Source organism: Schistocerca gregaria, chromosome 3 (assembly GCF_023897955.1).
Source record: "Schistocerca gregaria isolate iqSchGreg1 chromosome 3, iqSchGreg1.2, whole genome shotgun sequence".
Classification (NCBI taxonomy): domain Eukaryota; kingdom Metazoa; phylum Arthropoda; class Insecta; order Orthoptera; family Acrididae; genus Schistocerca; species Schistocerca gregaria.
Window position 1 is genome coordinate 875,174,307 of NC_064922.1, and position 144,179 is coordinate 875,318,485.

General features: G+C 39.3%; 2 protein-coding genes across 2 annotated transcripts in view; one reads left to right on the top strand and one right to left on the bottom strand.

The window, feature by feature from the left end:
* The window catches only part of LOC126354956 (ectonucleotide pyrophosphatase/phosphodiesterase family member 5-like), a 23,822-nt gene extending 9,899 nt beyond the window's left edge, over positions 1–13,923 (top strand). Inside the window, exons 4-6 of the mRNA XM_050005038.1 lie at positions 5,834–6,085; positions 10,975–11,074; positions 13,730–13,923. Coding sequence (XP_049860995.1) covers positions 5,834–6,085; positions 10,975–11,074; positions 13,730–13,823 — 446 coding nt within the window. The 3' untranslated portion in view covers positions 13,824–13,923. The remainder of the gene's footprint in view (positions 1–5,833; positions 6,086–10,974; positions 11,075–13,729) is intronic.
* Positions 13,924–21,317: 7,394 nt separating this feature from the next.
* Positions 21,318–104,929, bottom strand: LOC126354957 (lipase maturation factor 2-like). The gene is made up of 12 exons (XM_050005039.1): positions 104,679–104,929; positions 79,567–79,747; positions 79,173–79,274; positions 78,449–78,657; positions 69,621–69,799; positions 58,666–58,786; positions 58,364–58,495; positions 58,076–58,281; positions 43,382–43,622; positions 35,675–35,891; positions 30,292–30,566; positions 21,318–23,029 (listed from the first exon to the last, which is right to left on the bottom strand). The coding sequence occupies exons 1-11, from the start codon at positions 104,770–104,772 to the stop codon at positions 30,296–30,298; spliced, it is 1,953 nt and encodes a 650-aa protein (XP_049860996.1). The 5' UTR covers positions 104,773–104,929; the 3' UTR covers positions 21,318–23,029; positions 30,292–30,295.
* Between the last annotated feature and the right edge of the window lie 39,250 nt (positions 104,930–144,179).

The following is a 144,179-nucleotide window of genomic DNA, read 5'->3' on the forward strand; positions in this document are numbered from 1 at the left end:
TCTGCCATTATGTTTTGTCTGCGAAGGTAGTTTCTATTCATCCCTATAAGGTAGGGATTTTTGGCCTCATTGACCACCAGAGGGGTTAGTGGGGCACCCCTACCCTCACCACCCCCTCTCCCTCCCCCAAAGGGGTCCATTGTTGGTCTGTGCTCAGTGGTCATCCTGGCCTCTACCCATTCCACATTTTTATTCTCTTCATTCTTTTTTGCTTCTTGATTTTGCTGTCTTGTCTTGACTGATCTTTTAATGACTTGTCTGGGCTTTTATTTCTTCTCCCTCCCCCCCCCCCTCCTCTCCCGTGTGTGTGTGTGTGTGTGTGTGTGTGTGCACACTCCCTTTCTTTTACGACCACTCCTGGTTTGCCATTTAACGGAGGGAGGGACTGATGATGTTGCAGATAAGTTCCTTTCACTCCAGACCAACCAGGGATGTGAACTATAGGGAAAGGGGTTGAGGAGGAAGGTTGTAGTAGGGATAGACAAATAAATTTTGTAGTTTGGGTGGGCGGTGGGGGAGACTATTGTGGAAGGGGTAGAGACTATAGTAGGAAGGATATTTCTCATTTCCCCTGGCACAGTGAAGATTAGCCGAAGCCTTGATGGAAAATGTGATTCAGTTGCTCAAGCCCTGAGTGGTATTGAGCTGTGAGGGAAGCCAGTCATTGGATATGATGGGTGACTGGGAAGGTAAGATTAGAGACATTGTTACTGGACCAGGAAAGGAGAGGAATTTTGATTTGCAAAGGTTCAGTGAGACCCTCTGCCGATGTGGCTCTCGTGCTATTAACTAGATAACTCCCAACACAGACACAATACATTATACTGTCATCACTTTTAATGTATAAGCTAATCATTTATTATGCAAACAAAAGTATTGCATGAATGTATAGCTCAGTCTGATTAGTAAATTCTAACCTAGCAGTTTTTCAAACAAATATGTGGTTTCTGAAATCATAATACATTTATACGCTAGTCTTTATAAGCCACCCAAAAAATACTCAGTCCCGTGAGAGCTACTACGTGAGCAACAACTATGTAACAAGTCTGTGCCCGATATGTAAATTACCCACATCTCCTTGGAAGCCCGGTATCGATCAATATTGTGTAATGACTTTTGTTGTCTTTCATGACCATCTTAGTCAAATTGTGAATAAGTTTGCCTTCAGACCTGTCTACAATATGAACATTTATTCCATCATTTTTTGGGAGTGCATCAAGGATATTATTAACTCGTGTACTGATATTTCTGCTGACAAGCTTTCAGTCATTCTCAAAATGAAGATTTTGAGGGCATTTTACACTGTGAAGCAGATGTGCATGTGTCAAAGATAACACTGTTGTTAGTGAGTGTTTATTTTATTTATTTATTTACATGTCAATTTCCATGGGACCAAAGTGAGGAGAAAATCTTCAAGGTCACGGAATGTGTCGGTACATGAAATTACAACATAAAAGTAATAACAGATAAAAATAAAATGTTTATGAACCTGAAAAAAGTCAAGCCATAAGTTTAAGAAAAAACAATAAACAATACGACAAGAATTGGCTTAATTTTTCAAGGAACTCCTCGACAAAATAGGAGTCACTCTTGAGGAAACTCTCCAGTTTCGATTTAAAAGTGTGTGGATTACTGCTAAGGTTTTTGAATTCTTGTGGTAGCTTATTGAGAATGGATGCAGCAGTATACTGCACACCTTTCTGCATAGGAGTTAAGGAAGTCCTATCCAAATGCAGGTTTGATTTCTGCCGAGTATTAAGTGAGTGAAAGCTCCTTATTGTTGGGAATAAGCTAATATTGTTAACAAGAACTGACAGTGAGTTCAATAAGAGGTTTGTAAACTTGCACCACTGATTGCGCGAACTACCTGTTTCTGAGCCAAAAATATCGTTTTAGAATGGGAAGAGTTACCCCAAAATACAATACCATTCAAGATAATCAAATGAAAATAGGCAAAGTAGACTAATTTTCATGTTGAACAATCAGTTACTTCAGATACTGTGCAAATAGTAAAAATGGCAGCATTAAATCTTTGAACAAGATCCTGAACGTGGGCTTTCCATGACAGTTAAGTATCTATCTGAACACCTAGAAATTTGATATGTTCAGTTTCACTAATCATAAGCCCATTCTTTGAAATTAAAATGTCAGGTTTTGTTGAATTGTGTGTTAGAAACTGTAAAATCTTAGTCTTACTGTGATTTAGTGTTAGTTAATTTTCTACAGGCCAGGAATTTCTATCATGGTCTGCACTATTTAAAACCGAGCCAGTGTTGCACACAACATCCTTTACTACCAACCAAACAGAAATATTTTAGAGTTACTTGTAATACTAGAGGGCGTATCATTTATATAAATAAGGAACAGGAGTGGCCCCCAACACTGACCCCTAGGGCACCCCCCCCCCCTCTCCCCATTTGACCATACCCCACTCAGACCCCACATCACAGCCATTCTCAACAGTGTGTTGCTAAAGTAAGAGGTCAACCGATTGTGAGCTACTCCCCCTATTCCGTAATGGTCCAACTTCTGGAGCAATATTTTGTGATCAACACAATCAGATGCCTTAGTTAAATCAAAAAATATGCCTAGTGTTCGAAATCTTTTGTTCAACTCATCCAGTACCTCACAGAGAAGAGAGAATACAGAATTTCCTGCTGTTAAATGACATCTAAAGCCAAACTGTACATTTGATGGCTAATTATGCGACATAAAATGATCAATTATCCTTACTTACACAGCCTTTTCAGTAATTTTAGCTAACACTGATGGCATAGAGATAGGTCTAAAATTGTCTACATTATCCCTTTCTCCCTTTTTATAAAGCGGCTTTACTACTGAGTACTTTAATCGTTCGGGAAATTGACCACCCCTAAAGGAAAAATTACAAATATGGCTAAATACAGGTCTAGTATGTGGAGCACAGTACTTTAATATTCTGCTAGGCACTACATCATATCCAAGAATGTCCTTAGTCTTCAATGATTTAATTATTGACTCAACTCCCCCTTGTCTGTATCACAGAGGAGTATTTCTGACATCAATCTCAGAAAGGCATTTGCCAAGAGTGTTATATGATTCCCTGTATAAACTAAATTTTTATGTAATTCAACAGCAGTGTTCAAAAAGGTTGTTAAATACTGTACATATATCTGATTTATCAGTAACAGAAATATTTTTACTACAAACTGACTTAATATTGTCGATCTTGTGCTGCTGACCAGACACTTCCTTCACAACTGACCATATGGTTTTAATTTTATCCCGTGTGAATTAGCTATTCTATTTGTGTACCACATATTCTTTGCCTTCCTGCTAACAATTTTAAGCACCTGACAGTACTGGTTGTAATGGGCTACTGTAGCTTGATTGTAACCCCTTCAAACATTTCCATATAATTCCAACTTTGTGTCAGTAATAGTTAAAACTTTACACCTCCAAGAATAAAACAAAATGAGCACATTCAGTGCATGTGAGTATTTGGTTGATTATTATAGATGGCATATGTTGGAATGCCAGGCAGTGGAAACCTAGAAATGAGAGTGCAGACGCGAAATGAGGGTCCATGATTTATCAAGTTGAAAGCTCTTATCTTAGTTACGCAGGTTATCTGCCAATTAAAGTTCCACAGCTTCCTTGCCACTGCATTCCAGTAGGATTCAGGCTGTGACCAGTTTCTTAACTTTCCCATAATCAATGGAATGACTGGTGGAAATACAACGTTCAGCCACTGCACACTCCCATTTATTGGGGCTACAGTAGATGAGTGTATTCAGCTGGAATTATATGGGGAAACTGAAATAGTTTTTTTTTTTTTCTTTGAATTTTATTTTGGCCCCAGGTCACTCAAATGATATTTTAAAACCAGAACCCAAGGTGAGTCGATAAGATAAACAGTTCTTAATCCTTTTCATAAAAAACAGCTTTGTTTCTCAATATTGACTTAGTTACAACATAGTAATGCAGATGTAAAGTACTTGTAAGTGAACAGAAGAAACAGTGAATGAGGCATGTAAATTTATTAAATGAATATGAACAGTTTTGCATATTAAAACACTCATTAGAGTTGATTATATACCCATAAAAGTGACCCACAATTTCCTGCATGGGCTAAGTGTAGTTTGCTTGAGGAAGAACTCCTTCTTGGTTTTGTCTGTAATAAACTTGAAATTTTGTTAAAACCTGTTAAAAATGTGTGATGCAGTGTGCTACAACATTTTTGAAAGGTGGTTAAGAGTGTGCTTGTAAAATGAAGGTTGTTCTTCGGTCTTGTTTCCACTGAATGGATGTTGCCATTCCTATCAAACAAGTTCAAGTTCTCTAGGAAAAACCTCATAGGTGAGATATATATGGCAATGTCAGTACAAGGATTTCCAACTTGTTAAAAATAGGCCTACACAAGCTTCATGAATTAAGACCACAAATATGGCCTGGATTGCTCACTTCTGAGCTAAAAGTATCCTTTTAGCCTGAACACAGTTGCTGCAAAATATTATCATTTATGATGCCAGGAAATGAGCGCACACAAAATAAACACATTTTAGTGAATCAATTAAGTTTATTGTAGACAGTTTCCTAATTGCAAAAGTAGCTGCATTTAGTCTCTGCAGTGGATGACAATATGTGTCTTTCTTGGGAGCTTCTCATCTACCTTCACTTCTTCAGTACTTTTATAAATGTGTCTACAAGTCACTAGTTGAAAAATAAAATGTTACATATAATACTGTTGCATGTCAAACCTCCACCTTTCCAATATTGTCCAAAAAATTCCAGTAGTAGTAGTAGTATAGTTAATAGATTTATCCATAGACTATTTTGTATAATGAAATGAACAGATCTCTTAGAAAGAGGTATAGAATGAAGAGAATGTAGATAATGTAACAAGATAAAAAAATGAAAAATTAAAATCTAAGATTATTCTCTCTCTCTCTCTCTCTCTTACACACACACACACACACACACACACACACACACACACTCTGTGCATTGTCATTGCCACAAATATTGTGATTGTGTGGTTGTTGGCGGACAAGTTATGTAGCTAAGCTACCATCAATGAAACAAATACATTTTCAAACTCCTTCTCCTTGTTTACTGTCCATTTCTGACACAATCTTCACAGTACATTTCACACTACTTGGTGTCCTGTTGCATTAAGTTAACGCCCTTTCTTTGCACATTCACAATTGTTCCCTCAAAAATTAACATATATAGCCATTTCCATCTGTCAGTCAGTGAACCAAAGGCTCAGTTCTTCCAGTTATGTCCCTTTCTATTTCCACTTCTCAATCTGTCATGCCATTTTTGTCATCTTTCTCATTACTTGTATTCTACCATGTTTCTTCTTTTCTACCTCTTCCATCTCTTCTCTCACATCTAATGCTGCCACTGCCCAAAGTCCCATTCTATCTGCCTGTAATTTATCACCATTATTCTATTTGTTATAAATGAATACGCATATTAACTGTGATGTCAAACATCAAGAGGGAAGCCTTTTTGTCCTATTTTCGCCAGGTTAAAGAAATCGATCTCTAGAACAAAAATGCAGTTCTTGCATTGATTTCACTTTTACAGATGTTGTTCCTTCTCTTCTGCAGCAGAGTAAATTTCATTTTTAAGTGTAATTAGAATACAGACATTGCCTTAAAGATCAATAGTACAGTCATATGTACTAGTTTATAAGATAAGTTTTGTTAGTTTGTTGTATAATTTTATTTTTAAAACCTGAATTCATTTGTTTGTGCCTGTAACTTGAGAGAAAAAGTGTTATGACTATATGCATTCTCCTTATGATTTGCAAACTTTATTATTATTATTGTTGTTTTTTTTTCAGGCTCAAGGACATTTGGAGTTCATGGTTATGACAATGAACTCCAGACAATGCACTCTTTCTTCATTGCTGTGGGTCCTCTACTAAAGAAGAATTATACAATTCAACCATTTGATTCTGTTGACTTGTATTCATTATTCTGCAAGATTTTAGGGCTCTACAGCCCTCCAACAAATGGTTCACTTTCAAATGTTATATCTATGTTGAAAGATGACACCGAAATTAAAATTCATTTGAAATGGATAACCATTTCAGGTATATCTTTTTTTAATTTCAGATTGTTATATTTTATTGTGGGCAGTAGCAACAAAGATGATCATGCCCTAAGATTTTGAACAGAATGTAGTTTGCAGTAACAAATGTATACAGTGACAGAAATGAAAAAGTAATATTTGCTGAAGCCTTATGAGAAATCTGTGCATCCCATGACACTGGAAGTACAGAAGTAAATTTATTATTATGTTCTTATTGTGCCTTCAGTCACGTTTAACAATGATATTAGATAAAATGTAACAGGTACCTACAGAAACTCTAATGCTTATTGGTAACACAGCCACATGTAGACTTTTCCAGAGATGGGCAAACTCTTTCATCCTTGGGAACTAGTTCACTGGTGATCGCTCTTTTTTGGGAACCATTCATTTTTACTCATTCACTAAGTGACTGAAGATGGAAGGCGCCAAGAGGGGGCATTTGCCGCCCTGCGCCCCCTCCCACCTGGAGTACAGAGTTTTTATTCATAACAGAATTCTCACAAACTTGTAATGTTTGTGAATCAGCAAAACTTCTTGTTTAGCCAACTTTAGCATTATCTGGCTGATCGTAGTGAAACAATTTAAGGTGGCGCACGAAAAACTGGCCCTAAGTACAGACTGCTCGCCAGTTACACAATTTGTTGACCACTACGAGCAGAATAGATAAACATGTAATAATTAGGCAGTGAAGAAATAACAAATGAGCTAATGCAAACAACAACATTGAAACAATAGATGACGATTTGTGGGTGGCAATGAGCAGTCTAGTACCTGTGGCCGATTTTTTTGTGCGCCACCCTGTACCATTGAAATAATATTGTAGAAGTTATCGCATTCTCTTTACAAAATGTGACACCTGACACTTGATTATAGAGTGCGGGCTTCATTCAGTTGTTAAGTCGGTCTGCCTTCCATAACAATGAACATGCTCTTTTACCTTGGGTCAAAAAAAAGGCGGAAAATGGCCACTCGTGTGTGTGCTGTGCCGACTTCCTTGGCATTTGTAATAATAAACAAAATCTTGCCTTTTCACAAGTATTCCTTCTGGAGTTTATCAAAATAGTGAAGTAAGCAGCTGATATGCCATTTTGTTACCTAAAAAGATGTATGAATTACATACCACATAATTTATATAATTATAAAACACATTTTAATTACCAGTCATGGACGCTGAATAGAATATGAAAAGAACCAGAAGTTCAGAGTTCAAAAAATGTTTGAAACAGACCTAGAATTGGCATGCGCAGCGAACAAATGAACAACAACTCGATACTGAACTAAACTATGAGCAGTTGGCAGTGGAACTGCAACGTGTGGCGATGCTAAGGCGAGACTGAGACAGACGGGAATGGGACCAGACTGAGACAGATGAGAACGGGACCAAGGCTGGAATGAGACCAGCCAACGTGCCGTTGCAGGAAGGAGACCGACCATTTCCCGTTCCTTGGAACTATAAGTAGACAGCCGCAACCGAAGTGAACTATGAAAGATCGTTCCTTAGGATTCGTTCCTCGGTCGTTCCGTGTTCATCTTGTTGAGCTGTTCCTTTGGACCCGTTAGTTCGTGAACAACACATCTCTAGACTTTTCTGTAAAATAAATTACAGTTAATCTACAGAATTGGTCATAGCGAAAAATATTGGGTTGGTGCACGAGTTCATAGCATTTTTCCATAAGCTCAACATAAAATATAACATAATATAAATAGTATAGTCTCCTTCACTATTTACAACAGTCTGCCAATACTGGGTGACATTTTGATTCCATGACTGTAGAAATCTCTTGGTTTTGAGAAGAAGAACTCATGTTTGGAGCATATTTTTATCTGGAAAGAAAGTGCCTTGAAGGTTGTTAGATAGCTAGTGGAATAGTTGAAAATCTGAGGGCACTAGATTAGGTGCACAAGGTGGGTTTGGAATGATTTCACCAATCCAGCTACTGTATAGTGTTTTTTGTCAGCAATAGTAAGTGGGGGGGGGGGGGGGGCGGGCATTATTGTGGAATAGCATCACTTCAGCTGTCTTCCTGATCATTGTTCTTGGATTGTGTCTGCAAGACATCTCAGTTGTTGACAATAATGTCAGCAGTGATGGTTACACCTAGGGGAAGAAATTCATAATACACCACACTGTTGCTCTTCCAGTACATGCATAAAATTATCTTTTGTGGATGCGCACAGGTCTGTGTATGGGGAGTTGCTGTTTTGTCTGGCTCAACTATTCTTTTCTTTTCCTTATGTTAGCATAAAGACACTATTTATCGTGCCCAGTAATGATACAGGATAGGAGTGGTTGGTGTTGCTCATGAACCAATTGATGATTAGCAAGCAGAGCTACATATATGTTCAACTGCTCATTTTTGTGATTTTGACTTTGAACATGTGGTACCCGTAAATCCAATTTTTGAACCTACCATTGCATTCAAATGTCACATGATAGAATGATCACAGCTCATCACACTTGCCAGTCCTCAAGTGCACTGACGTGGATAATAGTGGATTAATGTGTTTAAACGATCTTCTTCAAACCCCGAAGGTCTCCCTGAACGTGGACAGTCATTAATATCGAAATGATCCTCCTTAAACAGGGAACTCCAAATGACAAAATGACAGTATGTAAATCAAGTAACAACAGTGAACGACAAATAAAAAATGGCAGTCAATCAATTAACTCATATCAACCAAAATACCAGTGTGCAAAATAAAAATGGTATGAACCTGTGCATCAACCTAATTGCTGGTGTTCCAATATGTCACACTTTCGTAAATTTGGAAAAAAAAGAAGGGCCGTCAGCATAATTGGAGAGGCTATTTATAGTAAAATTTCTGACTTCATTGCCTGTACGGACATTTCACTCTTCTTTTCTTATCCATTTGTTATGTTGACTATAGAGACATTTTTGTGTTGGTTTCATATACATTTGAGTTTGTTAGTTTAAATAAAAGGTTAAATTTGGGATGAAAACATTTCATCAAATTAATTATTAATCACCAGTTTAATTTTGCATTCACTGTTAAAATTTTCATTAGTTAACTATTTCATGAAAATACAATCATTTTAAAAAAGTTTGGTAATTTTATCACAGTTCTTTAACTCTGAGTGATAATGGCTGCTACTGAAAACACTAGTTCCAATGACTTGATTATTATACTTCAATTACAAGCCTACGGGTCCAGATACTCTCATTTTATCCTGCGTATGATGACATGCTTATCTGTGACATAATTCAATAAATTAAATAGCATACTGACAGCTTTCTTAAAACACTTCCCATCCTGACCACTGTTCACGTGTGGCAGTGCTTGGGCATTTTTGTCCCTAATTTCCACCAAAAGTTCAGATAGCAAGTGATACATAAGGATATAAATAGACTACTTTGGATCTACATCAGTATTAATGCTCTTACTGTGAAATCAGTATTTTTTGTCATTTCAGTTTTGCAAGCATTTATATTTTTCTGGTGTCAGATGTTGTGCATACAAGCCATGCCAAGATATGCAATGCTTTCCCTAGGTATGTACTGGGGTTCAGTTAGAATACAAGTAGTTGTTATTTTTTGTGACATTTAAAAATATTATGAGAAGGAAAGTTGCTACTCACTATAGCAGATAGCTACAACAAAAAGATTGTCACAAATAACCTTTTGGGTAACGAGGCCTTTGTTGAAAATAGATGGCATGCACGCAGGCACGTGCGCGTGCACGCACACACACACACACACACACACACACACACACACACACACACACACACACCACAATGCATGCTATAATTATGAGCCACACTGTATCGACCATTTCGGCTACACACAACAGAAGGCTACAAGATCACTGTCTGTTGGCACAGCATCTCGTGTCTTTTACTCCTGCCGATATCATTAATCCTACACCTTCAAACTGATCACACTTCCTGTATCACTCTCCCGTATTTTTGCATGCACTTTCCTACACTTTTCCGGTGCCACACGATCTTGTATCTCGTCCTACGAACCCCTCACCAAACCTCACCCTTTCTCTGTTCTATCCCATTTCACACCCACTAATTCCACCTTATTCAATCACATCTGCCATCCCCCTTCTTAACAATTATATACCCTCAAGACCTGCTACCCACAGTAATATATTTTTATTATTATTTATAGGTGACAGCTCTCATTGCAAGCAAAGATTATCAGTTTACACTCAGTTCCTATCCTTTCTATTAATGGTTTAGTATATGTCCTGCATGAATTTTCGTAACTTATGTGCGGCACCTATTTGCACCCCAGAGCAAACCTAATGCATGCAGAAGACGCAAGATTTCCTTCTGTTCTTTCAGTGCACTCTCTGAAGGCACATACTACTTGATTCATGAACTTTGGTGTGTACTTTTCTGTAAGTCTTTTTGCAAGTTATATTAAATGTTTCTTGCTGTAAATGCTCTTCCTTTTCTTCCTCAAGTAAACTGGTGCAGTTCCTTAGACATTCAGAAAGAATTGGGTTTAATTTGTTCTATGGATTTCCTGATTAACATTTTCTCTAGCTTCCAGGCAGCTCACTATAGGCAGATGCTTCCTAAAATATTTCCCCTATCCTTGTCTAACTGGTCTATTAGTCCACCTCTGTTATAAACATTTTCATTCCTTTGTTCTCACTGTTCATTGTGGGGATGTTATTCTTTTTGTGAATCTTATTGCCTTTTATTACCTATTTGTGTACATTACTTTTAGAGGTTAAAGTGTTTTAAATTTCCTAAATGCAAAGTTGCTATCTCTAAAAGATAGCCATTGTAGTGAGTTATGAAATAAAGACTTTTATCTGCATGATGACTCACTTTGAGGACATTTAATGTATCTGTAATTAGCTGAATATTTCGAAGCGTTGCTATTTATTTGTATTTTTCTTCTTTTGCAGGTTCTGTTATATTGCTCCTGTGCCTTTTTATATTTGCTGTTCATTTGATGCGAAAAGCACGCAGATTAGAGGAGATTAACAGTGACTATACATTATTAAGGTAAAATGTTGTAATATCATTATGGAATGACAGTGAAAAACAAAATAGTTGCATTCAGTGGAATGTTTATTTGAAAATTTCCAGGCTCTTGGAAGTACATTCGCTTTTACGAAGTGTAAGCATACTGGACAAAAAATTAGACTCCCCCAATCAGGAGATGTCACGTTTATATCACGTAACACTGTCTCTAACCTTTAAAAACTCCTCAGTGGGAAAGAATCAACAAGTTTCTTCTGTTGTGTCATATCCAGCTAAAACCACACATCGATGATTAGATCACATTGGGTTACTAACACATTTTCTACAAGATTGAGATCTTGTGATTTAGTGGGCTAGTTGAGGTGTGATAGCAGCATCAGTTTGTCTGCACAAGTAAGACAGATGGATTGCTGCACTGCCCTGGTCACAAATGGCTGCCCTCAAAGGCAGAAATCCAATTTCGGCTGAAGTGAGCCCAAAGATGTCCCACTAGCGAAGGTGGCAAGTCAACAGGAATGGGCTTTGTAGCAGAAGTCTCCTTGTTGGTGGTGGACTCTAAATGTCCTGGTGGCATCTTGCAAAACCATGTCACCTGGTGTGGGCCTTTTTGTGGGTGGTGGTGCTAGTCTGCAATCCTTTTGGCTAATGATGGTTATTTGCTTGCTTGTTGTGCTGAAGCATTGCTTCAACCACTTACATCAAAACAAGGTGGTGGCAAGAAGGTGTGTCAATTGGCCTGCTTTTGCCATGATCAGCCCACTTTACTGCTGCATCAATGGTACCACGAGTGTTGGCCCGTCTCAGCTCGCAGTGAGGAAACAGGCTGTGACAGTATTGCTGTATCTGATATGATGCTGCTGTAGTTCTGCACCTACTGGTGTCCACAGCCTGTTTGTGACGTCTGCAGCAGTGCTTCTGTTCACTTTGTAGTGCCAAACAAGTGTTGACAGTGCCACACATCACAGAACTACATCTGGCCTGAACTACACCCTCCACAACTTGCTGTTGGAATGTTTCATTGAGCTGTTGATGCCTTCCATCATTGGGGGTGGGGGGGGGGGGGGGGGGGGGGAGGTGAAATGGGGCCTTGGCAAGCCACACTAAACACACTCACTCAGTCAGTTACTGGCTGGCTTCTGTGTTTGGACCTTGCATGATATGCAACTGTAAGTGTCCATTGCGTGCAATTCCCTTCACAAAGTTCACTCGGGAACTGTTTGAGGTTCACTGATGGCAGCAATTTCCGATGGGTTTGAAACACTGGTCTGGTCTACGGTCAGTGCCAGTTACGATCTTGACACGATCACTGTTATTACACAGTGTTACGTGATGTCAAGTCATACACCATTCATCATACACATACTGGACAGCCTGTGTTGATACATCAACAAACCGGGCAACTTCATTCATGGTGTGATCATGGAAATGTCCAAACACAATAGCTCCATTGTGCCATTTCATACAACTGTCACATACATGTCACTTCACTGCCGTAACTTAAATCAGCAGTGAAGGGTCAAACAGCTGCCTGGTACCAGTTGTAACCCATTTACAGTACACCAAATGGACTAATTTGTCCTTTAATGGTGAGACTGATATTTTGTAAATATGCAGTAGAGGAGGAGGAAATGTCTGAAATAAGTGACTAAAAAAAAAAAAAAAAAGTACATTGATGAAATGGCAGAATGACTAGACAGTTAATGTTTTCTGCATCTCATCTCTACCACAACACAGAATTTTCAGTGTTGTACAGACTTTGCCCCATTGTTGCTTGGGTTGTAGATCAAAAGGTGGTATATTTCATTGTGGAAGTTGCTTTCATGGCAACAGTCTCTTAAATTGGATACTGTCATTTTTCATCATTTCACACAAGTGAAAAATATTATCTGTTACAAGGAGGCTCAGTGACTGCCCATAATGTACTTTCAGGAGGTGATTGCTAAAAGTACATAGTGGCACATTCACAATTTTATCAGAGCCACACCTCAAGGTGTAATTACATGTAAGGATAGTCATTGCCGAAGACCAGGATGACATCAGCTCAAGATGGTTGGTACTTCCATTATGACAAGGTGGTGGATTTAGAGTCTGCGCCAGGTTGCAGTTGGGCACTTGGTAGTGCTAAATAAAGTAGGTGGCAGCACTGATTGCAGCGTCACAGGATAAGTTCTTCTAGGCAGAATGGTCTGTGGTTGTAGTGGTGGCCATTTTCTGTTGCTGATCTGGCACAAGTGCTTGGCTAGCACAGGGTCAGTGTGGATGCAGAGCTGTTCATTGTTATGCTAGTGAGCCTAGTTACTGAGTCATCAATGATGTAAGAAGGCACCAGGCAGCTGCTTCAATACATGCCAGCCAGTCGGTCTCCTATAGGTTTATTTTCCAGCATATGGATCATGGTGATACAGGGTCCACAAGAGAGGTACTGATTTGGAATAATGGGACAGCATCAGTTGTACTTTTAATTTTAAAGATGAGGACCATTCTTGGTCCCCAAAGGCCATTATCCAGTGGCTAAGTCAGACATCCTGAGAGAACAGCGTTAGGGTATGAAATCAGTCATGGTATGTAACATAAAAATAGAAGTGGAACTGGTGCTGTCATTTTAATAGGATGGTCAATTAAAATTTTCTCATTGATAAAATTTATAATATTGTAAACTTATGTTATTTTCATCAGTGACAGGGAGGCCTCAGAAGGATGGGTAACAAAATCACAGCAAGAATGTCATCAAGCTGATATCCAAAATTTAATTCAAAGTGAAGAGGAATAATTTTATGCACTTTGTGAGAAGAAAAATATGAATGCTTGTACACTGATGTAATGCTTTTTGCACAAATCTATTTTTACAATAAAATGCCTTTCAAAAATGATGTAGTAATTTAACTTTGATATATAGTGTTCACAAACATGTATGAGTATTTGGTTCTATCCTACAATTAAAGAAGGCATCACCGTAGGCAGCTTCCAGCCACTTGCTGAATTTGCTTCTAGCCCGCCCCCCCCCCCCCCCCCTCCCCAGAAATCTCTCTCTCATATATCATGAATACTTTTATAAGGAAACTGGTCTTCTAATGAAGCTGTCAAATATAAGTAGAAAATATTCTGCTTGCCAAATGGCAGCAGAAGAGGCACAAGAGGGAAGTCAAAGCCATAGCTTTCAGGACCACAGTGTTGGAAGAAATAAAATTAATGGGATACTAACTGGGGAAATCATTTTAAAAATCCAGCTAAGGACAGACTGACAGGGAAATCTGCATTAACACACGTACAAACCAGCTGAGCTAAGAATGAACTTAAAAAGCACAGATAAACAGAATGCAAAGAAAATATGTAAGAATCTGAAAAAATATCTGCAGTAGGGGAAATTATATTGCTTAATCCCTGACCTGTGCCTGACCCTTAAAGATGGAATAAGTATTAGTTAATATGAGATTAAGTGAATAGGAAATTCACAGTTAGACATTAGGATAGGCATAAATTTCAAGAAATACCGCAAGTGTTTAGTGTTTAATATATATTAAGATTTTGTGTGTTAGATTGGATATGACAATAAAAGATCCATATGAAATATATAACTTATAAACTATATGGAATGTTACCTGACTAGAGCATTTTCTATGACTGGTCTCACTTTTGATGAGACGGGGGAAAAATATGTAGGTATTATGAATGAAACAGCAAGCAGAAAGCCTAGTCTTAGTAAAGAAAATGCTAAGCATTGCTTAAAGGAACCTGACCAAATGATATGATACTTTGATGGGGGGAGGAGAGCGATGGAGAAATGAATACAAAAAAGATAAAATAGAGATGAATAGCAAATGCACACAGTTAAAACAATCTTAAACAGGGCTGAAGAATACACAATCGCAAAATGCACATTTCTGTCTTTTGAAAACAAAGTAGAAAAAATGGAAAACTGCAAAAAGTGCAGAATGCGAAGGGTCTCAAGTAACAAAGCCATTCCTCTGCTTATATTGCTTCATTTTTCCAGTGTTGTAATTCAGTGGTCAGCATGTTTGTCATGTGGAGGACCCAGATTCAGTTACTGGTACCACCTGAATTCTGTATCTGTGGAAGAATGGACTGCGAAGAAAACCGGTTGCAGAGCTACTTAAATGAGAAACAGCAGCTCTAAGATTTGGAACGTTGGACACAGTGAGGAGAGCATACAAATGACACCACTGGTCAATCAGCAGTGTGTGATCTTTAGGGCTTTATTGCAAGGTTTCTTCATCCCTTTGCTTTTCTCTGTCCCGATTCCCTCAGAAGGTCTTCAGAAGATTTCATTTTTATTTCACATACCTAGTGTCAGTTTTTATTTACAGTGCAAACATTGATATCATATTCAGCTTTCTGTTTAAGAGTCCCATACTGTCGAAGGTCTTCCTTCTTTATCATATGTTTCTCACACCTATGCTATGCCACAAAAGAAAGCCTAAGTATGTGTGCATGTCATTGTGGTCCACACTAGTTTTACCACTCTCTTCACATTACAGTAAATCACAAAGTAGATGTTGAAATATAGTTTTTATAAAATTATGCAGGGTCAGAAAAAACAACCTGATATGATCAGAGCAGGGTAAGGAATGCTGAACCAAACAAAATTTTCCAAATAACCATGTCAGAAATGTACTGTTGTGGAGCTGTAACAAAACAACAGTCAATGAATGACGAGTTTTCTGAAGTTCTGTTTGTTTACTGTACAGTCTTATGATTAAGTTGCTGCTGTCAGTGCTTCCACGGTGTTAAGTTTGTAGTGAAGTTCAAGTCAGGGATTTCGAGCATTTCCTATAAAATGTGACCTGAGTAAAAACATTTAAAATTTCATTTCTGTTCCACCAGTATCTTAGTTTACACTTACTGAGTTGATGTTTCTGTTAGAATAAAAGTTCATTCATGCTCTCTGTAAATCAGGAAAAATTAAAACATGTTGCCTTTAGGTTTCATTAGTATTAATATTGCTCCTTAACAGAGTATCACATGTTGACTGCCTTACTGCAGTGCAGTTTCTGCACTACAGCTTAATATTTTAACATTTACCTAGTAACCATCAGAAAAATTGTCTAACGTAATCAGACTTGGATAGGAATTTAAAGCGTGCCTAGCTTTCACTGTTCCAAAATGCTGAAGCAGTCACTCCATTCTTTGCACTCTTCAAAGTGTCATTTCTGTTATTCAGTTCATTTCTTCAGTAGACAAACAGAAGGGAGTTTTGAAGGATTATTGATATACTGTTTAATGGTTCGTCAGCAAGGGCAGCAAATGCCTTATAGACATTATGTTGCTCAATTAGAAGTTTAACAATTCAGTGTCAGTCCTATAGTGACAAGGTGTTTACTGACGATCCTGGTAAATCACTTGAAAAAACAAAAGTATGCATGTGATATGCAGAAGAATTTGAAACTCAGTTTCAGCCTATTATCAAGAAACTATTTTCCCCCAAACTTTCATTTTCCAACAGTGCTGCAGTAAATAAGAAGAGTACAATGTTATGCGATTACTGTTACAAATATTACACACACTGATGCACAAATAAATTAAGTTCTTGGAATGGAATAGAATAAAAGTATTTACAACACAAACTTTTTATTTTTCAATGTAGACTGCTCGTAGATTAATGCACTTAGTCAATGAAGTTCCAGTGCCTTGATCACATCTCGAGAATGAGTGTCCTTCAGGCCTGCAAAATAGTTGTCATCTCCAGCTATCAATTCTTCGTTTGAAATGAATCTTCGTCCACCAAGAAAAATTTTGTTTTGGGAAGAGATGGAAGTCTGATAGAGCAATATCAGGTTGAATAAGGTGGTGTGGCAATTCATACCTTAGTTCACGTAATTTTTCCATGGCAATGGCACGTTTCTGGTCCAGCGATAAGTCGCGGCACCCATCTTGCAGATAATTTTTTCCATTTCTAATTCTTCAGTTACTGTTATATAACCTTTCAGATTACATCTGGCAAGTGTGAGCAATTTCATATACTTCAGATTAGTGATCCTCCAAGACCATATTGTGCACTTTTGCAATGATTTCTGGAATAGTGACACATCTTGTACGACCACTGCGTACATCATCATCATCATCATCATCTAAGCTCTCCCTACCAAATTTAAATTCATTTGTCCACTTGGCAACAGTTGAATATGAAGGAGCAGAGCCCCCAGTGTATTCTGGGAATCAGCATGAATATCCTTTGCTTTCATACCTTTCTTTATGAAGTACTTAATCAGTGCTCGAATTTTTTTTTTTTGCATGTCACTATGCGGGAACAACAACAGAGCAACGTCACCCCCAAAGCACTTGACATGGCACATGTTTTCAGGCAATAGTCCATTGAATATCAAATGAACAACTTGTTGCGCTAGCACTGACCTCTCGTGATTCCGAGAACTTTTCAAACCACCCACGTACATGGACCCAAACATGGTCGGAATATGTAAATGACATTGTATTTCTGAGTGCCTGTACACTGGTGATACAGGTGTACAGGGAAGTTACACCATCAATGCAGGTCTTTGATCATGGGAACCATTCTATAGGAGGATGAGCATGGTTCATCAGTCTGCACTGTTACCAAGTTGTGTTAATAGGAGGGGGGATTGAAGTAAAAACTGCAACCTCACAAGTTTATTTGATCAAAACGGAATAGTCAGGAAATGTGCCACAATCTCCACTGGCTGAGATTACAGGAACGTTACTATCAAAGTTGAGAGTATATTCAAACACACATGAAGGCACATTTCTCCACCTCACGACACTTGTCAACAGACAGATCAAACAATCTTGTGCACTATTTGGCTAACAGTAATGCTCGATATCATGCACTCTTCATAGTTTTTCGCCTGCACGTTTCTGTGTATAATGTCTATCGGCAATAAATCAGTTGTGTTCAGACTAACAGTTCAATCTGGAAATCCAATGCAGAAGATTATCTTTTAGAATTTCTTCTTAGTGTGAGCTATTTAAAAATCAGTGAGCCATGAAAGATTATGGAATTTTAAGTTTTAACATGTTGATTGCTGTGCAGCCGTTCAGAGCCACAGCAGAAACCCTCGCAGAGGCAACGGAAAAAGCATGCGAAGTTCAGAAGAACGCGAAATCCTGAAGATGGGCTAAAATTTACAGACGCGCGAAATTTGGCACGTACTTCGATGCGAGATGCCTTTAATAGGTTCCACAACGAAACATTGTCTCGAAATTTGGTAGAAAATCCGAAGAAATTCTGGTCGTATGTAAAGTACATAAGCGGCAAGACGCAGTCAATACCTTCGCTGCGCAGTGCCGATGGTACTGTTATCGACGACTGCGCCGCTAAAGCGGAGTTATTGAACGCAGTTTTCCGAAATTCCTTCACCAGGGAAGACGAATGGAATATTCCAGAATTTGAAACACGAACATCTGCTAGCATGAGTTTCTTAGAAGTAGATACCTTAGGGGTTGCGAAGCAACTCAAATCGCTTGATACGGGCAAGTCTTCAGGTCCAGATTGTATACCGATTAGGTTCCTTTCAGATTACGCTGATACTATAGCTCCCTACTTAACACTCATATACAACCGCTCGCTCACCGATAGATCTGTACCTACAGATTGGAAAATTGCGCAGGTCGCACCAGTGTTCAAGAAGGGTAGTAGGAGTAATCCATTTAACTACAGACCTATATCATTGACGTCGGTTTGCAGTAGGGTTTTGGAGCATATACTGTATTCAAACATTATGAATCACCTCGAAGGGAACGATCTATTGACACGTAATCAGCATGGCTTCAGAAAACATCGCTCTTGTGCAACGCAGCTAGCTCTTTATTCGCACGAAGTAATGGCCGCTATCGACAGGGGATCTCAAGTTGATTCCGTATTTCTAGATTTCCGGAAAGCTTTTGACACCGTTCCTCACAAGCGACTTCTAATCAAGCTGCGGAGCTATGGGGTATCGTCTCAGTTGTGCGACTGGATTCGTGATTTCCTGTCAGGAAGGTCGCAGTTCATAGTAATAGACGGCAAATCATCGAGTAAAACTGAAGTGATATCAGGTGTTCCCCAGGGAAGCGTCCTGGGACCTCTACTGTTCCTGATCTATATAAATGACCTGGGTGACAATCTGAGCAGTTCTCTTAGGTTGTTCGCAGATGATGCTGTAATTTACCGTCTAGTAAGGTCATCCGAAGACCAGTATCAGCTGCAAAGCGATTTAGAAAAGATTGCTGTATGGTGTGTCAGGTGGCAGTTGACGCTAAATAACGAAAAGTGTGAGATGATCCACATGAGTTCCAAAAGAAATCCGTTGGAATTCGATTACTCGATAAATAGTACAATTCTCAAGGCTGTCAATTCAACTAAGTACCTGGGTGTTAAAATGACAAACAACTTCAGTTGGAAGGACTACATAGATAATATTGTCGGGAAGGCGAGCCAAAGGTTGCGTTTCATTGGCAGGACACTTAGAAGATGCAACAAGTCCACTAAAGAGACAGCTTACACTACACTCGTTCGTCCTCTGTTAGAATATTGCTGCGCGGTGTGGGATCCTTACCAGGTGGGATTGACGGAGGACATCGAGAGGGTGCAAAGAAGGGCAGCTCGTTTTGTATTATCGCGTTATAGGGGAGAGAGTGTGGCAGATATGATACACGAGTTGGGATGGAAGTCATTACAGCATAGACGTTTTTCGTCGCGGCGAGACCTTTTTACGAAATTTCAGTCACCAACTTTCTCTTCCGAATGCGAAAATATTTTGTTGAGCCCAACCTACATAGGTAGGAATGATCATCAAAATAAAATAAGAGAAATCAGAGCTCGAACAGAAAGGTTTAGGTGTTCGTTTTTCCCGCTCGCTGTTCGAGAGTGGAATAGTAGAGAGATAGTATGATTGTGGTTCGATGAACCCTCTGCCAAGCACTTAAATGTGAATTGCAGAGTAGTCATGTAGATGTAGATGATATTTAAAACTGTATTTTTCCTTGCAGCAAGTTTTAAGTGACAAGTCCTGGCGTACTCCAGCTGCAGTCACATTAATTACAAGCCTTGTAATTTCATAAGGCCCATTTACCTGTTGTCAGCAATACATAAAAGTATGGTAGTTGTAACAAAATTTCTCGTTTTGTTTACTGTTGGTAGCCTTGACAATTTGGTATACCTTCATTTTTTATTTATTTCACACACAAACAAGGTCAAACAAAATAAGTATCTTAAAGCCAGCGTCTATTTAAATTGGCTGCAGATCAAGTCACAAGCTAGTACCAGATCCATCTCTAATTTTTGCTGAATTTCTGGAGGAAACGATTAACAGCAATGTATCAAACTACCTTCTGAGCAAGATATGCAGGCAACCTTAACATAAAATGTTAATGAAAAAGGGGAGGGGGGGGGGGGACGTTTTGGCTGTGTATTTTGCACACTCAGTAACCAGTACATGCCCGCATACCAGAGTTAAGCATTTACACAGTTACAATAGAAAACTGAATACGTATTTTATTAACTATGGTGATAGTTAAAATTTAGACACATGTATCACTCAAATGTTTAATGCAATAAAACTAGTACTGCTTGCACTAACTGTCCATGATGTAAAAGAACCATGCCTGACTGCATGTCACAGTTCTTCAAATTTCAAAATTGTGCCAATTTGCATTTTGGCCTTCATAATTACCGGTAGCATTAACAACATTTGCTACAATACCCATTCCCTGGCCCACATTTGCCTTTTTGTAGCTGATGGTTTATTGAATACAGACTTTTGCTTTTTATGTCAGTTGAATGAATGTACCCAAATGAAATTCACTGTATGTTGCTCCAAACCTACAATCTTGTTTGTATATAACTCAGAAGGAATAGGTCAGACCTTCATGATAGCCTCTTACCTGTCTGGTAAGACTAAGATTTTGTTTTATCAGTATGCTGTATAACTGATGTTTGACACTTGCTTATCATCTATAGAGGCATGAAAAAGCTTGAGACATCGGTAGAGAATGACTTCCATTGAAATCTACTTACTTTTACAGTGTTGTGATATGAAACAGGGTGTCATATTAAGCATCTTTTAAGTATCTTTTAGTAATATTTCATGAGAAAGGCTGTTCTGTCAGGCAGAGTTGCCCCACTGATACTCTATTAATGTCAAAACTGCCAGTCCTGCAGTTGGCACATGTAACAGAGTAAGGGAGTAACTTTTTGAAAGTGTAATGAACCACTGAATAAAAGATTACAAAGAGTAAATCAAAATACAATTTGCATCCTCATTAAATCTTCATAAAAATATACACACATAAGCAGTGAGATAGAAGCCTTTAAATTTTATTATACTTATTCACTCATTTGAACATATACATCTGCCATTCTTTAATTTCTTATTTTAAAGTACTTCTTACAAATGTTCACTGCATTTTTATTTTATTACTTAAATCTTTGCACTTAACTGCTGCTATCAAACTAAAGAGAAAATACTTAGTTCCACTAAAATATTAACAGTCACAACATATAAAGAAGTCTTGTTTCAGTTACATATATTTCACTAACTTTTATGCTACACAATTACATTTCACAATGTTCAAAAATGATCCCAGTATTGTATTGTGATACACAATGCAAGGTAACTGAATCTAAAACTTGTTCTCATATGACTTACATTCCTGAGTATCCTTGAGTTATTACAGCTTTCAGTGGAAAGTGGAGACAATTTTACTTGTTCTGGAGAGTTTAGCAAAATATGTCATGGATTAGACTGCACTTCTTACAGATCAACAACTAAATAATACAGCGACTCACACACAACACAAATAAAAAAGCGATAAAAAAAAATTACATAAAACCTATCAATTCTATTAAATTGGTGTAAAAACATTAGAAAATAATAAATTGTCTTTTAAGGACGTCAGTGATTCAGTCTGTTACATATCAAACCACAATATATGACAATACAAACAAAATATTCTGAAATTATGAATCTCAACAACTAATTCCAACAAAAAAAAAAAAAAAAAAAAAAATTAATACATATGAAATTCTCTACTTCTCACTTACTGAAAAGCCTATGAACAGTTTATATTTTTTGTTGTTGATATGATTACTCTTTCTACTGATACACAATTCCTATTGTTCCTGGTAAATGAAAAAGTCCATGTAAATTTGATACATAGATATCTCAGACAGTGTACCCAACTGTCAATATCAAGAAACCTCATATGAATATGGCAGATAAGGTAAATCTATTGCGAGGATGAAGAAAGAACAGAATGTAAGACTTGAAAATGCACAAAGTAACTCAACATGAAACTTTTTTTTCCTATGACTAAGGAAGAATGTAATACAAGCTGAGGCAATACAACAAAGATAGGGGTTAAGTTGCTAGTAAAGCAGAATTGAGGCATTTAAAAAAGTGCAGTAAGAACATGAAATTGCATTAAGATAGGTTACTGCATACTAAGCGTATAAATGAAAGCACAAAACAATAAGATAGCTAGGAGAAACTGACATAAGAGGTGGAAATTCTTCAAGTGAAAAGAAAACATACTTTTATTACTTACTTCTGACAAACAGTCACAAATATCATTTGTTGAATACACATTTATTTCTATTTTCTTGTTCGATGTTTCTATCTTTACTTTCTCCTTTTGGTTTTTAAATGGAGGACTGACTTTTCTATTACATTAATATTGATATCACTAGGAAATCTGCAACTCATTACAGATTTCTGTTGTTTAATAAGATTAAAACTAACCCGCAAATTTGGGCATTATATAAAATTAAATCCTTATCTCAAAGGGAACCAAACATTTCTTTTAATATTAAAGTTTTCTTTTTGCAGTGGAAATAACTGACATAATTTAAACACAATCAAAACAGTGCAGCATAAGTCCAAAAGACAGAATAAAGCAACTTGTCACACACAGAGTATAAATGCAATCCACAATCATATCTAAAAAGTCCACGAAGAGTAACAGTATTCACTGCAAAAGGGCCAACAGCAGCTGCAGCACAAAACCCTAGAACACAGAGAGGTTATCAATGCAGGAACAATTGATACTGGAGAGTGAAGATAGAATCATGGCTTACTGATTGGCATCTACTATGTTAAATGTGGATATTAATTTCTAAACAAACACATACAGAATTCTACAAAATACCTTAAAGATAACCTTCCCAAAACAACTGTTAATATCATTTGCTTGAAATAGGTTCCGTGCACCTTCTTCGCACTATCTGTTCTGGTCCAGTTACTTTTAGACCTAGTGGATCATATAGAGTGTTTTTGAGTGAAAAGGGAAGGGAGGTTGTAACAATATAAGTTCTCTCTTTTCTCCAGAAGCACATGTACACTAAAATTTCACTAAGCAGGTTCTGAATAATAATTTTGTTACAAATGTCAAGATAATTTGTATAGTTCCAACAATGTCACAGTGAGAATAAAAGCTGCTACACATACTGTTTAAATTGTAATGAGAAAACATTTCAAGGAACAAACATGAATAATTTCATTTATTATGCCACACTATTGTTTTGTGGAAGCAGCATCTACAAAAACTAACTGGTGCCAAAAGAAAGACAGACATATCCTATGTAAATTACTAAATAAAGGACAAAATTAGAAACTTAAGATTTTGGTACGCATTGATCAAAATGGTGTAGCTGCAAACGCAGAACTAGTTCAAAAATCTTGTATGCCAAGTGCTTTCCTGCATGTAAGCCTCTATGAAAAGACTATCTTGTTAACATCATGAGCTGTAGATAAAATCATTTAATTGCCTGACCAGTATTTAGGCACAGAGTAGCATCCGATACAGACGTTATTATGTTGTAGATATGATATGACTGTGTCGTCTGTTCCAGAAGTTACTGACAATGGGTTCTATGTCTTAATACCAATTTCACAATTAAATATTTGACATGGAACTCATGGTGTTAATAAGATGTTCTTCAACAACAACTAGGACAGATTCATCCATCTGAAAATCATGAAATTACTTTGGATAGTTATTGTTGATCTTCTATAGTATTTTCTGCAATAGCTGATACCTTGGCTACAACACAGGTACAAAGATCTTGTGTGTTAATTCTACGTTGTGAAATAGGATACACTGTTACTCGCCACAGAGGACATGTTAAGTGATAAGACAAGCACACTGGAACAAGATTGCTTGATATTATCTCTGATTATTACCTGTTAATTCAGTAGTCTTCTTTCAATGTGTGTCTGCTCCTCAATACCACATCTATATCAAAAGTAGCAATCTACGAGGTGAGATTGGAAAGTTTTAAGACTGGATCTGCTACTGCTTACTGGTTTGGTGGGCAGGTATACGGAGGGTGGGGGTGAGTCATTACCTTGTCCTTTAACACCCTCTGACAGGAAACTGTTTCCTTTATTCACTTCATTGTGGCAGCTAGTTGAGTGCTGATCTGTTAGGGCTTGTTGCCGGAATCTGTCAGCATGATAATGGATGTAAAAACAGAGCAACAAGTTAGTGTGAAATTTTGTTTTAAAACTGGGAAATCAGCTTTGGAGACTTATGAACTATTAAAAACAGCTTTTGGAGATAATTGTATGAGCCAGTCAAATGTTTTTGTCTGGTTCAACAGATTTAAAAATGACTGCGAATCATTTGGAGATGAACCACGGTCCAGCCGTCCTTCTACCTCAAAAACGAATGAAAACCAGGAATACTATAAATGTGCCCTTCAGAGTTTGTGTGAAAAGGTGCGAAAGAAAAGGCCTGCATTGTGGAAAGACAGGAGTTTGTGGAAAGACAGGAGTTGGGAGCTACACCTTGACAATGCTCTGGCTCACAGTGCCTTCTCCATCATTGAATTTTTGACCAAATTAAAAATTTATGTGCTTCCACAACTGCCATATTCCCGATTTGGCCCCTGTGGACTTCTACCTGTTTCCTAAACTGAAATTTTCACTGAAAGGGAAGCGATTTGACTCGACTGAAGACATCCAGGCAAATACGAAGAGCATCCCACACACGGCAGGGAAAAAATTTCGAGGAATGTTTCCAACAGTGGAAACACCATTGAAGTCTGTGTGTTCAGTCAGAAGGTAACTATTTTGAAGGAGATTCATCACAGTAACAAGTAAGTACCACCATTGTACTATTACAAGCCCATTCTTGAATCTTTCCAATCACACTTCGTATTCTCTTTTTTCATTTGTCGTATTCCATCCCAGATTTTCCACTATTTGTTCCTGTGCTCATTCTGCTACCTATGTGACCCCTGTGGTAACAGGATATCCTTCATAATGGAGATCATAAATCTGATGTGATCTCTTTATTGATGAAATGTGTAATTTTGATTATGGCCAATTAATGTAGACTTAAAACTGCTACTTTTTCTGCACTACAACAGTACCTGCCACTAGATTCTACATCATACTGTTCAATAGCCTCTGCTCAACAGTGTATACTGTCAGTCAAATCTAATTATTTTTCAATGTTAGCACAATGGCACATTCTTAAATTCTCAGACCACGTAGTGCTTCACAGATGTCAGTGATGCCTAAATTTTTTTGGGACCTGAAACCTGAGTCAAATACACTTCTATTTCAAGAGTCTTCTCCATCACTAAGCCATTGGACAACAGGAATGCAACATGCACGCTGAACTGGTAAGCAGGGTATAGATGTCTAAATCAACACAGTTCTTGGTGTGCTGCGTGTCCTGACTTGTGTAAGGAATAAGAAGAGATGCCACATTTTACCCAAGTCTGAATGTCAATAACCCCAGGTTTATCACTATGGGGTGAAGAAAAATTGTAAATGTTGTGCAGTCATGAAATTCCGACGATTTAGATGTCTCAGAGAAAGGTGGAAGTGAACGTTTGACACCAAGTGAAAACCATTTCATACGGCAATGGCTTGACACCACAATCAGTAGAACATACACCACTTGTGCCTCTAAACTCATAGTGGCTAGTTAAGTTACCATTTAATGGTGGGAAGAGCAAACTTAGTTGAAAGGTTATGTTATTTGAGCCACTTGACAACTGGAAACCCAAGATGACACTCACCTAGAGTGTTTCTGAGAACACCTAATACTCCAAATAATAGTTTCATTTTCAGTTTTCCACCAGTTGCTCACAGTCAACTGGTTACAAAGGCTGAACTGCAGGTTAAGTACTCTAGAGACCAAAACATGGCACAAACACAGTGTTTCCTAAGCCCTGTCACTTATTTAGCAAATATATAACAGACTCTGCATGTTTTCCACACATAATCATTACAAATTGCAGTTTACATTGGTAGCAGCACTAAAGCACTAATAATTAATCAGTGATGGACCTAAAATTGTTGGAGTCCGAAGAAAAATTTGAGTTTGGAACAGACATGTTACAGAATTAAGAGGCACTGCCCAATACAAGTGCCTGTCCTTTTGCATGACATCGTTATCTCAAGATGGAGATCTGAATTGAACCAATAGACCACAACACAAGTCATGAGATTGATTAATTGTGAGATATCGCTGTACTTCAATTGGATTTTTTAAAACGAAAGCTCTACTGTACTGGGTGGTTATAATTAAACTTTTCCTCAGAGGTTGAAAATACCGCTTCAGTTCTAAATTTCTTTTATTATTACAGGACCAGTGTTGGGCACTTATAAGCCCATCTTAAAAGAGCCCGAAACAGGTTGTATAATAATGAAAGAAATTTACAACTGAAGTGGTATTTTCAATCTCTGGTATAATGCTCAGTTGCGGATGTTCATCCAACAGGATTGTTTGTAAACTTTTCTTTTTTAACATATTATAATACAGTAAATAATTACCGTACGAGTACCAAATTTGACAGCATTAATGTCCAGAGTATGGGGTGCATCATTTCCATGTGTCACAGTGCTACATTCCAGTTCCAACCATGAACACCAGGTGTCGTGATCAGTCATCGTGATTCGTAGTCTTACACACCTGACCAGTCACAGTGCACTTGTTGACGTGTCAACATGAGCTTGAACAAAAGGAACAGGGCATTAGTTGTAAAGCTCTGTTATCAAAACAGTAATGCTGCATCTGCACCTCAAGAATATTGCTGGCTTAAAGGATTACAGAAAGGTCCTCTTTCTCCACCTGTTGTGCGGAGATGGTGAAGTTCGAATCGACTGGAGAACTGGGCATCGCTATGGGAAGAGGCCGATGACCAGTTGCACCACAGGTGGTTGATGAAATTGCTGTTGCTATAGCAGACAACGCTGCGTGCAATCTCAATTGTCAGGCACTGCATGTGCTATATCACGACAGTTGCACGACCTGTGGCCCACTGTACGGAAGGTACTTGAACCATTCTCAAAAGATATCCATACGAGATCCATATTGTAAGCACCTTTCAGCAAAGGACACACAATGACATGTCGACTTCACTCTCCACTTTCTAAAAAGGATTGAAGTAGTTGCTGTCTGGCCCCTTCACCTCCAGTCATTGTGCATAAAGTTCCTCTGTATGGTGAATGTGTCACAGTATGGTGTAGCTTCATGGCTACATTGATCATAGGCCCATTCTTTTCTGAACAGGTTGGTGTTCAAGGACCAAAGATGTGCAGTGTGACTGGCCAGTGTTACTACGATATATTTCGCCAGCATGTCATATCCGCCCTACAGGAGAGAGAGACTTTGAACTCAACACTTTTCATGCAAGATGGGGACCCACCTTACATTGTTCATGACATTCACCTGCTTGTCCAAGACACATTTGGAAACAATCAAATTATCAGCCAATCATTTCCAAATGCTTGGCCAGAACAATAACCTGATCTCACTCCTTGTGATTTCTGGTTGTGGGGCTACCTCAAGGACAGGGTTTACCAGCGGAACATTCACACAAGTGTTGATCTGAAGCACAGCATACCAAGAGAAGTAGCCAGCATACCTACGGACATGCTTCATTCTGCTGTGCTAAATGCACTTCTGTGCTTTCAGACTCTTCTGGACACTGATGGGTGCATGGTACCGGTATGTAACGGTATTATGTACAATAGCAGCAAATTAAAAGTGTTTCAGTTGAATCAATTCTCCATTATTTCTCTTCCCCATGTCCTTGACATTAATTGATACCAACTTTCGTACTCATATGGTAATTACTTTCCATGTTATGTGTTAAATAGGGAAAGTTTAATTATAACCACCCAGTAAATCAGAAAGAGAAGCACTTACTTCTAACTGATTAACATACTTTGATTTTCACAGTACAGTCTTTTCAGGTGTTCATTGCTCCAAATTCACCAATTTTCTTTCCCTTATGACTGTGGAAATGGAGCTACACCTCACCATTGTTTGGTGCCATAATTGTCTCCCAAATGGCTGAAATTTATTAAGAAGCCTTGGACTAACACCACAGTGTTGGTAGAATCCAAAATACTCTGTACTAATATATTATTAATTTCCTTTATCATCTTCCAAATGTGTCTCCCCCTTCACGCAGACCCCCATCCCACAAAGCGCAGCCCGCTCAAGCACCTATTTAATAGCTGACTGATCCTCAAATCTCAGACTTTAAAGTATTTTTTTCTCCCCGGGCATCATTACAGAAAAGTCATGACTATATTTATAGTGACTTTCCTTACATTATCATAAATGTCATTTCAGTTACAAACACACCAACAAAAACTTACAAGACTCTAAAAAATAATATGCTATACCAGGTATTAATTTCTCAAAATGAGTAAGCAAGTAGCAGCTTCAAACTTCATATAAAAATTAAATTCTCTCTTTCCAATCTGTAACTTTTTTTATTTTAAAAATGAAATTGAGTGAAGAAAATTATTTTTAACCATGAACCAGAAAAAAAGAAATGAAACAAGACAAACCAGGACTTTCCGCTCTGGAATTTCAAGAGTAATGATGGTTTTACGTTGCTAATCTTGATACAGTATCTACTATTCACTTGTTTCCAGCAATACCTACTGTGTGTACACGTTATTCTCTCTTAAAATATGGAAATGAGAAATCAACTAATAAATGCTACTTCAGAGATAAATGTATCCAGATGAACATTTTATCAGAGATAGTTTGAAACAGCTTTATTTTCTGCATATAAATGTTGAAAATGTACCGAATTTTTGATTACCAGTATTGCATACCATATGGCAAAGCCCAATTTCAAAAGCTAATATGTGTAAGAACTTATTGCATGAACATAATGACGTATCAGTGTGCTCAATACTCTGCTGCCACATCAATTATGGGTGGCTGACTGGTCTCTATAAAACACCATGTAATTCGAGGTAGGATTAAGCCGCAGAACCTAGCATCTAAGGAGAAAGAAACACTTATACTTGTCTGCTACCTTAAGCCCACAAAAGTTGATGTATTCACTGTATTTACAAATGACAACTTCTGGAAGACAAAAATCTAATTTCAAAAATCTTTTTTCAGTGTTGTGTTAACATGTTATGGGCTGATAAGGTTTTGCTAGACTGGTCAAATATTGCATCTACAAATAAGCTGCTCTGGTTTCTTTTTTAGTTAGCACAATGGCTGATTCCCTTCAATTAAATAATAGAGGTAGATAACTTCATACTCAGTCTAATACTCCTATTTTTCTTTCACATCACAAAAAGTCAATCCATCCATATTTTCCATAAAGTTTTAGCAAAAAGACATAACCTTTCAAAAGACTGTTACACATTTACATGTGAGTGAAAATCAATTGCAGAAGTTGAAATCTATCTGGCAACTAGAACAATATTTCCAGAGTCAGTACTGTAGTGTTTATATGACCCACCAGAAGCGGAATTAGAAAACTTGTTTACAAAATCTGGTTTCAGAAGCCCCAAGTAAACATAGTGGATGCAGACAGTAACATGGCAAACTAAGTGGTGGATGTTTTAGAATATGTGTGTACGACTCTGCCAAGCTGTTATTAAGCTATTTTGTGTTGTGTATTGTTCATTGTTCATTGTTTTCCTTTCCTATTTTGAAATGAGTGAAAAGTCTAATCCTGGTCCACTATAGAGTTCAATTAGAGCCCCTAACACCAGAAGCGATTGGCTCCATCCTCCATGGCAGTCATAATTCTAGTTGTTTATGCTTAAGAATGACCGCCCATTTATAGTGTCCACACTTTGACTATAGGTGACCAGGGGGAGAAAAAGCCATATCAGGAAAAAACTGTTTAAGGTTTCACAAAAGCAAACATTCCAGTCAAAAAGCCCCCCCATCATCAGTCTTTTAACAATCAATTTCAGTGCCTTGTCTTCAGGCATGTAGCATGACAACCTTTCCAATTTCACACACATTCCAAAAATATTGTTTACCTTTTTACTTTCTTGAACCAGAACTAGCAGATCCAGCAACAATAGCACAGCCAGCTGTGAAGAGTGACCACATAAGAATTGCAGGATCAACTGCTGTTGCCAATTTCCGTAAGCGGTCCAACAGCATTTTGAGCCAAGGTATCACAGTAGGTTCTTTGCGAGAGTCTGTCAAGATTTTCACATTTCGCAGATATTCAAGAAGAGGAGGATGGTCCCGGGAGAAAATGGGAAAATATTCACCAACCCGTTCTCGTGTCCACCAAGCTGAGGCTGACCTGAAGGAAGGATATTAAATATTAAGTGCCTGGATACTGTCATATTTTCTATTTTAAATATAATAATCAAGTAACTTTATATTTAACATCAATTAATTCAAGGTGTTAATGGAAACGGTACAATAATTTCTGATGTTAAAAACAAGACATATGATGATAGACTTTGCTTTGAGACTGCCAAAATTCAATTCTGTTAAAGCCACAAGTTTTTTTCCAAACACCTCCAGTCATTAATTTTTTGTGCGAATTCGAAATATCAGACATTATTGGCAGATGTTTCGAATTTGCAAACTTTTTTTACTCCTTCCTGGAACATATACTTAGCGTTTCAGGTAGAACTATTTTAATTTTCAATAGAAACAATCTAACAAGTTTGCTGGCACTTTTAAGTTAGTATTTAGGTAAGCACTGTCTCAAATACATGTGATTTTAGTCAAGTGATTCCTCAGCAAGTTGACGACAGGGTGATCTGGATACATGGTAGCAAAGTCTTTAGCACCAGTATGAAAAGGTTATGAGATGAGTAGTGGTAAAATAGAGTAACATAACTACAAAACTTCAACTACAATTAAATGTAATAATTTTAAAAAATTGTGCACACACAGAGAAACACAAAAATTGTGTATTGTTTCAGGCATAAAACTTAAGGACTAAAAAAGGAAGATGCGGCAGAAAAAAGTTAATTACTGAAAGATCACTAGGAAAAAAAAAATTACTCGATGTTAACAAATAGCAAAACTCCTTTACTACTTTAAGTATCTCATTTCCTAATCTAATTCCCTCAGCATCACCCGTCTTAATTAGACTACATTCCATTATCCTCGTTTTGCTTTTGCTGATTTTCATCTTATATACTTGTTTCACGACACTGTCCATTCCGTTCAACTGCTCTTCGAAGTACTTTGCTGTTTCTGACAGATTTACGATGTCATCGGCGAACCTCAAAGTTATTATTTCTTCTCCATGGATTTTAATACCTACTCCGACTTCATTTTTGTTTCCTTTACCGCTTGCTCAATATACAGATTGAATAGCATCGGGGAGAGGCTACAACCCTGTCTCACTCCCTTCTCAACCACTGCTTCCCTTTCATACACCTCGACTGCCATCTGATTTCTGTACAAATTGTAAATAGCATTTTGCTCCCTGTATTTTACCCCTGCCATCTTCAGAATTTGAAAGAGAGATTTCCAGTCAACATTGTCAAAAGCTTTCTCTAAGTTTGCAAATGCTAGAAATGTAGGTTAGCCTTTCCTTAATCTTTCTTCTAAGATAAGTTGTAAGGTCAGTATTGCCTCACGTGTTCCAGTTTTTCTACCAAATCCAAACTGCTCTTCCCCGAGGTCGGCTTCTATCAGTTTTTCCATTCGTCTGTAAAGAATTCACGTTAGTATTTTGCAGCTGTGACTTATTAAACTGATAGTTCAGTAATTTTCACATCTGTCAACACCTGCTTTCTTTGGGATTGGAATTATTATATTCTTCTTGAAGAGTGAGGGAATTTCGCCCGTCTCATACATCTTGCTCACCAGATGGTAGAGTTTTGTCAGGACTGGCTCTCCCAAGGCCGTCAGTAGTTCCAATGGAATGTTGTCTACTCCCGGGGCCTTGTTTTGACTCAGGTCTTTCAGTGCTCTGTCAAACTCTTCACGCAGTATCATATCTCCCATTTCATCTCCATCTACATCCTCTTCCATTTCCATTATATTGTCCTCAAGAACATCGCCCCTGTATAGAACCTCTATATACTCCTTCCAACTTTCTGCTTTCCCCTCTTCGCTTAGAACTGGGTTTCCATCTGAGCTCTTGATATTCATGCAAGTGGTTCTCTTTTCTCCAAAGGTCTCTTTTAACTTTCATGTAGGCAGTATCTATCTTACCCCTCATGAGAAGCCTCTACATCCTTACATTTGTCCTTTAGCCATGCCTGCTTAGCCATTTTGCACTTCCTGTCGATCAAATTTTTGAGACGTTTGTATTCCTTTTTGCCTGCTTCACTTACTGCATTTTTGTATTTTCTCCTTTCATCAATTAAATTCAGTATCTCTTCTGTTACCCAAGGGTTTCTACTAGCCCTCGTCTTTGTACCTACTTGATCCTCTGCTGCCTTCACTATTTCATTCCTCAAAGCTACCCAATTCTTCTTCTACTGTATTTCTTTCCCCAATTCCTGTCAACTGTTCCCTTATGCTCTGCCTGAAACTCTGTACAACCTCTGGTTCTTTCAGTTTATCTAAGCCCTATCTCCTTAAATTCTCACCTTTTTGCAGTTTCTTCAGTTTTAATCTACAGTTCATAAGCAATAGATTGTGGTCAGAGTCCACATCTGCCCCTGGAAATGTCTTACAATTTTAAAACCTGGTTCCTAAATCTCTGTCTTACCATTACATAATCTATCTGAAACCTTTCAGTATCTCCAGGGTTCTTCCATGTATACAACCTTCTTTAATGATTCTTGAACCAAGTGTTAGATTAGCTATGATTAAGTTATGCTCTGTGCAAAATTCTACCAGGCGGCTTCCTCTTTCATTTCTTAGCCCGATATCCATATTCACCTACTATGTTTCCTTCTCTTCCTTTTCCTACTGTTGAATTCCAGTCACCCATGACTATTAAATTTCCGTCTCTCTTCACTACCCGAATAATTTCTTTTATCTCATCATACATTTCATCAATTTCTTCATCATCTGGAAAGCTAATTGGCATATAAACTTGTACTACTGTAGTAGGCATGGGCTTCATGTCTATCTTGGCCACAATAATGCGTTCACTATGCTATTTGTAGTAGCTTACCCATGCTCCTATTTTTTTTATTGGTTATTAAACCTACTCCTGCATTACCCCTATTTGACTTTGTATTTATAACCCTGTATTCCCCTGACCAGAAGTCTTGGTCCTCCTGCCACCGAACTTCACTAATTCCCACTATATCTTACTTTAACCTATCCATTCCCCTTTTTAAATTTTCTAACCTACCTGCCTGATTAAGGGATCTGACATTCCACACTCCAATCCGTACAATGCCAGTTTTCTTCCTCCTGATAACGTCGTCGTCCTGAGTAGTCCCCGCCCAGAGATCTGAATGGGGGACTATTTTACCTCCGGAATATTTTACCCAAGAGGACACCATCATTTAACCATACAGTAAAGCTGCATGCCCCCAGGAAAAATTATGGCTGCAGTTTCCCCTTGCTTTCAGCCGTTCGCAGTACCAGCACAGCAAGGCCGTTTTGGTTAGTGTTACAAGGCCAGATCAGTCAATCATCCAGACTGTTGCCCCTGCAACTACTGAAAAGGCTGCTGCCCCTCTTCAGGAACCACACGTTTGTCTGGCTTCTCAACAGATACCCCTCCGTTGTGGTTGCACCTACGTTACGGCTATCTGTGTCGTTGAGTCCCCGTCAATGGCAAGGTCCACATCTTCCCTCTTACCACCACATAAAATGCATTTGGTGTGCAGTAGTTTGCAGGCCACACCATCACTGATTGAGGTGGGGTGGGGGGGAGGGCCCTCTTGCCAGAGTTATGCATTATGGAGCAGTGCTCAATTTGGAGGCAGTTCAGGGCCACTTCATGCCACTGGAGAGATTGCTACGAGGGACACCAAGGCCAGATAGATGGCTTCATCAACAACAGCTCATTATAGGACACTAGCATCCACAGGTGGGAATTGGCACTCAGTTGTTGCCAACTGCCTCTGCCTGGCCTTAATTTATGTTCATTTCTTCCATCTCAGAATTTCCTTTTAGTTTTCTGTATCTTTTATTTTCTGACCTGCTATCACATAAAACACTGCCAAATAGGCTAGTCTTGGGCACCGGCTTGAAGGCTCAATTTGAAATGATCTAATTTCAAAACTACAAACCAAAGTCTCTCAGGCATATCAGTCACCATCTTGACCATTTGTTTGAACACAATATTGTGTTTGAAATGGGGCTCCCAATATAACTGTATACACATTTCTTTCAGCAACTTTGCCTTTCTCAAAATGGTACTCTTTAAAACGGCCTCATTTTGTTTTAGAATTTTAGTGCTTTCTTTTTAATTATTTACTTTAATTTGTTCTTCAACTTTACAAAAGTTGTGTACAGTACTTCAACACACTGTTAGTTTGACTCAAGTCATGGGAAATGCACTATCACTAAGGACCACTCAAACAGGAAGTGGTCTCTGTTACATGCTATGGCATCATCGGAGTTAAACAGCGAGAGGGCACCTCTGCTAAACTGTTCTTGTCTGTAACGAGCAGCTGGCAGGGTGAGTTTCTAAGGAGGCTGTGGTGAACAGCATAAGACATGATGGAAGAAACCAAAAGATTAAATGATCTTGCACATGCAAATGTATTTTTTGTATGATACATGCCATACTGAACAGGAAAGGAACAGGTTTAAGTCTAAATAATAGCACATGTATTTATAAAATAATGCATACTTGTCAAATACAGACCACCACAAATAACACAGTTCAACTTATATAACACTATGTTTGCAAGGGCTTAGAGTGAACAATTCAATATCATAGTTACTTCTATGCAAAAACTAGGCTTATACATAGTAATAATGCAATGTTATTCAGGAGCAGTATTCAATAAAATCCTCAGATGTCCTATTATATTTGCCCTTTTTATCTTTAGATAAAATCAGAACTATGTATAACTGAATTTAGGCAAGATTTTTGGTTCAATGAGCTTCTGTAATGTTTTGAATTGTTCATACGACATTCAAAAATAACCAAAGAAAATAACTCTTTTCACTAAACCACATTTCCTTGCAACATGGTGAAATTCATTATTAACTATTGACAATATAACTTATTTCTTTACTTTCATTAAGAGTGTACAAATAAAAGCCAGACTTGATAATCATAGCAAATTCTAATATGAAGGAAAAGACAATACCATTAGATTTTAATTAAATAGCTGGTATGAAAATAGCACCACTGCACAGTTACCACAGAAGTAGCTTCCAACGACAATTTCTCATTCAAAAGATCTGAAGAATTTATTTTCGGCATGTTTCATTGCAAAGATTGCTTGTCTGTGTCACTTTTACTGTCAGTGTTGTAATTACAGTTACAACTGTCTTTTAATGCTGAACTATTACACTGACCTTTGTGTCCATGGTGTGTAGTGGTAGTGGTACAAGGTGGCCCTAATGTACTTGGGCGGTTTGTTGGGAAAAGGATTTCTTGAGGTATCCAAGAGCTGCAGAACTTCGGGTTGTCCATTGAGCAGTCGATACGCCAGGCTCATAAGCCAGGGATTCTGGTGATATGTACCAAGAGCAGCAAACCACATCTGCCAGTCCACACGTGGTTGATGAGGAGCTATGGAGAGAAGGAGAGAAAAAAATCAAGAAATGAAAGAGAGAAAGAAGACCACAGCAAGAATGAAAGGTCATACAAACACTGGTTATGTCTTTTTTCCCAACACAATTAACAGTGCCTAGTACAAAAAAGCAATCATCCATCAGCTGTTTTAGAATATAACAATTTCAGTTCATTACTATGTTAAATTCTGATCACTGCTATTGCTGAACAAGTAAGAGGATGGGGAAAATTTGTGCTCAAGTGATTGGTTTAATATGCAGTAATTATTAAGGAAAAAATCCATTGTAGCCATGGCATTTTCATCATTTCTTTACATCTACCAGAGTAAAGCAGGTGAAATGGAGGCAGCCATGGCATTTTCACAATTTTTTTATATCCACCAGAGCAAATCAAGTGAATGTGTGTCCAGAAATGAAAATACCAGAAATATTAGAAAGAATAATTTTCTTTTCAAAATGATCCTCCAACATTTACTCTAATAATGATTTTCATTCTGAACTATCCATATAATAATTGTCACCACCACCCACCACCACCACCACCACCACCACCACCACCACCACCACCACCACCACCACCACCACCACCACGCAATTACCAGCCCGAAAAATCCGTAAGCTGGCTTTACAAGTTGCCTCTGTAATTGCTTCAGAGTCTTTCTTTCCCACTCTATACGCCTCACGTGTTCAACTTTTTTCCCCCAACCTCATTCCAAAGCTGTATTTTCAGTCAACCAAGTAGGCATGTTTATCACAGTCCTTCCATCACAGGTCTATGCGCTAATTGCCATATTGCCAGCCCACTGAATTCCCTTCTCCTCAATGTATTTTTGAATGCTATATATCTCTTCAAGCAGTCCATTTCCTCTATTCTTCCTCATCTTTGACTGTATCTAGGAAAGTCTCGTTATCTATATATTGACACAAATGTAACGTACATACCAATAAATCAATAGAAGCTGTAAAGTATAATAGTGAAACTGACAGTTTTTAGGCAAATAATGAGATGCTTCTTTGTACGTTTTTAAACTACAAAATAACTAATTCAAATGTTGGCACATTGAAAATAATAAAAAAGTGGATTACCAGGAATGTTTCGTAGTAGTTAATACAGTAAGTATCAGAACTTCATGATGGGTCATCCTCTCTACTATAAATGAACACAGTAGTTCAATTTCATTAACATTAGCTTTCCTACAGGTTCCTATTCAGTGAAGCTAGTATGAAGACAGTTAAAAAAAATTGTTTGTTTGTGATTATTTCTAAGTTTGCTTGAATGTCCAAGTATCCACATTTATTTCACTTTCCAGAGCTTAAACTGAGACAGCAACTTACTTGCAGAAGTAAACGGGGTTGCAAAAGTAAGTAATTGGTAAATAAACAACCAGGAAATAGCACTCACATAGCTCCCAAGCGGGTTCATGGGTTCTACCTCCGAAATTTTGGGGGTGTGGGGTGGATGGTGGTGCTTAAGAGTTTAACATCCCATTAAAATCAAGGGCATTAAGAGACAGAGTCAAAACTCAGGTTGTGTCGAGGACGGGGAAGGAAATCGGCCATACCCCTTCAAAGGAACCATCCAAGCATTTGCCTTGACCGATTTAGCCGAAAATTTTAAAAACTAGAATTGTGATTTAGTTCTTTAAACACTTTATTTCAGACACTTTCTGGCCCTAAATAAAGAAGTTTTCTAGCAATTGTAACAACTGTAAATGAAAAAAATTAGGTTAAATGGGAAAAGCTAAAAATTAGTTTAGTAAACATGGAGGTGGTTTAGTAACTTTTCCGTAATTTTTAAATAATGCAGAATCAATACATATATATCTCTCAAATTATTAATTGAAAGGAAAGTAAAACACGTAAACAAAATCCATTTACATCATGAAATGAGAGGCCTGTCTTCAGTGTTTTACACAAAAATATTTACAAGTCTTCCTCATCCACTACTACTACTTCCTGAATCTGCCTTTCTATGGAGTGATAATCTTGTTGCACTCTTTACGACCTGAATAAGATCCTTTGAAAATTATTTTGGCAAGATGCTCTTACTTAAGATAAATGGTTCATTTTACTGATGGCCAAAGCACTCAAGGTTCCTGTATTCCTACTGGACTGAAATTCAGTACTATTTTCCCTAACAGTACTAAAAACTCTCTCATAGGCAGCATTACTATGAGGAATAAGCAACAATGCAAGCATAAGCTTGCTCAGAAACAGATACTTTTTAATGCCCAATGCATCACACATAGCAGATATTTTGTATTGAGCAGTATCAGTTCTCTCACTCACTCTCTCTGAACATCAGGAATTAACTCTCTCAGCTTTACAAGTGATTGTAAAGATTTTCTTTTCTTAGATCCAATGTATATAACTTCAAAGTTTTTGTAAGAAGTCTTGATGTAGTGGAGTTTTTCTTTGACGTAACTACACGAGTTGATGAAAAATCTTCTGACATCTTCATAAAATTTTCTAATTACAGATTTTTCATGCTAGGAATGACTAATGCAGCTTCTAGTGTCCACACCAATGATAATACCTTCATGCCTTTTGTGATATTTATTTATTTTTGAAATTTCAATTCCACTAGACTACCAGAAGTAGGTACTGCAGAAGGATTGATAAATCTCACAATCAAATCTATAAATAAGTTATTTAGGATGCTATCAAGTCTGAATTACTGGCTTTTCTTTCTCAACAAATACATTTGCTTTGGTAAATAACAAAAGTATATTACTAAAGCAAAGAAGATATAGCATGGTTACTGGATTATTTAGAATAGGGCGCACTTTAGATGTGTGAAAGTTGTTTCAACTTTTTGAAGCTTCCTCATTGAAAAGATTACAAGAGGCTCCCGCTGTTCTGTTATTCTTTCTATTGACTGGAGCAGACATAGCCAGTTTGTACAAACATACTTCAGTATTTTATGGGGTTTAGTGCCATGTATATTTTGACAAGCTTTAAAAGTAGACTTTTTTGTAACTCTCTTGGAGAAAGTAGAAAATATCTATTACAAATTCTTCAGCATCAAACTATTGTAGGTTTTCTGCAGCACCTTTTTGTGCAGCTAAATGAAGCAGGTGACAGGAACACGATTCGATTCTTATGTGTGGCTGAACTTTCTTCAAAACAACAGCAACTCCTTTTATATATCCCACCATTGTATTTGCATTATCACACACAAATGAATTGCAATTTTTCTAGGGAATTCCTTTTCTTAGCAGTTCATCACTCAAGAAATTAAAAATTCCTTCACCAGTATACAAACTCTATTCTAGCAAGAATAGTATTGTGGTGCATATCTTTCCCAGTTTAACATAAGAGTAAGTAACAGAAATTGGATACAGTTTCACATTTTTACCGTCTGTGTTTTCATCAGCTGAAAGAGCGAAGGAGTTTTCTTGTAAGTATTCTCCTACATTTGTATGTGTACTAGATGGCAAAGAATTTATAACTGCAGTTGTTTTAGTTCTTCCACAACTGTGTTTTTTAGCAATCTGTGAATCAGGAAACGTTTTTCTGAACAACTGCAAAGTATGATCTGCACAAGAAATTGTGCATGCCATGTTCAACAATGAACTAAAAAACATTTCAGCATTGGTGACAGAGTATTCCTCATCAGGTTTTATTCCAAATAATGACAATGATGCATTTGAAGACTTAAGGTTTGTTAGGTCCACATGTAGTTTAGACAGAACATGAGGAGGACAATCATCATGAACAGCACGCTTTATAGAAATGTTTCGTGCACACACCACACAAGACACATGTTGGTCTGATTTATCTGATTTTACCAAACATGGCCATTCTTTACGAGATTGTTTCCAAAATTTCTGTACCGTTTTACATTTTTTTGCTACATCACCATCCAGTGTAAAAACACTTTGGTGGACAGCACATAGAAGATAACTGCCAACTAAAAAACTGATGTATGAACACTGGGAAAAAAAAGAGTGAGACAAGAGTGATAGCCAACTGGACATGGCCCATATCCCATGCACTTGCAGCATAAGTTGCTTTCAGAAAGCAATCAAAGAACATGTGGGGAAATTGGTTCCCCAGAACACTTCCTTTTGAAATGCATTCGATACAGGCATAGACATAATAACATAGAACACACAATGGAAAAAACACTACACAATTCACTGAGGAACCCAGATTCACGGACACAGTTGAACACAGACACAACATAATCCCAAAAGCAGAAGATGATGTACACAAACAGACTCAACAATAAAGAAGGTGCGGAAGACAAAGACAGGCCAACACAGATAGCTCGAGCAGCTCCAGTACTGATGACAATATGAGTGATAGTGACAACACAAACAAAACATAGGCACACAAAAAATACATAACAAACACGTAAAACATGCACAACTATTCATATGAACATTTACTAAACATTGCAATTTATATCTTGCTATGAATGAATCTAATTAAAAGTAGAAGTAATAGACTGTGGATAGACACTGACCTAGAATCTTTGTTAAACCCAAACCCAATATTGTTAAGTAGTTACGTAAGTGACCACATCATTGTAAATGTAATAACATGAATGTAATCTAAATGTTATATAAAGTAAGCAAGCAAAATAAAACAACACAACAGAACATTATGCAGTTAAACAAAATGAATGGGTCCACTACTTAAAAATTTCTAGTTTTATTCTACAAAAATGTTTTAACAAGATTAATGTTAGGTTAGCGGTGGCTTGTTATTTCTTCTACAGCTATGTAGGAACAGTATATAATTTAATTAGATTACATTGAGGCACGATATTGTTTACTAACTAGCTCAATAGCAGTAGTAGTAATGTAACCTAAAAACAACTCGCGCAGCACTAACAAATGACACCGACATAGTTTGCATCCGCATGGAATGAACAAATTGAGTTTTCCTGATGAGCAATGTTCAGTGTGGATAATTGCTAAAATAGGTAGCACAACATGTGGACACTGGACTTCAAGTTGAATACCACGTCCCCTTCCCCACATGGTTTTGGTGAAGATATATGCATATATCTATTCTTTCCTGTCTTCTTTTATTCTCCTCTGAAATTATACCATAAATTTACAATTTCCTACTTTCAAATTGCTGCATTTTTCTTTTAAAGTATGTGTAATTGCTGTAAGTAAATAAAAGATAACATCAAAGTACAAACAAAAGAGCTCCATGCAGCCCCACCTCCATGGACAACCTGCATGGGCAACAGTGCCCATGGCCTCAACTGTGTAGCACAGTATTGCTGTGTGGTGGTGGTGACGGCCATGGATACTGGCTAAGAGGTATATGTGGAACACTATGGCCTGCATAAAGTAATAAGATGGCAGGCCCTGGTGGTCATAATGCAGCTTGGAAGAAAGAAGTCTGAATTTGGCACAGTATTTTTCTCACTTTCATTCGAGACATCTTTCATACTCTAATTTCGCATCATCATTTTTGTCACACTTTTCTTTATGGACACTATTAACATTTGCGGAAAAAAATCTAATTCCTCACATTTTCAACAAACTTAGATGAGAAACTAATGTGCACCCTTCACATTAAGAGTATCTGCTCCAAGGTAAAAAGTACTCTAGTGAAGGGCTTGTAAAAACTGGGGCCTAAGCCCCAGAGGTATGCACACGATATACACAACAGTGGTTAGGCCTGGGATTTCCTACGGGGCTGTAGTGTGGTGGAAGAAGGTAGAACAGCGGGTTGCAGCTAAGGTGCAAAGACTGACCTGCTTAACCATAACAGTCAGAATTAGCAGCACACCAACTGCTGCGATAGAAGCCATGCTGGACATGAATCCACTACACCTTTGGGTCAAGATGGAGGCAGCAGATGGGGCATACAGACTTAAAACTGGCAAAAACTGGATCTCATCGGGATATCCATACTTGCACACTAACATAATGAGTGAGGTAAACATAGGAATGGCTGGGGAAATGCCTGCCGACTATATAATTACTCCCAACTGCTTCAACAAGCCTTACAATATAATAACTGGAAGCGGGTAGCAGGGAGCAGTGGGAAAAAACAGTTTGACACCATACGGAGAACATAGTTTGGTACACTGATGGGTAGAAGTCAGACCAAGGTGTTGGGGGCAGAGGTGCACAGGGTTCAGCCAAGACTGGAGGGCATCATGTCTCTAGGAAAATTGGCCTCTGTATTCCAAGATGAAATTACTGCAATCAGGGGCATGTGTGGAGGAGATAAGTATAGGTGCAACAATGACCTTAGCATCTACATCTATTCAGAGAGCCAGGCAGCCCTGAAATCAATGGCAGCTCCTGCAACAAGATCAAATATTGTTGCAGAATGCCACAGGGCTCTGACGGAGCAAGGGGGAAGCAATAGGGTAAACCTAGTGTGGGTCCCTGGCCACTCGGAGATCAGTGGCAATGAACAAGCTGACAGGTTGGCCAGGATGGGGGCAACGGCTCCATTTACTGGACCGGAACCTGTCCTGACAATCACCAAGGGTATGATCAACGGAACTGGCTCACGAAACAGCATGTAGAATATTGGACCAAGGTCCGTAAACAAAAACATGGAAAGGTAACGATCCCAAGCCATGTTTTAAAAGAATCTCTGTATTCCTGAGATTGAACAGGAAAGAGATCAAACTCATGACTGGACTGATGACTGGCCATAGGAACTTAAAAAACACACACACACAATAGGTATAACAGAAGAAGACCCTAAATCTAGGATCTGTGATCTGTGATGAGGGTGAAGAAACTGCATCACACCTAATATATGAATGCATGGAACTGGAGAGCAAAAGATATAGAATCTTCGGGACAGCTAGACCTAAAGAAATTGTGTCTAATAAAAAATCAAATAAAAAAACTGGTAAAGGGACTCCTTGCACTATTTCGGCTTCACTAGATACACAGGGAGTGATACCACACATTAAACATTGTTTTGATGTGGGCAGTGGTCAGTTAGACCTAAGCTGTTTTAGCTTCCCTGTCAAAATCAAATCAAATCATTTATTCCTCAAATAATTACTATTAATGGTCTCTTTAAAGAAGAAGAAGAAGAAAAGAAGAAGAAGAAGAAGAAAAAGCAGTGTCAATTGCATTTTTTGGTGTTGAAAAGTGGTAGACGATAAAAAAACCTTGAGAAGTTTCTACAAACAGCCTTTATGATACAAAATACCCGATTCTTACCAAACAGTAAATAATAATGCAAGTTAAAAGTATCTGCCATTATCAATGAGGCAATCACAGAGAGAAATTTATTATGTTTGATAAGAGTGAAGAAATATATCAGCCGTGACATTGCTTTTGTAGCCATCTCGATACATGACTAGACAACTTTAATTTCCACACTGCACAATTATGTGTCCATCATTTAACAGTTGTTACCCTTTGTGCACCCGTCATTCTTGGAACATATTTGTTAGCTGAAAGTACTATCCACTCACAAATAATTATAAAAGCTATTAAAGTAATATTGAGACACTGCAAAGAAGTCTAATAGAAAAATACATACCCACAAAGGGTGGTGTTGCATTCACATTTCCGGCTTTATAAAGGAAATTATATTCCTGCCAAGGACCATCAATATGATTGCTGCCCTCAATAATCACTTCAGGTCGACCTCCAACACCGGTCATTCGACGAAAGAGACCATATGCATTTGTCACATGCAGATGGTTAATGCGAGACTCCCATGTGCGGACTGCTGGCAGAACAGTGCTGTTGCCAGATGGATGCAGAGTTGAATACGGAACCTGAAAAATAAATTAATTAAATAAAAATACATAAGGAAGAAAAATTGGGATTTAGCATTTCATCGACAATGAGGCCATTATAAATGGAACACAAGCTCAGACAGATCACCGCTGGGGAAGGACATCGGCCTTTTTCCTTTCTCAAAGACACAATCCCAATATCAGCCTTTATTGATTAATAGAAACTGTGGGAAATGTAATTCTAGATGACTGGATAGGAATTTCAGCTGCACTTTGGCTGGAAGAGTCCAGTAATAATAATGAGCGTATGGCACTGGTGGCTGGGAGACCCCTCGCTGGGAGGTTTGGCCGCCGCTCCACAAGTTCTTTAATGCCACTACGGCGACTTGCGAGTGAATGAGGATGAAATGATGATGAAAGACACACAACACCCAGTCATCTCAAGGCAGAGAACATCCCTGACCTCGCCGGGAATCGAGCCTGGGACCCCGTGCACGGGAAGCGAGAACGCTACCGCAAGACCACGAGCTGTGGACAAAGAGTCCAGTGTCCCAACCACTGAGCCACCTCCCTTCGTATAAAATCCAATTTTTTTAAAAAATAATTTCCGTTAAGAGATGTCTTGTGAGGAGTGGGTGGATAAACCATCAGGTAGTTCAGTGACAAATTACCTCACATCAATTTACAGGTAATTAAACTGTAAAACTTGTAAATTTTAGCACATAACACAAAAGGTATTTCTATTACCTAGCTTCCACCAGAGATGTGAAGGCAGCAACTACCAGAACTGATACATACTTATCTGAAATGGCCTCAAAATAAAATACTACAAGCAACCAATGGTCATGAGTAGTTATCCACAGGAAGATTTCAAGTGTCCCTAGAAATTATCCACTGAGATGTATCTATTGCAGGGCCAATTGTAAAAACTCTGCATAACTGCCAGTTAACCTAGGTCTGAATAATGCAGGGAACATGCTTTACGAGTGCACAATAACATCTAATCTCAGTATTGTCTATCCAGCGATTTCAGGCTGGTTTATAGAGATTATCTGTATAGTAAGTTTGACAAATAATCAGACAATGATGATGAGATTATACAATTGTTTGAATGAAAACTTAAGAATGTGAGACATTGGCCGAATTATTTTGAAGAATACACTGACATAGAATTTCTAACTACATTTTATCCTGTGGAGTAAAAAGTACAGTCATTTCAATCTTGTAAATGATAAACTGGATAACATGAATTACAAGTAAATTTTCAACTGTGTTTCATAGCATAACTCTGTTGTTTACTGAAGGGTGTCTGGAAAGTAACAAGGTATTATCAAAAGGCTGTAAAGTTTTGCCATCAATGTAATCATTTTGGAAATAGTGGACACACAGAGATCATTAAATAATATTTAGATTTCTGCAGGTGTGTGTCAGCTGGTTTGGAGGTCGTATTGCCATACTTGTACAAACGCAGTCACAAACATCTGGTTGCCACGCCAGACTTGTGCTCCATTCCTGGCTTTGTTCTAGCCCCATCATTCCCTCTCCTTCCTCCTTCTTCCCCCATGGCAAGCACAATATGTGGTATGTCACATCTCGCATAAAGAATGAATTATTGAATGGTGAAACTCATCAAGTGCAACAGCTGATACAGGAAGACTGATTGCAGAGTGGAGTTTGGGGAATATATATCGAGTTGGCATGAACATTGGCCTCAATAACATCCTCTGTAGTGACAAGGCCATATTCTATGCTGAAGGTTTTATCAGTAGATACAATTGCCATTATTGGCCAGAACAGAAACTTAGTGTTCTGGTGGAGAAGATGCAGTATCGTACAAAAGTGCCACAAATGCTATTAAGCAATTTATCCTGTGCAGCACAATGAACGCAGAAAGCTACACACAGATACTTGAAAATTATGTTTGGTCAATAGTAACTGCTTGGGATAGCAACAAAGATGTTATTTTATGACGTAGATGGCCTCGCAATAGTGAAGCAACTTAAATCACTTAATAAAAGCAAGTCTTCTTGTCCAGACTGTATACCACTTAAATCCCTTTCAGAGTATGCTGATGCAGTTGCTCTGTACTTAATCGTATACAAACACTCAATCGACAAAAGATCCGTATCCACAGACTGGAAAGTTGCACAGGTCAAAGCAATGTTCAAGAAAGGCAATAGAAGTGATCCACTAAATTACAAGCCCACATCATTAACATTAATATGCAGCAGGATTTTGCAATATATATTGCGTTCGAACATTATAAATTAACTCTAAGAGAATGGTCTGTTAATACGTAGCCAACACAGATTTAGAAAACATTATTCTTGTGAAACACAAGTTGCTCTTTAATCATGAAGTGTTGAGTGCTATCGACAAAGGATTTAAAACTGATTCTGTATTTCCAGATTTCCAGGAGGCTTTTAATGCCATACCTCACAAGCAGCTGGTAACTGAATTGCGCGCTTACAGAATATCGTCTGAGTTATATGACTGGATTTGTGACTTCCAGTCACAGAGGTCACAGGTTGTGCTAACTGATAGAAAGTCACTGAGTAAAACATAAGTGATTTCTGGCATTCCCCAAGGTAGTGCTATAGGCCCTCTGCTGTTCGTTATATTTATTGATTTAGGAGACAATCTGAGCAGCCGTCTTAGTATCATCTACAAACAACCTGTCATTTATCATCTAGTAAAGTTACCGGAAGATCAAAACCAATTGCAAAGTGATTTAGATAAGATGCCTGTATGGTGCAAAAATTGGCAATTGACCCTATTGGGAATTGACCCTAAATAATGTAAAGTGTGGCACATTGCCTCACTTTGCAAATTTAGTGCATTCGTGGTTGGATGAGAAGTTTCCTGGACATTGGATAGTAAGACACAGACTTCACGGGTGGTCTCCAAGAAGTCCAGGCCTGACACTTTATGGATTCTTTCATGGGGCTGGGATAAATGTGGTATATACCTGACGAAACCTCATCAATATCCTGTGTGTCTTCCTCCGGAGGCATGTGGGTTCCATACACAGTCATTTGAGATAACTGGCTGATGTCACAGGTACCTGCTTTGGTTTTTAAAGTATACGTCCTCATTCTTGTAAAACAAAGTCTACATGATATTAATTTTAAAAAAAATTAGTGTTATAATCATAGTATTTATTCACGTTTTTCAATACCTAACTACTTACTAGGCACCCTGTGTATCTCACTTACATTGTGTTAACAGACACTCAATTTTTTTCCTCACCTGTATTTCAAAATTGTCATCATTCAATAAGAGAACAAAGAGAAAATATTTACTAGTTTTATTCAGTATATAAACTGGAAGCATATCCATTCACGATTATAGAGCCTAAAGTTTATCTTCGGACATATTTGTGTTCCCGCGTTACCATTGTCACTGTGTTTTCGCAATTTGTCTGTCTATTTGACAAAAACATTTCCAAATAGGCACAGCAATACTGAAAAGCCTCCACTTTTGAGACTTAATTGAATACAACATTCCAACCTTCTTTCCTAAACCCCATTCTCAGTGACAGGGGTAGCTTTTAATGGTTCCAGAGTGAATGCACTTTTACAGCAGAAGACATTATCCACTTTTTTCCCTTATAAGTTGCGCTTCCCCTTAATCAGGCAGGTAGGTTAGAAAATTTAAAAAGGGGAATGGATAGGTTAAAGTTAGATATAGTGGGAATTAGTGAAGTTCGGTGGCAGGAGGAACAAGACTTCTGGTCAGGTGACTACAGGGTTACAAACACAAAATCAAATAGGGATAATGCAGGAGTAGGATTAATAATGAATAGGAAAATAGGAATGCTGGTAAGCTACTACAAACAACATAGTGAACGCATTATTGTGGCCAAGATAGATACGAAGCCCACACTTACTACAGTAGTACAAGTTTATATGCCAACTAGCGCTGCAGATGACGAAGAAATTGAAGAAATGTATGATCAAATAAAAGAAATTATTCAGATAGTGAAGGGTGACGAAAATTTAATAGTCATGGGTGACTGGAATTCGGTAGTAGGAAAAGGGAGAGAAGGAAACATAGTAGGTGAATATGGAATGGGGCAAAGAAATGAAAGAGGAAACCGCCTGGTAGAATTTTGCACAGAGCACAACTTAATCGTAGGTAACAATTCGTTCAAGAATCATAAAAGAAGGCTGTATACATGGAAGAAGCCTGGAGATACTGACAGGTTTCAGATAGATTATATAATGGTACGACAGAGATTTAGGAACCAGGTTTTAAATTGTAAGACATTTCCAGGGGCAGATGTGGACTGACCAAAATCTGTTGGTTATGACCTGTAGATTAAAACTGAAGAAACTGCAAAAAGGTGAGAATTTAAGGAGATGGGGCTTAGATAAACTGAAAGAACCAGAGGTTGTACGGAGTTTCAAGGAGAGCATAAGGGAGCAATTGACAGGAATGAGGGAAAGAAATACAGTAGAAGAAGAATGGGTAGCTTTGAGGCATGAAGTAGTGAAGGCAGCAGAGGATCAAGTAGGTAAAAAGATGTGAGCTAGCAAAAATCCTTGGGTAACAGAAGAAATATTGAATTTAATTGATGAAAGGAGAAAATATAAAAATGCAGTAAATGAAGCAGGCAAAAAGGAATACAAACGTCCCAAAAATGACATCGACAGGAAGTGCAAAATGGCTAAGCAGGGATGGCTAGAGGACAAATGTAGGGATGTTGAGGCTTCTCTCACTAGGGGTAAGATAGATACTGCCTACAGGAAAATTAAAGAGACCTTTGGAGATAAGAGGACCACTTGTATGAATATTAAGAGCTCAGATGGAAACCCAGTTCTAACCAAAGAAGGGAAAGCAGAAAGGTGGAAGGAGTATATAGAGCGTCTATACAAGGGCGATGTACTTGAGGACAATATTATGGAAATGGAAGAGGATGTAGATGAAGATAAAATGGGAGATACGATACTGCGTGAAGAGTTTGATAGAGCACTGAAAGACCTGAGTCAAAACAAGGCCCCTGGAGTAGACAACATTCCATTGGAACTACTGACGGCCTTGGGAGAGCCAGTCCTGACAAAACTCTACCATCTGGCGAGCAAGATGTACGAGACGGGCTAAATTCCCTCAGACTTCAAGAAAAATATAATAATTCCAATCCCAAAGAAAGCAGGTGTTGACAGATGCGAAAATTACCGAACAATCAGTTTAATAAGCCACAGCTGCAAAATATAACACGAATTCTTTACAGACGAATGGAAAAACTAGTAGAAGCCGACCTCGGGGAAGATCAGTTTGGATTCTGTAGAAATGTTGGAACTCTTGAGGCAATACTGACCCTACGACTTATCTTAGAAGCTAGATTAAGGAAGGGCAAACCTATGTTTCTAGCATTTGTAGACTTAGAGAAAGCTTTTGACAGTGTTGACTGGAATACTCTCTTTCAAATTCTGAAGGTGGCAGGGTAAAATACAGGGAGCGAAGGCTATTTACAATTTGTACAGAAACCAAATGGCAGTTATAAGAGTCGAGGGACATGAAAGGGAAGCAGTGGTTGGGAAGGGAGTGAGACAGGGTTGTAGCCTCTCCCCGATGTTATTCAATCTGTATATTGAGCAAGCAGTGAAGGAAACAAAAGAAAAATTCGGAGTAGGTATTAAAGTCCATGGAGAAGAAATAAAAACTTTGAGGTTCGCCGATGACATCATAATACTGTCAGAGACAGCAAAGGACTTGGAAGAGCAGTTGAACGGAATGGATAGTGTCTTGAAAGGAGGATCCAAGATGACCATCAACAAAAGCAAAACGAGGATAATGGAATGTAGTCGAATAAAGTCGGGTGATGCTGAGGGAATTAGATTAGGAAGTGAGACACTTAAAGTAGTAAAGGAGTTTTGCTATTTGGGGAGCAAAATAACTGATGATGGTCGAAGTAGAGAGGATATAAAATGTAGACTGGCAATGGCAAGGAAATCGTTTCTGAAGAAGAGAAGTTTGTTAACATTGAGTATATATTTAAGCGTCAGGAAGTCATTTCTGAAAGTATTTGTATGGAGTGTAGCCATGTATGGAAGTGAAACGTGCACGAAAAATAGTTTGGACAAGAAGGGAATAGAAGCTTTCGAAATGTGATGCTACAGAAGAATGCTAAAGATTAGATGGGTAGATCACATAACTAATGAGGAAGTATTGAATCGGATTGGGGAGAAGAGAAGTTTGTGGCACAACTTGACCAGAAGAAGGGATCGGTTGGTAGGACATGTTCTGAGGCATCAAGGGATCACCAATTTAGTATTGGAGGGCAGCGTGGAGGGTAAAAATCGTAGAGGGAAACCAAGAGATGACTACACCAAGCAGATTCAGAAGGATGTAGGTTGCAGTAGGTACTGGGAGATGATGAAGCTTGCACAGGATAGAGTAGCATGGAGAGCTGCATCAAACCAGTTTCAGGACTGAAGACCACAACAACAACAACAACAACAACAACAACAACAACAACAAGTTGTGCTTTCTCTAAATATGACAGCAATATTAGAGAAACTTATTGGAAGTATTACAACAGTTCATTAATAGTGAAACAGAAATTCTCTCCCACTTAGCACCATGAAAGGCATACTTTTACTCCTGTTCTACAAAAGTGTGTCTCGTCCAATTTTGATCACAATCAGTGTGGTGGTGTACAGTTGTCTATTAGCTCTATCACTGATTTTGACTCATATCCTGATAAAATTCAGTTGTCACACAAGCTGCTTCACATAATTTTTATTTCTGAAATTACTGGCCACCACTGAATCAGCTGCTAATAACTGTCAGAATTTTTTCTTGTGTAGATTTTGTTCTACTGGCTGGCTGGAGATATTTAACTGGTATTGACAAGGGAGGGAGGGAGGGAGGGGGAGACAAGGGAAGACAGCCTGCAAGTCAATTTTTTATACTGTCTGAATTAACTGTGTTTCATGCCCCTGCATACATCAAGTTTCCAAACACACAGGTAAAAGCTGCTGCGACAAGAGGTTTTATTCAAAATACCTTCAGTCCCATCAGTATGTGGTACCAAACATGGCTCCTTATGAAAATGAAGACTCAAGGTGTGAATCTGTGATTTAATCTGCAGTACACACAATACTATGCTTTTCATGTCATGGACTGTACTCGTTTTGTGGTGCAGCACAATGAGTTTCACACATACTTTGATTCTGAACTGACATTTTTGCACGAACAGTCTAATTATATACAAGGCATAATATGTTTACAGCTTACTCCCTTAAGCACAAGGAAACATAAGTTTGTAATTCTAACAGAAATTATTATTTGTGAATTTCCTGTGTTGTTTCATAGCTTAAAACAAATTATTACAAAAATGTTTACAACTTTCACATTTCAGACATTTTTCAGTGGCTATTAAATCCATGAAGTTCTATAGCATAACTTATTAAAATATTTGTGAAGTAGTTTCTATTGTTCTTCATGTGGATTATATGGTAACAATGACATTTATTTACAGAATTGTGTGATATGCTAATGGCACAATATTACTTGGGATAAGCCAAGAGTTAAATGACTGGATTTGCTGCTAGAGAGGATTGCACAATCAAAGCTGTATGCATTCAACAAATACAGTCTCTAACATCTAGGCGAGATAAAATAACAGACGTTAACGCGGACGAGTGTCATAGGCATAATTCTGCCTCTGCAACTTACAAGGAATTATGGTTGTTCATTGCAAATAGTGGCAACAGGTATTTTTCTTCACGTATGTCCCAATATAATTATTAATAAACACCACAAATAAAAAATTGGACCTGACCATGTGTAAGAAATGCAAAAGTTATGCAGAATTGATGTACAGAGGTCAAGAATGTACGTATTTTACTTCCCTTAGGCCATCCATTGCTACTTCCATTCACTGATCATTCAGTGAGTAAGACTTCAGGATTGTGATTCACTAAGTTCTGCCCAATGATTTTAATGCTGTCAAGAGACTGCAGGACACTCAGATTTCTATCACATAGTGCATAGCATGAACGATACAGAATAACTTTTTTTCATGAAGTAATTACAACTTCAAAATCGCTATTGCATTAAGTACAACTTTAATAATCACACCAGCTTTTACATCGTGTCGCACAGCTTCTTTCACTACGTTAGGTTATCTTGAAATGACTCAAAACTGTATTATCTGTTGTACTATACTGTACTACAAACAAAGATTCCATGACTTACCAAACGGGAAAGCGCTGGTAGATAGACACAATAAAAAACACACAAACACACACACAGAATTTCAAGCTTTCGCAACCAATGGTTGCTTCGTCAGGAAAGAGGGAAGGAGAGGGAAAGATGAAAGGATATACTGTACATTATACAAGATTTATGCAAAACTAGCTGAGAAACCTGGAATTGCTGCGGTATTTGTTTATAGCCATGCATAAGACATCTACGCATGGAATTTACTTTTTACTTACAAACTTCTAAGTATACAACTTTGAAGTAGTATTATTACTGGGGACATGAACAAAGCACTTGTTTGCTTCATTAACACAGGAAAGAGTCATTAAAGAGTTGGCTATGTAAAAGGCAAGTGACACCGTCAATGCCCATGATATGCAGTGTCTAGCCTTGTGCTTTGTTTATGGTCATAGTGTAACATAAGCTCACCAATAACCGTACATTTTTGAATTGAAGGTGTAAATTGAGGGGAATAAAGGTATTAGGGGTTAAAACTTGCTTGTACTATGTCACTTCCTGTCAAAATGTCTGCTTCTCTGTTGTTACATTGGAGAGAAGTGACCTTAAGACTCCATGAGTAAAGGGTTTTGATCAACAAGACAACATATGACAATTTCGACCAGTGTGACAATGTGCATTTGGAAGGAGTTTCCAAACAGTAATTACAAGCCTGATGTTCTTGAGCCATAGCAAGTCTCATCTCACTACCTTCAACTGATTCTTGAAACCATGTAGTCCTCTGTCATTCATTCATTCTGGTGTAGTCAGGAAGACATTTCCAGGCATTTTTTGAGTAGGCAGCCAAACCAAACAATAAACTTTATAAATTCATTTTCCCTAGCAAATGATATAAATTAAACTTATTGAAAGCTGCAAAGCAATGTCATTAAGTTTTTTATACACAAAGCAAAATCAGTAAATCCCTATATACTAGTTACATAAATTTACTGTTAGCCTGTATTCATAAAAGCAAGTTTGCGGTACGTAATTCTGTCACTGATGTAAACTCCTGATAATACATCTGTCACTGAGCTAAAAAAACAGAGTGCCATCTATTGCTTTCTTGGTGCGCTACAAAAGTAACAGTGCCATTTATTGGTTCTACACCATGATGATTAAACATCTGAACTACTAAGCTGAGCAGGCAATTTTAGATAAAACTTTAAATTATGAGACCTTTTTGCCATGTTCCTATTTTGATGAAATTAAGCCAAATTATGGTAAAGTTACCTGTGAAAACTGCACAAAAAATCATCTAGTCGTTTTGGAGATTAGCATATTCAGAAAGGCAAGCAGATAGAGAAGACAGCTTTAGAGTTTTATTATTAGTAAAGATGTATGGACAATCATCAATTGGCAACTTTAATTGCCATTGCTAGGTATAATATTTCCTTTTTTTTGTGGATGACACTTCTATGCGTACTCTGTCGTCGTAACTGCCGTCTGCTTCACGTCTGCTGTGCAGCGAGCTACATTAAATTAAGTATTAACTGTATTTTTCTTACTTGTCACTTCTTCTTCCATGTGTTTTTGCTTTTAGGAAGCTTTAATTGTCGAGTGCTAGTAATAGTGTTCCATAGATTTCGTGTTTGTTTTGAATACAGTCAGAGAGAGTCCCTTTAATCAACCATAGTGCCAGTAGTGCTAGTGTTTGTTTTCAATACAGTACAGAGACAGGTAGTGCTATTTTCCTTGTTTTCTCCAAGAAGTGTCTAGCAACCACAGTTCAGTCAACTAACAGCCGCCTTTAGTGAATTAGCAGTGTAGTTGAAAGTTGAATAACTCTCTACAGTAAATTGATTTCTTAGGATGGATAGGATGTGTGACTGCTGTGTATGGACGCAGGAGGAGCTGGCCAGTGTTCGCGAACAGCTGAACATGTTGATGGCCGCAGTCGGCCATCTTCAGGCTGCTGCTTCTGAGTGTAGCGGCAGTGGGGAGTCTAGTGTGTCGCATGGTACACCCCAGGTGTTACATGCTTCACCCTCTGTCCCTACTGTCGAGACATCTTCGGGGGTACCGGGCGCAGTTGGGCCACCCTCTCCCCAAGGGCAGTGGCGGGTTCAGCAGCATTTGCGGCACATGAGGTGGAAGGTCAATGTGGAAGCTGGCCGTGTGGCATCGTCTGCTCTGCCTATGAGTGGACATGTGGCCGCTCGTTCAGCAAGGTCTGAGCAGTCACATGGGGGGAGGGGTTTATTAGTTACTGGGAGCTCCAATGTTAGGCAGGTGATGGAGCCCCGTAGGGAAATAGCGGAAAGGTCGGAGAAGAAGGCCAGTGTTCCCTCTGTCTGCTTGCCGGGGGGTCTCATCCAAGATGTGGAGGAGGCCCTGCCGGCGGCGACAGAGAGCACTGGGTTCAGCAGACTGCAAATTGTTGCTCGTGTTGGCACCAATGACTCCCGGCGACAGAGAGCACTGGGTTCAGCAGACTGCAAATTGTTGCTCATGTTGGCACCAATGACTCCTGCTACCTGGGTTCAGAGATCATCCTCAGTTCGTACGGGCGGTTGGTGGAATTGGTGAAGGTGGAAAGCCTCACTCCAGGGGTGGAATCTGAGCTAACTATTTGTAGTATCGCTCCCAGAACCGACTGTGGTCCTCTGGTTTGGAGCCGAGTAGAAGGCTTAAACCAGAGGCTCAGACGATTCTGCGGAGATCTGGGGTGCAAATTTCTCAACCTCTGCTATCGGGTGGAGAAAAGTAGGGTCCCCCTGAATAGGTCAGGCGTGCACTACACGCAGGAAGCGGCTACAAGGGTAGCGGAGTACGTGTGGAGTGCACATGTAGATTTTTTAGGTTAGAGAATTCCCTCCCTACGCCCGACAAGACGCCTCCTGGGACGTGTCAAAGTAGGAGTAGGCAAAATGCAACAGGGAATAACAATATTAATGTGCTAATAGTAAACTGCAGGAGCGTCTATAGAAAGGTCCCAGAACTGTTCTCATTAATAAACTGTCACAATGCCCATATAGTACTAGGGGCAGAAAGTTGGCTGAAACCAGACGTAAACAGCAATGAAATCCTATGCTCAGATTGGAATGTATACTGCAGACAGGCTGGACAGTGAAGGGGGAGGTGTGTTTATAGTGATAAGTGCAATAGTATCTAAGGAAATTGACGGAGATCCGATATGTCAAATAATTTGGGTGAAGGTCATGGTTAAAGCAGGCTCAGACATGGTAATTGGATGTATCTATAGGCCCCCTGGCTCAGCAGCTGTTGTGGCTGAGCACGTGAATGATAATTTGGAAAATATTTCGAGTAGATTTCCCCACTATGTTATAGTTCTGGGTGGAAATTTTAATTTGCCGGATGTAGACTCAAACGTTCATAACTGGTGGCAGGGACAAAGAATCCAGTGAAATTCTAAGTGCTTTATCTGAAAACTACCTTGAGCAGTTAAACAGAGAACTGACTCGTGGCGATAACATATTAGACCTTCTCGTGACAAACAGACCCGAACTATTTGTAACAGTTAACGCAGAACAGGGAATCAGCGATCATAAACGGGTTACTGCATCAATGATTTCAGCTGTAAATAGAAATATTAAAAAAAAGGTAGGAAGATTTTTCTGTTTAGTGAAAGAGTACCTGACGGCTCAACACAAAAGTTTTGTCTCAAGTACAGATAGCGTTGAGGATCAGAGGACAAAGTTCAAAACCATCTTACAATATGCGTTAGATGGGTATGTGCCAAGCAAGATCGTAAGATATGGAAAAGAGCCATCGTGGTACAACAACCGAGTTAGAAAACTGCTGCGGAAGCAAAGGGAACTTCACAGCAAACATAAACATAGCGAAAGCCTTGCAGACAAACAAAAATTACGCGAAGCGAAATTTAGTGTGAGGAGGGCTATGCGAGAAGCATTCAATGAATTCGAAAGTAAAGTTCTATGTACTGACTTGGCAGAAAATCCTAAGAAATTTTGGTCTTATGTCAAAGCGGTAGATGGATCAAAACAAAATGTCCAGACACACTGTGACAGAGGATGACGGATTAAAGGCCGAAATACTAAATGTCTTTTTCCAAAGCTGTTTCACAGAGGAAGACTGCACTGTGCTTCCTTCTCTAGATTGTCGCACAGATGACAAAATTGTAGATATCGAAATAGACGACAGAGGGATAGAGAAACAATTAAAATCGCTCAAAAGAGGAGAGGCCGCTGGACCTGATGGGATACCAGTTCGATTTTACACAGAGTACGCGAAGAAACTTGCCCTCCTCCTTGCAGCGGTGTACCGTAGATCTCTAGAAGAGCATAGCGTTCCAAAGGATTGGAAAAGGGCACAGGTCATCCCCGTTTTCAAGAAGGGACGTCGAACAGATGTACAGAACTATAGACCTATATCTCTAACATCGATCAGTTGTAGAATTTTGGAACACGTATTATGTTCAAGTATAATGACTTTTCTGGGGACTAGAAATCTACTCTGTAGGAATCAGCATGGGTTTCGAAAAGGACGGTCGTGTGAAACCCAGCTTGCGCTATTCGTCCACGAGACACGGGTTCACAGGTAGATACCATGTTTCTTGACTTCCACAAGGTGTTCGATACAGTTCCCCACAGTCGTTTTATGAACAAAGTAAGAGCATATGGACTATCAGACCAATTGTGTGACTGGATTGAAGAGTTCCTAGATAACAGAGCGCAGCAAGTCATTTTCAATGGAGAGAAGTCTTCCGAAGTAAGAGTGATTTCAGGTGTGCTGCAGGGAAGTGTCATAGGACCGTTGCTATTCACAATATACACAAATGACCTTGTGGATGACTTCAGAAGTTCACTGAGGCTTTTTGCGGATGATGCTGTGGTATATCGAGAGGTTCTAACATTGGAAAATTGTACTGAAATGCAGGAGGATCTGCAGCGAATTGACGCATGGTGCAGGGAATGGCAGTTCAATTTCAATGTAGACAAGTGTAATGTGCTGTGAATAGATAGAAAGATAGATCCCTTATCATTTAGCTACAATATAGCAGCTCAGCAACTGGAAGCAGGTAATTCCATATATTATCTGAGAGTATGCATTAGGAGTGATTTAAAATGGAATGATCTTATAAAGTTGATCGTTGGTAAAGCAGATGCCAGACAGATTCATTGGAAGAATCCTAAGGAAATGCAATCCGAAAACAGAAGAAGTAGGTTACAGTACGCTTGCTCACCCACTTCTTGAATACAGCTCAGCAGTGTGGGATCCGTACCAGATAGGGTTTATAGAAGAGATAGAGAAGATCCAACGGAGAGCAGCGTGCTTCATTACAGGATCATTTAGTAATCGCGAAAGCGTTACGGAGATGATAGATAACCTCCAGTGGAAGACTCTGCAGGAGAGACGCTCAGTAGCTCGGTATGGGCTTTTGTTAAAGTTTCGAGAACATACCTTCACCGAAGAGTCAAGCAGTGTATTGTATTGCTCCCTCCTACGTATATCTCGTGAAGAGACCATGAAGATAAAAATCAGAGATTAGAGCCCACACAGAAGCATACCGACAATCCTCCTTTCCACGAACAATACAAGACTGGAATAGTAGGGAGAACCAATAGAGGTACTCAAGGTACTCTCCGCCACACACCGTCAGGTGGCTTGCGGAGTATGGATGTAGATGTAGATACATCAACTCCACTGCACGCAAAACATATGGGCATTGGCAAACTGACATGCTTTGTCCCCACAATTTTTTATTCTAAACTTCAGAAACACATGACGTATGTTTTACTGGCCAAGCAGCATGTATTATTCTTTACTTGACTGTGTTATGTGTACATGTTACTTTCAAGCTCAATAATAATTTTTTATTAATATTTTAATTAGATGTGGCAACAGCAACACATTGAGTTTTTATGAAGTTACTGAAACCTCTGTGACGTCCATTGATCTCTCAGCATTCACAAAAGCATAATTCTGGCATTTTGAACACTTTTCATTCACTTTTACAATTCAAATTTCTTCAGATGTCAGAATATCTGTATATCACAAACCTGAATTAATGAGAATGCTATTCCAAGTATTAGTAGCAGATGAATAAAATGACACCAACTAAGTTATACCACAGTTCATTAGACCTGCCTTTATCTTGAAATCGCACAACTGGTCAAGTAACAGTAAGAAGACATAAGTACTTATACTATCTATCATGTCTTTCTCAACTTTCAGGAAGAAAATGCCAGTCAAATGTTAATAAATTTATGTTTGTACATGTTACAAACAACACTAGAAGAATGATCTTCTGATTAATACCTTAACAAACACAGTTTAAAAATAGCAATTTGTGTACTTACAGTGCTGATGGCAAATATGAAAAGTGCAGCAGCAGCATATAGGAGAGTTGTAAGTACAGTTACAGCACGTCGAGCAAATGTTTGTGATTCAACTAGTGCTGTAGACACGGCTTCAACAATGACTAGTCCAAGTGATGCCAGTCCCACATATATAGTTAAGGGAACTGCTTTGGATAATGCTTGATCAAACTGCTGTCTGGTGAATGCTGTAAATTGTGGGGAAAAGAAAGTTTAGCACTGAATCTGAATTACACAAGTGACAAAAAGAACAGGAAATGAAGTACTCACCAATATCAGATTCAATAGTATTCTTTGGTGTGATTCTTAAGGAGTACCAAACAACAGTGCCATACAACAATGTTGCATACACTACGAGTGTTACTGCTTTACTGAATAACCCAGGCCAGAAATTGGAGGCACCTGTAGCATTTGTTTTATTAAACAGGAATTTAAGAAAATTTTGTTGAAGATCACATGTAAGAAAGATCATTATGTACAATAACTGATTAAGTAGTCACTCTTAATTGAACAACTAAAAAAAGCTAACAGAATTTACAGTATCTTGCTAATATTTAGCATATTTACTATACCTTTCTGTGGTTTTTTCTTGAGGAAGAAGTCATCATCTAAGAGTGATAAGCATAGTACAATGGTCAACAAATTGAAGAAGTTGTAATTTCCGGTAAGTATTATGCAGACTTGCAGGAAGAGCTGAAAAATAGATGCAGAATTAATTACATGATCATGGAGAAAGTAATTATGATCTGTTTACTTGCTTAAGCAAATGTAATGGCATCCTGTAAAGTTTGACGTTTCTAACAACTGCACTTTCAGAGTAGACAACTATACAAGTGGTCTGTTGCGATTTGAATGCTAGTATACCCAATGTTAACATCAGTCACAAGGGGTGTTATTTCAAGGTACATATAAAACTTGGTATTTTGTATTGCTGTAAAAGATACAATATGACCAAAATATACAGCTATAATTTAGTTTTGTAAGCAATAGTGAAACTGCATAGCACTAGATGTAACTACATATGATGTTTTGGGCAGAACAGTAAATATATTAGGAAGAGGTAGTACAGACTGTTTTGAATAAAATATTTGATATAATTTTTCAAAAATGTTTGTTGGCTACAGAGACACAGCAGTTGGAATGTAAACCAAGCAAATACTCTCAGAAGTTCTTAAAGAAAGACAAATGAGTAAGTGTAAAGTATATTTTGCTACACTCCACATCTGACTTCAATGTAGTTTCAAATTCTCTTGATAGGCCTCTTGCAGCTTTTCTGAGGGCGCTTTGGCTTTCTTTTACGAGTGTAGTGCTACTCATAATCTGAACAATCAATTTGTCGTAGGTTTGCTTTTTTTCTTTTTTGACTTGGCCTTTCAACTATCCTCACCATCGAAAATCCAAATGGGAAGGTCTTAGATCCTTGGTGACAAAGAAACAGGACCATTTCTGTTGATTTATAATATCCCCTTTTCTTATATGAAATGACCATACAGCATGTGTGTGAGGATTTGTTAACTGTGGTAGTTATGTGAATTGGCTGACAGTAGTTGACCTACTATTGTGTATCTACTGTAAATTTACTAGATGCTTGTGCATGTGGGTTACTCCATGAATGTTGAATTGGATTGTGTACATGTATGGAACATGTTCAACACTGAATTGTGGGGAGCAAGAGCGATAAAATTTAAAGTCGTCGTCATGAGATCGCTGGTGAGACTCAATTCAATTACATCATCTACTCATTTTATTATACACAAAGTCAATTTTCAGATGGTACGGAATCTATACGAAGTTTGATACTGTGGACGAGCCTGCAGCATGGTCAATGCTATTTCACACCTCCACTACAAAAGTTGCCCAGCTTCACTAATTGGGCCCGAATGGAACATTGAGGATTCCCCCCAACCAAAGATTAACTCTGTTTATAAGTTCTGCTAATGCACCTGGAGATTCCGTGAAGCTTTGTAGACAGGATTACAAACAAAGTCTAATATTCCTAACAGGCAATATAAAGAGAATTCAGATTTATCTTCCAGGGAATGTTAGGTTGCCCAATAACTAAAATGAGCACGCTAGAAGCACATAACCATCCCTGTGGCTAAAGGAACCTCTTCCCATAATGGTGGAAACAGATTTCAAGAAAGTCTAGATAGTGGGACACTATGAACAATTAACTGATTGCCTATCTTGACACACCACAAATTCCACACTTCACAAAATGAGAAAATGAAGTACCCTATGGCTATAATATCAATGAGTCACTATGGCAACCGACCAACTCATACAAAATCAGACACTAACACTCTGTAAGAATATGAAATAGAATGATCACACAGGTTGTCATGAATAGAGTAGGTTGTAAACTTCGGTTTATTGACAGAACACTAGGGAAGTGCAATCAGTCTACAAAGGAGACTGCTTACAAATTACTTGTGTGACCTGTTCTAGAATACTCCTCGTCTGTGGGACCTGTATCAAATAGGACTCGTGGGGGATTTTTTATACAGAGAAGGACAGCATACATATGTCTGTTTAACCTGTGGGAGAGTGTCACAAAGATGCTGAAGGAACTGAACTGGCAGTTTCTTGAAGATAAGCATAACTACCCCGAGAAAGTGTACTTACAGAGTTTCAAGAACAAGCTTTAAATGATGACTCCAGAAATGTACTACAACCACTGACATGTTGCTCACATAGAGATCGTGAGAATAAGATTAGAATAATTACAGTAAGCACAGACACATTAAAAAAATCATTCTTTCAGTGCTTCATATGAGAAAGAAACAGGAAGAAACCCTAATAACTGGTACAACGGCACATACCCCATGCCATACACTTCGTGGTGGTTTGCAAAGTCTAGATGTAGATTTAGATTTACAGAGACGTGTTCTTGAAAATATTTCTCCATTAAGGCATGTGTGTGTACGTTGTGGTAAGGTGAGCAGGAGAACAAGTAGTACGGTAGACTATATGGACCTACATGACACGTGAAAAAGAGGATCTTCATTGTTGTTTAATAACCTAGTAATTTTATGCAATTTCCTTGAAGTTTTAGTGTGTATTTTTCACAGTTATTGAGACTTTCGAAATGATAGTAGTAAAGAAAATGAAGTTATGAAATCCTTTAACAGACTATATAGTATGGTACCCACAAGTGGTGACCCCGACTATGACAGAAGAGAAATCAATTATGAGTGATATCAGTTCGCCTGAAGGGGCAGACTCTATTATCTCAGAGCACATATCACGAGCAGAGGAAGAATGCCAGAATGTTCCACAACCAAGGTTTATGTCTGAGCAAGTTACAGACACTTCGCCAATGGGCTGCACTGTGCCTTCCACATTGCACAGTAAATTTGTTGTGCCACTGTATATGCTGCCGATGCCAGACCTTTGGTCCCAACTTCCTGATCTCTCGTTTGATGCCTACAGAACCACGGACCATACCATTCAATTCATCACTGTGGGAGCATTGGAATCGCAAAAATTACTGTCACTAGCAGACCTCGTGCACAATACACTCTCGGAAAGGAAATATACACGAATCAAAATCAATGAGCTCTAATGAGTGTGCAAACCAACAGTCATTCACATTCAGCAAGTGATGTAAAGAGAAACAATGTGAGACAAAATTCCTTTGGTCTTTTGGTAACACCTACGATCACTGGTTTTTGCACCTGATGTTTCTGACACTATGCTTAGGCAAGTTTGGATGAGCCAGTTACCTTTCATGATTGAGAGTGCAGCAATTTCTGTCACCAACTCTTCTCTCGACTTGCAACTACTCAGTAGCAGATCAACTTTACCACATGCTGGTACTCTTGGACATGAGAGAGGTTTCACAAATTGGATATCACAACATGGGGAGTACAGACGCAAACAACAAGGGTAAAGATCAACAAACCCCACTATCAGAACAGGTGAGTGTCCTGCAATGCAACTTCAAAGCTCTCAAGTAGCAAATCCACGCAGTTCCAAACACGTCCATTAGCACACAACCAGAAACATGACGCAGAGCACGAGTTGACGGTAGCTAAAAGGGGAAAATGTGCAGGTACCACGCACACTTCCGGTAACTGGCAAGCAAAAGTGATCAGCCATGTGCTTACCCAGCTTTAACTTGGGTTTTGCACATCTGGATGATGTGTTAATTTTTTCTACTTTCGCTTCTAAGCACAAAAACCATTCACGGTCTATTTTTGGAAGACTTGCTGGATGTGGTTTGCAGATAAACAGAGACAATTGTGTCCTTCGCAAAGAAGTAGAGAATTTTCTGGGACATTGAATAACCCCAGAAGGAATTAATCCCTTGCAATCTAAAGTAGTCTCATTGCAGGCAGCACCGCTTCCAGAAACATATAAACAGTTATGTTGGTTCATGGGAATCTTCATTTTTCACAAACATCATCTAACACAGGCAGCCAAGGGACAGGCACCACACTCAGCAGTGCTTTCAGGAAGCCATTCGAGGGGACAGCGAGCTGTTGTATAAACTCTGGAGATGTTAGTGGCATTTCACAAAGTTAAATCATTTGTGGGAGAAGCAGTACTTCTGGATCATCCCATACCTTCAGTAGCACTAGCAGTGGTTGTCGACACTAGTTGACTGCAATAATAGCGATGCTTCAACAAAGGATAAATGGATTACGGCAGCTGCTCGATTTTTCTTCTTGGAAGCTGTCTGAGGCACAGAAAAACTGGAGTGTCTACTTTTGGGAACTTCTGCAGTCTATGAAGTAATCAAGGATTTATAAATGCAAGTTGAGGCCTGTCAATTCACTGTTTTCGTGAGAATACCACTTATGGGTTAAAACGTGCTTACCTTGTCAAGGGGCCAAAGTAGGATGTCCTGTTCATAAACTGTTTGGTTCTTTTGAGGAGCCGACAGTTTTTCACATGTGTACATAGACCTCTTGGGGCCACTATCACCAGTGCAAGGATTAAAATTATATTCTCACAGCTATCAACAGGTCTACCCAATGGATCGAGGCTTCTCCTATCACGGACATCGTGGCAGAAACCAGAAACACTGGATATCACAGTTCAGGTGCCCAAAGTATGCGAGAAAAGACCAGAGCTGTTAGTGTGAATCAGCCCTGTTCAATAAGCTAAGCACGCTATGCCAGTTTGTTCAGTATCATTTCACCAGCTATCATCCAACCAGCAACGGCACGGAGGAACACCAGCACAGAACACTTAAGTCAGCGTTTATGTGCCACAAGTCTTCCTGGCTGACTGCTTTACTGCTCGAGTTACTGGGGCTGTGCACAGCATTCAAATCTGACCTTTGTACATCAAGTGCGGAAACAGTGTATGGTGAAACCTTACGGCTACCTTCTGATTTTTTCTCCACACGACAGGGATACCATACAGAGGACCCTGGCTCCTTGGTGCTTCAGTGAGGAGCTGCGTCTCTAGCTTTCAGCCTTCAACAGTGCCAGGTCATGCGCAATAGCCAATCTTTGTGCAGAAAGACCTGGCTCAGTGCACCCACGTCATGCTCTGCTCGGGTGACGTTGGAGCACCCTAACAACCGCTCTACAAAGGACCCTATCTGGTTTTAGAAAGAGATGCACATGCAATGACACTCTTGATAAAAGCCAAACCGAACAAAGAGTCCATCAAAAGGGTTAAACTGGCATACCTATCACTGTCAAAAGAGGCGGCACACTGACATCTACCCTGTCAGCCGACAACTGCAGTCAGACCAGACTAAATCAACTTTTACACTAGAGGCTTCAATTACTACTTCACAAACAGCATTGATGATGTCAACTGCCACATATATACACATGCCTTCAAGAACTCTTATGTCTGGCAAAGACCAGCATGAAACGGTACCAGGACCGTTTCACACAAAGGCAGGCAGAACTATTTGACTTCAGTAGCTCTATAAAACAAGAGCTCTGTGTGACGAAATATACAGCACAAGTAGTATGGTAAAATATCTCTGGAGCTAGATGATGGGTAAAGAGAATGTTTATTGTTCTGTAACCTAGTAATTTTATGTAATATCCTTCAAGTTTTAATGTTTGTTTCTCAGAGTTATTGAGATTTTATTTTAATCGATTGTGGAGTATAGCACCCACAATGTCACACCATGTATGTGAGTTAAAGAGTGTGACTGATGCAATCATGAATGACAAGGCCCCATCAATAAACAGTATCAATGGGATTACTCGGCTATTTTCTATCAGCCGATGACAAAACTCCAATCATCTACCTTTTTCTTCTTCTTGAAGGAGTTGAGCTCATTGCAAACAATAAGGAAAGAGGACATATGTACATAATGTCTGAATTTTTATGTTTGTGGAACACCAGTACGTGTAAAAATTCTGCATGTGCCTTTCCAAGGAGTACATTCCAGCAACTGAATAATGTTTTTGCTTCATCCTCACACTGCTCATTTGCACACTCAGACTGTGATCTGACCACAGTGCTGCACTGGATTCTTGAAGTTTAGTGAAAACATGAGCAAGTGCTCTTGAATCTGGTACTATGTGGTTACAAAACCATCTATCCCATTACCTAAAGATGCAGCAGTGTTTAATTACAAAACCCGGACACATGTCATATCAGCATACTCAGCATTTTTAAATATGTGCAGCATGCTTAAATGATGCAGTATAATTGGGTAACAAATCAAAATCACAATCACAACTGAAAAATTCAATTACACCACTCTAGCATAATTTCATAACTTTAATTGCATACAAAAATTACTATCAATAAATAAACCCACAGCAACTGACATATCAACAAGACACATGAAATTTCTCTGTAGTCATTTGTATCTCTGTAAGCAATAAAAGTTGGACATGATATATGGAATATTTTATTCGAGGTAGTCTGCACTAGCCCCCCCTAAAATATTTAATATTCTGCCTGCAACACACTGTATACACAAAGAACATAAGTAGTTTCAGTGTACGTGTATAGATGCTGACTAACTGAATCTGTCACTGCAAATAATTTTAATCTCCATTACAAGAGTGTCACTCCCCATTTTTCTATTAGGTGTAACTTGTGATTACTTTAGTAAGTCTCAACTTAACTCTAATTACTTTCACTGAGTATTATCTAATTAACCGCACCAGTTATTAGCTCTACTGAAAAACTAATGTTCTCATAAAGATGGGATGTATGATTTCACAGATTTCAACAGCTTAACTAAATCCACTTCCAAGACCATACACTGATAAGCTAGAACATTGTGACCATAGACATACTATTGATATAAACCCGTTCAGGTGAGAGCAGCGTTATCTCGTGAGACATGAATGCTCTCCAGACACACACAGTGCATGTACATTCAGTGAGCATGCTGTCTGTGTGTCAGTTTGTTTAAAAGAGGGGGAAAGGGAGCAAACTATGAGGTCATCGGTCCCTTGTTCCAAAGGAAACAGTGCCACAAGTGTGAGAATGAGACAACACTAAACAAATGAAAAGAAAAACCACAACAATGACTAAAGGGCAACAAGCACTTGAATGGACAAAAGGGGACAAGAAAGCCACAAAAAAAAAAAAAAAAAAAAAAAAAAAAAAAAAAAAAAAAAAAAAAAAAACTGATTACCATGGCTTGCTGACCATGAGGATACAAAGGAAAAGCCTGCCACTCTGCAATACATTAAAGCCTCCATCCTGAAAGCACTAGGGTCAAGGACACACAGGGACAAAGAACATGTGTTAAAACTTAGAGCAAATGATAAAACTCACCCTTACGAATAAAACGTAAAACTAAAGCTGCTATTGAGACATTGTCGCCCAACACCAAAGATAGGTTGCTGGGAAAGTTAAAGGTCGCAGAGCAGCTAAAAGTGGGCAGTCCAGCAAGAGATGGACGACCATCATTCGTGAGCCACAGTGACACCGAGGTGGGTCCTCGTGACGGAGGAGAAGGCAGCCATGCGTCAGCCACGTATGGTCAATGCGGAGCCGACAGAGAACCACAGAGTCCCTTTGAGAGGCGCCTGGATGGTCGCTACCAAAGTATGACGAGGGTTGCACTGGTCCACAGCTTGTACACTGCTTAAGAAGTCAGTGTACACAGGAGAAATGAGTCAACTGGGCATAAGTGGATGTGCTCAAGAGCACGAGATATGGCTGCCAGCTCAGCACTGAAAACACTGCAGCCATCTGGACACAGGCAAAGCCAACATGACCATCAGCCATCGGACCATCAGTGTAAACCACTTCATGGCCCTGGTACATTTCAAGAATGAAGAGGAAGCGACAGCGGAGAGTCACAGGGTTAACGGAGTCCTTAGGGCCATGTGAAAGTTCCACGCAAAGTTGCAGCCTAGGTGTACACCACGGAGGTGTCCATGAATGAACCTCAAGTATAGGTGGTAAAGCAAGGACTTCAGTACCTGACAAGAGGAGCCGAAGAAGACTTGCTTTTCCAGCTCAGAAATGGGGACTGGTGTCCCCAATGGTTGGGGGTGGGGGGGAGTGCACCCAAGATAGGTGGTGCAGGAGCAACAGGAGAGGAAGTGCGACCTACCATCAAGGGGGCAGGTTTATCCTTCTCACCCTGAGAGACGACTGGAATTCACGGAACTGATGGGGCAACAACTCTTCTCATAGCGGCGGCATATGATGTGGTCATAGCCACAGGCTGTAGGCGAGCATATTTTCTCTTAGACTCACTGTAGGTCAGTTGGTTCAGGGTCTTTTATTCCATGATTTTCCTCTCTTTCTGTAAAATCCTGCAGTCTGGCAAGCAAGGTGAATGATGCTCTCCACAGCTGACACAGATGGTAGGCAGGGCACATGGAGTATTGAGGTGTGATGAACATCCACAATCTCGACAGGTGGGGCTGGAAGTACAGTGGGAAGACATGTTGCCGAACTTCCAGCACTTAAAGCACCGCATCATGGGAGGGATATATGACTTGACATCACAGTGGTAGACCTTCTTGGGTAAGGTATCGCCCTCAAAGGCCGAGATGAAGGCACCGATGGCAACCTGATTATCCCTCAGACCCCAATGGATGCCCTGCACGAAATGAACACCTCGCTGCTCTAAATTGGCGTGCAGCTTGTCATCAGACTGCAAAAGAAGGTCCCTGTGGAAGGTAATACCGTGGACCATATTTAAGCTCTTCTGTTGCGTGATGGTTACACAAACATCCCCCAACTTGTTATAAGCGATTAAAGTCCATGACTGGGCACAGGATGCTGTTCTTATCAAGACTGACCAATGTCACATTTCGGGCACGCCCTCCACCTCCCCAAACTTATTCTCTAGATGCAATAAAAAAAACTGTGGCTTCATCAAAACACAGGAGTCCCCAGCAGTTCTCGTACATATGAGGTACCAGGGTGAATAAGGTTGCTGCCATCCTTAGCCTGGTGTTCCTCCCATTGTGTGGCCAGGAATGGGAATGATTTAGGGTCACACTTTCTTGCATTGTACTGAGACCTGGAATGCTTAAGAGACTGCTGGTGTTTGATCACCAGTAAGTGATGACGTGGTACACTTCATCGTGTGTCATCCGGCCTGATGCCACCCACTCTGACCAGGGGCACCACCCAGCTGCAGGAAAGACCACATGTCCGGATGGCCATTGCTGGAACTCCCAATGCCCCAGGATGATGGGCATCTACTCCTTGGCATATGTGGGGAGTTAATGGCGCAGGCATCAGCAGAGCGATCCCTGTGTTGTCAGGGGGCTACAACCAACAGGGTACATTGTGGTCCCACCACAATGGACTGGCTACCATGCTGGATATGAGGTGCAAAGAAGTCAATGGTCGCTGTCTGTGCAAAAAGTGACACTGCATAGTGCATGGTGGAAAATGCACCCATATGTCCTTGCCCAAGATATGGAGAATGAGCTGAAATGCAGTGCGATGACGAGAAAGTGGGCTAAAGATCTCAATGCACAATGGAGACGATGCACCACGTAAGGCGCCCTTCCCCAACTGGCTCGCTCTTCGGGAAAATTTTGAGAAATGTAGGTCAAACCCTCATCACAAAGGTCGAAAGGTGAGACAGTACTTTTAGTCGCCTCTTACAACAGGCAGGAATACCTCGGGCCTATTCTAACCCCCAGGTCCACAGGAGGGTATCCTTGTGTAGAACAGGGAAGGCATGCAATGTATCTTGAGTTTGACGAGGGCAGATTGTGACGCCCAGAGCCTCGGCATAAGCATTTTGAAAACTGCACAACTTGTTGGATGTTCAAGGAGTACTCTGGTGAATGTTTTCGACACATGGCAAAACCAAGGTGAAACCACACCTAGACATCGTGGGGTTGGGCAGCTACCCCCAAATTACAGATGTTAGACATTGTAGGCTGGGCAGACTGGTAAAACAGGACAGGTTCTGAATTGTGGCAGAACTAACATTAGACTTGAATGCTAGGCAGCATAAAAGTGTGATCTCACAGTGCACCAAACACTCCTAACAGTGGGCCTCTGCAACTAACGAGCCATGTATGTTAATTATGACTGAAATGGCCACATTACCATTGGCACTGGACATTGGCGCAGTAGCAGAGCACTGCATGATATGATGAATCCCAATACCTTCATCATGCTGATAGGAGGGCGCGAATCCTTCATCTTCCAGGGGAACAGGTCCTTGACATCTGTAGATGGGAACATAGACTAGCTGACGGTAGCTTCATTACGCTCTGGGAAATATTCACGTGAGCACCCACTGGTCCAATGGAGCTCATATAAGGCACAATGACAGCCAAGGAGTCTCATACACTGGTTTAAGACCATGCACACACCTTCATGGCGACCATGTTTTCTGAGAGCAGCAGAATTTTTCAACAAGATAATGCGTCACGTGACAACGGTAGGAATATGATGGAGTGCTTTGAGGAACACAGTGGTGAGTTCCAATTGACGTGCTGGTCCCCCAGCTCACCAGATCTGAAACTGATCGAACACATCTGGGATGTAATTGAATCTGGCTTCAGAGTTCATTGCTCCCTCTCCCCAGAATTTATGGAATTAAGTGACTTGTGTGCAGATGTGGTGCCAACTCCCTATAGCAACTTACCAAACTGTTACTACTGTCACGCCATCACAGGTCACCACTGTTATTTGTGCCAAAGGTGGCCATAGCAGCTAACAGGTGGATAGTCACAATATTCTGGTTGATCAGTGTAAATGCAACTGTTGAGAATTTTCCTTAATAAGAACAGCAAGTTTTATTTTGTCACCATGAGAGAACTCACATGATAAAAGGACATTATGTTTATAATCACTTTTATCTGAATTATAATAGCAGCAAACAACTCTGAAACATTGCTGTGTGTTCAATTTATCAATTAACTTCAGAAGACTCAGAACAAATTTAAAGTATCTAATCTGCACTGCCTTACATTCAGTAACAGCTTATAGCACTAGAAACCTGACAGAACAAATCACAGTATCTCGAAACAACTTCCTGAACACACACACACACACACACACACACACACACACACACACACACACACACACACACACACACACACACACAAATAAATACAACTTGCAAAATTATAAAATAATTAATGGTACAAACCTGTATATAGAATGCTACAACTCTTACTGATCGAACAGGAACGAAGAACAAGAGTGGTAAAGGTATCTCAGCAATATTAGCTCCAACACAAGTCAGTTTCAGGAACCATCTTGGAAGGTGGTGTGCATACCAAGCCAAGGGAGTGGGTATGCACTGTGATTCAAAATGCACAGTGAGTGCTGAAACAACATTATGCAACTACATACCAATTATCATGCAATACAAGGAAAAAGGGGAAAAAAAGTTAACTACATTTGTTAAGTTAACAAGACACCAATCGGCATATACCTTCAGGAAACCCAAGTCTAAACAGAACTGCGTCTCCTGAAAGCAAGTAATGGTCAGCCCATCCGTTAAGTTAACAAACTCCTGAGTGGGAGTCTCCTCAGAGTATTAATTGCACTTCGATTATAGGAACAATCAAATCCTACAAAACTAGATAAAGTCGGTTAATCTGCACAAAAACAAGGATATATTGAATTCTAGAGTAAAGGTAAGGACTGTCAGGAAGGGAACAGAAGTACACCACTAATGCATTATAAGAGCGATTACTACCATGCCACTTTTTTTTATCTGTGTATCAAAGAGTAGCAATACAAAAGTAATTATTGCACAATGCCCAAGAATTAGAGCAAACAAAAGAAATGAGTGTGTAAAAATGAATAGGCACAGGAGAAATAAGAATAGTATAAAACTGAAAAAGAATGAGTATAGAATTCAGAAATACCAGAGTGCAATATTACACATTAAACAGAAGAAAAGAGAAACTGAGGTCCGTGCAAAAAGGTTGACAAAAACTAACAAAAATGCAAAACTGAAATGATTATGCCTACAAAAGAACAAACTTCACTTAGGCATGGAGGCCAAGGGCGGAAGATTAGAGCAGAGAAAGGACAAGGGGAGGGGTGGTCGGAGAATGGATTAGAATGGGGAGGAGGAAGAAGAGGAGTGAGAGGGAAGGGAGGAGACGGGGGCATAGGGTGGGCAGGGGCGGAGAGAGGGAGGGGAGGAGACGGGGGCATAGGGGGGGCAGGGGCGGAGAGATACAGAGGAAAGAGGGGGCGGGGCTGACAGGTAGTGAGAGGGCAAGGGCTGGGAGGGGAGCTGGGGCTGGGAGGGGAGCTGGGGCACGGGAAGACAGTTCAGAATCCCCTGCTCGCTGTTCAGTTTGAAGACCTACGAACACAATCCAGCAACCCACATTCCCTCATGCATCCACCCCACACATCTCCTCTCTTCACACTGTTACACCAGCAAAACACATTTATCCCTTTTTAGGAATAGCTATATGGTACACACTTTTGTTTTTAACCCACTTTGTTTGAAGATAAAGATAATAATCACACCATTAGAATATTTTTTTAATAATTTGTTATTTTTCCATCCCTTGAAGGTGGAAGGTATTAGTCTTACACAAAAAAAAAAAAAAAAAAAAAAAAAAAAAAAAAATGGAAAGACCTTTTTGTAAGCTACTTAATGTAGTATAATTTTGTACTGAGAAACATTTTCAGCTAGATGCTGCAGGTTTCAAGTTATTCGAGAAAAAGCTAAAAAAGTGGCGTTTAAACCCACCCTCACACCAATGCCCATATCCCACAGGTCAGAATCTTTAATATGCTGTGCATCTTCATAGTTTTGCAGCGCAATGACTGTTCCATAAAATTTTGGGCGTACGGCCACATGAATTTCACTTCTTCTTCTGATATTTCGGCAGTATATCATCCAGCCATCTTCAGAATGAGCCGGGTGACTGACACACTAGCACTTGCTTCATTTTTTTAAACCTGCGAATTGCGCCTCTACGCATGTGGCCACAGATACACAAGGTGCCAGGGACGTTGATTGGTGGCAAAAAGGTACAATATATGCATGAAATTATGGCTGCACATGGGAAGCCTACCATCAAAAATAGGATGGATCCTCAGCAAACACAAAGAGAAAGTGATTTTTTGCCCTCTACCAAAGACAGCAGCACTCCTGGAATCTGTTAAGGATGATTTGGTGCTTCAGAAGCCTGCAGTTTACAAGATCCCCTGTGTGGGTGGCCTTTCATACTCAGACAGAAAACACGTTCAACCCATGCGAGATACACAGTGCACCACAGGTACACCTGACTCTTACAACATAATGAATTGGTGGTAGCAGAGCACTGTATTGACACTCGGCACTATGGTGTACAATGATGTCGAAATTTAAGCCTCAATTTTATCTTTCTCGGACTCAGTGAGGTAAGAAGCAATTAAAATTTGTTGGCAACTAATTTAATTAAGAGAGATAATAGGACAAATAATGAAATCTGGCATTTTCTGTAATGAACTCACAAAGATGTCAATGGTGCAGCTTGCAGTGATACACTGATATCTAGGGTGCAGCCATAGATCTAATTTCATGCATATATTGTACAACTCTGCTGCCGATCGACATCTCTGGCTCCTTGCATATCTGCAGGCTCCTTGCATATCTGCAGACGCATGCACAAAGACGCAGTCTGCGGGTTCAAAAGGACACCACCTTATTTTAATAAAAAAACACCTTTGTTTCAACCATGTAGCAGTACTCCTGCACAATTTGTAATTGCCCTCCCACAGATTTAGTTAAAAATATACCTCTTTACATACCAGCAATCAAATAACATCAACTTCCTATTCATGTCAGTTCAACTGACTAACAAAGTCAATGGTCAGTTTATCCTACACATTGACTACCAGATGAATCTGTAATGGCTTTCTCTTTGGTATCACCATTTTTTCTAGATTTATGGCGTGTGCGCGCGCGCGCACGCACGCACGCGTGGCTAGTGGTCCAAAGAAACACAACTGGCCTTCTGGTGTTTTGGAGCTCAGAGAGAATGTCTTGAACGGGTAATACTAGTGGATATCAGGATCAATAGTGAATCATGACTTACGAACGGGCCAGAGTCAAAGAAAATTAGAGAGACACTCATGTGAGCAGTTGCAGATGCACCTAAGAGCTTGCATAACGACTGTTAGTCCTGCAGTAAAGACACTACATTCCTGTGGCAGTGAGGTTTGTACACTGTCACCTTTAAGTAAGAGGGTGTAGCCCAGGGATGGCCAAGAATTCAGATCACGAACTGTGCCCTGGCTCGCATGCCATAGTGCCCAGTCTAGCTGCACTCTTCCCCCACTATCACACCACACTGTCCGAGTGGTAGAAGGGGAAAGAGGGGAGTCTGTGAACATGCCGTATTTAGATGGCACTGCAGTCGTTGGTCAACTGCATACGACTTAGTTTTATATTTCTCAACAATGTAGATCACAAATAAAGGAAATTTTCAGTATTATTTATTAATTTTTGGTACACTGAAGGCATAACTTAATTTTTATCTGGTACAGGCTCTTTGCATATAGATAGATGCAGTCAATTTCACAGATTTTCGCACTCAGGTTTCCGTGTAATCGTTACTTTTTTTGGTTATTAATCGAAAAAAGCTCTTTCACACACACATGTTGATCGATATATTGTAGCAATTTTGCAACCTCGTCATGGAAAAGCAATGCTGATGTCCTGGACAGTAGGAGGTACAGCACGCAAATGAATCTGATTCTTCTCGTTACCCACACAGTTTTGCAATGCTTACATTGTTTGCTCACTCTCTGCAGCCACAGTTATGCAAACCTCACCCCTCCACATTTCCCTACTGCTCCGCATCTATGTGCCTAGGTGTGGAAGTGCTGTCATGTCACGCGGCTTTCTCTTTTGTTCCTTCTGGAGTTACGGTTGCAGTTGGGGGGTTCCTGGAGGTGAACTAATGACTCCTTAACTGTTTATGTTACGCATCCTGGTACCTACAAGCATGAAAATTATCATCTGTACAGAATTTAAGTGTTCACATATCTTCAGAGTGTGGCTCAGTGGAGTGGTAAAGGTCCAGACTACAAATCCAAAGGTCTCAGGTTTGTTCAGTGGTCAATCCCACTATTTTTATCTTTCACCTATGGCAATGTTCGCTGATATGAAAAAAGTGAAGTTGCTGTGAAGGTCCCCCTACAACTGGCTGAATAAGTTAGTTCAGGGGTTCCAGAAAGGTGACAGCATACTACCTTCCACAGGACCATGCCCAGAAAAGTATTGTGATGTTCAAAACAATTTTCAGATTGATGACTGCTTTACTTTTACTTATATCTTATGACCCTCAAAGTATGTTAGTAAAAGGTTTTATATCTTTAATTTTGCAATATTTTTGGAAAAAACATGACAAGATGGCGAGCAGGGAGAACTCCCTTGCCAACAACTAACGCAAAGAGAGTATCCTCATGGAGTGTTCTCAGCTAATGGTTGAGCACAGTCTCCACAGTTTAGATCATTCATGCAGTGCAATGACTTGTCTTAAGCATACAAATTTAAACCGGTGTAGAGGGTGGGGGGCATGTATATGGTTTGACATTACAGTGATATATATAGCTCTTTCTTCTTTCTTTTTTACTTTCTCTGTGAGTGCATTGCCCGCGAATGCCAGAATGAATGTCCAGTGTCCGTTCTCTCATTCTCTGTGTCTCACAGGACACAATGAAGGAAGTAGACTCCATGTCCAAGTTAACCTGCAATTCTTCATTCGTTTCTAAATGTAAGATCATGATAAAAAGTTCCGTCCTGCACTATGTAGAGGCCCTTGTACGGTGTAATTATAATGGATAAATCACCAAGCTTTTTACATGCGAGCAGGATCCATGTTTGGGAGAGATTGATTTTTGATTAATATTGAGCTGCTTCTTATTTTATTTGCTGTGGCAACTTCATTGTGCCTTATCTTCAATTCATTCTACAAAGGGCAATTTTTTTTTAATCCAAAAAGAATTTTCCATTCATTCATACCAAATATTGGATGGGCGTATTTCACTCCTTGCTTCCTAAATCCATATTCCTCCTGTGGTGAATCTAAGAAAGGAAATTTCCTAGGATTGTATCTAAGCATTGCAACTATCTGATAGTTCAAGTCAGACTGTTGGAGGTATATGATTACCAGCTTGGGGTAGTTTAAGTTTCTTCATTGCATGTTGTCTGCCTGCTGTAATCCACTTCAACCAAGGACTCTTCCTATGGGCACAATCCCACTAAAGCTATGTCACACAGATAGCCTTTGCATACTGCCCATGTTCCAGATACAGCTAATGCATACTTCTACTGCCCATGTTCCAGATACAGCTAATGCATACTTCTACATCTACACATATACTCTGCCAACCACCATACAGGGCGTGGCAGAGGATACCTAGTAGTCATTTCCTCTCCTGTTCCACTAGTAAATAGAGTGACGCAAAAACGGCCGTCTAAAAGTGCCCATATGAGCCCAGATTTTCACATTTTCTCTTCATGGTCCTTCTGTAAAAAGGAAATTGGCAGTAGTACAATCATTCTGCAGTAGGTATCAAACACTGGTCCTCTACATTTGCGCAAAAGTGCCTTTCAGAAAGAGCATCATCTTCCCTTTCAGAAAGAGCATCATCTTCCCTCCAGAGACTCCCATTTGAGTTCATGAAGCATCCCCATAATACTTCTGTGCTGTTCAAATCTACTAGTAACAAAGCTAGCAGTCTGCCTCTGAACTGCTTCTGTGTGTTCCTTTAATCACACCTGGTGGGGATCACAAACACTAACAGTACTCAAGAATGGGCTGTACTAGCATTCTATATACCATCTCCTCCTTGGATGAGCACACTTTTTCAAAAATCTCCGAACAAAATGAAGTTGAGCATTCGCCTTCCCTACTTCCAACCTGACATGCTCATTCCATTTCATATCACATTGCAACACTACACCTAGATATTTAAAGTGACTATGTCAAGCCTGCACCCAACTAATACTGTATTTGAATATGTTACAGTGCTGTTTCACCTATTCATCAACATTAACTTACATTTTTCTATACTTAGATCAAAAAAACACCACAGTATCATCAGCTAACAGCTACAAATTGTTGCTCACCCTGTCCGTCAGGTCATTTATGTATACAGAGAATAAAAGCAGTCTTCTCACACTCCTCTGTGGCACTCTTGATGAACACTTGGCATCAAGAACCACATACTTCTATTCCTTAAAAATGTCTTCAAGCCACTCAAATATCTGGAAATCTAAGCTGTATGCTATGACTTTGCCAAAAATGTGATCCATGTGTGGTCAGTGAACTACAGCTGTGTAGGTGCTTGATGACCCCTCCTTCAACTTCCCCCTTCCCCCCCCCCCCCCCCCCCCCCCCCGGCCTCCCCTCCCTCCCCACATGACAGGTTGGTTACCATGTGAGGTACCACACCTATCAGGTGGAACTTTACATCTGATGGGACACAAGTAACACTTGACAACCTCTGAGCACAGCTCATACTACTGAGAAAATTCTAGAAAGCGGAGAGTCCAGCCAACTAATGAGGACTGTATTTAAATTAGCCAATAATGGTGATAAGATGAGTGCTAAATGGATGGAGGAGTAGCCAAAATAGGGACCTTTCCACAATGGTTTAGGAGTCAGAGGAAAAGGATACTCATAGAAGAGGGGCAGAAGAATTTTAGCGTAGGTAAGAAGAAAGGCTCAGGAACCCCTGCTCCCAATGCATGTACTCATCTTACGATGGGGCTGTGATAATGGTTTGATGAGGCAAAATGTGAGCTCATCAGCTTATAACAATGCCTGAGTGACAAATAAGAGCCACAAACCAATATTGGTTCTACACGTGAGCTACACACTACCCAAGCAGAAACAATACACATACTGCTCATTAAATTAACTGTACTATTTTTTTCAAATAATTAAAAAATTGGACGACAAACTAGGAAATCTAAACTAACCATGAGAAGTGTCTGTCTCTTCCTGATGTCCTTTATCAATTACAAGATAAGATAAAGGCTTAAACTAAATAATAAAAAGTAGAAAACCAACAGATGAAAGATAAGGATATAGCAATAGTGAACAAATGTATTTTGTAGACTGTGACATTGGTGAGAGGAGGTTCTTACAGGTCTATGTAAGTCTGTTTTTGTGTGCAGAAAAGCCTTTTGTGTTTTCTTGGAATAGATCTGCATTCGAGATGGAAACATTTTTGCTTATTGTAATAATTCCTGTTCAGTGTGTTCTCAACATAAGGCAGAAAAAAATTTATGTCACTGCTGTACCGAACAGACTCTGGCTGTCATTTTCATCTGCCATTGGTTTTGTGCTGTGAAGTGTACAGGTACAAAAAATTAAAAACTACTAGAGGGCAATTCTGAGCCACTATATGACTAGTTAAAAAAGTTCCATCCTGTCCTGTAATGGTTTGTGTCCAAAAAGAAGAGTGGGGGCAAGTACCATTGAACAAAATCACAACTCCTCCACATAATGGCAGTTAGTGCAAAATTTTACCAATCTGCGACAATATTACAAAATAAAACTTCTAGTGTTTCACTATGTCGTCACAGCAGGCATGAGTTAACACTCTTGCAATATTAGCTTTACCTAATGCACTAAGATTAAGTATGATGTACACATTTGTGATTTCCATCAAGTTTTTTTTTCTTTTAATGAATTAAAATGTCCTAGACATTTCATCTCCCATCCCCCCTACATCCCAAGCATCACTGTTCCCAAATAACAAATGCAGAAAACAAAAAGTGCACTGTGAACATTACACCCACAGAAGCAACTCTTTTCATACTCTTTCATACTAAATTTCCTTGTATATTTACTTTTTTTACCACCACCTATAGCCTTTTGACTTACAGGGGTAGCAATTGCAAATAAACAATATGTTAATTTTACATATATAAATTGAACTATTTAAATATATTTAAATGTTTAACATTGCAAGGAATAATAATAATAATAATAATAATAATAATAATAATAAAATAATAATAATAATAATAATAATAATAATAATAATGGTAGCCATGGGAATCAAACTCGAGAAGATGAACTGCCAGTTGATGTGCTTGACCACTGCACTGCTGGACCTACATGTCAAATGTTCTTCAAAAATCCCCTCATACTCTTCTCACGCACAATATTTTACAAGCACTTTCAAAGAAAAATACTGCCCTGGTCCCACGAGGAATGTAGAACTCATAGTGCCAGAAGTGACAACATCACATCAGAGCATGTGGAGTTGAAAACAGACAGCTATGGCCCTTCTCAGAGTTGATCATCAGTTGATCATACTGCAACTGACCACCATCTCAATACTCAACACTGATTTCTAGTTATCGCATAAAAAGCATTACAAAACGTTTTTGTCCATTTTATTTGCATACCAGCTTGCACTAAAGGAATAATGGTTTACTTTTGATGTGTTTTCTGGCTCGCATTTGAAGAGAAACGGCATTATTTAAGTGTGATATTTAAAGTGTGCTGTAGCACATTAGCACATGACCACTGGCCGCCACTGCTTCCACTTATCACATTTTGTACGTATTCAGCACTAAGTTCAAAATGAATGACAGCAGTTGAAGCAGTTTTGGTAACGCAAAAATAGTGTTTCTGCTTGAACTTCACTTGATGCAGCACTAATGCTAAATCACAGCTGTAGGAGACTGAACTACTACAAATGTCTCTGTAGTGCAAATTAATACATACTATTGCTCTAACCATTTCACACAAAATCTATGACTTCTTTTCTGACACTAAAGGAGAAAAGGAAATGCTCTACACCACCTCCTTATTCCTTTGGTTGTATGAACAACTTACACTCTTCCTCAGTTATTCAAATAACATAAAATGCAAGTATTAACTCATCCATACTGTGTCCCTGTTCTCTGCTTCATCACAATTTATGGGCAATGTCACTATTGTGTTGCAACTATTTCTAAATTAGCATGTACAACCTGGTTATCAATTTTACCTGTGAGTCCCCACCATGTAGGGCAACCACTTGTGAGCTTCACAACACCAGATTGAAACATAAGGCGGAAGAGCAGCCATTTAACCAACCAGAATGCTATGGTATCACTGGGTGCTTGGATTGGAGTTGATCGGCGACGTGAGATGGGACGGTACCTCAATGGCGCAACTAGAATGCTGAGGAAACCAGCTTCCAGTAACAAGATGTCCCTGCAAAATGTCTACCACTAGAGTCTTGCACAACTCAAATATTTGCTTAGCTGGAAGAGAACTGGCATGAAATAAGTCTGGAATGTAACACAGCTAAAATTTAATTTATAATTCAGTGACATCATTCTAGAGATGTCATTTACTGAAAAAAAAATAATTATTCATTAAAAATAATTTGTTCTTTCTGATTGTGTATATTTCCTTTCAAAGAAATAACATGATAATAATTCTCCATTTCTGATTTCATAGATGGTAATGCAAATAAGCCAAGACATTGATTAAAAGCCATTTTACTTACTTGCTTATCTACTCTCACCCATGCTTACCTACTCACACTTTATGATGTTTTCAGACATTTCTTACATCTAAGTCAACACCCTAAAAATTTCATCAGTTCCTTGTGCTCTGTTCTGTTCTATAAGACTGATTATCTTACACAATAATTCAAAGGAACAAGAGAAACAATTCATAAAATGAAGATTCTCTATAATACTGTAACATTTGTTAGTACATACCACTGAAACCACATAAACGTCTGTCCCACTTGGTACAAGGAATAATATAGTGACCATAATGCAGCGAATGTTGGAGCTGTACAGAATTTCTGGGAAACAAACCTGGAAACAAAAGTAGATTTCAATTCAAGATATGCCAAAAATTATATTTTGGAAGTATATTAATATCAATTTTCTGTTATATAGCTGACAATTGTCAGGGTAGAAGCTCTGGACACAGCACAGAAGTACAAAACGAAGGGAAGATTAGAGTTCATTGTCTACTTGATGATGAGGCCATTAGGGATGAAGTACAAACTCATACAGGTCAAGGCTGGATAGAAATAAGCAGTGGCATTTTCGAAGGAACCACACTATCATTTCCTTCAACTGTTTTCAGTGAAATGGACATTACCCAGTAAATGCCAGGAATATCCCAAAAATTGTAAGTACATCCATCATGTACTCTGTATCCAGTCCAACATAAGGAGCAAGCCACAGTAAAGTTGGTTTTGTATGTATGCGTGCAGCCAACGCTGACGCCTTGCTGTCCAACTGGTTTTCTGCAGGAAGCAACCCATTCTTTCCATAAAGACCTAAAAATAAAAAGAGAAACAGCTTTAAGCAAATATAAAAAACATTTTCATGTGTTTAATGGTTCAACAAATGTTAACACTCCTACTACCTGCTCTTACAAATCAAATATCAGTTTGCAACTACATAATAATAAGAGAAATTTATAGTGTCCAAGGAGCATTACAAAAATATACTGTGTATTATTTATGTGGTACTTATGTCTCGATTAAAGCAAATTTCAAAAAGCAATTGCTAGAACAAATTAAACTACATTGAAGAGCGAAATAAACCGGTACACCTGCTTAATATCATGTAGGGCCCTTGCGAGCATGCAGAAGTGTCGCAACAGACGTGGCATGGACTCAACCAATGTCTGAAGTAGTGCTGGAGGGAATTGAAAACATGAATCCTGCAGGGCTGTCCATAAATTCGTAAGAGTACGAGGGGGTGGAGATTTCTTCTGAGCAGCATGTTGCAAGGCATCCCAAATATGCTCAATAATGTTCATGTCTGGGGAGTTTGGTGGCCAACAGAAGGGTTTAAACTCAGGAGAGTGTTCCTGGAGCCACACTGTAGCAATTCTGGATGTATGGGGTGTCCCATTGTCCATCTGGAATTGCCCAAGTTCATCAGAATGCACAATGGACATAATTGATGCAGGCGATCAGACAGGATGCTTATGTATGTGTCAACTGTCGGAGTCATATCTAAGACATATCCCACCCACACCCCATTACAGAGCCTCTACAAGCTTGAACAGTCCCCTGCTGACATGCAGGGTCCATGGATTCATGAAGATGTCTCCATACCTGTTCACACCCATCCACTTGATACAATTTGAAATGAGACTCATCTGACCAGGCAGTCAACAGTTCCTTGTCAGTGCTGATGGGCTCAGGCGAGGTGTAAAGCTTTGTGATGTGCAGTAATCAAGCGTACACGGATGGACCTATGGCACCGAAAGCTCATATCAATTATGTTTTGTTGAATGGTTGGCACGCTGACACTTGTTGATAGGCCAGCACTGAAATCTGCAGCAATCTGCTAAAGGGTTGCAGTTTTATATACTAAGATGGTCACATTGAATGATTCTCTTCAGTCGTCGTCGGGCCCATTCTTGCAGAATCTTTTTCCTGCTGCATCAGTGTCAGATTTGATGCTTTACTGGATTCCTGATGTTCATGGTACACTCCTGAACTGGTTGTACGGAAAAATCCCCACTTCATCGCTACCTCAGAGATGCCATGTACCATTGCTCATGCACTGACTATAACACCATGTTCAAACTCAATTAAATCTTGATAACCTGCCATTGTAGAGTAGTAACCCATCAAATAAATGCGTCAGACACTTGTTGTCTTAGATAGTAGTTGCTGACCACAGCACCGTATTCTGCCTGTTTACATATCTCTGTATTTGAATATGCATGTCTACACCAATTTCTTTGACATTTCAGTGCAGTATATAATGGAAATGAAAATACCACCCACACACTAAACCATGTTAGAACATTTCACAACTGAAATGTTCGAGCTGTTACAATGAAAGTAATGTGTGCAAGAGGAATTAATGGCTGCAATGTTATTTATAGTAGACTTCGGTTACAGATTTCAAAGACTATGATAGCTAAAAAAGCAGTAGCTGCCACATTGTGTTTACCAAAATTTCTAACTCAAATTTTGCAATTTCCAACTCATATTTCAATGCATTACATTACACACTGAGACGTTGAGACTTATTACACATCTCTATTCATTAATGAAAATTTTTCCCCTCAACTAGATAACATATAAAAGTGAGACTGAAGAAAAAGTAAACAGCCATGAGCATCTTTCCTATCAGACAGGACATGCAATATAGAAGCAGTTTTGAAGATGTTTAGTTATCTCTGTACATTATGTTTCAATTAATATTAGCAGATTAACTTATACTATCTCAATTTTTATACATAATTTATGCATATTGTTTACACACTACGATGCCTTTCAGTTATGATATCAGAACTATTTGTGCTACTAAAGTAAAATCACTTTTATAAGTTTTTCTTTCTTGAATTGCAAGGACAACTAGCCTTCCGATCAAATAACAGGAGTCAAACAACCTATGAATTGAAATATTTCAAGCATTTTTTCCTAGTATGTAAGGGTTCCACATCTTAGAATGACAGAAACTGCAGTGTTCGTGAATTAAGATGTCTCCATATTTTAGAAAAAAAGGTGAATTCATAGTAGAAAAAAGACCACCCTGGTAGAAAGTAACAGCACTTTGGAAACTACTGTCATTGAGCAAACACACAATACCTGTTGGAACTCACCAGCTTGCTGCATTAAGAACTGATTCATCAACATCAAGCAGCCAACAGTGATAATGACAACTGTGAAAATTTTATGTCATTGCTCAACAAACATCAGGATCAGTACTGGCAACCCCAAGTATATTAAAAATTATTTACTTACCATCTACGTAATTTTTAATGTACACAAAATAACTGGTAAAAGTGGTGAAACAGATTGGATTTACATATAAATGACTTGACCAGAAGCTTTCACCATTAATTTGAAAACCCAATATTACTTTTGTTTCACTTCAAAACCTTAGCAAACATTTTGTTAAATGAACACAAATGACACACACAGAAATTATGCCCAAATTTAATCTAAATGACTGCCATGAATTAGTGTTTCATTGGGATGTACACACCAGTGATGGAAAAGTTAGTAGACTGGTAATCATGGCTACTTTTTAAGGCAAGGAACAGTTCTTGCATCCTTGAAGTTCCACATCTCCAGCTGACCACACCACAGCTTGCTTGCCAACCAAATAATGGAAATTGGGAAATAATAGACAAAACCCAGGCACTTCTTTATGTAATAGCAAAAAACACTTGTCTGTTATATGGAAGCTGCACAACTCTGGAAAAATGTTCGATCTTAACCTGTTTCACTTTGCTCATCTATATAATGCTTTTTGATAGTTCTTAAGAGTAATTTTAATCATTACTGAACCAAACTTCTGCTCCGCATAAAATTTAGCAAAACCTGGATGAATCTCCACACTAAGAGTTACATAATTTGTTGAAAGGAAGTCAATCGAAGATGCTTGGATTTGTCAACAGCAAGATGGTTATTTAGAACTGTTACAGTTAATGATTTTTCTCAACAGCATCTGACAAATAAAATTCATTCAATACAGTTATAAGCATAAGACATTCAAGAACATTATAAGTAACTCGCAACAAGATGGCGTATTAATAATACATATTTTTGTAGTTCAAATCGACATTAAAATATGGTTTCCACAAACAAAAGCAGTTAGAGTGCTTTCCCATCATTTCTTATTTGCAAGTCAACATTAATTCAGAAGTCAGTAATGCTTCACCGGGGGAAAAAATATTCCTGTGCTCCACAATACTTAACTTTCCTAAATTGTGGTTCTGAGTTTATTTGATGATAATGCTCCAATATGTTATGCTGAAAGCATGATGTTATAGACAGATGTATAAAAATTATTAAACATTACAATAACTTAACAATAATATCCGTAAAAAACATAAAACAAAAAAAACAATATTTTTGCAGATCACTGCCAGAGGGCATCAAAACACCCTATTGGTATTTAAGTCCTCTTTGAGAACAAAAATATTGTTCTGAGGGTGGACATATTATCTTTTGATTCTTTAGAAATTACAGAAAGTTTCTTCAGTAATTTGATAAAAATGCTTTCATATAATTGCTTCAGTTTGCAGTTTCTCCATGTAGTAAAAAGAAAACTGCCTTCATTCTTTTGCTTTGACATCTCTTACTACTGCACCACCTCACATCACTGGGTGCTCATAAAAGTCTTGTATGTTGTTTCGTAGCAGGTGTGCCACATTTTCCCAGAATATAGACCTTAAACTGGTGTCCACCAGTAATGTCAGTGACAGATTTTATGAAATCATTCCACTTCATATTGCATCAGTGTTACCATTTATGAGAAAATTAGATGGTGGTGGTGGTGGTGGTGGTGGTGGTGTTTTCGGGCACTCAATGGCTTAGTTAAAAGTGCCCTTGTTGAGTATTAATGTATTTTATGTAGGTACCAAACAGGTAATGTAAATGTGGTGTGGTTTTGACAGTGTGTGCCGAGCCTAAAATGCATACAAGGATACTTTTTATAACATTAATTAATTATTTAATTAGTATATTAAGACAAAAAATTAAAAAACATGAATGACTGTGTGCATGAAACCCCACACACTATCACATGTCTTCACACTTAAATAAAATCATGGGTGCCTTCAGTGCCTGATTTGTGGGGGGGGGCGGATGGGGGGGGGGGGGGGGGGGGGGAAGAGGTATTGATATGGTGCACTGGCACGTAACGTCACAAATCAAGCACTATGTATCTTATAAAATATTGCTTCATGAAACTGAAAAAGAACAAGATAGAATCTTTCCATCTACTCTTGGTGCAATCTTGATAATTTTCTTAAGTTAGTTACATACATCAGGTATGAGCAATGTGGACCAAAATCTGCCAAAACACTACTCATACTGTTTCATACCAATTTATTATCCCTATGAAATTTTTGATCCACTGATTGCAATTTTACGCTTAATCTTTCTGGAAACTCTATAATAAGGAATAATTGAAACTGTCGTATGTAAAGGAGATATTTAAATGAGTTAACCATTAATTCTGAGAAAAATGACATCACGTATCTGACAACCTTCAATTAACTCTTTAAAGAGAACTATTTCAGTTTTCCTAAATGTAATTAAATGTAGATATAACTCAAATCAAAAATCAGGAAACACACAAAATTTTTATTGCCTTTTATGCCTGTTACATTAAGTTTGACGCTACACTTTTGTGCCTCTAATTTTTCTGAACCGAATAACACCCTTCACTAATTAAAAATATGCATCAATTGTCAGAAATGATGACAAATCTAAATATGGCTGCCGTACTTATTTGCAGCGTAGACACACGAAATCTTTCTGTTATCTTTTTTTTTTTTAACTTTATCAACTAATAACATTTTTTGTAAAACAAATTTTTGTGTAAACATATAGCTCAGTCCAACTACTAAAACCTAACCTAGAAGTTTTTCAAACCATTATGTAGTTTACAAAACACTAAAAATGTTCATATGCCAGTTTTTACGAGACCATTGCTACCCTAAAATCTTCAGTCCTAGGTGAGCACATAAATGACAAACATCTCTATGCAGATATATAGCATATATTCCTATGATTAGCATCTTTGTAGTAACATGTACTATATTTCACTTCTTTGAGTCACTCAGTGGGTAACATTTATTATAGTCACATAATTTTGCTAATACCATTAACATCTGTACATTTGTGTGATGTTTATCTGGAAACTTGATTTGTTAACAAACTGTATTAACTCAAACTATTGTGGTAATGCTGTTCCACTAGAATTTATATATGAAAGTGCATTGTGATCATATTGCCACAGTCAATGTTTTGTAGGATTGTGAAAGTGCCTGCCTCTGTACAATGTACAATGTGACAACTGAAACTGGTCATTGTATTGTCTACAATGACTAACAATTGTAGGAAGCCATAGTAATTATTTTGTGGCGCACATCATCATTGAAATACTTCCGATAACACCAGCTTTACAGCAAGTCAACCAAACTTTCTTCAAAGAGACACTGAAGACAGAATAAGGGTTTGCAGGTGAATCGTATAACAAAATGAGGATTATTTGGATAAAAACATGAAACCTTTGTTCGGGTACAAGTGGCCGACTGATCACTAATATGAAAAACAGTTATGCAGCCACTCAATCATTAAATGCCGCTCCCCAACAACTTGGGGATGAGTCCCAATTTATCACAAAATTTTAAAACTGGTCTACACTCTTAAAATCATTACTTAAACCCAAGAGCATTTCTTGAGCCAAATGATTTAATGGCCTAAGGCCAGCATACAAACAACATTCAGTTAAAAAATCATTTTCCTGTGGCGCCATGTGTGTTACATTTTGGCGGCTCTTTGTGATGAAGGATGAAGTTGTGAGCCAAATGGTAATGCCCTAAATGAAGAAGGAGTAGGATGATATTGTTTCAACCATGTGACTAGACCGAAGTATGACACAGTCAGGTAGTCTGTTTTAAATCGTCCAATTTCCAGCCACTTTGGTTTCCACATCCACATACCCTTCATGGCCCTCACCAGTGTTATAACTAGCATATGGGGACTTCACATCATGTTGCTGAATTCCCTTCATGCCAAGTACGAATTCTTATTACTGCGAATTCTGATGTGTCCTGGTACCCAGCAGAATGACAACCCTTTACCCTGCTTCTGTAGAGAGAACAGGATATTCTGGATGTTTCGGAGAAGGTTCCCTCTTGGATACATCTCTGAATGCTTTGTAGGCTGCTTTGGGAGTCAAGAGTCTGTCAGGAACATTTTCATATAGGCATATCGTGTCTGTTCGAGAGCCATCAAGACTGCATACAACTCCATACTGAAGATAATAAATCCTTTTGAGGAGGTGAATCTTTAGGATGCTACGAGGGAAAACAGCAGAACCAGCCATTATGTCCCCTTGCTTGGAACAATCTGTTAAAAACAATGGTTAATTACAGTGCCCAACAGTGCCTTATTCGACTTTCTATAAGCAAGTAATTTAAGATTTATTTTGTCCAATTTTATCAGCCAAGCTGGATGCTTATTCAAATACTCTGGAATAGCTCTAGTATTTCCTATATACTGTTCTCTATTAAAAGCTTCTTTGCCTGATTCCTAACTACTTTATAGCTTGTAGGGGTTCAAGAATAGTCGCTCCACTGGAAGGTGAGTAATAATAGTGGACACTAGAGATCCTCTGACCACCTTATCTTTGAGGGCATGTTTCACTGTCAAGGACCAATCTTAGACAGCCATTGGTGAGACAAGCTTCGACGTGGAGGTCATCTACTACTACTACTACTACTACTACTACATCCGTACTCCGCAAGCCACCTGACGGTGTGTGGCGGAGGGTACCCTGAGTACCTCTATCGGTTCTCCCTTCTATTCCAGTCTCGTATTGTACGTGGAAAGAAGGATTGTCGGTATGCTTCTGTGTGGGCTCTAATCTCTCTGATTTTATCCTCATGGTCTCTTCGCGAGATATACGTAGGAGGGAGCAATATACTGCTTGACTCTTCGGTGAAGGTATGTTCTCGAAACTTCAACAAAAGCCCGTACCGAGCTACTGAGCATCTCTCCTGCAGAGTCTTCCACTGGAGTTTATCTATCATCTCCGTAACGCTTTCGCAATTACTAAATGATCCTGTAACGAAGCGCGCTGCTCTCCGTTGGATCTTCTCTATCTCTTCTATCAACCCTACCTGGTGCGGATCCCACACTGCTGAGCAGTATTCAAGCATTGGGCGAACAAGCGTACTGTAACCTACTTCCTTTGTTGTCGGATTGCATTTCCTTAGGATTCTTCCAATGAATCTCAGTCTGGCATCTGCTTTACCGACGATCAACTTTATATGATCATTCCATTTTAAATCACTCCTAATGCGTACTCCCAGATAATTTATGGAATTAACTGCTTCCAGTTGCTAACCTGCTATTTTGTAGCTAAATGATAAGGGTCCTATCTTTCTATGTATTCGCATCACATTACACTTCGCTACATTGAGATTCAATTGCCATTCCGTGCACCATGCGTCAATTCGCTGCAGATCCTCCTGCATTTCAGTACAATTTTCCATTGTTGCAACCTCTCGATACACCACAGCATCATCTGCAAAAAGCCTCAGTGAACTTCCGATGTCATCCACCAGGTCATTTATGTATATTGTGAATAGCAACGGTCCTATGACACTCCCCTGCGGCACACCTGAAATCACTCTTACTTCGGAAGACTTCTCTCCATTGAGAATGACGTGCTGCGTTCTGTTATCTAGGAACTCCTCAATCCAATCACACAATTGATCTGATAGTCCGTATGCTCTTACTTTGTTCATTAAACGACTATGGGGAACTGTGTCAAACGCCTTGCGGAAGTCAAGAAACACGGCATCTACCTGTGAACCCGTGTCTAAGGCCCTCTGAGTCTCGTGGACGAATAGCGCGAGCTGGGTTTCACACGATCGTCTTTTTCGAAACCCATGCTGATTCCTACAGAGTAGATTTCTAGTCTCCAGAAAAGACATTATACTCGAACATAATACGTGTTCCAAAATTCTACAACTGATCGACGTTAGAGATATAGGTCTATAGTTCTGCACATCTGTTCGACGTCCCTTCTTGAGAACGGGGATGACCTGTGCCCTTTTCCAATCCTTTGGAACGCTTCGCTCTTCTAGAGACCTACGGTACACCGCTGCAAGAAGGGGGGCAAGTTCCTTCGCGTACTCTGTGTAAAATCGAACTGGTATCCCATCAGGACCAGCGGCCTTTGTCTATTAGCCCCTATACCATCATATACTTTATATATCTTTATATATCTTTAGGTATGAAGGTCAGACTGAACCATAAATTGTACAATCTTAATCTAAATTGGCAGGATGAACACTTTATAAAATTGCTGCAGGCTGTATATGTCTGTGTCGTATCGGCCGCTGCACAGCAGCCGTCAACTCGGCGCAGCATGCTACAACAAGCGCGTCACACAGTGAGTACCGCTGGCGCCGCACACGATGTGAACAGCTGACCCAAGTGAACGCGTCGTCGCAGGGTTAGCGGCAGCGTACACACCACTATCAATACGGATTACCCTGGCGAAGCTGCCCTTGCCACCAGAGTGAGCAACCGTATAAGGGTACCATCTACCAACCATCTGATTGGCCGGACCTGCGGATTTAAGCGAGCTCCCTGATCCCGTTTAACCAGTTCCATCTTCGGCGATGACTGTGTTACTACCCGGCTGCTGGATTCACGACGACCGAACCCTACAGTGGCCTCCCTGGCTGGAAACTTGCGACGCGTCGGTATCGACTGGTTGGCAGTGGTTTGGATTTGTATTCTCTACTGGTTACTCTGATTTCTCCTTGGCACTACAGCCAGCGAAGTGTTGTGTAGTCGAACTTAAGATTTGTTTTGAGTGACAGAAGGTCAAATAAATTTGATTATCATGGAATATTTGTTGTGTTGTAGTGCGGACATAACAGTCTGAACCCCAGACTTTTCCACTGAGACATTATAAAATGCTCTCATTTTAAGGCACCACAAGTGCATTGATAAAATATGAGGCCCATGAACCTAACCGAATGATTACAATGGAGAATTGTACCATTGAAACACAGTTCTAATTATGATATAAATGAACACATACTGTTTTAGATACAAAAAACCTTTCTTTTTTTGTGCCCAATCCTCCAGCCACTGAAGTCGGTTGGATTAAAAGAGGGGGGAAGGGACCAAACTACAAGGTCATCAGTCCCTTGTTCCAAATACAACAATGTCACAAATGTGAGAATGAAACGAACAAAGGCTGACAACTCAACATGGAATAAATGGAAAAATCACAATTACAATGAAGGGCAACAAACATGTAAATGGACAAAAGGGAACAAGAAAACCACAGAAACACAAGAAACGGGATGAAGAGATTAAAACAACAAAGCAGATTACCATGGCTGGCTGACCATGAGAATAAAAAAGGAGAAGCCTGCCACTCTGCAACACATTAAAATTTCCACCCTAAAAGCAATAGGGTGGAGGGGACAGACGAACAAAGGACATGCGCTGAAACTTAGATCAAATGATAAAACCCACCCTCATGAATAAAATGTAAAACTTAATCAGCTGATGAGGCGCTGTCTCATAAAATTAGCAGCAACGAGCATGGTAACCCAAGATTTCGTTGTTGGGCAGTCGAGTGCACCAGAATATGGCCCACTGTCAACTGGGGATCGCTGAAGCGTGGCCAATGTGGAGCCAGCACAGGACAACTGACACCCTGAGAGAGGCCTGCCTGAAAGACTTCCACACATTCATTGTCTCCTTAATTATGCACAGTTTGTCGTGTGTTCTGTTATGCCTTTCTGTCTCCCAAAGCTGAAAAACCCTATGCATAAGTCACAACACAGGTCAGATTCAGAGGTGCCCATCTCCAGAAGGGGTTTCCGCGTAGCCTGTCGGCAAGTTCGTTGTCTGGGATGCCGATGTGTCCTGGGGTCCACACAAATACCACTGAATGGTGGGACCGGTCCAGGGCATAGATGGACTCCTGGATGGACAATACCAAAGGACGGCGAGGGTAGCACTGGTCGATAATTTGAGTGCTGATCAAGGAGTAAGTACACAGAAGAAACGATTCCCCAGGGCATGAATGGATATACTGAAGTGCATGAGAGATGACCACCAGCTCTGCTGTGAATACACTGCAGCCACTGGGCACAGAATGCTGTTCCAAATGGCCTCTGTGGACGTAGGCAAAGCCAACCTGACCTCCAGCCACCGGTGTAAACCACTTCAGAGCCCCATTGAGATGAAGTGACAGTGGGGAGTGGCAGAAGTAACTGAGTCCTTAGGGTCATGCAAAAGGTCCAGACGAATCTGCAGCCTAGGTGTATACCATGGGGGATAGCAAGCAAACCGCAATCGTTAGCCCTGACCTGGGCTGCCGATTAGGGAGATGAACTGCCATGGGTGGAAAAAGGAGACAGTGATTTGGATGCTCAGGAGAACTACGAATGTGTACAACGTAATTGGCGAGCAGTTGTGAACACTGGTGTCCAATGGAGTGACTCCAGCCAACAGGACACTGGTCTCATTCTAAAAGCTACCAGCGCTAGGCAAACGCCACAGTGGTGCAGTGGGTCGAGTACACGCAACACTGAGGGTGCCGCCAAACAATAAACCATACTCCCATAGTCAAGGCGGGATTGAACAAGGGCTCTGTAGAGCTGCAGCAGAGTAGAGTGATATGCACCCCAGTTGGTGTTGCTCAGGCAGCGGAGGGCATTGAGGTGCTGCCAGCACTTCCGCTTAAGCTGACAAAGGTGAGATAGCCAAGTCAATTGGGCATTGAAAACCAGTAGTAAAACTCGATATGTCTCCACTAAAGTGAGTGGATCATCGTGAAGGTCAAGTTCTGGTTCCGGATGAACAGTAAGAAGCTGACAGAAATGCATGGCACACGAATTAGCGGCCAAAAACTGGAAGCCGTGGGTGAGAGCCCGTGACTGCAGCTTGTGGATGGCTCCCTGCTGGCGTCACTCAGCAACACCAGTACTGGTGGAGCAGTATGAAATGCAGAAGTCGTCTGCATACAGAGAGGGTAAGACAGATGGCCCTACAGATGCTGCTAGACCATTAATGGCTACTAAAAATAATTATACACTCAATACAGAGCAATGCAGGACACCACTCTCCAGGAAACGGGGGAACTATGGGAGGCACCAACTTTGATATGGAAAGAACGGAACAATAGGAAATTCTGGATAAAAATCGGGAGCGGACCTCGGAGACCCCAACTGTATAATGTGGCAAGGATATGATGTCACCAGTTGGTATCATAGGATTTGTGTGGGTCAAACTAGATGGCAACAAGATGTTGGCATCTGGAAAAGGCTGTTCGGGTGGCAGACTCTAGGGACACAAGATTACCAGTGGTAGAGCGCCCCTGGGGGAAGCCGCTCTGACATGGAGCCGGTAGGCCACATGACTCAAGGACCCAACCCAACTGCTGACACACCATACATTTCAGCAGCTTACAAACAATGTTGGCGATGCTGATGGGTCAATAGCTATCCACACCATGTGGGTTTCTACCAGGTTTGAGCACCAGATTGATGGTATTTCCCGCCATTGCGATGTAAAGATGCCATCGCACCAGTTCCGGTTGAAGATGACGTGGAGATGGCACTTTTAGTCACACGAGAGATGCTTAATCATCTGGCTGTGGATCCGATCTGGCCCAGGAACTGTGTAAGGCAGTGTGCAAGTGCGCTCAGGACCTCCTACTCCGTAAATGGGGCTTATAGGGTTCACTGTGGTGTGTAGTGAATGAGAGGACTTTTCTTTCCAATTGCCGTTTGAAAGTGCAAAAGGCTGGGGGTAGTTCTCCGATACAGAGGCTCGAGCACAGTGCTCTGCAAAGTGCTCATCAATTGCCTTTGCATCGGTACATAGCACGCCATTGATTGTAACGCTTTGGTTTGGGGACACTTGAAATCTCTGGTGTACTTGTGGCATTGATGCGGGTATCAAATACCGATATCACCCCACAGACGCCATTGCAATGAAACCACCTTTTTGTTTTTGTTTTCATTTTGTTCGTCATTGTTCTCGTCATTTGAGGTGTGTAGACGTCACGTGACACCCGTTCATTATTTATTACTGTTTTTTTTTTTAAATTTTTGTTTGTGCAGACGCTGGTACCCAAAAAGATGTCTGATTTTCATCCAGGCTTGGGAAGGTGACGTATGGCACTCAATGGTCGACACACAACCTCTCCCAACACTCCCTGTTTCCATCATTTTATAAGCTGACGTACACAGGCACAGAGCTGCGTAAATGCTATCACATGTCCTAGGGAAGGGTGTCATTTATGACTCTGTAAAGCTCGCCGACACTAATTGCTTCAGTGACTTCCAGCGACCACCAAGGGATTGTCTTTCACCGGGCATACCCTAAAGAGCGATGGGCCGCATTTTCTGCCACAGAAACGATTTTGGTAGTCAACTGCTCAACCATCACATCGATGTTACCATGTGGGGGAGAGTCAACAATGACATCAGAGGTGAAAGTTCCCCAGTCTGCCTAGTTTAAAGCCCATCTGGGCAGGTACAAGAGACTGATGCAGGGGCAGTGACAGGAAGATGAGGAAGTGGTCTCTACCACACAGGTCATCATGTGCTCTCCAGTAGATAGATGGGAGAAGTCCTGGGCTGCAAATTGATAAATCATTGGCCGAGTGACTACCATGAGCCACAATGAAATGTGTGGCGGCCCCAGTATTTAAGAGGCGGAGGTCAAACTGAGACAGTAAAGTTTCGACATCTCTGCCACCGCACAAGGGGTTATGGGTGTTAAAATCTCCCAGAAGTAGGAAACGTTTAGGCAGTTGATCAATCAATGCAGCTAATATATTCAGGGGTACTGCACCAACTAGAGGAAGATACACACTGCAGACAGCTATTTCCTGTGTCGTCGTCATTCTGAGAGCCACAGCGTCAAGAGGGGTTTGAAGGGGCACAGGTTCACTACAGACTGAGTTTAGGACAAACACAAACTCCACCTGACACACTATCATAGTCGTTCAGGTCCCTGTAAAATCCCTTATAGCCACGAAAGGCAGGGATCCGCAGGGCTGGGAACCAGGATTCCTGGGCGCCAATGCAGAAAGCAGGTACCAAGCTTAACAGTTGCCGCAGCTCAGCCAGGCGGTGGAAAAAACCGCCGCAGTTCCACTGGAGGATGACAACATTGTGAGACTGGGAAGGCATGGAACATTCAATGAGGCAGTTTACACCTCAGGGTCACCTGCTGTCACCAACTTTTTGCCTACGCAGTCTATATCCACTGTGTCTGAGGGTCTGGCAAGATCCAGGACCTCAGCAGATATCAGAATCTCCACCTCATCCTCAGACGCAGACCTTGTAGGTAGCGGCGGAGTGGGTGCCACTGTAATTTCCTTGTTCTTAGAGGTCTTCTTTTTCGATTTCTCACGCTGTTCCTTGGGTTTCCTTGGCTGGGGGACTTCACTGAATCAGTCTCCGGGACTGAAGTTGAGCGTGAAGCCCTACAACCAGCAACTGTTGGGTTCTTCAGCCACTGGCAGGTGTCATCTTTCCCATTAGCAGAAACCTGGAAGGGTGTGACCCAAGGACCCCTTCCTAGCGAGAGGAGCCGAAGAAGCCTTACACTCCTCTGGCTCAGAAGTGGGGGCTGAAATTGCTAATGGTTGGAGGGTGTTGCTCCCGAAGTAGGTGGTGGGTGAATAACAGGGAGGGAAGTGCCTCCCACCATCAAGGGGGCAGGTGTAGTCCCCCAATTCTGAGAGGCAACAGGAATTCAAGGAACTGATGAGGCGACAATTGTTCTAGTAGTGGCGGCATATGAGGTGGTCATAGCCACAGGATGTAGGTGCTCAAATTTCTTCTTAGCCTCAGTGTAGGTCAGTTGGTCCAGGGTCTTATATTCCACATTTTTCCTTTCTTTCTGTATAATCCTGCAGTCTGGCGAGCAAGGTGAATGATGCTCTCCTCAGCTGACATAGATGGGAGGCGGGGCACATGGATATTGGGATGCGATGGACGTCCACAATCTCGACAGGTGGGGCTGGAAGTACAGCTGGAACACATATGGCCAAACTTCTAGCACTTAAAGCACCACATCATGGGAGGGATATATGGCTTGATGTCACAGCAGCAGACCATCACCTTGACCGTATCGGGTAATGTGTCACCCTCGAAGGCCTAGATGAATGCACCAGTGGCAACCTGGTAATCCCTTGGACCACAATGGACGCGCCATACGAAATGAACTCTTCGTCGCTCTAAGTTGGCGCGCAGCTTGTTGTCAGACTGCAAAAGAAGGTCCCTGTGAAAGGTAATACCCTGGGTCATATTTAAGCTCTTATGAGGCATGATGGCAATAGAAACATGGCCCAACTTACTACAAGGAAGTAATGCCCATGACTAGTCAGTAGATGTTTTTATATCAAAACTGACCCAGAGTGCATTTTGGACAAGCCCTCCACCTCCCTAAACTTGTCCTCCAAATGTTCCGCAAAAAACTGAGGCTTCCTGGACATGAAAGATTCCCCACCAACTCTCGTACATAAGAGGTACTGGGAGAAATAAACTTCACTGCCATCCTTAGCCTGGTGTTTCTCCCATGATGTGGTCAGGGACGAGAACGACTTGGGGTCATATTTCTTAGCATGAAAGTTAAACTTTTCCCGTTTAGAGGCTGCTGACTGTGGATTACCAGTAGGAGATGACGTACTATGCTTCATGGCGTGTCAGCCACCCTGATGCCACCCACTCCGACCAGGGGCCTTCTCCATGGGCGTCACCCAGCCGCAGCAAAGGACACATGGCAGGATGGCCACTGCCAGGAGTCCTGATGCCCCCGGGTGACAGGCATCTACTCCTTGGCATACGTGGCGAGTTAACGGCGCAGGCATCAGCAGAGCGATCCCTGTGTTGTCAGTGGGCTACAACCAACAGGATACGTGGCGGCCTCCACAACGGACTGGCTACTGTCCTGGATATGAGGTGCAAAGAAGTCCATGGTCATCGTCGGCACACAAAAACACACTGCATAGTGGAAAACGCACCCAGGAAGTTGTCCTTGCCCAAGAGATGGAGAATGAGTGAGACTGCAATGCGATGACGAGAAAGTATGCTAAATATCTCAATTCATGATAGACACGATGCACCATGTAAGGCGCCCTTCCCCTATTGGCTCGCTCTTAGGGAAAATTTTGAGAAATGGAAGTCAAACCCTACAGGAGACCATCACATAAAGACCGAAATGAGAGAGACTTGTTTTAGTCGCCTCTTACGACAGGCAGGCTTCGGGCTTTTTCTAACTCCCGGACCCACAGGGGGACTTAAATTCTTTGATATACATATTGACTTGTTAGCTTCCTGATGGTGAATGTGGTGTGCTTGGAAGACCTGTTTGTTTCGGAGCATTCGTGGGTTCAGAAGAAACCGCCCCTTTGCAGGTGCAGCTGTAAGAACATCTAATTGTGTACAACTCTGATGTTTGAGTTTGGATTGAGGGGTTACTTTTGATGACTGGTTTTTTAACAACAAATTCTGGAAATTGTACAGTGTTTAATGACTTAAGGCGTTCTTAGTTTTACCATATGGGATTGTCCTCATTGCATTCAGTGCCTGAATTTTCCTTTCCTCAGCATAAATGCGACAGTCTGTTTCACACGGTATGATTCACTGAACAATTAAGGCACTTTGGAGGAGATGTACAGGGTTCTGTATCTCTTGTGCCTTTGATAGTCACTGTTACAACCAGGAGTTTTATGTCCAAACGTTTGGGACTTAAAACATGTCATACAGTCTTGTAGATAGGTTCTAACTTTTGAGGCAGATAACTGCAACTTTGGAATATACTCGTTTGTGAGGGCACTCTGCATTCAAATGAATGCCACTTTTTTTTCTAGTTATTGACTTACTTTACTCATAATGTTCTTTATCTCTGTGATGTCAACATAATAACATTCTTTCCTGTAATTGTATCAGATGGCATCATGGCAGGGGACTAATCCCTTGCTATATTAAAGGCATTATGTGTTCGGACGACTACATTAGGATATTCACCTAAGTGTTTGGATCCTAAAAATTATTGGATCTCGTTGCATTGTAGCTGTTTTGACCAGTAGAGTGGTATTTCAAAATTGTTGACTCCCTGTTTCCAAAGCTTTATGAATGTAGAAAGGAGAGATTCTTTCAAAGAATCCCTACTCTCTCTAAACTATTATAAATGAATATTAGCACACTTGTACCCTGTACTTCACCATAAATCTAATAGTGTGTTTTCTCAGGCCTGCCCTTGGTTGGCTGTTGCTACTCCATAACAGTCCATATTTTCCATAGGGAGTTTGAGTTTGAAATGTAAGAATCATTTTGTTCCCACAACGCATGAGAGAAATAAATATTTACCAAGGCAGAGCCTTACTTATCTAGTAAGTTCCTTAAACAAGAGTGTGGCAGTTTCCTCAAATTCCCCTTGCAACATTTTGTCTCTACAGTCACCTACCCCATCAGCGTGTAGCATACCTTGAGACTGAGGGGATTTCTTTTGCAGAGGGTTAAACCATCTTTATAAGCCACACAATTGAGCTAAAATCCCATCTACAAGATACAACACTCCATTATCATGCCCAAGGATGGTCACTTAAGCATGCCCACAATTTACAGTAATGGAGGGTAGTGGTGCTCTCTGGCCTACAGCATGGACATGCCCGGTTCACCAAACCTGTACCCAACCATTAAAGACTGAGTCCCTAAGGGGAGGACTATGACAGTCAGAAGTTAGACTTGCAGCACAGAAAGGAAGTAGTACTGCAAAGGTTCTGTTACCATGTGTCCACCATTCAGAATACTCACAATAGAGATTGAACATACAATAAAGGTTACGAATCACCTTGGAGAAAATGATTTACTGATGAACAGCCAATGCGGATTCAGAAAATATTGTCCTTGTGAAACACAACTAGCTCTTTAATCTCATGAAGTTATGAGTCCTATTGACAGGGGACATCATACTGATTCCATGTTTTTAGATTTCCAGACGGCTTTTGACATTAATCCTCCCATGTGACTAAATTGCATGCCTCTGGAGTATTGTCTCAGTTGTCAAACTGGATTCACGATTTCCTGTCAGACACATCACTGTCCGTAATAATTGATGGAAATTCATCAAGTAAAATGGAAGTAATGCCTCCTGTTCCCCAAGGAAGGGGTATAGCCCCCTGTTGTTCCTGTTCAACAAACACATTTAGGAGACAATATGAGCAGTCCTCTTTGATTGTTTGCAGGTAGCACTGTCATTTACCATCATGTAAAGTAATCAGATGGTCAAAACAAATTGTAAAATGATGTAGACAAGATATCTGTATGGTACAAAAAGTGGCAACTGACTCTAAATCATGAAAAGTGTCAAGTCGTCCACATGAGCACCAAGAAGAATCTGCTAAATTTCAGTTACACAATAAATTGCACAAATCTAAAGGTTGTAAACTCACCCACATACTTAGGGATTACAACTATGAATAACTTAAATTGCAATGATCATTTAGGTAATGTTGTGGGGAAAGCAAACCAAAGTCTGCGATTTATTGACAGAACACTTACAAGAAAATATAATAGACTGCATACATTACACTTGTCTGTCATCTTCTGGAGTATTACTGTGCACTATGAGATCCGCAATAGATAGCACTGATGGATGACACCGAAAAAGTTCAAACAAGTGGCTTGCTTGTTTCGTATTATCACAAAATGGGAGAGAGTGCAACAGACATGATACAAGAACTGGAATGGCAGTGATCAAAACAAATGCGTCTTTTACTGCGGTAGGACCTTCTAATGAAATTTCTATCACCATCCTTCACCAAAGTGTGTGAAAACACTTTTCTGATGCCCACCTACACAAGAAGAAATAATCATCATAATAAAATAAGACAAACCAAAGCTCAAATGGAAATATTTAAGTGTTTTTTTTTTCCGCATACAGTTTGAGAGAGGAGTGGTAGAGAAGCAGATTAAAGGCAGTTTGATGACAACCCCTCCCCAAGGCACTTAATTGTGAATTGCAGAGTAATGATGTACACGAAGAGATGTGAACCTCTGGGCACTTGAGAAATTTTTTAAAGTTTATCTAACCTTTAGCAAATTTAGATTGAGTAGCCACTCATCTACACCTAACTCTGTAAACCAATGTGAATTGTATTGTAGAGGGCACCTCCCATTATACCATACATTAAAGTTTCTTCTCGCTCCATTTGTACATGGAGTGGGGCAATAAATGCTCAAGTGTCTTTGTGAGTGCTATAATTAATAAAACATTGTCTTGCAGCACCCACAGGAGCGATACTTTGGGAACTGTCATATATCCTTCGGTTTCTCACTTTATACTGAGTCTTGAAACTTTGTAAATAGGCTTTTCAGGAATAGTTTTAGATATTCATCAAGCATGTGCCAGTTCTTGTTTTTCAGGATCTCAATGACTCTCCTCCATGGGGGATGGGGGATGTGGGGGGGGGAGGGGGGGGGGGGAGGGAATGAAACACCTTGTGAACATATTGCTGTGCAAGTTCAAAATCCTCTGCTAAGACTTATTAGGTATGTCTCTCCCACACGCCTGAGCTATATTCTAAGATGTCACGCAAGTGTTTTGTGAACAGTCTCCACAGATTGCCTTTTCCCATTTTCTTATCAACCTATGTCTGCAACCTGCTTTTACCTATGTATGGTGACTGAGTACATGTAACCACTGACAGTCATCAATTGTAGTCACATAATACTACCATTTTTTATTCTGAGAAGGGCACAACTTTACACTTCTAAACAATTAGAAATGTTGCTAATTTATGTACCACTTTGAAATCTTAGCAAGATCTGACACTATACTTCCACTTTAAAAAAAAAATCGAGCAGAGTTACAAATGAATGCTGTCTGGGGATAGTAGTTTTAATCCAGATGATGCTCTGCATGCTGGTTTCTGTGCACTTTCTGACAGACTAAATGTAGAGAGACCATGTACATCTACAGCCAAGTTCGTTATTCTTATTTGTGTGAGAGTTTGCATTGTTGACATTTGTAATGTTAGCGAGCATGAAATACATTTTTCAAGGGAAACCAAAAGCGAGTGAGTTGGTACAGCTGTTGAGCTGCCGCGATGTCTGTACCCAATTTGATGATCCTTGGTCACTAGCATGGATGGCTGATGCTTGAAAGTTTGTAATCCACTGCTGACATAAAGTAACATGATAGTTTCTGGATTCTATTGGGGGGGATTGGGATGAAGATACTGACTAAAAGAATATATGACAGGATATGACAAAGGCAATAAACAGATCTAGATGCACTATAGTATCACCACATGCTTCGATTTAAGACACACAGCAGAATATGCACTAAGTTACTCATGGTGTAGAAACATACTGAGTAGCACTGGTTGGCGTTTTCTGTCACCTAACTAAGGCACTGTACTTAGCGAATCACAATATTCACCTAGATAAACTGAGGTTTCATGGAACTGATGGCATAGCCAACAAAATTATAATGTCATATCTAACCAAAAGAATTTAGAAAATTATACTTAGTAATTCAACAAGCATAATCAGAGGAGACTTTTCCACTATGGGAAAAAAATCACATATGCATTACCCAAAGTCTCAATTTATGGTCCGCATACAACAAGCTTTTTGCAGGTGAATCTAGTATTGTAAGCAATCCAAGCATAAATAAAGCAATGGCAAACAATATTCTTAAAGTGCCATTGACTGGTTTTCTATGGATGGTCTCATCCTCAAGTCAAAATAATAATAATAAAAGCCACACAACATATTCAGTTCTGTACATCTACACACTACACTAATGATATGGCTAACACATAGTGACGAAGAGTAAACAGAGTGGAAACTTCACAATTCTCAGGTATCCATAAGGTACTATCATACGGCATACTGTTCCAGGGTAACTCATCTTCAAGTTCTCCTTTTTTTTTATTTAAAGTGTGTGACTGCTCACCCAGGATCACCTCGTAGAAACTTGTTTAAGACGTTGGGCATTCTGACTACTGCTTCATCGTGTATTTATTCCCTCAAGATGATTGTTGTAAATAATCAATAATCCACTGTAGTTGAAAAGGATCAATGAGGTACACAATTACAACTCCAGAAGAAAAACAATAATTATATCATATTAAGGTTGTACGTAGCACAATGCTGCAATTTGTTTCCAATCAATTACCCCTACCATTATAATGGGTGAAATATGGTGGATAGGAACCACTAATAGATTTTATTCTTTTCAATGAAAATAAAAGCACTAGTATGTGATCCACGTGTGGCCATATTTAAAAAGTACTTTTTAAATTAAATATAAAATGACTCATTCCATATCATTACAATTTATCATACATATGACCTGTGAAACATGAAACTACATAACTTTTTTGAATCAAGAATATCTTTATTTATACTCTAATGGTGTTACACAAAATCAGGTCCTAATACAAATCAATACACACACCCATTACAATAAAGATTGCGGTTCTGAGAATTAATCTTGCAGTAATATCTGTACCATCAACAGTTCATCCTCATAAATACTAAGTTTTGAGGATATGCGATCTCCCCCCCCCTATTTTTGTAAATATCACACCCAAGTTCAGAATATATTCATTAGCCTACAGGCATAAATTTGGCACATTTATCTATTATTTTGTATTCCTGCCCTTTGACCTTGCCTCCAAGGGAAAGTACCTGTGGTCATTGACTTACAGGCCCCAAACACAGCCAGACTCATCTGCTGGGCTGCTTACGGAGTGGGTCCACCTGACCTGCTTGCTTATGTATGGGCAGTTTACTTGCTTTCGGGTCCATGGTCCAGACCTGTCAGTTCGACCAGCGAACTTCTACCTCCTGGCCACGACTGATACCTGCCTACACTCTTTCAGTGCAAGCAGTTAGGGTTCATCAAGCAGTCACCAGCGTCCACAAACTGTCGGATGGGTCAGCTAGCTGGTTGTCCGACCTCTTGGGCTCTGGTAAGGCACCTTTACACTGAACTAGTAGATGAATCAGAAATCCTTGACTCACACTTAGTAGGAAAAGGGTTAATTTTACTAATCATTCCATATTAGGGTGAACATTGTTATTACTATTATTATTGGTACCTCCCTGCTGTTAACTCAAAATCACATCCTGAAAGTTCAGCAGTGAAACATCAAAGCACAGCATAATCACCCAGTATAAATGTATTTTTAAAAGTGTAATTCAGAATTCTGAATCAGCTTTTGTTTCTCATTTTTATCATGATACTGACCAATAGGTGATCAAATGGAAGTTTTCAATTAATCAGTTAATTTTACATAAGATTAGAATGTTATGGAGTCTTTCTCTTAATGGGCATTTCTTACATCTGACTGTGTAACTGAAATAAGTCTCTTGCAGAGCTCTTCTTAAGCATGTGTAGTGCAAAATGGTTCGAGTCTATAAGGGGTGCACTGTCATGCTGGGCACTTTATCTGTACAAAACATTGGTTGGTGCAGCATTTCTTCTGGACAGCCAAGGGACAAGTCATAGCTAACCAATTAAAGATAATAATAAAAAAAAAGACTAGGCCTCTGTTTTATGAAACCCAGAATTGGGACCCTTTAGTATGCCTCACACATTATTCACGGTTACTTAGTTATATGTTCCATGGGTTTGCCAGATACACTGTAGTGAAGGGGGGGGGGGGGGGCAGTCACTTAGGGTCATGAAGCACGCCTTAAATTATCAACATTACAGCCCCTACTTAGATTGGGGGTGGTGGTGGGGACATCTGGGGTGGGGGAGATGGGGTGGATGGGGGAGAAGCACGTGCGGTGTCCTGAATGTGGATGAAAGAAGAAATTTATTAATGCCAATACCTTAATAACAAATGGATAACTACATTGGAATTGGTCCACTGTGTATGCGCTACTTTCAGCTGGTACATGACAAGGAGTTCTATGATCCAATTACCCTAGCATTATTCCTACTGGGTTCTGAAAATTTATTATATTGTTTCCAATGCTAACATCAATGCTTAGACACAGAAAACATTAAGCCTATACCAAATAGTAGTTGTATTACTGAAGGCCATACTTCAGGAAAAGACAGCAAAATGATGTGAGTATACAGGCAATAAAATTCTAAAATAAAACAGCTGACAAGACTTTGCCATTAAATGATTACCAAGAATAGCTATATTATTGCAGAGAACACAATAGATATTTAACACATACATAGTAAGAACAGAAACTTCTACAGCACAAAGTAATTTTTTTTTTTTTTTTTAATTTCATGTTTCGATTGTCAATTTCTATTTCTATAGTTGTCATACACTGATTATATGTATTTTTTCCCCAAAAGGGAAACTGTTTTGAAACATGCAATCAGTATTTCTGCTTATTAGGTACATTAAGGATACACGATATCTGTTGCAACAGCTGTGTGTTGGCAGGCTGCTCGGACGATTTTGGCACTAAATTTCTGCACAGCACTATTCCTAGGCCAACTACTGGTTAAATTCAAGCTTCTTTCAGAAATCAGATAGGCCTATGTAGGTTGGAACTTAAATAGTAGCAACACTGCTGTGGAGACACTATGCATTTGAATCAACTACTGTCACTGATAGCACACGTTGCTGACATACCTACCTTATAGCTCAGAGCAAATGGACACGCCCATCCCATGTCACCATCATGCTCACAATCGAGGGAAACAGTCACTTGTGAGCGAGCGGTCTAATGTAACGGTGCCACTGTTCTCGAAACCGAAACAATGGAGTTGGATCAAGATTGAATGTGCTAGAGGCTGCACAGCACGACAGTGTCCTCAAGGTCTTCAAAAGGCATTTGGGGAATCGGCATTGCCATACCGAACAGTGGCACGTTGGGCACGGCAGACTGTCAATGCACAGTATTACTGTGTTTATGCGCAATCCACCCATTATTTTGCATGACAATGCACGGGCGCATACAGCGCAAGCTGGGGTTCTGTTCGGTCAATGGGACTGGGAAGTACTGTACCATTCACCATACTCCCTAGTCTAAGTCCTTGCGACTGATTTGATTCTGAAGATAAAGGAGCCACTTCGTGGCATTTGCTTCAGAACTGTTCCGGAGATTCAACGCACAGTAGACCACTCCATTCGCACCATCAACAGAACAGGCTCTGCTAACAGTATACTACACCTTCCACATAGCTGGCAACAGGTTCTATACAGCGCTGGTGACTACTATGAAGTAGCCTACAGTAACAGGTGCAAACATGTAATTCTTTTGTAACAGTTGTGAATGAGCAGTTGCCACTATTTAAGTTCCAACCATTGTATTTGCAAAGTATTCAACAATTTATTTAATCCTAAACTTACTAAACAGCCATTAACCAGATGCCTTTATCCTGTCGCATGAAAAACTTGTTTACAAATAAGTGAATCTGGATCAATATAAAATCACAATGCTGCAAGTCTCTAAAATTGTAAATGTTATGTCATCTAACTGTTGCATAAAAATTAAACAACATAATAAAACACATATAAAAGGAAGATTTACTCTGCCATGGAACTACACTTTATTCTCTGTGAGCAAATGACCTGTCTTAAGTAGAGTTGGACTTAAGAGACAAGTGGCTGGCAACGATATGGGCAACTAAAACCACATTTTATGCCTTGAGATTAATCAACTATTATATATTGATTTCGTAATCAGGGAGTACCGGGTTCAATCTAACTTGATTAAATTCATATTTAACAGATTAAACGCGTCATTTTAAACCAAGCTGAAAACCAAAAACTAAGGAAGAATCACAATACTGTTGCTATATATTGTTCAATTACAACAACTTTTCAGCTACCCACTGAACTTTATTTTTTTATTGACTATTAGCCCCCACCTCCGAAATGCATATTTTAATTATTTCAGTATTCAGCACTTTAAAAACCAAATGGGCTGCTATTATCAAGACAAAATTCCAAATCACAGTAATGAATTACATCATCAGTTTTTAATGACAGAGAGAGAGAGAGAGACAGAGAGAGAGAGAGAGAACGTCGATACTCCGTCACAGTATCAAACGGATATTCCGACTGAAGCGGTTGCAATGGAATACAACATATGCAATCCAAGTGCGGCTGTCGTTCAATGACAAGTGCCTTATGAAGGTAAACGGGGGAAGCTGCAGCTCAATTTTCCTTAAAAATCCACCCATGACTAGGCTATACGTAATAAGCATACCCATTTCTAAACAAACGTTGCCTTTGCTCATTCATTTTAGCGTGGTAGCGTGTCTATCTTCCAAATTAAATAAGCGTAGAAAAAACATGTCCCTGCAATTACACGTTGTTAATCTGCACAACGAAGGCATTTCTTGGTTAAGCAGTTAGCGGCGAAGACGTATCAGAATCAGTTAAGTTTTCATAAACATCGGTACAGTTTCAAGTTTTCCCTGGAAAAGAAATGTAACCCCCACTGCAAACACCGCTCCGCAACAACGATTCAGATTTTTCATAAATATGCTACAACGAATCTCTTACGAACTCAAGCGGCTTTAAACTTTTAATGGTAATAAATGCAACGGAAATTAACACGAATAACATAATTTATTCACTCAAAAATATTTTGCCTAAGGTAGACGTGGTAACTTCCAACTGTCTCTGACACGAGTGTAATGTGCATGTTGTACAAGTTAAAAGCTAATACACTGTTGATATCAAATACTGCCAAAACATGAAACATAATATGCTTATTCTTACCTGGAATCTGAACATACAATGAAGCGAATGCGAATAAATACACGACACTCATTCCACGCAGAAAAAGATTTCTTGTATAGCGAATATTCGCCATGGTTCTAACTGGAATTTACTATAAACACAAACACACGCACAACAGTCCTTAAAACGTCACTTGCGCCAAAGTACTATTATCATTCTACACTCACTACCCAGTTACCCACGCCTGCCTTGCACCCGCCTCTAGCTGACCCACGCTAAGAGTAAGCAGTGACACCAACCTTTTCTCGTCTTGCGGGTGACTGCCTGTCTTCTGACCACATGCGCAAACACAAACCACACGCAAATAAGACGATGAAAAGACCAGCTAAATTACTAAAAATGAACCTGCATTAAGTCGGTAAGTTTTTTGGTCAGCAATAAGTGATTTTAAAGCAATTGTACTGTGACGTGTACCAAATACATTATACTAGCGGCTATTCAATCGCCGGTAGTCAGTCGTGATGGACAGAAAACGGAAATATTGTGTATTTCATAAGATGTATTCAAGGAACGCCGTGAATGAAACAACAGGATATTTGATTTAGAACAAATGTTAACTAGTTTCATCTTGCCTTACACATCCTACAAAATCACTTGATAGGCAGGTCTTATTTGATTTCAAATTCCGCATCAATAAACAAATGACAAGCCACTAATGCTCAGGAATGGTGCAGTTGCCAGTTCGATACAGAAGTCTGGATAGATATTTCACAGAGACAACTTTTTTTCATGTGGAATTACAGTGCTTAGCATGATCCATCACTACGGTCATGTATTTATTGACTCCAAACAGGAGAAACTAGTGACATCAGACATCTCTATGAGGAGGAGGTTTATCGTAGCATCGAATAACTCGGCAAGGTGCGCGACCGAATAAGCCATTTACAAAGGTCTTTGTAACCTTCATTGGATGCTAAGATGAACATGTAATGCATATTTATTTCATGTCTGACAATATTAGACTAATGCTACTTCTCGACAGATCCTTTATTACTGAAAATTAAGAAAGTTTCGTAGAGGTAGATAATGAACTGATCAGAGATGGCCCTAAAATGGCAGAAACTTTTTTCTATCAGTAAGAGATAATTCAGGTTTGAAACCTTCCTTAGCAGAAAGTTTACACTTCTTAATAAAATCTTTCAGTACTAGTCTGACAAATTTCAGCTTCATTGTAGATCTATAAAGGAAATTTTTGACGTTATCAACTCTCTTGAAAACAAATGTTCAAGTGGCTATCAAGACATCAGTAATAGTAAAACAATGAACCTAAGAAAATTATTGAATTACTTGTGGAATGAAACTTTTCACAACAGCACTTAACAGATGCTAAAACATGCTGTTATCAAGCAACTTCACAAAAATTGATGTAAAATTTTAGTAAAGGATTACTTACCAGCTTCATTACTACAGGTATTTTCAAAACTTTTGGAGCAGATAATGTAATCTTGTCTTTAAACACACTTAGCACAAAAAATATTTTCAGTAGCGAACAGTTAGGATTTAAGAAATGATTGTCAATTGGACAGGCTATATTTATCTTGGCAGATGATATACTGTAATCAATAAATCAGAAATTACTACCACTGGGAATATTTTGTGACTTGGGTAAAGAATTTGACTATGTGAAGCACGATATCCAATGTATTTAAGGGGAAACTAAAACAGTTCCTCATAAATCATATTGCATATAATTTAAAAGAGCTTATACAGCTATAAGATTTGCATACGATGTATTATATTACAAATTTCATTTAGTGCAAATATTAACAAAAAATATTATGCAGAATATTAATCTTATCATATTGACAGAAAGCAATGTATTTGGGTTCCATGTCAGGGACAGCAGATTCATTTTTTTATCTTACCATAATGACAGAAAGCAATGTGCTTCAGTTCCATGTCAATCACATAACTATAGGCACAATACTTAGGATTTGAAGCAATCAGATTAAGTACCACAAGATCCGATTTTGGGTACTGTGTTATTTCTATTATACATAAATGATCTCCCAGCCACAGCTTCAGATGACACAAATTTTGTTCATTTTGTAGATGGTGCAACTGTAGCAATGAAAAATACAACCATTACCCGCCCTGAAATGGCAGCTACTGAAGTATTTGAGACCATTAACAGATGGTTGAAGGTTAATTGATAATAATTGAATTTTGAGAAGGCTCAAGGTAAACGGTTTAGTACTTCTAAAAGAACTACATTACCTATAAAATTAGTTCCTTGAGCACTGAAATACATGAAGTAGAAAGAGTTAAGTTTTTTGAACTATCGACCGAAAAATTGGAAAAATGTACTACCTACAACTATGAAGTATCAGTTTAGCCTTCAGTGTCCACGATTCGTTCTGTAGGGGATTTTAAAATGAAACTAATTTATTCTGAATATTTCCATTTATTAATGGTTATGGAACCATTTCCTGCGAAAATTCAAGTTACAAGGTTAGTATTTTTAGAATCTAGAAGTATGTCATAAGTCTGATTGACTGATTTGTACTTGGTCCCATAATATTACATTTTGTACAAAGATTGTACTGTAATATAGGACAAATCAATGAAAAGAGTATTATATGGGTAAAAATAGAAGAAAAACAAACAATACCACAAACAATGAAAATACCAGGTATATGTTATTACATTCAAGATTTTAAAAAAGAAAAGAGTTAACAATACAGCACATTACCTTAACACTTGTTCTACAACTCAGAATACGACGTTTTGTAAAGATGTGGTACATGTCAATTTAACATGTTTTCTTTAGACATATATTTTTTTTTACAGTTACCTCTTCATATCTAAAAATTCGTCTACTGAGTAGAAATGTCATTCAGAAATTCTTTTAATTTGTTTTTAAATCTCGGATGTTGTCAATAGTGAAGGTCACCCCTTCTTCTAGCATTGTAGCTATGCACTTAGTTATTATTTGTTAATTGGGAGGGGTTATTAATAACAAATTTCGTTAAGTGAGTATACATATTTCGAAGGTACTGTGAATGTTCTGAGTTCCTTAAATAAATGTCTGCAAGGCCATCTTGGGTGGGCTCTAGCAATTATTCTAAATACGTGCTTTTGTACAATGAATACGTTTTCTCTCAGTAATGAATTACCCCAAGATATAATGACGTAAGAACACAGTGAATGAAAGTAGGCATAGTAGTCTAATTTACTGATAATTAAGCGTATCATCAATATGTTTCTTCCGTTTCAATTTCTCTTCAATGCACACGCCCAAAAACACTGAAGATTCTGCCTTAGCAACAGACTTCTGTTCAAGATCTATAGTTGCCATGGTGTTATACCATTTACTGTACAGAATTGTATGTACTGTGTTTTCTCAAAATTTAGTGAGTTTGTAGATTACAAATATCATCAATGAGTAGATATACTGAGTTGTGACTGTCGATATCTCAACACTCCATTTGCAGAGAACCGCTTCATAATTTTCTGAAAGTCATTATTTGCAATTTCCTCAACTGATTCGTGTTTGTTAGGTGTGATTCCTATACTTGTATCGTCAGAAAGGAGAATTAGGTTTGCTCTTCATGAATATAGAGCGGCAAGTCATTAGTATATATTAAGAACTATAAGGGACCCAAGACTGAACCCTGTGGAACAACCTTCTTTATGCCTCCCCAGTTAGAGGAGTCTGTTGATTTATGTACACTCTCTTTACTGTTTATTTCAACCTTTTGCATTCTTCGAGTCAAATATGAGTTAAACAATTTGTGCACTGTTCCACTCATACCATAACACTTAAGCTTATCTTGAAGAATTTCGTGATTCACACAGTCAAAAGTCTTTGAGAGATCACAAAATATACAAATGGGTGATCTCTAATTATTTAGAGCGTTTAATATTTGAACAGTGAAAGGATATATAGCATTTTCTGTTGAAAATCCATTTTGAAAACCAACTTGGCGTTTTATTAGTACTTCATTTTTACAAAATAATGCGATGCCACTCTTGAATATATTACTTTTTCAAGAATTTTGGATAAAGCTGTCAGAAGTGAGATTGAGCAGTAATTGTTAGCATCAGACCTATCCTCTTTTTTATGTAATGGTTTAGCAATAGCATATTTCACTATATCTGTAAAATGCCCTATTTCAGTGAGCTACTACATGTGTGGCTGAGAATTCTACTTATCTGTTGAGTACAAGCTTTTAGTACTCTGTTGGAAGTGCCATCAGTTCCATGTGAGCTTTTACTTTTGAGTGAATTCGTTGTTTTCCTAATTTCGGTAGGAGAGGTGGGTTGAATTTCAATTTTATCATTTTGGATAGGTATTGCCTTTCCATATACTACCTTTGTTATTATAATGAACAGCTGGATTATAGATTCTTTACAATATTTAAACATGATTATTAAAAATGTTTTCTACTTCTAAATTTTTGTTAACGAACCTTACGTAGAGTTTGATGGAAATATAGTCTTCCTGTGCTCTCAGCTGCTCTTTCAACAATATTCCAAATTATTTTAATATTACCGGGTGATCAAAAAGTCAGTATAAATTAGAAAACTCAATAAATCGAGGAATAATGTAGACAGAGAGATGCAAATTGACACACATGCTTGGAATGACATGGGGTTTTATTATAACAAAAAAAACAGAGTTCACAAAATGTCCGACAGATGGCAGTGGACAGCAAAATGTCGGTGACTGCGCATGACAATCGTGTATAAAAGGAGCTGTAATAAGAGAGAGAATCAGATGCGCCAGCAGTCGCAGCATGTTGACGTTACCTGAAAAGGCGCTTTTTGTGAAGCTGTATTATCAGAATGGCGAATGTGATAGTTCAGCGTTACGATCCTATAGCCATAGGAAGGGGATTAGAATGGGTAAAGGCCCATTGACAAACGCAGCTGTGGCGAGAATGATTTCGAAGTTCGAAGCCACGGTTTGTTTAGACGATAGACCCTGCAGTGGCCGACACAGCACAAGGCGTAATGCTGCTTGAGACAGTTCAGGAAGAAATGGAGACTGTAGCAGGTTCGTCTATGCATGGGGAAGTCAGCGTTCGTGCAGTCACACGTCGTACCAGCATTCCACACACTACTGTGGCACTGAGGCATATCTTCCGATGCTATCCGTACAAAATCCATCGGCATCATGAATTGTTACCTGGCGATTTAGTGAAGCGGAAGACGGTGTGGGCGTTTCGAAAGATGGCGGATGATGACGATTGGTTGAAAATTGTGTTGCGGATCGACGAAGCTCATTTCACGCTCTGAGTGTCTGTCAACGCCCACAACTGCAGAATTTGGGCTACCGAAAATCCTAGAACTGCCGTGGAAACTCCATTGCACGACGAAAAACTCATGGTATGGGTTGGATTTACCACATCTACCGTTATCGGGTCTTTTTTCTTCGAGGAAATGCGTGATATTGGTTTTGTAACTGCTACCATGATGGGTGAGAGGTACGCCGATATGTTACAGAATCGCATCATCCCGAGCCTGGCTGATAAACACCTGTTGTACTGTACGATGTTTATGCAGGGTGGCGCTTCACCCCATATTGCTAGACACATGAAAGATCTCTTGCGCGCGTCATTTGGTGACGATCATGTGCTCATCCGCCACTTTCGTCATGCTTGGCCTCCCAGGTCCCCAGTCCTCAGTCCGTGCGATTATTGGCTTTGGGGTTACCTGAAGTCGCAAGTGTATCGTGATCGACCGACATCTCTAGGGATGCTGAAAGACAATATCCGACGCCAATGCCTCACCATAACTCTGGACATGCTTTACAGTGCTGTTCACAACATTATTCCTCGACTACAGCTATTGATGAGGAATGGTGGTGCACATATTGAGCATTTCCTGTAATGAACATCATCTTTGCTTTGTCTTACTTTGTTATGCTAATTATTGCTATTCTGATCACATGAAGCGCCATCTGTGGGACATTTTTTGAACTTTTGTATTTTTTTGGTTCTAATAAAACCCCATATCATTCCAAGCATGTGTGCCAATTTGTACCTCACTATCTACATGATTCCTTGATTTATTCAGTTTTCAAATTTATACTGACTTTTTGATCATCTGGTATTATCAAATGTGCTAAACTCAGACATAATGCACATACTTCTGGAATTTTTTAATAACTTTTCTTAACACAGTGCTATAGTTTTTTATAATGTTTTGTGTAATATTACACACATTGCCATATACATTACATCTTTTATAACATGAATACATCTTATACAAATCTTATAGCTCTAGAAATTCATTCAAAACATATGTAGTCTGTTTTACGAGGAGCTGTTTCGGTTTCCTCTTCAATACAAGAAGGTTGTCAATGTCCTTGTTTGGAAGCGTATTGTAAATTCTTATTCCAGCCTGGATAAATTCTTTTAATGCTATATTGAGATTAGCTGCATATTTGTGAAAGCTTTTCCTCCACCTTGTGTTATGATTGTGAATATCAAAGTAGGTTTGGGAAAGATGTTTTTTGTTGAATACAAATATTATCAAAAAGTAGATGTACTGACTTGTGAAGGCTTTTCCTCCACCTTGTGTTATGATTCTGAATACCACAGTTAGTTTGGAAAAGATGTTTTTTGTTGAATACAAATATCACAAAAAAGTAGATGTACTGACTTGTGGGTATCGATATCTCAGATGTGTTGAATAGGCGTCCACAGGATGTCCGATTTGAAATACCAAATACTGTATCAAGAAAAGTTTTTAAAAAGTCCAGAAGTGTGTGCATTGTGTCTGAGATTAACATCTCTGATAATAATATTAAAGCAATTTGGAATATTGTTAAAAGGGCCACTGAGAGCACAACTTGTTTCTGTATGTTGAAAACTGTTCCTACTTTTGCAGCATCTCCCAAGAATATTACAACATATGAGATCAGAAGGTCGAAATATGTGAAACATGATAAAATTACTAGTTCCCTGTCAACATATAGTTCTTAATGCAAAACATGCTGAGCTAAGTTTCTTGAGCAGGAAGTCAATACATTCATTCAATCCTAATTTATTATCCATTTGTATTACCAGAAATCCTTTATGTGAAGTTTCATTTATTTTCTGTCCATTGATATCAGTTTCAGGGACTTGAAGCTTGTTATTTGCTGTCTGAAACTGCATTAAATTTGTTGTTCGGATTTAATTATAGACTATTTGCTGCAAGCCATTTGTACACTTAAACTTCCTAGCAGATTAAAACTGTGTGTCAGACTGGGACTAAAACTCGAGAAATTTGACTTCAATGGGCAAGTGTGCTATCAAATGAGCGGAAGTAAAGGTGTGAGGATAGGTCGTGAGATGTGCTTGGGTAGCTAAATCCGTAGAGCACTTGCCCATGAAAGGCACAGGTCCTCAGTTCGAGTCTTGGTCTGGCACACAGTTTTAAACTACCAGGAAGTTTCATATCAGTGCGCAGTCCACTGTCGAGAGAAAATTTCATTCTAGCATTATGTACTTGTTGTGTTATTGTTTCAGCTGTACTCTACATTTGAGATTTCATGTCAATCAAGATACTAGTATCATTAGCAAACATTACCATATTTGCTCTGTTATTTACTAATGCTTGCAGGTCACTAATATACACTAAGAAGATCAGTGGTCCAAGAATTGAGCCCTGGAGAACACCATAGTTACTAGTTCCTCACTCTGATTTTATTGTTTCTCCTGCGCCTGTCAAGGTAGCTCTTTGTTTCTCATCATGTAAGTAGGATTCTAGCCAAGCTAGTGATTTATCTTTGATGCCATACTGTGAGTATTTTTGTACTAATACGTTATGTTTTACACAGTCAAAAGCTTGAGTTAGATCACAGAAAATCCCTACAGGGTAACTTCTACACTTCATGTAATACAGTTCATCTAGAACTTCTTCCATGAGACTGAATATTGTCCTTCCTGTGGATGGCTCTTTTATGAAAGCCAAACTAGTGTTAGTGAGGTTATGCACTACATTTTCAAATATTTTTGAAAGAACTAGCAGCAAAGAAATAGGTTGATAGCTGTTATATGGCTCTCACCACTTTTGTGTATTGGCATCACTGCAGCATATTTTAATCTATTAGGAAATACCCCAGTTTTTATAGACTGGATACATAAACAATGCAACGTGTTGCTGATTAAGAATTTTAGTTGGTGCTAATTCAAAACATCCTATGAAGACCTCTTCAGAAGAATGAATATTTTGACAAATACTATAGTTTATATACATATTAATGTCCTTTATCATTATCAGTATTTCTCTCTTCACTTCTTATTGTGAAAAGATGAATACAACACTAGAACCAAAAAAACCTCTACAAACATCTCAAGGGGTCAACATTAGTACAAAAAGGAGTAAGTTATGTGGGTACAGATTTTTACTGTAACCCAGCAGAGGACATTAAATGTCATGCAGGTAATCTAGTGGAATGTAAGAATACATTAAAGAACTTCTAATTTGGCAACTCTTTCTACTCATTGGAGAACATCTTCACATAAACTCTTAAATTTTGTGTTTTATGTTAATGTATACTTAGAATTACTACTGTAATACTCTAATTAATGAAACTTCATTGTATGCACTTAAATTAAATTAAACATGCATCCTTCACTTGTTTCCAAATCTCAGAGACCAATCACTATGGGATCTATGGAATATGTCAAAAATCTAGACCGACTACTAAACAAAGAGGTTGCAAATTGTCTCTTCATTCATACGATGTAAAATTATGAGCAGAAATGCAATCACACTACAGAATGCACGAAACAGATATCGTGATCAGTCACACTTTCTCACTCAACAAAACGCAGCAATGTGATGAAACAAAGAAACTTATAATAACAATATTTCACTGTTTCTGCTATCTCATAAAGCCATTTTGTAATATTTAACTTACAACAATGATCGCTTTACATTAAACTACATAGTATGATACAATAATATATTATTCAGTAAACATCAATGTACTGTTACTTATTGTTTACATTATATTACTTTTAGATTAATAAATTACATTAAAAGGGGTTCATGGATCTAGATGTATTATCTTTAACTAGTAATCAGAACGTCTTGTGTCTCATATTCAATCTCATCCAGAACTTAAATTTTGAATAGTTAGCTTCATGGATCATTTTGCATGATAAATTGTAAATTTATGGAATTTGACAGGAATAACATACATGAAAAACTGTATACTGTGTTATAGGACACATTTCAGATTCTGTTGTGTTGACTAACAAGCATCTCACTGCAATAAAAGTGCATAATATGCCACTGATGATGGGTTATAAACCTAAAAACCAATTTAGTGAATAAAATATTTCTAGTGCAGCTCATGTTGTACAGAAAATGTTTTTTAATAAATGTGCAAATATACCTATATGCGGAACATTTTCAAGTTTTTTTAAGATATACAGAATTGAGTTAGTAATTTCTACCCACCACCTTTAACACATCACAATAATAGAAATTCTTCTATAGAATAGAAGGAATTACCTAGGAGAAACTTTTTCAGTTTGTTTTCAAATTTTACTTTGGTCTTTGTCGGACATTTTATATCACTGGGAAAATGATCGAAATTTTTTTGCTGCAGTATTGTGCACCCCTTTTTGTGCTAAAGACAACCTTAATGTGGAGTAGAGAATGCCATTTTTCCTTCTGGTATTATAATTAAGTACATCATTGTTTCTTTTGACCTGTAGAGGATTATTTGCAATTAACTTCATGAGGGAATAAACATGCTGTGAAGCAGCAGTCATAATGCCCAGCTCTTTAAAGAGATATCCACAAGATGATCACAGGTGAACACCACATATTATTATTGCAGCAAGTTTTTGAGCAACAAAGAGTTTCTTTCTTAAAGATGAGTTACCCAATAAAATTATTTCATATGACATTATTGAATGAAAATATCAAATTACTGATTTGTCTCTCCCCAAGGTCTGAAATCGTTCTATGTGCAAATGTGGCTAATCTAAGTTGTTTCAGCAGTTCCAAAATATGCTTTTTTTGAATTTAAATTCTCATCACTACAGGCACCTAAGAATTTGAAGTTTGCACCTCTTTATCGTTTCCTCTCCATGTGTTGCACTAGGTGTGGTACCTACACATGCAGAGCTGAATATGTTATGTCTTTTTTTTAAAACTGAGGGTGGGACCATTCAAAGAAAACCGGTCAATGATAGTTTCAAGAGCACTGTTTACCTTTTCTTCTGTGTCTGTATGTACGCTTGGATTGATTACATTAATAGTGTCATCTGCAAAAAACACTAATTATGCTTGTTGTACATTATACAGAAGATCATTTACATATCTGAGGAACAACAGTAACTTAAGACTAAACCTTGGGAAATCCCTTACATGCTATCTTCCCAGTCAAATTTATGTACCTGGACTACATTGGTTAAATTACTAAGTACAATTTCTGCATTCTTTTGGTTAGATGTGAGGTTATCCACTGGTTGACTATATCTCAATCCCATAAAGCTTCGGTTTATCTAGGAGGATACTGTAATTTCACAGTCAGATGCTTTAGAAAGATCACTTTAAATACCAAACAGCACTATTTTGTTATTTAATGGTTGTAAAATTTGATGAGTGAATATGCAAATGATAGTCACAGTAGAGCATGCTTCTGAAACTCGAACTGTGATTTGCTGAGGATATCATTACTGCCAAGATGAGATACTATTCTAGAATGCAACAACTTCTCAAAAAATTTACGAAAATGTCAGCAGTGAAACAGTGGTGGCAATCAAAGACTTTCAGTACAAGGAGTCATTCTCATTCTACCAACAGCCTTATCAAAGAGGAGTAGACAGAATTTCAGGGCAACCTGAGGAATTACCCTTATAATTATCAATGACAAGTGGATGCAGAAGGCAATTAAACTACTGCATTAAAGACACCTAATGTGCATCTTCAGGATATGTGGCCTAGAATTTAAAAAAAAGTCATTAAATTTTCTCCTTTGTCAAAAGATTCTGGATTAGTCCCCCTTTAGAATATCCAAGAGACAACTTCCAAGGGGTGAGGTAATCATGAAAAAAATATTGAGTAACCAACCAAAAGATAACTTTTAACAAGTCAGAGTGTGGATTTTCAGAAGTTTGAATTTGAAGGGAAGCTAGAAAATCTGAAAATAGAAATGTAAAGGCTAGATATAGTGAAAATCAGTGAAGTGAAGTGAAGTGAATGGTGCAGGTACTGGCAATTGATCCTGAATGTAAATAAACGTAACATATTGTGCATATGTAGGAAAAGTAATCCACTGCTATTGATGACAAAGTACTGGAAACAGTAACCACTGTAAAATACATAGAGTATCCATCCAGAACGATCTTAGATGGAATGACCACATAACACAAGTAGTAGGAAAATCAGATCTGAGATTGAGAGTAAGATGAAGAATCTTAAGAAAATGTAATTCATCCACTGTAGAAGGCACTTGTTTGACCGATTCTTGAGTATTGTTCATCAGTATGGGACCCTTAACCAGTTTGACTTATAGAAATGAAGGAGAAGATCCAATGAAGAGTGGCGCGTTTTGTCACGGGATCATTTAGTTGGCGTGAGAGAATTACAGTGGTGCTCAACTAACTCCAGAGGCAGCCATTACAAGAGAGGTATCGTATGTCGCAGAGGAATTACTATGGCAATTTAGAGAGGGTATTTTCTGGGAACACATTACATTGTTCCACATATGTCTCAGGAAATGACCACAACGAGAAAGTGGAGAGGCTTACCAACAATCTTTCTTCCCATATGTCATTTGTGAATGGAACATGGTCTACATCAAAGGTGTGTAAGTGGTGTCATCAGAACCTTACACCACACACTGTCTGGTGGCTTGCAATATATTGCTGCAGATGCAAATGTAGGGCAGAAGAAAATGATTTCTGGTCAGGTGAATGTAGGGATCAATAGCAGCAAAAATGGTGAAACAGGATTAGGATTCGTTATGAATAGGAAGGCAGCGCAGAGAGCGAGTTACTATGAAAAGTTCAGTGATAGCAATTTTATCATCAGACTCGACAGCAAAGCATCACTACTACTATACTTCAGGGATACATGCTGACATCACAAGCAGAATATAATGTAGAGAAAGTATATGAGGATACTGAACAGGCAGTTCAGTATGCAAATGAAGATATAAATCTAATAATCATGGAAGACTAGAACACAGTTATGGGGGAAGGAATAGAGGAAAGAGTTATGGGATAATACAGGCTTGGTAATAGGAATGAGAGGTGAGAGACACTAACTGCACTGCGCAATAAACTTCAGATGGTAATAGCGACTATACTTTTTAAAAATCTCAAGAGGAGGAAATATATTTTGAAAGAGTCTGGAGACACACGAAGATTCCAGGTGGATTACATCATAGTGAGAGAGGTTCTGCAATCAGATACTGGTATCGGATTTAAGGTGTACCTGGGAACAAACACACACAGACCACAATTTAGCAGTGAGGAAGAGTAAAATTAAGTTTAAGAGAGACATCCAGAAGAATCAATGTGGAAAGTAGTGGGATACTGAAGTACTGAGGGATAATAAGGTGTGTCTGATGTTCTCTAAGGCTGTAGATACTGCAGTAATGAATACCACAGTAACAAGGGTAATGTTCACCTTGGTAGCTGTGTGTCAGCATGGCTAGATGCCAAATGAAAGGCCTGGGTTCGATTCCAGGTGGTGTCGGGGATTTTCTCTGCTAGGGGAGTGGGTACTGTGCTATCCTTAGCATTTCCTTTTCATTGACACACTAGTCACCTAAATGGCATCAACTAAAAAGTCTTGCACCAAGAGACAGACAATCACAGAAAACACATGCGTGTTTTAAGTTACTAGGAAAGACAAGAAAGCAAATAAATGGATTAGGGAACATATTAGGATGGGAGAAAACTATGAGACTGATGAAATGAAACTGGAAGTGGGCTGAACAATGTCAGGGAAAATGGGTGGTAGATGGTTAAAGGAATCTCTTTCATGGATTCCAAGAAATAAGAAGAGACTGGGAACACAAACTTACAGAGGGTAGCTGAAGATGTGTGACAGCAACACTGATTTCTATCACTGAAGAATGTATATCATGTAATTATCTAGAAGAGTCTTTTATCCAGCAGTTGATATTGAATGGCTGCTGCTGCTGGTGGTAGTGGTAATGGTAGTGGTAGTGGTGGTTGTGGTGATGATGTTGATGGTGATGATGATGATGGTGATAATGATGATGTGTTATACAGGGTGATACACCTAAAACCTGCATCGCAGATACTGCATAAATGAAAAGCACTACTGATGTGTGGTTTTCGCAGAATGGATTGATAGTCAGGTGCTCGTATTTTCAGCCAAAAAACAGATCGCAATAATATTTAGAAATTTTTTTGTGCAAATATACACTTTTTAAATAAAACAATACCTATTGACATTAAAAAAACTAAAATTAGGGTAAATTAGAATGTCAGTGCTGTTTGTTGCTCGATCCCAGAGCGAGACATTTAAGAGATATTTTATTTTGAAAAGTTGCACACTGACATGTGTTTGTGCCATTCAACTTGTGTAATTGCTAGGCACAATGTTATACTTGCTTACAGTGTGCTTGTGTGTTTCTTTAGTGCATTGCGATTTGCTAGTCAGTTAATATATGACAATCCAATGGGTAGTTCGTGGGTGGACAATGAGATTTACCAATGCAGAAAAAGCCGACATGCTCAAGGTGTACACAGAGCGTAGGAAGAATGCAGTTCGTTCTTCTATGGTCTATATTGCAAGATATCCCATCAGATGTCAACCATCTCGGCAATTATTTATCAACCTTTTCAAGCATTTATGCGAAAGTGATTGTGTGACACCTAGAGAATGCAGCCGAAGGAAATAAGTGACACCAGAAGAGGATGAAGTTAATGTTCTTATCGCTGTTGCAGTTGCAGTTGATCCGCATGTCAGCTTCCCATAATCACAGGAGTAAGTGACATGAGTCAGGCAAGTGTCCTACACATTCTTCATCGACATTGATTCCATCCCACCACAATTCACTACATCAATAGCTTCATGGAAATGTTTATGAGAATCTTGTTAACTTCTCTATATTGGCATTATGATAGGATACTCAAGATGTATTATGTATCTTGTTTAGTGATGAAGCCACACCTACCAATCATGCCCAGATAAACCACCATAACATGCACATTGGTCTGCTGACGATCCTGCAGCAGCCACCACGAAAATTCTAATTTGCCCTTTGTTAGTTTTTTTAATGTCAGTACATATCATTCCATTTAAAAAGTGTTGGTTTGCACAAAAAATGCACTTTCTAAGTATTATTACACTCTGTTAATTGGCTAACAATATGAGCCCCTGACTACCAATCCTTTATGTGAAAACTGGACATCAATAACACTTTCCATTTCTGGAATGTTTGCAGTGCAAGTTTTAGGTGATTCACCCTGCATATGAAAGCCAAGTGAAATTTTGATAGTAATAATTATTTAAAAAAATAATTTAAAGTGGTAATTAAATTTTCATCGAATGCACTTTGTATTTGCCCCCTCAGAAATTTTCGTTTTATCCTTCTGGGGGTAATAGCCCTGTGTTTGGTAACACTTTCTAAGGACTTGTCGAACTAGGAAAAGTGATTGATGATGTAAAATGGTTCAATATATTCGAAATTCTGAGAAAAATGGAAGTAAGCTATAGGGAAAGACAGGTAACCAGGAGGAAACAATAAGACAAAGAATGAGGCGGTCAGATAAAAAAAACCTTGTAAGATAGGGCTGGAGTCTTCTTCAATGTTCAATCTATAGATCAAAGATGCAATGACAGAAATAAAAGAAAGGTTCAAGAGTAGTTAAAATTCAAGGTCATATGATATAATTGTACAATTCGCTGGTGGTCTTGCTATCCTCAAAAGTGAGGCACATTTCTAGGACCTGCTGAATGAAATCAACAGTTAAATGCATACAGAATGTGGACTGAGAGTAAACCAAAGAAAGACGAAAGTGGTGATTTGCAGAAATAAGAATATAGAGAAATTTGACAGACTGAATTAAGAAATTCTAAGACCTCGGAAGAAAAGCATTACTTTATAAGTGAAGCAAGGTGTACACAGGAAGCAGACAAACTCAGGCAAAGAGTTTTCTCGGCCAAAGATGTCTACTAATATCAAATATAGGAAGAAACTTCTATGAATGTATGTTTTCATCACAGCATTGCACAAAGGTGGGAAACTTGTAAAAGAGTGAATCGAAGCGTTTGAGAAGTGGTACTACAGAAAAATATCGAAAATTATGTGGACTGTTTAGTAATAAGGAGGTTGTCTCTAGAATTCAGAAAGATAGGAGCATATGAAAACACTGACGAGAAGAAAGGGCAGAAAGATAGGACATGTGTTAAGACAATGGGGAATAACTTCCAAGGTACTTGAGGGTACAGTAGATAGTCAAAACTATGGGGGAAGGCAGAGGTTGGAATACACTCAACAAATAATTGAGGATGTAGGGTGCAAGTGTTGCTCTGAAGTGAACAAAAGGACACAGGGAAGGAATATGTTCTGGCCATATCAAACCGTTCAGACGACCAAGAAAAAAGAGATATTGAAAGCTATTACCGACTATTCCTGAGTAAAATTCAGCTTTTAAAATTTAAATTCCAGGCCAGTTATTAAATTCTCCTGAAATAAGTGTGCTGTGCTGTACTTATTTGGCTTCTGTACTTTCGAATTTACTCTGAGACAATTTGCAAGCTCGTTGAAGAGAGTTAAATGTGTTGATCAGACCATTGTTAAAAAATTTCAGAACCTTTGAAAATTCAAGTTTGAAATAAATCCGATTCCTTGAGGAGATGTTTTATCCTTCTGTAATATCTCGAAGATGTAAAATGGTTCAAAATATTCGAAATACTGAGAAAAATAGAAGTAAGCTATAGGGAAAGACAGTTAACCAGGAGGAAACAATAACAATAACAGACTGATTAACCTTTCACGCCGGCGCCGTGACTGTTGTGTCTTGTGCTGTGGACGATCGCCAGTCCCACCCTGGCATGCTCGTTGTACAGTGCATTTTTTTCGCGCTTCCTGTGGTGCTACTGTCCTGCTTTCACACTCTTAGTGTTATCGCAATTATTGGGCTTTATACTATATATTTATTCTGGAAAATATTTATACAAATCACACATGTTTTTGATATTGTGTATCATATCTGTGCACAAATCCAAGTCTGGGGATGTCAATGTAACACCTGGAGTAGCACGATTACCTGGTGTTAGAGCAGCTACTATAGGTGTTTCATGTTCGTCGTCGAATTCGGACGATGAGTTGCTTTCATCTTCAAAGTCACTACCCAGTATGAGAGAAAGAGCTGCCTCCACAGTATATCACTTACCTGCCATATCACTTCAGGTAGAAACTGAGGTGAACAACACGTCACTTCAGTGACTTTTGTTAACTACAGACTTTGGACAAAGCTGCTAGATGATGCATAGGACAGACGTCCACACAACTTGAGCGTAGTGAAGGGCAGAAATATGCTGTGAGGCGGAACTGCTACAGGAGTCCAGCGGCTGGGAGGCAAGGACGGCACACGACTGCTGCAGGAGTCTACCGGCTGAGCGGCACATTCGTAGAAGTTCATCGTAGCGAAAGGGTTAAAGATGTGTAAATTATTTCCATGTTCATTTTCATTCGAGTCATCATCGATAAATGTGTGAAATAATAATAAACAGATCCATCAACCCTATGATAAAGTGTCTACTGCACTGCAGTGTTAAAAAACAACCCACACAGTTGAAAATTTTGTAGTCTTAGGTGACACTGCAGCTATTAAGTGTAAACAACACCTACCATGAATCAGCTGGCCAAACAACAAGTTTTCTGAACTGTGTGATCCAATAACTCAGTTGATCTGTTCATTCACCCTGTACAATAGATCCAATAAAGGAGATCATTTCTGGCTTGGGTTGAATCATGGTATACTACTTTGCTGATCCACACATAATTTAATGTTAGACAACCAGTTTTAGACTTACCTGCACACTGCACAAATAAGACTGTCACTGCATTACTTACTACTGTTTTTGTTTATGCCAACTAAATTTAACCTACTAAATTTGCAGAATGCCCACAATAGTGGGCAAAAGCGGCTATTTCCTCGGGTATATTTAAATTGTTGTTTAACTCCAATTGGAAGCTTAAAATTACATGATTACACTTATCATGAAGTGCTGCCTTCTGTAACACGCACTTGCGCACTTGTAAGATGAACCCCAGTTTCTTTTGTTTTCATTACATAGTCCATTTGCTAACTAGCGGTATGACTTGTCTCAGTTAGTCACCCATTCATTGACCCATTGACCATGTTCCATGGACTCCACCTTTCCATAGACTCCGTCCAACTTTCTGGACATGGAACTAATCCGGGTATACATAAAAGACAAAGAAATTATAGAAATTTAATTTGTTTACTGTAGTGACAAAACATCACTATACTGCTTAATGCTATTCATACTTATGTCGGCTAAATTTAATCAAGGAAATTAGGAGATCTGCCATCCTGAAGACAGCTCCTACCTCAGTTACACTATATAGTTGGTGCTCATCCCACTATTGATACTACACTGCGAGGTGCCGGGCTAGCAGTGCATTTAACACTAAATTCTTCTAGAATCTACATATGTAAATGATGCTCTAAGCACCCCTATTCTAACTCCGACTTTTGCTATTGCACATGGATTAAAAAGAAACGCGAACTGACTGTAATTGACCCTGCAAGTGGAGTAGAAAAGAGTTTGGCACCTGCAATAATTTAATTTGATAAATAAATTAAATAAAGGAAAGTTTCATTAACGTAGTGAGAAATGATAGGTTTGCTCTACCGATTAACAGAATGAAAATTCTGTCCAAAATAACAATATGATTTATTATGACTAAACTGAGAATAATGAACAAAACACATGAAACATTTACAATACATCAAATTGGCTCAAATTGGATACTCAAATAAATGCTGTGAAGGTGAAGTCGTCCCTAAACTAGATTGTGACACTTATGACAAAGTGGTATGTGGAGCCAATTCCTTGCAACTCAAATCTTAAGAGAAACACACGGCCAACCCAACATTAATTGCTGCTACAGTAGTGAGAATTCAGACAATGAACACCCAAGACAGAACAAAGTTCGAAAAGACGAACAGGCGCGCTCTGCTGAGCTCTGATTATCACCTAGCAAAATTGCCTGCTTTGTCGGTGCTGCAGACGTACATTACCAAGATGTCTTCTTAACTACAAGGACACGATCTGGCTTACTGGAGGCGAGGGATGGTTGCTTCGACGTCCCGTTGTGGTGACGATAATGTCGCGAGTATAGCCCGAAACAAATTATCCTGGTCTGGTTGTTCCAGACTAAAGACTTCCTAGCAATACAAATGCGCCTCTGAGGGAGACGAAGAAGGCTCGCCACACAATCACTGACAGTACAGTGATTTTAACAAGCGAAGTCACACAGTAACTCTGGTACAGTCAACTTTAGCCAAAACTGCTCAAGTCAGACAACATAGGCCGCTTGTACGCAGAACGCTCAATTGCCAACTGTACTCTGAAAGTTACATTGAAGTCGAAACTTCAGCAACTTCATCAAACAGTTACAATTAAGTAAAAGTGTATTAGACAGCCAACGGAAGGCAGGCTGTCCAGAGCAGCGAGAGCTCAGTCTTGTAACCTACTCCGACCGAAAGGCGAGAGCCGACTCTCTCAAGAGCACCCATACAAGCCGAACACAGAACATACCCGCCCCCACGGCAGTGGCCGTGGTTAAACGTTCCAATCAGCAACTCGAAAACCGGCGGAAAATTCCACTCTATTGCCGAAGCACTACCATTCCACCAATGGAGATTCTTGGCGCCAATTTCTGCGCCGATTTTGCTACGTCACGGAGCTATGCCCTGAGCAAGACAATCACAGTTATGATTTTGCAGAAAACGCGGGAATTTGCCCGCACAGACTGCCTGGGAACACAAGTCATTCCCATGCCTCGCTGGTAGCCCACCAGAAACGGTTTTCACTAAGTTTCTGCGAAGTAACGGAATCTCTAGCCCAGCCGCCACTTCCGGTGCATCTGGGCGTGTCGCTCCCACTCTTACGACAATGTCGGCTTCTGGAAAGCATCCACTCGACTCCCTCACACCCGTCGGCTTAACCCTGTCACCGGACCACCCAGGTGACGAGGGACGCTGCGTGGGAAGTTAGCATGCGAAGGAATAGCAACTTTTCCCTGCATGCAATTGGAGAGGAAAATCGAATTACTCAGAGTAAGATAGAAATATGAGAGGGGGCTTCGGCCTCCTCTCAACACCTGAATATTTACTTCATTACAATGGCACTTTTTTTACATCATGTTACTTTTTGTCATGCAGCTTTACAATGAACATTGCTACTTGTGTCATAGTTAACAGAAATTTTCAATTTAAGAATCTATATATTTCAATAATTTGTACACAGAGTGGCTAACGAAGAGTGTTTATGATTTTATTCTGAACTGGTTAGGATTCCCAAATTCTTTATGTTAGAAGGGAGCTTTCTGAATATACTACCAGCGTAATGTATAGCTCCCCTCAAACCAGAAGGAGGAGACGATGTCCACATGAAAATTATTCTTGTGCATTATATTAGGACTAATCGTAGTTCAGTTGAAACCGATTTTTACAATAAGCAAAAAAAAAAAAAAAACCATGGTGAAATGTATAGGGATGTAAGAAATCTGAGACTCTTAAAAAGGCTTCTGCAAGATGTCAGTTACCTATTTTAAATGTAATTTCTACAGAATAAACACTATCTGCTTTAGTTCCACTACCACAGAACATAATTCCATAAGACAACAAGGAACGAAAATATATTAAACAAGTCACCTATCTTGTCCTTATGTCAGCTCCCTGGGAGTTGCTTCTAAGAGCATAACCCACTGAACAGGATCTTTATTAGTTTTTCTATGTGTTGATTCCATTTTAATTCATTCTCCATTTAATTCAACTCCAAGGAGTTCCTTTAGTGTATGACCATTGATGTCTGTTCCAGTGGTAACATGATTTTTGACTGTTTAAAACCGTGTAATACAATTCTTCGTGAGATTAAGGCTTAAACTGTTAGCTGTTAACCATTTGTAGGCTTGTTTTCTTGTATCAGCTGTGTCTACTAAGGTTGAGTTTCAGCTTCTGATCAGTACATTTCTGTCATTAGCAAACATAAGTTTTTAACTACCCTTTACAATTATTATAAGATTATTTATGTATATTAAGGACAAGAGTGATATGAAATGGACTGGCCATTGTTTTACTGGGAAACAACACTTAACTTTTCTTCCATACATCGTTCAAACTAAATTAAGTTTTATTAGTTTTTGAGATTCTCATCTGGCAACATGTAAATTAAAGTAAATAACAATAACATTTTTAAAACTGGCACAGAAAGTGGTGGCCAAAACAAATCTTATTATTTGTTAAGCACTAAAAATTTGGAAATATATATACCAATATTTTTGAAAACTTATGATGTGATTGACTGTGTCTGGACAATCATAGTTTAGATAGTTCCTTACACAGCATAACTAACATCTGTATCAATTTTCACAAAACTTGTTCCACATATTACTTTCTATGTGGAGGAAAATTCTTGCTTCCTAGAGGTGAATATGAAGTAGGAAATGGGGGTTATACAAAACATAATTGAAAAGATTCATATTGGGCCAAATCATGTTTTTGGTGTTACTGCACTTACTAGTGAACATTTTCCTGAATTTGTTTTAAATTATGATTTTGAATCTAGTAAGGATTTTACTTTATTATTTTGTAGTTTTCAAATACTTTCCAAAATATGAATAACATGTGTTTTGGATTGCAATCTAGATGTTTCATTCATTTTTTGTGTGATAGAAGACTGGGTAACTGGGAACCACCAGGATATTGGCTGGTAACAATATAATATATCGATGACTCTGCATCACATTAACCCCTTCATACCTGAATTTTTTCTGGAGGAAGTAAATTTTTTTCTTCCTGTGGTAATGGTCTTAGGTGACTAATGGTTTTAGGTTAAAAATTTGTACAAAAATATGTACCCATTTTCAAAATATACTTTGTACATTTCATTTTGTGTATTAAAATAACTAATCACAAAATATTGTTTATCATATTAAATAGTAAAATGAACTTCAACATTAACCATGCAAAATAATAACAGTATTCAATTATACAGTGGAATATAGCAAACCAACCATGTCTGTGTATTCTGGTTGTCACGCACTACTGCACACTGCTGCATTGACTTGCAGATATTTTCATAGTGGTGCCCAACAGTTGGCAGCACTTTTGCTTGATGGAAAGGCTGAACATTCACAAATGTGTACCTCAGGTTTCCACCCAAAAAAATATTCACATTGCAGCTAAGAAACAGTAAAAGTCAATGTACACAATCGCAGCCAGAGGGTCTGAGTGTGTTAAAATATCATGCATGTTATTTCAATGACAGGTTGTTAATATAGCAAAGTTCAAAAAACACACTGTACACACAAGTAGTACAGAAAAATGGGAACTGGTGCCAGGGTGGGAAGCCATTTGTTAAGTTATCTCTAATGGGAAAGTTGATCTCTTGTGTTGTATTTTTTACCACTTTCATTATTTGTTGTATAAAATGTGTAGTGTGATTCTGGGAAAACCAGTCTGCATTATTGTGTTCAGTTACAAGATGAGTATTGTAAATTGATGGATAGATCAGTTATAGGATACTTTGATAAAATATATATGCATTTAAAGATAAAATTATCCTGAATAATGATAAACTATATGCATACAGCTAAGCCACACACTGTGTGTATAAAGTGCACAATCATACAAACTGAAAGTCTTAATAGTTCCTACTCCCAATATCTAAAAATTTAAAGCATCACCCCTAACAATATGCAGTATATTTTGTATGCTGTTAATTTATTAAATTTTTTGGGTTATAATTCTACTAGTGGTTAGTTTAGGCAATTGGACTAAAAGTTTATTCTTCTCTGAAACATGCCATAACCACTATGCAAAACAATGTGGAATTCAAATCGCTTTTACTGGTTCACACAAAACTGTAATTATGAGCTGTAACAAGATAAAATCATGGTAGGCAGTCCAATTCAGACAAAGTTTTTAGTGAGTAAGGAAATTGTAATAATTAATCAATGTTTATGTGTAATACTTTTTAAGAAGTCTACTGTGATTTACTAAACAGGAAAACACACCCTCACATTAACAGTTACAAAAATTAGTCTCTCTATATTTGGATGATGGTGATTCTGCAATTGCTGTTCAATTGATGAAACGCTGCTGCATGAACTTTATTAGAACTTGGTGCACATGAGTGGTTTCAGCGTTTATATTAAACCATTATCAAGTTTATCTCTCAGTTATGCTGTAGAGAAGACACTGGTTGTCTACAACATAACTTTCAGATACACTTGATGATGGTCCAGCATAACAGTTAAAAGTGTGTGGACTTTCTAAAATTCTAATTAAGCAACTGAAGGAGCTTTTCATTGAATATTAGAAAAATGCTGTAAATTGTTTTGAGTGAAACAGCATCTGAGGTGGCTGAGGACATTAAGTTGCATCCCTACTTTCGTCACACAGATATCCCATGCTCACTAACAAACCTAAATAAACACACACTTCCCACTTTGCAAAAAAAAATGAAATGTTGAACACAGTTTAAACATTTATCATGAATGCTTGAATACAACTGTTAGGACAAAGTTAATTTCAAATAAATAACACTTTTCATGAAATTCAGAATTTATTGCAACATTGTTCAACTGCATGCACCACAAGTAGACTTACTTGATAAACTGTTTTTCAACATAAATAAATTTCTGACACACTGTTGTGAAAAGAAAAACATTTTTTTGCTTTATAATTACTTCACTAAAGTAAATTTTAGGCTTTGTGCCAGGAACATCCCACAGGTAGTGTGTGTGAATAAGAGTCTGTATGTGTGTGCAGATGAAACTATTTTGATAGAACCCATAAACAATGGCCCACGTGATTTACAGTACTACAGAAAACAGTATATTGCCTGGAGGTGCTAATTAAATGTGCTGCATCAGTGTCATCTAGTACTACGTGGTTTTAGCTTTAACATGTACATGGCTCACATATGGCTCTTCCTCGGTATTGTTTGAACATTCCATATCTCACCAGAATGAGATTTTCACTCTGCAGCGGAGTGTGTGCTGATATGAAACTTCTGGGAAGATTAAAACTGTGTGCCCGAGCGAGACTCGAACTTGGGATCTTTGCCTTTCGTGGGCAAGTGCTCTACCAACTGAGCTACCGAAGCACGACTCACGCCCGGTACTCACAGCTTTACTTCTGCCAGTATCTCGTCTCCTACCTTCCAAACTTTACAGAAGCTCTCCTGCGAAACTTGCAGACCTAGCACTCCGTTTTCACAGCTTTAATTCCGCCAGATAGTAGAGCCCTTGCCCAGGAAAGGCAAAGATTGCGAATTCGAGTCTCGGTCTGGCACACAGTTTTAATCTGCCAGGAAGTTTCATATCAGCATACACTCCGCTGCAGAATGAAAATCTCATTCATGAAACATCCCAAGGTTGTGGCTAAGTTATGTCTCCACAGTATCCTTTCTTTCAGGAGTGCTGGTTCTGCAAGCTTCGCAGGAGAGTGTCTGTAAAGTTTGGAAGGTAGGAGACGAGATACTGGCAGAAGTAAAGCTGTGAATACCGGGCGTGAGTCGTGCTTCAGTAGCTTAGATGGCGCCAGCACAGTATCTCAGCGTGTTCGCTCAGAGGGTTAGCTGTCCTCTGTAATAAAAAAAACTGAGTTAATCGATCAACAACGAACTTAAACGGATGTCTTACGACGTCCGCCCCGAGCAGATGCAACGAACGAAAAAAACAAAAAGGTGGTAGAGCACTTTCCCGCGAAAGGCAAAGGTTCCAAGTTCGATTCTCGGTCGCACACACTGTTTTAATCTGCCAGGAAGTTTCATTCCATTTCTTTATCAGTGGAGCTAATGACTATCTGAGGCAATAAATCCATGTATAGGCTTTTGCCTTGCACCTGATCCGAAATATGCTCATTACGATGTCTGACTACACACTGTCTTCAATTCATGTGCTTCCATTTGTCTTCCCGACTATTCGATTAGTGCATTTTTGCCTCCTTAACACAGATGGCCTTCCCTTCAGTTTTTCCTATCTAACTGTAACAATTCTATTGACCATAACATGGATCAGTATACTCTGCAGTTTTTTCACAATTACATTTCACGTATAATCAGTACAAAACCAGAAATAAATGCAAATAATAATAAAATATCCACAAAATATGGAAATATCTATAAATGACTGAAAAATATAAATAACATAAAATGCCAATGTTAAATCTTAACAATATATTTAATCAGTCATATTGAAAACTTTTCTGCATTTCATTCTCATTATTACAAAGTAGTTTTCATATTTTTATGTTACATGATAATATACGACTAACATTTTGTAGCAAGTAATCATGGACAGCTGTTTTATATGCTGAAGCATCTTTGATACTTTTGATGATATCAGTTTATTTTAAAGATTTACTGTCTGCAATGGTTCTTTTGTTTTAGTGATGTGTGTGCATACTAATCATGTATTTCCTGTTTTCTTCATGTTTCATAAGAATGAATATTATGGTTTGTAGATACAAGATCATCGTTGTTTTCCTAGATTTTTCCTAATGAATATTATTAAATGTAGAATACATAAGTATAATAATGGAAAGATATGGAATTTCCTCTGGAGGTAGCACTTTCCATGACTGACAATTTTCTGCAAATGATTTCATAACCTCCAAAGTTAAGATGAGCCTTATCTCTGACCCATATTGAGAAACTGGGAGATCGATAAACACTGTAGTTAAATAACTGCAAGAAGAACACACATTTCAGGGCTGCTTTATGAGGTACATTACAATAATAATGCAACTAAATAATGAAATGATGAAACACTTAACTTAGAGAAAGGAATAAGACAGGGTCTGTCACAGAAGGCACAAGTTTGTATCAGAAATATCGAAGATTACTTCACGCACAATGATGGGGAGCTGCGAGCTGTGTATTCGTGCACGTAGAACACAAAGACAGATTCACAAGCTATAGTGATGGAAATTGTTTTTATATAACAACATGCAGTCACATGGGATCTAGATTTTCATAGAACTATACTGAAGTGGCAATATACAAGATGTATGTAAGTCCGGGAACACTCATTTATTGCACAAGAACCAAACACTGTACAGATATCATACATGTCATTTTGAATAGAAACCCTGAAAGCTTTTTTTTTCTTCATGAATACCGCTACAGTATAGTTTGGTAATTTGCCGATAGTAAGTGCTAGTCACAAACATGGCGAGTTCAGATGCGGAGCGAGCTTTCTATGTTAGAGTTCAATACTGGCCTCCCTGATCACCAGATCTCACTTCGCGTGACTTTCTGCGGCGACACATAAAAGATCTGGTGTACATAACGCCTCTACCACGTGGTGTAGCAGAGTTCCGGGAGAGAATACGGGAAGCGACTGCCACAGTTGACGATGCCATGCTGGGATGGGTATGGCAGGAATTCGATTACTGTATTGACGTCTACCAGGTCACTCATGGTTCGCATACCAAATGTTTCTAAAAAAAAAAAAAAAAAAAAAAAAAAAAAAAAAACTGTCAGTTTCTCTTCAAAATGCACACTCTGTATTTTTAAAGCATGGAAAACAGCCAACCAGAGACTAGAAATATGCAGCCAAGAAACATGAATTTCAATATTAAACACTTGTAATTAGGACAGTGTCAGCTAAGTCTACGAAATGGTTAACAGAGAAACATTCACCGCTGCGTTACTTAATGTAGGATATAAAACAAAAAAGCTGACGAAACTCACATCGTATCGCTACTGAGGGTGAACAATCGGATCTTAAGCTCGTTCTGCGCCGCCTCGAGCTATATTCAGTTCGGCTGCTTCACGAAGAGACATACATCCCACTGTTAAGGGACAGATTCCATTAGATGGTAAGGCGGTTTAATCCCGCAATCGGGCCACTCTGGATCTGGCCATCAACAACACCACAGGCCGACAACATATTTGCCGGATTTGCTGCGAGGATAATTTTCTCCACGGCTGCCTGAGGACAGCTCACATTCACATCTCCTGAGACCAATGATGCTGCTTTTTCTTCACGGCAGCTTGAGAGCAGAGGTTTCTCCACATCACCTGAGATAAAGTCAGGTAATCATAAGACCACATCAAAAGGTTCACCAGGAATAACGTTTTAATGTTTCACTTACATGCCAGCAAGGATGTGTGCAGATGGTGTACTGTGTCTGCATGTGAACCAGAGTCCTATTTACGTTTAAGATGTTACAACAGAGTGAGCCACTGTACAAGATGTCACACTGACTAGCTCCTCTCGCGCTACTACTCTCCACATCTACCGTCTACCATACCAGACGTATGTACCGTGATTAAAGTGGTAGATTTCGTATATCGTTAAACCTCACTTTTTACATTGGAGTCCAGGATTATTGGGAGTCCTAATAGTTCATGAGAGCTGAAAAGTGAAACCGTGCTACAGAATCCTACTCTCTTAATGACAATACACTGTTTCTTGCAAAGAAGGAAAACATAGGCAAAAAAAGTATTACCACACGCAACGCTGGCTTTAAAGACTTATGTCAACTCAGTTATCAGAGATCATTACTCGAGTCGAATGAACAATTAACAAACCCGTTCAGCTCTCACTAATATGAAGGGGCAGCTCCATTATGGGCGAACAGGTAAAATTTTTATACATCAGCATCAGATTTTCAGGCACTGTAGCACAACAAACCGAGAAGAATAGAACGTCTCTTGGTTAGATTTCTAATGCACTGTAGCACATACACTACATATTTGCACAATTAGTAAGTATTAATACGAAATCCACCAAATACAGGGCGACAGCTTCGGAAACTGTGAAATCGAAATTCCGCTGTACGATGTTCTTTTGTTACTCAATCTGCGCACAGGACACGGGATCTAGTTAGCCACTTCCAGCTAGCGTAACAGACAACCTATTTAGCCAATGGCAGTGTGACTATTTCATCTCGCGCACTCACAAATAAATATACTTATAGAAAAGAAATAAGTAGAGTATGGCTTCAGATATAATTTTGGTTCTACTTTTTTCGTCAGAGATATGGGTAGGTTGGGAGTAAGACATCTTAGACTGATGGGAATGAAGCAATGACATTTGTACTCCTGTTTCCGAGAAATGTATGGCTCTCTTGTTCCAACTATATCAAGATTTCCATATCGCGATTTCCGAGGGTGTGGTACGCCTTGGACGTAACAAAAGAACTTAATCCCACAACATTAAAGGAAGGGACACTGCGACGTTGTTATCATAATTTATTCAAAGGAAGACATTATTTTTAGTTTATGCACTAGTTAATTATTATTATAAGGTTTTCAGTGGTATATCACGTACAAAATAAACACTAAATGCTCGTCTTACACTATACTGAGAAGTGCATTGCCCAAAATGTTGTCGAGAACCATGAATTGGCACTTACTGCAATCGTAAATTTTAGAAGGGTTTAAAAATGTAGAATTAAATATCTGGAAGTGCGCAGTGCCTTTTACATTCTTCGTTGTTACAAATACTCGGCTGTTCTATGAATAGGTCAAAATTCCAGGAGTTGGTGGTTGGTCGCATTTTCCGAATATCCCGCGATTACCTGTGGTGTGGTCTGACTGCAACATAAGAGAATAGCTTGAATTGGCAGAATAAACCAAGTTGTGGTGATAGACTGATATGTTGCGTAGCCAGAGATCTACACTCCTGGAAATTGAAATAAGAACACCGTGAATTCATTGTCCCAGGAAGGAGAAACTTTATTGACACATTCCTGGGGTCAGATACATCACATGATCACACTGACAGAACCACAGGAACATAGACACAGGCAACAGAGCATGCACAATGTCGGCACTAGTACAGTGTATATCCACCTTTCGCAGCAATGCAGGCTGCTATTCTCCCATGGAGACGATCGTAGAGATGCTGGATGTAGTCCTGTGAAACGGCTTGCCATGCCATTTCCACCTGGCGCCTCAGTTGGACCAGCGTTCGTGCTGGACGTGCAAACCGCGTGAGGCGACGCTTCATCCAGTCCCAAACATGCTCAATGGGGGACAAATCCGGAGATCTTGCTGGCCAGGGTAGTTGACTTACACCTTCTAGAGCACGTTGGGTGGCACGGGATACATGCGGACGTGCATTGTCCTGTTGGAACAGCAAGTTCCCTTGCCGGTCTAGGAATGGTAGAACGATGGGTTCGATGACGGATTGGATGTGCCATGCACTATTCAGTGTCCCCTCGACGATCACCAGAGGTGTACGACCAGTGTAGGAGATCGCTCCCCACACCATGATGCCGAGTGTTTGCCCTGTGTGCCTCGGTCGTATGCAGTCCTGATTGTGGCGCTCACCTGCACGGCGCCAAACACGCATACGACCATCATTGGCACCAAGGCAGAAGCGACTCTCATCGCTGAAGACGACACGTCTCCATTCGTCCCTCCATTCACGCCTGTCGCGACACCACTGGAGGCGGGCTGCACGATGTTGGGGCGTGAGCGGAAGACTGCCTAACGGTGTGCGGGACCGTAGCCCAGCTTCATGGAGACGGTTGCGAATGGTCCTCGCCGATACCCCAGGAGCAACAGTGTCCCTAATTTGCTGGGAAGTGGCGGTGCTGTCCCCTACGGCACTGTGTAGGATCCTACAGTCTTGGCGTGCATCCGTGCGTCGCTGTGGTCCGGTCCCAGGTCGACGGGCACGTGCACCTTCCGCCGACCACTGGCGACAACATCGATGTGCTGTGGAGACCTCACGCCCCACGTGTTGAGCAATTCGGCGGTACGTCCACCCGGCCTCCCGCATGCCCACTATACGCCCTCGCTCAAAGTCCGTCAACTGCACATACGGTTCACGTCCACGCTGTCGCGGCATGCTACCAGTGTTAAAGACTGCGATGGAGCTCCGTATGCCACGGCAAACTGGCTGACACTGACGGCGGCGGTGCACAAATGCTGCGCAGCTAGCGCCATTCGACGGCCAACACCGCGGTTCCTGGTGTGTCTGCTGTGCCGTGCGTGTGATCATTGCTTGTACAGCCCTCTCGCAGTGTCCGGAGCAATTATGGTGGGTCTGACACATCGGTGTCAAAGTGTTCTTTTTTCCATTTCCAGGAGTGTATGTTAGGTTGGAATACAACAGTTTGTTTGCGAGTTGGCAAAGCCAAAATACATGAAAGCACTCTCTTGTGATGACTGATCTCTAGCGTACACAGAGTTTTAGGTTCGACTGGATTGCAACAGTATGGTTGTGAGATAGCGAAGCGAAATTTGGGGAATGGAAACAACAAATGCCGTGAAATCGTAGGAAACTGGATGTTCGGTGAAATTCAGCGAGGATCGAAAAATGCTTGCTTGAGCCCGTTGAATTTCGGACCAAGGAATTGTTGCTCAGTATAATAAAAGAAATGGTCGTCCCTGAGAGTCGATCGTTACTGACTGTTGAAGGTAATGTAACATTCTAGGTATTTAAGGTTTTCAGCACCTTAGAGTCAACTTTACTTTGAACTTCGTAAATCCGAAAAATCTTTATGATCATACAGATAACCTGGAGAGAATCTGTCGGGACGTTAGAGGTACCATCGAACGATATGACAAAGACCAAACATCTTGCGATTACCTAGTTGAGGGTATGTTCCTCACCAGGTAGCTGATGTTACATCACTTTTTGTTAATATTACACCATTTTGTTGAAGCGAGCAAACTTTACCCGCCCAGCCGAACTGTGATGTAATAATTTTTTCGAAGAATGTTACAAGCACATTTAGCGACTACAGTTCCTTCCTTTTTACGAAACCGGCACCTTAGGTTTCCTGAAAATTACAAATGTTGCAGCATCGCCCTGCTTGGTACTGTACTTTACTTTGGAGTATCTACTTCATTCCTGTTTCGCGCTTCACATTTTTCGTCGTTTTTGTGTTCGCTCACTGAAAATGCGATTGGTTACATAATGTGTAATGTGCTCTTATTTTGTGATCTGATTGGCTGCGGAGATCGTATATCCTTTGCCCAGATTGTGTGACAAAAGTACTCCGTACAGCGCAATCGCGATTTCATAGTTTTCGAAGCTATCGTGCCGAATTTGGTGATTTCGTATTTATACTTGCTTATAGGGCAAATATACAGTTTCAATGCCCCAGCGCATTATAAATGTATCCTAGGAACGTCATTTTTTCCGGTTTGTTGTGCTTCAGTGCCTGAAAGTGCGATACCGATACTTAAAAATTCTACCGGCGAACGTTTACTTACGAGCAAAAACGTGACTCTTCATGACGAGGTATATGAGAGTTGCTCTCTTATTCATAGCATTAACTTCGATTGCTGCAAATAAATGTTGGCTGAGCTACATTGAGATAATAATCAACTGCTTCTGAGTATTAGCAATTTAATTTAGTGCAGAATATTTTTCTCTTTCTGGTAAAAATACAACTGATCTCTTTCCTTATAACACTACGATCGCATGGAAATATTTTCTTTTATTATGAAAATGTCTCCTTAATTCAGAATATCTGAATTTCTTAGCTGGTCGTAATGTACTGTAGTGATAATGCAACCTCTCATACCTGCATTCACTTTTGTAACTACTGAAAAAGAGGATAACGCTCTTCACAACAATTCACGCAAACCTAACGTCTTTTTGACGTCACGCGCAATATCGACGACCGTGTGATCGGCTATCGACTTCGTGATAAGGAAAAATATGAATATTATTGCTCCTCGATTCACTCGTAGGAATTTAAGCTGTCCTAGGTTCCTGCCTAACCACACACAAAGTCGCTACACATCTGGAAATAAGGAGACATACCTGTGAGAAGAAAAAAATCCAATTTCATTGCAGCTCGTTATAGTCGCATACTCTAAAGCTCCTGTCTGACCACAGTCTGAAATCGCCACATTTTTTAAATAAAGAGCCAAACATTAGTGAAGAGGCAGAATATGAATTTTATTGCTGCTCGTTTCAATCACAGCAATTAAGGCTGTACACTTAAGTTCCTGCCTAACCACATCCTCGAAAACGCAACACATTCGTAAATAAACTGCGAAATGTTTGTGACAAGGAAGACTATAAATGTTAATGCTCCTCATTTTACTCGCAACAATTGAGACTGTTCGCATAGGTTCCTCCCCAACTGAAATATCAATGGATGCCCCAGGAAGAGGAAACAACAAAACGAGCACCGGAAAAGTGTAGGCCATTTGTCACAAGTCAATTATTACTCTGCAGCCACCCAAAACACTAAAAATACAAATGATTCAGGCAGTTAATCCAATATTTCTTCATTAAACCAGTAAATGACTAATTAATTTAAACGAATAGAATGTACCAATTTAGAAAGGACTATCAAGAAACTAGTAGTAACTCATAAACACGCTTCAAGTTGGGCAAACAATGACAGCAATGATGCTAAACATTACAATTGTAATACACTCCTGGAAATTGAAATAAGAACACCGTGAATTCATTGTCCCAGGAAGGGGAAACTTTATTGACACATTCCTGGGGTCAGATACATCACATGATCACACTGACAGAACCACAGGAACATAGACACAGGCAACAGAGCATGCACAATGTCGGCACTAGTACAGTGTATATCCACCTTTCGCAGCAATGCAGGCTGCTATTCTTCCATGGAGACGATCGTAGAGATGCTGGATGTAGTCCTGTGAAACGGCTTGCCATGCCATTTCCACCTGGCGCCTCAGTTGGACCAGCGTTCGTGCTGGACGTGCAAACCGCGTGAGACGACGCTTCATCCAGTCCCAAACATGCTCAATGGGGGACAAATCCGGAGATCTTGCTGGCCAGGGTAGTTGACTTACACCTTCTAGAGCACGTTGGGTGGCACGGGATACATGCGGACGTGCATTGTCCTGTTGGAACAGCAAGTTCCCTTGCCGGTCTAGGAATGGTAGAACGATGGGTTCGATGACAGTTTGGATGTACCGTGCACTATTCAGTGTCCCCTCGACGATCACCAGAGATGTACGGCCAGTGTAGGAGATCGCTCCCCACACCATGATGCCGGGTGTTGGCCCTGTGTGCCTCGGTCGTATGCAGTCCTGATTGTGGCGCTCACCTGCACGGCGCCAAACACGCATACGACCATCACTGGCACCAAGGCAGAAGCGACTCTCATCGCTGAAGACGACACGTCTCCATTCGTCCCTCCATTCACGCCTGTCGCGACACCACTGGAGGCGGGCTGCACGATGTTGGGGCGTGAGCGGAATACGGCCTAACGGTGTGCGGGACCGTAGCCCAGCTTCATGGAGACGGTTGCGAATGGTCCTCGCCGATACCCCAGGAGCAACAGTGTCCCTAATTTGCTGGGAAGTGGCGGTGCTGTCTCCTACGGCACTGTGTAGGATCCTACGGTCTTGGCGTGCATCCGTGCGTCGCTGTGGTCCGGTCCCAGGTCGACGGGCACGTTCACCTTCCGCCGACCACTGGCGACAACATCGATGTACTGTGGAGACCTCACGCCCCACGTGTTGAGCAATTCGGCGGTACGTCCACCCGGCCTCCCGCATGCCCACTATACGCCCTCGCTCAAAGTCCGTCAACTGCACATACGGTTCACGTCCACGCTGTCGCGGCATGCTACCAGTGTTAAAGACTGCGATGGAGCTCCGTATGCCACGGCAAACTGGCTGACACTGACGGCGGCGGTGCACAAATGCTGCGCAGCTAGCGCCATTCGACGGCCAACACCGCGGTTCCTGGTGTGTCTGCTGTGCCGTGCGTGTGATCATTGCTTGTACAGCCCTCTCGCAGTGTCCGGAGCAAGTATGGTGGGTCTGACACATCGGTGTCAATGTGTTCTTTTTTCCATTTCCAGGAGTGTATTTGGTTGGCGAAAGTGGGTGCTTGACATTAACGAATATAACTTACAAGAAGTGTAGTAACATAAAGTTATACAAGCGTGGTTTCTGACGAACTGCGGCCCGTTAAGTACAAATATTTTATTCAACGATCACAGGTATAATTCTTAAAACAAACATCGAATATCTGTCAATGAGAGAAGCACCTTGCGCATAATCAAGATACTTACGTGGAAAAATAATAAAATATCGTTTTGCAAATTAAACATTACACTATCATTTAAACTATTACGTTAAAGAATAACTTTAAACGGAAAACATGGAACGGATACGTATTGCCGGCCAGATATGAGTAAGATGGTTTACAAAAACGGGCACTTCTGGTTAAATTAACGCCCAATTGCCACGAGATAAATGATAAAACATTTCGAACAATCTGAATTTTCCAGTCTTGTCAAATATTTCGAAGACATGTTACATAAGAATCAGTATCTTTCAAACCCATACAGCCCCTCAGAACTCATCCGCATTTGCTTAATCAAATTACCTGAACATTTACGACAGATTATTTTAGCAGGACGATGCAGAGACGACATTGCAGCTTTTCAGGGACTGTTACAAGAACTGGAAATTGACACTGACAATCGCGGAATGCGAAAACAGGAACACAACAATTACAGGTCACATCTGTCGCAATTCCGCGATGAAAGAAACAATAACTGGAAACGACAAGGATATTCTTACAACGCAAATCGTGACCAAAACAGACACCACCCATATGACAACCACTGGAAGAGTAATAATAGTTACAGAGAAAGATCGCATTTCCTTAGTAAAGAATATGACAGAGATAACCATAGAAACAGACAATATGAGGACAAAACAATTATTATCAAGGGAGATAGAATAACTTCAGACGCAACGGTCCAGCGCGCAGTTACGATTCAGGAAGAAATTCTCCACCACATGACCGACAAACAAGAAACTATATAAACTACCGACAAAACGAGAGACCTGAATTCCATCAGAACTGGCGAGCTTCAAACAAGGCAGGGCCTTGTCGTCAAGGTGAATTTGTAGAAGTTAGGTCTCCTAATCCCAATAACGGCGCGCGCCAACAAAGAGACAGACAATGACTCGCACTGCAGGCAGCCCTGTGCGCTCATGGAAAAATAACATAAGCTAACCTTGAGAAAAATTCCAGTGTTCCTTACCGACGTAACCACATGATAATTGCGTTGAAACTGAAACTCTGCGTACTAGGAAGAGTAAAAGATTGCACCACATTTCACATGTAAAACCTTTTATTGAAAGATAATCTGCTTTTTAACTTTGTCTTTGCCATAAAATTTTTCACTTCACGCTACTAGTATGCTTTGTCACACTGAGGAACTGTTAACATGCAACAATGTTTGAAGTTAAATATCCAGTCAAGAACAAAGAGAACTTATTTAAACATAAATTACCACTGCATTGTGATAGTGAACAGAGGACACAGTGTTACTGTGTGTGTACATTCTTGCTTGATAGTTGCACGATTACTAACGACAATGAGATTTTAATGCAACATTTTGGTTTACTTGAAAAGACATTCCTTATTTCAAGTAGTTTTTGTGACATTAAAGATGACTTAGTAATTGGTTTATTTGACAGCTACATGATTTTATGACGACGCTACTAATGAGTGACAATTTACAATGTTGCTTTTGTGGTGTTTCTGTTTTATATCTGCACAGTTTTTCTGAATTCTTCTGGAAAGTGTAACATGTTTTAGTAGTAACTTTTGTGGTATAGCTACAATGAGACAGCCTTTTCTGTAGCACAACAATACGTTACATTATAGTACTTTCTTGATCACAATAAGGTACGTAATAACTACGATATCCATACGCATAGCATTTCACTTTTGTTTATCATGAGGTAATTACATTGACTTCTGCAGAACTTAGCTTTCGGAGGACGATAACTACGACACTTCCACAGAGATTATCTTACAACATGACGCACAGTTTAGCGCTACAGTACACGTATTTGAGTGATTAGTTTTGTACCTAAAACATTTATTTTTAAAGATATTTGAAGTACAATGATACAAAGGTTTTCTGTGATACATTTCATCCCATTGCTGTACTCTGTAACACCTGAGGGTATAATTACATTAATCCTCAGGGGGGTACACGCTTACTTTGTGTACCATGTGTATGGCAAGCACAAGGAGCCCTAGCTAATATGGTATTTGCTTATACAACTTTACACATCGGTACCATATTTCTCTAACACAGAATTACACAGCTATCTGATCATTTAACTGAGAGAGACGAATATTTATTTTACTACATCAGTGACAGATGTTTACGTAATTACACGGTTGGATAACTTCACACTTAAGAAATTGTATTTTGTCTGTACTTTGTGAAATTTTCATATTTTTTCGGAACCATTGTGATACTATGAGAGCTATGAATGATGTATTTGGTATGGGATCATGATTTTTAAAATACGTTTGAGGTTTTGAAATTATTGCAGAAAGCTATGACGTTTTTGAGATTTGACTGAGGTGGTATGATGTTATTATTACGACGACGATGTGAATTACGCTGCTGAGGTATGTTTAAGCTGATGCTATATGAGTTATTTGGTTATGCTATGTATCTGTTATGATGAAATATTGAAGAAGTGTCGACGAATATGTATATATGTAATAAGGTAAAGAATAATGAGTAGTGGTTAGGGACTCTGGTTTGTGAAAAAGGATGTTGGAAACCGAGAATCGTACTTTCAGAGTTATGAAATGTGTGTATATGCTGAATGTATCACTATGCTGGCGAAAATTTTTTGGACACTATTATATTTAAAGGATTTTGTTTCTACATATTTGTAACGCAAATTCTTGACCTGTGAAATATTTTTATATGAGACTGTCACTGTAGCGTAAACTGCTGTCGTAAATATTTCGGTAAGAAAGTTAAGTGACCACCTGCACATAATGCGTCGTTGCACCCAGCTGCGTGACAGACGCCTTGAAAAAAGCCATTAGTGTGTGCCTGTCAGAGGCACAGGTGGAGAGAAAAAAAAGAGGCCATTATCCTCGCTATTGACATTCCTTTGTAGAAAGCATCGTAAATACGACACCCTCAAACTTGAAAACATGATTACACTGTAGAGTTCTTAATTTATGATATTTACTGAAATGAGATGATGAGAAACGTTTAATGTCAATTGTCTTGCTAGTTGGAAGATTGTTTACTGCATTATGAAATGCCTTATGGCTAGTGAATGACGTTTCATACCTTGCTTTGCCTATTTTGTTTAATATCTAGTTTCTAGCTGCACTGCAGCATTGGTTAAAATAAAATTTTATAGATGTACTAATATAAATATTTTCTGTCTAGAGATCCAGTATATAATAATAATGTGATATACTTCCAAAAATGAGGGAGCACAAAAAGACATTTCCCTTCACAGGAACTGCATACATAATTTTCTTTTCAAGTTCTTGGTAATTTATTTCATAGAATAAGTTTTTGTGGTGCACCACTTTAATTACATAGATATTAAGATGTGAATATACATTTCCCTTATCTGCATTGTTGTCTTTAGTGTAATATTTTTTCTGCTTGAGCTTTGTCATGTTTAGATATAAGTTATTGCATTTTCTGCTGCTGTTTGCCAGGCATAGTGTTACTGAATTTGACTTTGTATTACTCCATTAAGCCAGTTTTACTACGGATTTATTTTCTTGTTTGCTGCACAGTACCTTATATTAGTTGTAATATTGCTGCTTGCTTTGACAATTTCCATTTTTTCATTGCTGTTTGTGTTAATTGTTTTGTGCTGCTGCATTGCCTTGTCCCTTAGTTCATGCATCTGAGCTCAGTAGATTTAAGTAAGCTTAAGAGTGGGTAGTCTATATAAGAGAATGCGTTGCGATGAATTGGAAGAAATGCACTGAGAGGTTATACGAGAAAAGTACAGAAAGCAGGTATAGATAGGACTTTTTGGAAATAATGAAGAACGAAGAGAGATCTCCGAGAAGTAAAGAAACTTTTGTTTGCAAACCCTGTCCTTTGTTTGTGTACCCTTGGGTATTTGTGTTCTTCCTGTCTTTATGTGTTTATCTGATGAGAGTTACTTTGTAGAATTTTTCTGAAAAAATGTTATTTACTTTGTAAAGATGTTTAGACATTATTTATCTGTTCTGTTTTGTTGCTCATATGTGAAGTTGATGTGTCAAAAGTTATTCTGATCTTTATGTATGTACTTAAGCCATAAGTTTTGTAACACTGATGTGCATGTTTATTTCCACTCTTTTGTAAAGCCTGTTTTGCTAAAAATGTTATCTGTATTATTACGTTCTTTAATGATGTATTTTGTATCTTTGTAGTTGTATTCTTATACTGTAAATTTATAATTGTATAGACACCATTTCTTCAAATTAAGTTTCATTTCAGTGCACACATTTCTGTTGGTCATAATATATGCACAATATGTGAAAAAAAGGAATGTTAGTGTTTGCACATGTGTTGACAATTCAGCAAGGGACTGGGTAACAGCATTGCTGGTTCTAAGGTAATTTCAAACAAATTTTTTGTGAGTGGACAAGTGGTGGTTTATGGACTTGCTATATTCTCTGCAAGACTCTTTGATGGTGATTGTGCACCAGCACAGTCACAACAGATGGCTGCTGGCAGTCTCTACAAGGATTACAGTGGGTCAGCACCTTTGATGACCCACCAATACCATTATTTCTGCAGATGGTATGCATCTTTGAAGACCATCCAATACCATTATTTCTACAAGGACTGCAGTGGGTCTGCACCTGTGATGACCCACCACTACCATACTCTCTACCAGGACTACAGTGGGTCTACTCTGTGGCGACCTACCTACCAATATTCCTCAAAACTTCAACTGACTGCTGTGGGTTTGCTCTGCTGTGGCCCATTACCTGTCAGCATGTCAAGAGTCAGCACTGTCTTTCCGTTGGAAGGACAATACTACTTCTTCAAGACTGCATGGAAATCCACTACTTCCATGTGCATTTTCTTTTACTGCTCAGACATTGAGCAAAAACACTGCTATTTTACTGTGTTTACGTACTGTGAGAAAATTTTAGCTTTTGACCACCAGTGTATCGATAAGTGTGTGCATTTCATTTCTTTGTTATTGTAATTATGAAAATTTTTTTCAAATCTGTATTGGCCATTGCCCAAAACAATTTGTAAAATTTTTTGTGGGGAGCATGGGGGCTGTGTAAGTAGGCTGTTTAGGTTTTTTTATTGGTAACGCCACATAGCGCTCTGTATGAAAAATGATTGGCTGTGCTATGTGCAGTCTGTGGCTGGTTTGCATTGTTGTAATACTCGGCATTGTAGTGTTGGGCAGCGGCAGTTGGCTGTTAGCGGCGTGTAGGGTTGCGCAGTTGGAGGTGAGCCGCCAGCAGTGGTGGGTGTGGGGAGAGAGATAGCGGAGTTTTGAAATGTGTAAGAATGGATGTCATGAACTGATATATATATATATATATATATATATATATATATATATATATATATATATATATATATATATATAATGACTATTAAGGTAAATACATTGTTTGTTCTCTATTAAAATCTTTCATTCGCTAACTATTCCTATCAGTAGTTAGTGCCTTCTGTAGTTTGAATCTTTTATTTAGCTGGCAGTAGTGCCGCTCGCTGTATTGCAGTAGTTCGAGTAACGAAGATTTTTGGTGAGGTAAGTGATTTGTGAAAGGTATAGGTTAATGTTAGTGAGGGCCATTCTTATGTAGGGATTTTTGAAAGTCAGATAACGTTACGCTAAAAATATTGTGTGTCAGTTTAAGCACAGTCTTGTATAATTGTTCAAGGATGTTTCAATTACAACAAGAATTACTAAAAGGATTAACCGGTTACTCTTACAATAAAACACAAATTAATGTAATAAACAAGAAATCACAGGGTACGCAATCTTATTAACTTGAGTGACTTAAAAGTTAATGAGCAAATCTTGAGGGATAACACTCAGAGAATTAAAGTAGTATTTGTATTTAGTAGAATAAATACTAAATTTTTTGAAAGGAGCAAAATCTCAGTAGTTATGAAACTTAATTACCCAAATTGGCCAAGACTGACTGGACCGCTAGTGTTTGCTTACGACAGCAATTTTATAGTCGTTACCTCAGTCAGTGAAGCAACAACTTCCAATACAAATCAGACTCAATTTGGACCTCACGGGTCACTAACACACGTGGCGGCCTACAACATATGACAAAATTTTGGGCTAAAATGACAAGATAAGGAGACACTGAACAAGTTGCAGTTAAAACAAATTTTAAAACATCAAGTGTGGCACTCAAATGATTGTAAACAGAGGCAACAAAAAGTAAGTTTAACACCAGAGACAGCGATGGGGAACCACATGCAATTCAGCGTCGAGGGAGGAACTTCAACACAGGAGCACATGTGTCAATCGATTAACGAGTACCGGAGCCCCAAAGGGCAGAACAGACGGCATCAG

Bases quoted from the DNA above. Each gene is read 5' to 3' on its own strand.
- LOC126354957 (XM_050005039.1), bottom strand. From the start codon at position 104,772: ATGGCGAATATTCGCTATACAAGAAATCTTTTTCTGCGTGGAATGAGT. The intron at 35,892-43,381 runs GTATGTATTTTT...TTCTCTCCATAG, and splicing joins TGCAACACCACCCTTTGTGG to CTCCTCATCAACCACGTGTG. The intron at 30,567-35,674 runs GTCAGTGTAATA...TCCTTCCTTCAG, and splicing joins TACACACCATGGACACAAAG to GTCAGCCTCAGCTTGGTGGA.